The 144,179-nt window shown below is 38.1% G+C and overlaps 1 protein-coding gene and 1 long non-coding RNA gene across 3 annotated transcripts; both read left to right on the forward strand.

Moving 5' to 3' along the window:
- Nucleotides 1–796: 796 nt before the first annotated feature.
- Nucleotides 797–71,550, forward strand: DTWD2 (DTW motif tRNA-uridine aminocarboxypropyltransferase 2). 2 transcript variants are annotated; one of them, XM_077171553.1, is made up of 6 exons: nucleotides 797–964; nucleotides 29,012–29,102; nucleotides 32,522–32,616; nucleotides 40,366–40,555; nucleotides 61,878–62,006; nucleotides 69,167–71,550. In XM_077171553.1, exons 1-6 carry the CDS (start codon nucleotides 828–830, stop codon nucleotides 69,251–69,253), a joined length of 729 nt encoding a protein of 242 aa, XP_077027668.1. In that variant the 5' UTR covers nucleotides 797–827; the 3' UTR covers nucleotides 69,254–71,550. The 2 variants fall into 2 exon arrangements, with proteins under 2 accessions (XP_077027668.1, XP_054508661.1); XM_054652686.2 differs by lacking the exon at nucleotides 69,167–71,550 and adding an exon at nucleotides 64,144–65,760.
- Nucleotides 71,551–100,496: 28,946 nt separating this feature from the next.
- LOC143692223 (uncharacterized) lies at nucleotides 100,497–125,225 on the forward strand. Its single transcript, XR_013180110.1, has 3 exons — nucleotides 100,497–103,475; nucleotides 106,524–106,609; nucleotides 124,864–125,225. It is a non-coding gene; the product is annotated as an uncharacterized LOC143692223 (long non-coding RNA).
- The last annotated feature ends 18,954 nt before the right edge of the window (nucleotides 125,226–144,179 follow it).

The following is a 144,179-nucleotide window of genomic DNA, read 5'->3' on the forward strand; positions in this document are numbered from 1 at the left end:
CAAAAAAACAGTATGAAAAATTCAGTCTCCCACCCGAGTGTCACTAGTAGCACCAGGAGCTGCTGCCTACGCGGAGCGGGGCGCTGTCAGCTCCAGCCCTGCTGGGCTGTTCGCCGGTCTCTCTCGGCAGTGCCGGTACCGTGCGCTGAGGGCAGGGGCGGGGGCGGGACGGGGCTCACCCGGTCCCGGTGCCCGTGCTGTGAAGGCAGGGGCGGGCCGGGGTTCCTCCCTGTTTCCCGCTCTGGGTTCCCCGTTCCCGGCGGAACGGGGCTCACCCGGTCCCGGTGCCCGTGCTGTGAAGGCAGGGGCGGGCCGGGGTTCCCTGTTTCCCGCTCTGGGTTCCCCGTTCCCGGCGGAACGGGGCTCACCCGGTCCCGGTGCCCGTGCTGTGAAGGCAGGGGCGGGCCGGGGTTCCCTGTTTCCCGCTCTGGGTTCCCCGTTCCCGGCGGAACGGGGCTCACCCGGTCCCGGTGCCCGTGCTGTGAAGGCAGGGGGGGGGCCGGGGTTCCCCGTTTCCCGCTCTCGGTTCCCCGTTCCCGGCGGGACGGGGCTCGCGCGCTCCCGGCAGTGCCCGGGAAGGCCACGCGGCTCCCCGCGACCGCCGCGCGCCGACAGCGCCCCCTGCCGGCCGTGCCCCGCTGCGGAGCGCGAGCCGCTCGCCTTGGCACCGCCCCGGTGGGCGGGGTTCGGCCGGCGCTTCGCGCGCTCCTATTGGGCGTGGTCAGGAAAGGGGCGGTGCCGCCTCCTCACGTGAGCAGGGGCCGCGCGCTCTCCTGCCGGTTGGCGCCCCCTGGCGGTCGGCGGCCTCCCGGTCTCGCCGCGCCGGCATGGAGGGGAGCGGCAGCGACGGCGGGGCAGATCCGGGCCCGGCCGCGGCCCCGAGCGGCGAGGGCGAGGGCTGCGAGGGGCTGTGGGAGCTGCCGGTGGAGTGCTGCGAGAGGCGGCCCGTGTGCGGGCGCTGCAGGTGACGCGGGCGTGGAGCCGCGGAGGTGCCGCGGGGCCGGTGGGTCCCGCCCCGCTGGCCGTGAGGCGGTGCCGAGGCCCCGGGCGGGCGCGGGTCGGTGGCTCGGCAGGGTTTGAGTCGCCCTCAGGGACACCTGCACGGAGCGGGTCGGTGTGAGCAGGGTCTCTCTCGCTCGCCCTGTGCGCCCTCCAGCGCCTATGGCATCGCACAGTCGCGGAACGGGTCAGGCTGGGAGGGACCGCACGGGGTCATCTGGTCCAGACCCCCTGCTCAAGCAGGGCCATCCCAAAGCGCACGGCAGAGGATTGCATCCAGATGGTTCTTGGGTATCCTCATGACGGAGACTCCACAACCTCTCTGGACAATCTGTTCCAGATACAGTAGAGATGTTTTTTCTCATGTTCAGGTGGAACTTCGTGTGCATCAATTTCTGCTTGTTGCCTCTTGTCCTGAGACCCTCATGTCCTAAAGACAATGTACACATCTCTTGTGTAGCAGTAACATGACATGAATTAACTCTGTTGTCCAAGGAGTTGGTAAATGTGGTGGGAAATACCTAGAGGCTCAACACAGAGATGGTGCTACACCTTTTCTCTGTATGCTCACCTTAGAAAAGCAAAGGGGAAGCAATGTGTCCCCTCAATGCCATGCAGCGAGGCACGTGAGGCTCAGTACATCTGGACAGTCTTTGGTGCTTTGTGAAAAGAAAATGAAAAACTAGCCTTACTTAACAGCTTTATGGCTAATTTTGAAATCCATTCAAACATTGGTTAATACAACTTGTGAATTCAGGTGTCTTTTTGAGGCAGACAGTGACTTACGGTCTTACAGAAATATCTCACAATCTGATTGTATGCTTATGTATTTATGTATGTACTTTTAGTAAAGCAAGTGCAAGTTCCTGAACTGAAATGCTTGTGCATAACTGCCAGGGAAAAAATGCTTCTCAGTACCTATACTGATTCATCTGTTCCTGGTCATTGGTGAAATGAGTGGAAAGGCATGTAATTTTGCTGACAGTGTAGTTGCAGTCTCTTTTCAAGTGTCAGAGTTCAGAAGCTTGCTGCTGGAGAGTTTCCTGTATGTAAGTTGTAATAAAAAATGTGTATCTGCAAGTCATAGTATTTCAAAGTGTTCACTGTTAGAAAAAGTAGTCATAAGCAATAGTTGATGCTCAGAGATGAAAACCAAGCAGGAGAGTGACACTTGCCTTTTGCTGCCCTCTTTTTCTCTTTAGCTCAGAGAACTTCTTGAGCTGGATGTAATATTTTATATCCCCCAGTAAATTCAGGGGGTTTTTTGATGTGAATTTTTCCAGTCCCCCTTGAACTCATGTCAATTCCATGTATCAGCAAAATCTGGCTGGTTAGCAAGGACACACCACAGGCCTACAAACCACAGTGGGGAGGAATTATATTTTAATTTATTTTGGCTGTGGCTTCCACCTTCCTCCCTTGCACGTAGTATTTCAGGTATGAGCAAGCCAGCTGGAGATTTATACCTTGGGTGATGCATTTCTGTTGATATTTATAAGGATCCTTCTTCATCCTATAGCTGCTTAGTTACCTAGTTACCTTTTGGGAACTCTTTTAGAAAGCCAGAGTTGGTTTTTGTTAGCTACAGCACTCTGTATTTATTGACTCTTGACTCTTTCAGAGATCTTAAATAGGTCTGAAAAGTAGGGTTCCCTTTTCCTAAAGCTATGCCAATTACTTTCATATAAACCATGTATTTTTGTAAGGTTCTAGTAACCATATTTTTATTTGAAATCGTCTTTGTTGAAGTAGTTTGGCTTTTTGTTTGTTTGTTTGTTTTTGGTGTTTGTTTTTTTTTTTTTTTGGTTTGGTTTGGTTTTGTGTTTTTTTTTTTTTTCTTTTTTTCTTTTTTTTTTTTTGGGGGGTTTTTTTGGTAGTAGTGGCTTACTACTCAGCATTTCTAGTCCTTACATGCCAAGAAATTGGCTGAGTGAGAGTTAACCCACTGTCATCCCTTACTGAGCTTTTTAATGTTGAGTTCTTTTAAAATGCCTGTAGAGTACTTCTGTTATTGTTGTTTATTTTATTAGTGTGTTTCACAATACCTACTTCAGGTCCTTAAATTTTGAACAGATTCTCTGATGAGTCACATACAAAAATGGTTTCTAGAATAGGTGTCTCTCTGTTTTTTTTCATAGTAAATGTGATGCAAAATATTTGTTCAGCTCCTCATTACCATGCAGAATATTAAAACATCATCTTCCTAAAGAGCTGTGGATAAATTACATCTCCTTGTGAGGAGCATGGGAACAATGAGCACAGACACTGACAGAAATGTAGGGGCAGAGAAACCAAGGAGGATGAAAAGACCACAGAGCTACTTTTTAAGAAAAAGGATTTTTTTTTTTATTTTTTTATTTTTTTTTTTTTTGGTGGTGGTAACAATGCAAGACTAATTTGTACATTCACTGTATTTTTGCAGTGTATCCCCTCCATGCTATTCTTCAGGATTATAGCTAAATTTTGCTTTACATTGATCATGACTTTCTGTGGCATGACTTGGAGTTGAAGTGGGTAACGCTGTAGCTTAGGGTGCCTCATGGGAAGCAATATTACCCTTGACCGTATCATGTTGGTTGGGGCCAGGTATATTGAATTGACTTCCTCAATTTTCTGAACTCTAGATTTTTGTTGTAAGGTTCCTTAATGAATGTGATTTAGGTCTGAATTCAGTACAAAAGCATGGAAGAATGGGTTCTCTTTAGCATCATCTGGTGATTTCTCAAGGGAACTGACTTCAGGTTCTGATTTTTTTTAGAAATGGCAAGACAGCTGATTGACAACTTGCTAACAAGTGCTCAGTCAGTCAAGATGTGAAATAGAAATGTGGGAGTAAGGTAGATAAGTTTTCATTTTGGATAATTGTGAATGTCGCTTGAGTGTCCTGAAGGGACAGGATGTTTCTAAGTGTTATGTGTTGGAGACTTTTGATTGCCCATGGTGGTGGTGGGGAAAGTATTAGCATTTGCAATAGATTATGGGGGAGAATTTGAATGGAATAACGTAATACAATTTTACATTTTGAAGGTGTTGTGTGTGTAAGTGCCAGTTAAAAAAAAGTTTAAAATTACCCTGCTTATGATTGGTGTTTCAGATGGCAAGCAGCTGATGCAAATGAGGTATGTACATCATACTGTTTTATTCTTGAGGAGAGAATTTAATGCCTAGTCTATCTGCCAAAACCAAAAGGTTAGTGGTGATAAACTTTGAATAACTAGCTTCTTAAGGCTTTCATAGCTAACTTAAGTATTCAACTTGTTTTCAGAAGTTAAAGCCCCACACCCAAACATTTAAATAGGAGAATAGGCTTCAAATAATTTCCAAATTGCTATTAGCTTGAAAAACAAAATGAGCAGGCCCCACAACTGAAGTAATGTAGGACAACAATTTGACTTTGTGTGTGACGCTGATAGTAATTTAACATTTTGAAATTGTTGACTCCTGTGGGTCAGATTTCATTGTTTTCTAGATACATGGTGTTCTGTTGGGGGAAAAGCCTTTTATTAGTACAAGAGCCATGAATAGACTTCTTGCCACAAGTCTTGACTGTACATAGGAAAATTCCATTGTTATAGGAGAACTTCTGGGTAATATTTTCAGGAGAAATTATGACTTTAAACTGTGAGTATTATTTATCATCTCTGGACATTGTTAGGTGTCATGTAGGCCACCACAAATACCCACTGATAACACGCCTCTATATTTGCAGGACGGGTTTATGTTGTAGAGTTAGGTTAACAACAACTGGTATTTTCCAGTTCTGCTGTTATATGTGCTGTGCTGCTGTATATATATTTCAAGAGTGGGGGGGAAGAAACAGAGTAACATTAATCCTTTAATATAAATACTCCCTTTGCCTACATCTAAAATAATTACAGTGAATTTGAGCGCTGTGAGAGTTCTTGATAGCATTGATAATTCAATGATGACTTCTGATGACATGGTGCTGCTTCATATTTTGAGGAAAAATCTAATGTTCTTTTATAAGTGTCACATATTTGTTAATAATTCTGTTACGTCATATAAAGGCTGAGTCTGAAGAAGCAATTTGGGCTTTCTTCAGCACAATAAATACATGCATTTGCTTTATAACACGCTGTTATGGTATTTAGGTGCAAACATGAATTTTTAAAGTTTGAGTAGCAGTTGCAGAAAATGAAATATGCTTGCATTAAGTATTTTAGCAAGGGCTGTTGAAAGAAAATAGCTTCATAGCCTTTTATTACTTGTACTTTGGGATGATTTTTTCCATTTGGCATGTTTTTGTTATTGCTGTGTGGAGATGTATACCCATTTCCTATGAGGAAATAATTGTCAATTACTACCCTCACAGTCTGATATACTCAGCTGGGGCTGTAGCCTGGTCACTCTGTCATGTCACCATTGCTTACATCACAGAATCTTACATACAGAATGGGTGAGGTTGGCAGGGACCTCTTGAGATCATCTTGGGTTCAGACCCCTCCTAAAGCAGGACCAGCTAAACCAGGTTGCCCAGGATTGTGTCCAGCTGGGTTTTGAATATCTCCAAGGACAGAGACTCCACAATTGCTCTGGGAATTTCTCCCAGTGTTTGATTCCATCTGTGTTCAGATGGAGTTTCTTAGTTTACCTGTGTGTTTTGCCTCTTGCCCTGATAGTGGGTGCTATCCCATTGAGAAGAGCTTCATCTTCATTCCCTCCCATCAGTCATTTATACACAGTGATAACATGTTCCTTAGCCTTCTCTTTTCCAGGACAAAGAGTCCAATTTCTCAGCCTCTTCTTGTTCAAAAACTTCCAGTCTCATAGTCATCTTTAGCTGTGTGCTGGACCTACTCCAATAAGCTTGTTATGTTCTGGGAAGCCCAGATCTGGATCCAACACTCCAGACATGTCCTTAGTAGTCCTGAGTAGAGAGGAAGGATCACATCTCTTGACCTCCAGGCGGCGGTGTTAAATGCTGCCCAGTTTGCTATTGATGGCCTTTGCTTCAAGGGCAAGGACAGTTTGCTGGCTCATGATTAATCTCTCTGCCAGTTTCTTCTCTATGGAGCTGTTTTCCAGCTAACTCTTGGTTCCAAAGGGTATATTGGTGTCTGAGGCTGTTCTTCTTTTTATTCAGGGCTTTGCATTTACCTGTGTTGAAATTCCATGAGGTTCCTTCTAGCCCAGTTCTCCAGTCTGTAAAGGTCCATCCTGCCAGAGGCCAGTATTCCCAGACAGGGTTCTTCTAGATGTGCACTGTCCATCCTAAGTTACCAGAAGGGAATGCATGGGTTGAATCCAGCTAAAACCCACTGCTCTTTTTGAAGTTAATTTTGTGTTTGTTCAGCTTTTGTACTATGCTAAACCATGTAAATACTTCTTCCATGCTGTTCTGGCTGGGTCAGAAAGATAATTGTCTCTATTGATTTTCTTGGGGTCAGGAAGATAATTATCTCTATTGATTCTCTTGGTGGAGGCCATTTACACAAACAGTTGATGCACAGAGAAGTTTATCTAAAGCAAAGGCCACCCTCCAGTCCCTTTGTATTGAAATAAGTCCAGCTTCTTTTGTGATAGCCAAGGAGCTTCCTACATTTTTTTCTGAACTTTTCTTGAAAGGGTTTTTTTATCATCAGTCACACCTTTGGGTGGCCACACTGCCGGGTACTAGCCACTCCTGTCAACTGTGAGCTTTCTAAGGGCGCGCTCTGTCCCAGCATGCAGGTCAGTGGTGAAGAGTTTAAATGGTGTTAGCCCAGTAGCAATGTCTGGAGTAGTCCACTAGCAGCTTGTCTCCAGCTGGACTTTATCCCACTGGTCATGCCCTCAGCACCTGGCTTTGAGCCGGTTCTTTTCATTGTCAGTTTATCTAGGTACTTTATCAGCTTGTCTAGGAGGGTGAGACACTGTCAGAAGAATTATCAAAGCTGAGGTGAACAACATCTACTGCTTTCCTCTCATCCACCAAGGTACTCACTTCACTATAGAGGGCCATCTAGTTGATCAAATGGGATTTTCCCTTTGTAGATCCATCTGATTACTCTCAATATCCTTTTTTTTTTGTTTGTTTAGAAATGGTTTCCATGAGGATTTTCTCTACTGTCTTGCCAGGGGCTGATGTAAGGTTGACTGACCTGTCCTTTCCTGGACCTTCTTGCATAGAGGAATGACATTAGCTTTCTTTCAGACCTCAGGAACCTCTTTTATCTGGAGATCATCAAAACTGTCCTTGTAATAGTGTCAACCAGCTCCCTTAACATGCAGAATGCTCCAAGAAGGATCCACCACATGGCAAGGCTGAGTGATGGCAGCAGCACTGCTGTGATTCCCCTGCAGCTCATGGTGAAGACCCACAACCCATGGAGATCTGTGGTGGAGCAGAGCTCCATCTGCAGCTCTTGGAGAACCCCATACCCAAGCAGGTGGATACCCAAAGGAGGCTGTGGTCCTGTGGGAAGCATGGCTGGATTAGACTCCTGGCGGGACCTGTAGGGCAAAGAACCTGCATGGAAGCAGGTTTGTTGGCAGGACTTGAGATCCTGTAGAAGGGACCCACACTAGTGCCAGTTCATTAAAAACTGGAGCCAGGGGAAGGAGTCATGTTGGAGACATTTGTGGAGGACTGTCTCCTGTGGGAAGGGACTCTGGATCAGGGGAAGACTGTGAAGAGTCCTCTCCTTGCAGAGAAAGGAGTAGCAGAGAATGTGTGATGAAGTGACAACACTGTTGAGGGTAGAGAAGCTGGGAGTGAAATTGAGCCTGGGAAGAAAGGAGGGGCGGGGGAAAATGTTTTTAGGATTTTTGTTTTGTTCTTGTTATCCTACTCTGATTAATAGCAAACCCATTTCCCTAAGTTGAGTCTTCACCTCCTCTGGTAGCTGGTGAGTAATTTTTCCCTGTCCTTGTCTCATCCCATGAGCCTTTCATTATATTTTCTCCCCCTATTAAACTGAGGCGGGAAGTGCTAGAGGCTTTGGTGGGCATGTGGCACCTATCTAGGGTCAACCCCCCACTGACAGTAAAGAGACAATGGTGAATATGAGATTTGTCAGAAGAGCACAAGTAGCTGGTAATAAAACTTTGTTCTGAGATGAGGCAGAAACTGCCAGAGATAGTAATCTTTTGTAAGCATGAATTTGGCTTTCCAATTCTTAATCACAGTCCAAAGTTACGTTATGGAGATGCTATGTAGTGTAGTCTGTGTGGCTATCTCTAGAGTGTCTGCAGAATCAGTGTTTGCTGAGAGAGAGATTTTGGTACGTTAGTAGTGTTTTGCGGATATGTCTAAAAGAGTATGTGTGAAAAATTATTCTCTTGATGAAATAAGTCTTATTTTACTTTCAGATTTTTTTGTAGAAGGACTTTGTAAGCAGCACAACTCCAGTTGAGGTCTGGGAGGAGGCAATTGCCTAGAAGGGAAGAACTGGAGAGAGGAACTGGTTTTTTTAAAGGGGTTGTTTCAGCTGTTGCTTCTAATAGAAGAGCGAATAAATTGTTCTGTGTGTTCCAGTATAGCTGAAGGAATCAGAAATTATTTATCTCTTAATAGGTTTTTGGTCTAAGGAACTGAGTTTTCTTTCTTGTAACTTTTTCATTTATTACTTTTCAAAAAATACTGTGCCTTTTCAATTCTATTGTATCCTTGTGTTGACCCACTAATTGCTTGCATAGGTTTTCCAAAGTCTCGTCCGAACCTGGGGACATAATAACTAGAATGATGCTTTTGTAAGCTAATTTTAATGCAGAAAAGCCTGATAAAATATTTGAGGCCTTTTCACCTGTAGGTAGTATTTCTTAAAAAAATAGCTAAAAGTATTTGTCAAAGATTTCTTATCTCCTTACTATGAATGTATTGTAAGCGTTTATTCCCAGCATTCAGTGAGTTTTATATAAATATGGAATTCATCAGGGTAGATGTGCAGATGTATTTTTGTTTCCCTAAGTGTAGGTATATAGGCAGCTGAGAAGGTAAGAGAGACCTGGGTGCCAGTCAGGTGTCTGACCCTTCTCCAGGTCTTTGTCAGCCCTGTAGACAAAGTGAATCGCAAGAAGGACTCTGTTGCCATGATCGTATTTTTTGTTACTTGATTTATGCTTTCTTAGCCAGCCTGGGGGAACGTGTGTTTGCATTGAGAGATCAGGAGCACTGCACTTAGAAAGCTAGAAAGTGAGTTAAGTTCTTAAGCAAGAAGGTGCTAGTGGCCTCTTGCCCCCAGTCTTGGAGTTGGTAATACTTCACTTGCCAGCAGAGAATCCAGCCACAAGACCACAGAACAAATTATTGTTTTGAGTTTTATGCTTGAACACATTAAGAGAAGATAATTTCTGAATGGTTTTACAGCAGATTGCAGATTATTTTATCAGTAAGTGCCTATTTTTGCAACAGCAGAAAGTTACTTTACAAACTGAAAATTTATTTCAGCATTAAGTGGTTATGTTGATTTTCTTGCCACTGGAGAAGCAGAGATATTTATGCTGTAAATATGTCAGCTCTTCTGAAGAGGCTAAGGAATTTGAATAGGACTGGGGGTGTGAATAGCAAAAGTATACAACCTGAAAGTTTCTTCCATTCAAGAATTACCCTTTTTGCTTGATAGACACAAATGTCTTTTAAGTTTTTATTTATTTTCAATAGAAGATGCTCAAGGAGATTTGAGGAATTTTAAGAGGGGGTCTTGAACTTGCGTGCTTGGTAGTAAAAAAGATGTGGAATTTACCAACTACAAATTAAGATGTAGCTTGTTTGAAATTGATTAACTACGATATATGTAATCTATACCACATTTCAAGAAGAATAGCTAAAGTGGAAAAATTATCAAGCATTAGATTGGAAGTCCAGTGCCTTTTATAATCTTAACATGCTTGTGGTGATGTTGCTTTAAATGATTATAGTTTGCTCACTAAATTCTGTATCTTCTCTTGACTAGAATTATAAATATCAAGCTAAACATTGGTTTTTTTCTTCTGTGTTTAGCAGTTACTGTATATGCAGTAGTTTTTTCATGCTGATGTTTCTTTGGTGTGTATTACCAATATTGAGTGGTGCCAGAGCTGTTGGTGAATTAAAGTTTTTGTGACTTCACTGTTACTTATTTCTGCTGCACTGAATTTCAAAGGCATTTATTAATTTCATACTATATTGTGATCAGATTAATGAGTAGTGACCTTTTTAGGGGGCTGGTTTTGTTCCTCAGCTGACTTGGTTAGCATACTTTTTTGATCTGTTGGTATTAAAAAAGGAAAGAGAATATATCAGGCTGGCCACATATGGTCCGTGGAAACTATAGGTTAATAGGAGCACACCCGAAGACAAGAATTGCATCAGAGAATAATCTTGTTAGTTAAAAAAATGTAGTATGTTTGATTGGCTTCTACTCTGTAATTACACCAAGCACACCTTTTCCTTGGGGATGGTAGTGCATTGTAAAAGAGGTCAAAAATGCTTCAACATTGATTAAGCCTTCTCAGTTTAATTGTAAGGAATACTAAAAAATACTAATGGTTATTTTTCTTGATTTGCTTTTGATTTTTGTAAGCCTAGCACAAAGCAAAAACCTAAAAAGGATGAGTTTTACTTTCCATTCTTTGGGGGTTACAAAAGTAGCTGAAGACTGTTATCCATATACTCAAATAAGAGTTGGTTTAAGTGCAGCAAATCCAGTGATTTTTCATGTGATATTTGGGTTTATGTCTGATATTGGCATACGTAAATTCCAGCTGCAGCGCTATCTCTTTTGAGGAGAGGCAGCTCTGACATATCCCTGAGTTATTTTGTAGTGTGCTATAGAGCTTGTCTGAGCCTCCTGTGACTAATTGGTCTTAATTCTTTCAGATTCTTTTCAGTTACCTCTTGTCTGTTTTTTCTTTCTTTTTTTTTTTTTTACATTTTCCCTCAGTTTGAGTTTTGTTTTTAAAAAACCTTTCGTGTCATTTCAGGTGCATCACTCAAACCTTCTTCCTTTGTTGAAACAGTATGCCTAGAATTTCTCAGAATTTATTTTTTCTTCTAAGTAATGAATTTAATGAATTCTAAGAATGATTTATCAGGGTCATCTGACTTCTTCCACCTGATTTTTTTTCTGATTTCTTTCATTGATGAAAATTTTTTGTTTTCCCTTTCAGCTGTGATAATTGTTGGAGTCTTCTCTCTCCCTTTTAATGACTGTATGTCATTCCACTCCCTGATTTCCCATTCACATTTATCCCTTGCAATGTGTGTCCCTTTCTCATTTTTTAAAAGTCAAATTGTGTTTTGAACACTGGATTCAGTTTTCACTTGGCACTTTTATAGGGTTTACAGAATTGTACTTTTGTTTCACAAGCTCTGCTGAAATGTTTTTCATCAAAAACTCTAATGCTTTTTACTTGGAATAAATAATCCCAGTTCAGACTCCTGGATCTGTCAGCCTAGTACTTGTCTGTGCTATTTCTAGAAGCATACCTGTTGATAGGGGTATGGAGGAGATCTATAGGGCAGGAGATCTTTCTCCTTTTTAATGCCTTTATTAAAAATCAGCTCGGGTGGGAAGAACTGACGGGTCACACTCATGCTGCTGCTGCTCCCATGAATGGCATGGAGGAGGAGGAAAAGTGCAGCTTTGTCCGCTGGTTAGCAGCTGGTCCGCTGGGGCTTCTGTCCGCACGAGAGCACCAGGAGGTTCCCAGGTTTTTGGTTTGACATTCAAGGTTCTCTTTCCAGCCAACATCTTTTAGATTAGGGTGTGGGGTAAAAAGGGTCTTAGTGGACACTGGATCCTGTTCCTCATGTCTAGACATCACTTCGACCCCTCAATTCCGTGTTGACTCGTTGTTTTTAAGGGTTTTTGCTAGGTTTGGTGAGGGGCTTCTTCATTTACATGCCAACTCTGATGTCCCCTCCTCTTCACCATCCATGTCCGCTCATCTTCACCATCCAGGTGCCACCCTCCAGGAAGCAACAGGGTGCCACTCAACAAAAAGGGGAATTCCCAAGCATCAACAACAGGTAGTTAATGAAAAACTATTAACAACAGATGATTACCACAACAAACAGTTAGAACTCCACCCTGGCAGCAATTGGCTCAACCTGTGAGCTCTGCAACCTTTAAAAAAAATGGGCAACTTTTCTACTCATGACAGTGGCCCCTCTTTTTCTTTGATCAGACTTAAACTTAAGCTCACATCAACTTGCAATTTCTGCCTCATAGGCATAGAATTTCTTTAATTTTTTTTGTATTGATTATAAATTTCTTGAGCACTCTGGTAATCATGGTTACTTTACTTTATTACTTTTTTTGGTTTCTTCAGGTTAATTTTCTAGAGATCCCTAGGTTGGTCTGCATGGCAGATGTTACCATTTTAATTAAGCAGGGAAAAAGCATGGTAAAAAGAGCAAGCCAGCAAGCATAAACACGTTGATAAAAGCTACTTTTTTCCACCAATCTCTTTTGAAAGTCCATAGGTTATCCCACCAACTGGAATCAAGTGTAGGAGTCTGTTCTTGGTTATTAACATATGCTAGTTTTCTTATTTCATTTGAGATGTTTCTAATGATTGTACTCTTCATCTCTAATACTGCCTGAAGCCTGATGATTCTGTTTAACATGGATATTGGGGTCTGATAACCCCAGGACTCATCTTGAGCTCAAGTGGCTGGGCCATAAGTCTTGATAATTTTTCTTGGGATCCGAACCTGGCTCTTACAACTTTGGATTCTTCCAAATTCTATTGCACTTTGCCTCCTCTGTTTGGTTTTTCTTAAATCATCGTATGTAGGAACTCCTAAATTTCATCCAGATTCTTTGGGTAATAAAAAAAAAAAGCTGGTTTTATCATTCTAATGGTGCAACTGCCAGACCAGTCTCCTGGCAATTGTATGTGTATGTTGTAGTACCACAAATCCAAAATAGGTGTTTAGGGGCCCCCCAAAAAGTGTTCTAAGTTTCTTTTGGGCATTCCCAATATTTAGAAATTTCTTTCATTCCCCAAAAGGGGTTTATCCCTTTTTCAGCACACTCATAAAGTTCATATGCTTCATGGTGGATGCACTTATTCCCTTCTGTTTTGTCAACAGACCAAAATTTATTTGGATCTCCTGGGAGCCAGTAGGTAGCAGAGTTTTTAACTGCTAAATACCTTTTACAAACCATTCTTCTTACTGGCATACAGTACCCCTTCCCTTTTCTTAAAATACCTTTTTCTCTTGTTATTCTTGCTTTCAGATCCCATTGTTCTTTTTGCTTCACCTCTGTAACACTAAATTCTGGGTTATTCTGTATCCAGTTTAAGATTTCTAACAGCTCTAGACTAATCACTTCCCATGGCTAAATTTCGGTCATCTGGGTACTTCCACAAACCCAACAATTAGTTAGATTCAATTTGTGGATGATTTTTTCCACTGAATCCATGAATAGATTCTTACCTCGGGGTATCTCTAACTGGTTTTGTTCTCTCATTGCTTTTACTATCTCTTTCTCTTTGACCAGATCTACCAGGCTTGCTTCAGTAGCATCATGTTCAAAGCACAACCAGGCTTCTCCTACAGGGCACTCCCAGGAATTGCTCTCTAAAAGTGGAGGTATTCTGGGCTATCCAATACATTTTCTTATCCTCTTGACAAAGGACCAATTGGGAGAGGTTAACACAATTAGGGTTAAAATTGGTGTGGACTCTTGACAAGGAATTACTTCTTTCTCATAGAGGGGTTGGTAGCATTAATTGCACGGCTGTCCAGGGCTCCCCAGAGCACCACCAGCAATTAGAGCCATCATTACTACCCTTCCCAAGAGTGCAGTTTGGGTCATCTTACACAGCCTGCCCACCCAGCCTTGCCTCTTGGGGACTTTACTAAGAAAAAGCCTTCAAGCTCTTTAGAGTCCCTTCTACCTGCTTCTCTGGTTAAACCTCTCTTGGTCTGTCTTTCCTAATTTAGTTTCTCCTAGGGAATCATTCTGTAGAAGATTAACCTGGAGTCTTTGGTACTAAGTTGGGAGAACTTAACCAGAATTACTTAACAGTCTTTAACCTTTTTACAAACCTCTTTGAAACACAGAAATGTCTTATAACACTTTAAGATATGGTATGGTTCTGATACCAAACTCTTTTCAGTTCATCAGTCTTTTTGGCTCTTCCTTTTTAGAGTCAACTTTAAGTCTTTCGGTCCTTTTATAATGGTACACTCAGGTGAATTAACTCGTGATGTGGTTGAATCTTGTCCTGAGTTAGGGGGTGAGAGAGGTGTGGAATCTGGTCCAATGCCAGAGGGAGAAACTGACATTGAATTCTGTCCAGTGCCCAGAGGTGAGACTGGTCCTTTTATTCTCATGATGTGGGTCCAACCCTTTTCTCTGGTCTGCACAGCCAAATTAGCAATGAGGAGTACCTGAAAGGGGCCTTCAAATTTAGGCATTAATGGTCCATTATTCCAGGATTTTATCAAAGCCCAATCTCCTGGGTTAATGTTATGTACTTTTGTGTCCACAGGGGAAGTTTGGGGGAGATATCCTCTTTTTCTAAGTCCTTCTAGGGTTCTTCCAATGACTTCTAAATATTTTCTGGGAGCTTCTTCTCCTTCCAAGTAGTCTACTGTGCTATAGGCTGTTAACAAGAATGGCAGTCCAAACATCATTTCATAGGGTGAAATCCCTATATCAGACCCGGGTCTTGTTCTGATGTGCAAAAGCGCTAGGGGCAAACACTTTAGCCAATTCATTTTTGTTTCTTCGATCAATTTAGTCAATACATTTTTTGAGAGTTTTGTTCATCTGCTCCACCCTCCCAGAACTCTGGGGCTGCCACGGAGTATGTAATCTCCATTTCATTCCTAAAGCTTCGATCATATTTTGCAATGTTTGGGCCATGAAATGTGGATCTCGGTCTGAGTCTATGGTGTTCACCATTCCATATCTGGGGATAATGTTCTCCAAGATTACTCTTGCCATGACCTGGGCTGTTTCCCTTTTTGTTGGGAAGGCTTCCACCCAATGGGTGAGAGGATCTACTATAACCAGTAAATGTTTGTATCCCTGCGCTGAGGGCATCTCAGTGAAACCTATCTGTATGCCCTGGAAAGGTCTTAGAGGTAATTCCCTCCCTCCAGGTGCTACCTTTCTCATAACTTTCTGGTTTACTTTTTGACAAATTAAACACTTTTTTGTAATTGCTTTTGCCAGGCCATATACGCCTATGCACAGGTTATTTCTTAAGAAACGATCACACAATCTTTGGATTGTGGGATAGAGTTTCTTGCCCCCACACTTTCTCTAGCTACAGCAGCCATGATCCTAGCCTTGGCCTTTGCTCTTTCTTCTTCCCTCCTTAAATACACCTTCAATGCTTCTCTCAATAACTCATTAATGTCCTTCTCTTGCCAATCTTCAATCTTTTCCAGTTTTCTCCGTATATCTGGCCAAGATTTGGCAACAAACTGGACTTTTAGTAGCACTTGACCTTCTGGGGTGTCTGGGTATATTTTAGAGTACAATTGGAAGTTCCGCTTTAGGTGATTAAGCCAAGCAGCAGGAGTTTCTTCTCTTGTGCACCCTCAAATACCAATTTGGTATTAGTTCCTTTGGGAACTGACTCTTTGGTCCCCTGAATAATCAAAGACCTATATTCTATCATGGCCCTCCTCCCTTCCTCCTGATTAGAGTTCTAGTTGGGGTCCGTTAGTGGGAATTTCTGTTCACCTGATGGTACCTGGGGTCCCGGACGGTTGTCTTTCTCCCAAATTCTTATGCCAGCAGCTTTAATCATCCAGACCTCTTCTGGTGAAAAAAATATATTTAAAATGGAATTCATCTCCCCCCAAGTGTAGATATTTAGACCTAAGAATTGATCCACTTGATTGGCCATGCCCACTGGGTCCTCAACTAAATTCCCTAACTCTTTCTTGAATCCTCTCATCTCGGAAGCAGTTAGAGGAGCATTCACAAAGCCATTATTTATTCCAAAAGTCCAGTTTAATGAAATTGAAAGTAGACAAATTGTGCACTAGGAAGACAATAAGTGGGTTAAATTAGAATGAATATGAAATGTTCAGGAATTCAATATTTTGATGCTTTTGTCAGATAGAGGAACGAAAATACTCCTGATCTAAAAAGCACCTAGAGTTTATAGGTTAATTACAGATGCCAAACAGTCTGAGGAAATCTACTGCCAGAAAAGTTAATTAGAGATAAGGCTAGTTTTGTTAACAATGGATTGTATTCTTAACAGCTGTAAAGTGGGAAATCAAGACAGTGGTATTTTATAAAAAAGGATGATCCAAAAAAGTTTCACACTTATGATTCCGAGGTTCTTATGGTTTGCTATGTATATGAAACAGTAGCAGTTCAATTCAATTTTATAATGTATGGAACTTGTTTTTCCTGGTATTTTTGAATTCAGAATTACACTTAAGCAATTTAGGAATAAGCTGCCTTTCTTCCCCCTCCCTTGATTTATTAGAATTGTTGGTTAGAAACTTCAGAAATTCTCTGTGTTAGAATTTTCAACAAATGAAGCTGTAAGGCTGTAAAATCATTATAGTTTATTTTGTTTCTAATAGAAGAGCTTGTTAATTGTACTTTCTAATAGGAAATTTCTTCATTAAAATACCAAAGAAATATCAATGAATTCCAATTGTGCTGATTCTTCTGGAGACCTATGTTAAGTTCTCCTTGAGCATCAAAGTTCTTTTAAAAATCCTAATGCATGAAAAGCAGGCAGCTAATACAGTGTATAAAGTTGATTTTAAGTGCCTTTTAGAATATGTCATCTCCACATAGGTTAAAAAATAACCCCTCGTGTACACCAAGCCTACTTACACCTATGCCTTACAAAAGTGAACAGGGATGCTGATGAATATGTGCTTTAAACTCAAGTGGTTTTAAAGATATCTAGGCACCCAAATATCGTGGAGCTTAAGTCTTTAAAACTGCTTCAGTAATGTCTTTGATGTTTATAATGGCACAGTGGATATAATCTGTCAAAATCTATTAAGCTGGTTATTTAATATAACTCTATTCTGATTTAATATAACTCTATTCTGAGCCACTGCCTTCATTTTGTATTCTGTCCATGTTGGCAAATGCAGATTTTGTAACTGTTGGGAGAGGGGCCGGGAGGAATTTAGTAGGGGCAATATCAGAGGCCTAATGAAGTCATGTACCACTAAAACAAATGTGGGTAGGGGACAAATGGAAGAGGAGCACACCCTTCTTTGACAAACTGGTTAATGGATTTAACTGTCTGTAACCATGATGACAGGTTCTGGTTCTGGAGTAGGGGGTGGTTACCTTGGTCTGAATTTAAGAATATTAAGGGAATGTTTGGGACCTTTCTACGTAAGTCAAGCTGGGAATATACAGACTAGGTAATAGGTTTACAAAATAAACAAAATAAAGAGGCCTGTTGAGCTCAAGCAATCCACAGTTCAAAGCAGGAGAGGTCTTTGTGCGGGTTTATGCTGCGGGCAGCGCTATTGAACGTGCTCCCAGTGCCCAGGCGGGCGGGGTGGAAGGCGTGCGCAGCCGTGCAGGTCACAGCCAGGTGGAGGGAACAATGCTACTGCAGGAGGTTAGAGCTGCCGTTCACAGAGACGCTGACAGCTGTCTGGTCATGAGGAACCTCAGGAAATTCAGCACATTCGAAGCTCAGTTCCCAGGGCTTAACGAGCCCCGGTATCACTGTCAGCCTGCGTACTGGCCTGCAAGGGAGCCACATGCAGCAGAGGTGGGCAGCAGGGTAAGCGTGGGCCAGCAGCATCCCCTGGTGGGAGAAGAGGCCCTGTCCTGTCAGTTTCAATCAGAGTGTAGCTGTGTTTCAGTTTCACAAAAAACGAATTTAACTTTCTGAGAGTGGTTAAATGCTAGAGCTGGTTGCCTGGTGAGACTCTGGTCGGCTAACATCAGTTAGCTCAAGGCCTTTGAAATTATGTCTGCTTTGAGTCCAAAGCTGTCCAATTCTGAATTATTTTATGAGTCTGTTTATAGCTTTTTACTGCTGTGCTCTGTTTAAGTTAATACCAGTGGCCTCTCAGACCATGATACTTTTATGAGCACAAAGTATGCTATTAACTGTTGTGATCCTTCTTATTCCTGTCAACTACTTAATGGGGTACTCAAGTGCAGTCTAACCTTGTTTTTTGTTAACTTTTATAAACATGCTTGCTAAATATATACTACACTAGTAATAAAACTAATGTTTCCAAGTTACACAAGAAAGTTTCATCTATGCAACAGACTTCTAACTTTCTTATTTTAAAGAAAGCATTATTGTGGGGTATTTTTTCCTAGGACCTGAAGCCTGCAAAGCACATTGAGTGGTAAAAATCACTGTGGTTCTGAGGTTTGATGTGGTGACTACTATATTAAGCATTAAAAAACATTTGTGCTGAATTGATTGTTTACCTTATAAAAGCAGCATCTTTCAGTGTCTGGAAAATGCTTTAGAACGGCTTAATGAATTTGATGCCTGGTTAAATAAAAGAGATACTCTGTATTCTGTAAAAATAAACATATTTTAAAGAAATAACTTTTTACTGTTAAGTAACAGGTATGCTGTTTTAAAATACATTATTTTGTTACATTATATCAGGAAACTGACTACTTTTTAATAAGATAGATGCTAGATCAGAAGCAGTGTATTTGGCAGAACTGCTGTTCTTCATAAAAAGGACACTAGAGTGCAGTGTGGCATTTAAAGTGCTCTCACAGCTAAGTGGCATCAGGAAATCTGAACAGAACATTGCACACGGCCTTTTTGGTATTGTTTTATATTGACTTTATACTGAAGTTTTCTGAGTGTCTAAATACAGCTCCATTCTACTACCATCTATGGCAGAAATGAATATTATACTAGAATACTTTTATTGACTATTCTATTTCATATTCAACCATTTTCCCCATACAGTTTATTTGTCATATACTCTAGTAACTGTTTTTGCTTGCATTCAGTTAGACTGCAGAACCTTTCTTTAAACAGGAATATCTATTCTTTAAAGGAGTTTTGTCTGATAGACATTATCTACTTTCATGTTAATGCTAAATATCATTTAGGAAGGGAATACTGTTTGTGCTCTGTTTTACCATAATAAATTATAACAATACCTTCATTTAATAGGGTTTAAGAATTTTTTTTTGAAAGGAGTAAAGGTTAAATTCATAGCTGTAAGTGACAGGATATAGCATTGTTGTGTGGATTGAGAGACATAAGAATTTAGCTCTTGTAACTTCTGAAATATATGTGGGGACTGATCCTGCTTTCATTAAAAATCGACTACAGAATTCCTTTGACTTCATTTGGTGCAGAAGTGAGCTTTTAATTTAGCTCCCTTTTTTATCTGCTTGTTTCAAACTAGGACTCACACTTGGTTTTGTTATTAAAAAATAAAGTATATATTTCAATAGGTTCTGTGTTTAAAATACTATAGTGAAGTTGCATGAGAGACCTATATTTCAAATGTGGAATGACCTATTCCTTTTGTGGACATAGAAAGGGCAGTTTTATTGAAACTTGGTCAAAGTGTTTTGAAGATACTGTTGCTCATGTAATTCAAATTTAAAACTGAAAAAACCCCATAAGCTGGGAAATAGAAATATAGTGTTAGAAGTTCTTATTCTTGGATGGATAGATTTTTGCAATATTACCCTTAATGAAAAGTTGATTAATAAACTTTTTTTGATCAATAAACAAGAAATAACGAAACAACAGTGCAGGAAGGTTTTAGGTAAATTTAACTTGAGATTTGTAGACTGCATTTATGCAGCTTCAGTTGCTGTTTGAGCCCCTCACTGCACCTGGAATGTAGTGTCAGTGGCTCCTGTTAACAGTGTCTTAATCTCAGCTTCTCTGTCTCACTAAATAAGTTTTAATTATGAACCTTTATTATACATGGGGTGCTAAAGAACCTGTGTTCCCTCACAGCAAGCTACCAGACTGAGAAGAAGAGGGAGAGTCAGCCACAGTTTCTGAGAGTCATGTGCAGAGGGGCTCTTTGTGCAGGCATGCGAGGGACTACCAAGCCTACCAGACCCAAGATGATGGTGCTGTATTCTTGAAAATGTTCTCTTTTTTTTTTTTTATTTTTTATTTTTTTTAATTTTTTCCTCTTTCTTGCTTGGATTGGTGGGTTCCTCTCTTCCCTGGGAAATTCAGTACTTTTTCATGAGATGTTTTGGTTACACAGTCTTTCTGCTTTGTCTTTTCTTGTGGTAGCATCTGAGCTCATGAAACAGATTGAGAATTATAAGCTGGCAATGTAAGACTTGAGTTTAACTTCTTAATGTCTCAATGGCACACTTTAAATGCCATTATTGCTTCACCTTCTTCAACAGATTTAAAGCTCTGCTAGCTGTCTGGCATCAAGCTTGTCAGGGTGCCAGGTATTTTGCCAGACTGTAGAGCCAAGATGCATGAAAATGTCAACAATCTCAGGCTCATTAGTTTTTGTCTTTCCTGGCCTTTCTGTAATGACTGCAGTGCTGCATAAGCTAAATACTATTTTATTTATTTACTCCTATTAGTTCCAGTGGAAACCACAGCCAACTTTAATGCAAACAGTTAAGCTGCAGAAAGAATGTTCTGCTATTGATTTGTTAATTTAAGTTATTTACAAAGAAAGCTGCCTGCCAAAGTCTGCTTTCTTGTTAAAAGTTCAGAAAATGATACAGTGTGGATATTTTTTCTTTTCTTCTTTGCACCTTTTGTCTTCTAAAGCACTAGAAGATACTTGTTGCATTGGATATGTTTTGATTAGGCTTGTAAAGCTGCTGTGAACATACCAGGCTGAAAAAAAAAATCCCAAGCTAACTTGTTTGTCCTTTATTTATGATTTAATTGGTCAGGCAGAAAGGTTATTTGCCTTGGGAAATGGACACATGAGAACACAACACAATTGAAAAGTCTTTAACAAGGTTTGTGCTGCCTTTGTCCACATTTTTGAAATATATTGATTTTTCTCTGCATACTTTCAGCATAAAAATATGCAGAAGGTCACTCATTAAGGATAGCATACTCTTACAGGGTTCATACACATGCTGTACTAAAGAATCTACTAATTTTGTTGGGTAACCTGTTGATTCCTATTGTAGTGTCAAAGTCTAAAGGAAATGTCCAAATTAACTTAAAATTCTTCCAGTATAGTTGCATGTCACTGCAGTGTTATAAACTTCTCCATAAAAGCCACTTCACCCATAATTGGTAATTCTCCAGATACTATGTCTTCAATATGTGCTGCTGCTACTACTACTGATGATGAGGATAAAATCTCTTGTACTATTTACTTCATGTTGAAAACCACTGTGAAAAATATGGTAATCCAAAATAGAAGTTCGAAATGATGCATAAGCTACCAGATACTTGGAAGGAAGTATTTTTCTTCATTAATTTTAGATTTTTTTTTTTTTACAAATAGACATTTTCTAAAGAGAAATGTAAGCATCTATTTATGTATGTATGTTTATTTGCCTAATTTCTGAATAACTGCACTAACTGATGTAGTTTTCAAAGAAATAGGAAGGTTTTCTTTAATGAGAACTCAGAGCTTGTAATGAACTACGGGACTGCTTCTGTCTCTTAATTCTGGAAAGCTGCCTTTTTAGTCTTAAATCTAGGGAAATAACATCTTGCAATCTTTGTAAGTAGGGCTTTTAAAATATATTGCTATAGTTGTTCCAATCCAGATCAGTTGAACTTTGACTGAAAATCATTACAAGCTGATTGTTGTTTGGTGCTGAAGAAGAAATGAGTTAGTGATGTAATCCTGTTTCTAGTAGCTGGCTGTCAATTGCTGAAAATTTAGCTGTTTTTGAGATACATGTGTCGCTTTTTTTCCCCCTGGTAGGAGCTCAGGACATAATCCCTGAAATATATTGGGTTGCTCTGAAAATAAATGTTAAAATGAAACCACATATAGTCTTTGTTCTTGTTTTCAACACTTATCTCGCTGAGCTTTATGTTCTCCTGCTGAGTGTAGGAGCTGGATAATGGTCTGTTGCTTTTTTTTTTTTTTTTTTAAATGGTGATTTGTGCCAGTAAACCATACTCAGAGCAAATGGGTCAAACATGAAGTTCTGTGGTGGAGAGCTAAATAATGAATAGCAGGTGCCTGGGGATCATCATAAATACTGGGCACCTGTAGAATGATATTTGTGGCTGATAGGAATAGTGGTTTAGTGATTTTCTGAACTCAAAAGCGTATCTTCATGCTTTAGTAACTTTTGACAATGGACAGCTTTTTATTGCTGTGAATTTCTCCCCCTGCCCATTATGTGATGCAACATAGCTGTTCATGAAACAGATGTAAATAAGTGTTTCTTTTTGCCCTTAGTCTCTGCTGGTATTCTTTGATGCCTCTGTGAATTAACTACCTTATTCTTTGCTCAGGTTTTCTGAAGTCCAGTGCTCTGGACGAGGCCCAGGACTGTTTCAAATTTACAAGACAGCAAAGTTTTCAAATTGGTTGACTATGATGGAAAATCAGTGTTTTGCACCAGTGGCTGTGGTTAGAGTGGAAAACAGAAAGAAGGGCAAGGGATGTGTCTTCTCCCCATATCATGTAGGAGCAGGAGAACTGCTAAGAGTACCAACTCTCAGCAGTTCTCCTGCTCCGACATGGAATCTGAGAAATCTACAAGAAATCTAAGTGCTAGGAAATAGTTCTGTGATCTCCTAGCTGCTCACTAGTACTGTGTGCTTTGTTGAGAGGCAGGGAGATGACTCTGTCTTCCTGTCCCCATTCTGAACCTATTTCTGTACCCCTTCTCTGAAGTATCTCTGACCTCATCCCATTGCCTTTTCCCTTTGCTGTATCCCTTGACCATGTTAGTTCCAGTGGGATTATAGGGCAGTTCAAAGGCAGTTTTTGTCTAAAAATACTGCGTTGCTTTTTGAACACCTCTTTGTACTGTGACCAAGTTTGCTGTGTTGATAGTACCTTGTGGCAAGAAGAACAGATGCTATGGTATATCAACTGTACAGCTATGAGGAAAGTTCTCTGGAAATGAACTTTCATTGAATACAATGGTAACCTCTGTTTAATTGGTAAATTTTATGGCCTTGTTGGTTTGGAAGTTTGTGATACTGCCTTAAATGTCTTCTGGTACAAAATGGTAAATTTAATCTGGAGTATTTTAATGAATTTAATATTTAGTACTGCAGTGGCTTTTCCTGGAACTAGATAGAAAAGTTTTGGAACCCGTACCAGAATATATTACAGGTTTAAAGTGTAAAAGGAGCAAGATCTATAAGTTGAAAGAGATAAAATAAGGTTTGAATTAGATCTTAGGAATAAATTCTTTGCTATAAGGGTAGTGAGTCACTGGAACAGCTGTTCCAGAGGAGCTGTGGGTGATGCATCTCTGGAAGTGTTCAAGGGCAGAACAGGGCTTTGAGCAGCCTGATCCTGGAAGGTGTCCCTGACTATGTCTGGGCAGTTGGAATGAGATGATCTCAAAAATCTTTTCCAACTGAGGCCATTCTGCAGTTGATCCACTGATACTGTTAGTCTAAATGAGTGTTTCTAGGAGGATGCCTTTTTTTCCTGGCTGGTACTCTGAAACAGTAAAAGGAGGAAGCTGATAGTCATATGGTATTGTATGAAGTCCTGACATTCAAACTCAGGGGCTTCAAGCTCTTCAACACAGTGAACTTTTGATGTGTATTGGAAAATGATCTGCAAAATGGAGAGATACCAAAGGATTCCATAGCTCTCTCATGATGTCATGAGATCTGTGGTAGAATGTTTCATATGAATTAAAATAAGATCAGCTGAATTAGTTTATTTCTGTGTTCTGTTGCTTAAAGTTGCTGTCTTTATTGTATTGAAAAGGTAACAAAAGCTTTTGTGCAGGATAACTAAATTTTCTTTAAATAGTTACCTTTTTACACCTGAAGACAATTTGTTTGCAAAATAGATGATTCATATTGTTGGGTAACAGAAAAAATTTTTTTCCATTATTGTGTGTAATCTTTTCCTTGAACAAAAGATTTTCACTGTGATTTGTATTGGATATTTTTCCTGTGCATACACGTCTAAGTGTATGTTTTTACTCCGGGAACAGAGATATGTTCCATTAAATTCACTGGTTGCACTATTAAAAAACTAAAATACTGAAACAAAAGCAGCCCATACATCTGTTTTATTTAAAACTTCTTTTGGGAAGCAAAAAATTGGCAATATGCCTTTTTTATTTTTTAAGTTTTCTTTTTCTTTTTTTTTCTTTGTCAGGAAGCTGGTGTTATACAGATTATCAAGTGGAAAAAGAAGTGCTCTATTATTGTTCTTGGTGCTCCCTCCACCTCTGTTTCTGATACTATGTTTTATGTGGCTATTGACGCCTAATGAAGTTCGTAGGGATTTAATTTTACATTTTTATGCCTCATGACCAGTGACTTACTAAATTTTTTAAAAGAGACACGAGGAAGAAATGAAAGTTGCAATACAATAAAGTCAGAGTAATGTTCTGTGCCTGATTTTTCTCAAGAAACCACATTAAAAATAAGGCTTGAAATTTTGCTTGATTAAAGAATGTCCACAATAAGCCTAGAAGAAACCCAGACAGTGCTGATGACATGAGAAATTACTTCAGGTATTTTTGATCTGGCTTCTCCAGCACTCAGAGTACACACCAGAGGTTTGTGTAGCATCATAAAAATGTTTTGTGTTTAATTATTAGTAACACTTTACAATTGATGTGCATTTTTGAGAACTGCCTGGCATTTAACTGCTGTTTGCATGGGATTATTTATTGAAAGTTTGTACTATTGAATATGATGTCATATTAACTTCAGACGGTATTTTTCTTCTGAATGTTGGGTTAGATTTGTTTCTTCCTAAATGCGTAAGTTTATACATATCTATGTGTAAGGTCTGTGTATAAGATCTACTTATCTACAGATAAGTAGATCTATATTCTTTTATGCTTCCTTTATAACTGTAGTGTTAAGGTGGATAATGCAAAATGTTAAATAAATGTTTAGATTTTGTTTGTCCTCTAACATAAAGGTAGCAAAAGTAGCATTAGTTTTCAAATTTTAAAAAATACCTGGGCTTCTCCTTTTAAACTTCACCCCTCACCCCAGCTTTGTAAAACTCCTGAATGTTGTTTTAATGCATGGGAGTAATGGACTTGTGTCAGTATAAAGCATACCTAATAGTGGTAGTATAAAACAAACATATAGTAACTTTGTGGCTTTTCTTCAGATTTCTCAGGTGGGTTTTGACTTTGAAACCCTTGGTGTTTTGACAAAAACAGTAGAGAAATCTAATTTACTTGAAGCAGCCATTTGTGTTTTGGCAGGCATGTTTTTTGGAAAATACAGTCTGGGGCCTGACCTTGGCAATATGTGGTGGAACATGAATATGTTGCTACAAGTGTTAGTAGTTAATAAACATCAGCTTCTTCCTTATTTTAATATTGGAAGCATTGTTTCTAGAACATGTGCTTGGCACACTTAACCTCTGTATGTTTCCATACAAATGTCTACAAATGCTGAGCATAAGATTGCAACTTTGTTAGTTTTTGCTTACTTTGGGTTCAAATCCTTGAATAATTTACTGTAGTTTTCTGACTATGGGTGTATGAATACACTAACTTGCATTCACAGAATGATGCATGTTTTCAGAAGAAGCCTTTGGACATGTATCAGGGTAAAGTTCTGAAGCAAGTTGCAGTAAAATAATACAGAGACTTGGAAAAAATTCCAGAATTAGCTCACTGTTTCCCAGACTATGGCATATTTACTTTTGGAGTATCTCTGCCCAGAAACTAGTAATCACACTAAATCTGTTACCACAGTCCCCTGTCCAGATTCAGTTCTTCTGGGAAGGTAAACTTAATGTTATTCTGAGTATCATTCATTGAGATATAAATAATGGAAAGAAAGCTATTAAGTCCATACATGTATGTGGCTGTCTTTTTCATATGGAACATCTTGCCAAATGTGGAATGATGATTTTTTCTTTTAATCATGCCATTGTGATAGGTTACTTCATCTTAAATTTTAGACTAGAAAAGCTGTAGTGAAAAACAGTTAAGAACCCACTGGGTATCTTTGAGCTGTGCTGAAATTGCATACAGGAGAATATCCTGTAAAAATATCCTAAAATTATCCTCTTAAAATCCTAATCCCAACTGACAAACCTTTTCCTTAATATTCTGAATACTACTGCTCCTGCCTAGAGATGCTTGCTACTTTGATCTCCAGAAATGAGAAAAAGATGATGTTCTGTGTTAAAGAAGTTCCTGGTGCTGTTTCTTTTCTGTAACATCAGCTGTGTATGTAGGGCAAGAGTAAAACAGCATCTTTAAACAAAAGAAAAAAACTAAATGTCTTTTCTGCCTAGGTGGCCTTTCTCAGAGCAAAGGCAGCTTTTGTGGGGGTGGAACAGAACTTGGTTTGTTCTGTAGTGCTTCCTGTCCCACAGATGTGGACTGGTAATGTTGATTTCATGAAGAAATAATGTTGGCGGGGTTTTGTCTCACAATAACTGTTAGGTTCCAAAATAAAATTACAGAAGTAAGTCTTGTGCCCTCAAGATGGGGTTGTAAAAGTGTGTATTCAACATAGTTAGGTACCTAATTGGGTGCTTAAAGTTAAGTGATGTATATGCATATGTAAGTAATTAAATTATATTGGGAAATTCTTTATTTGTCATAGTCTGTGCTCTGCTCCTTACAGATCAAATTATAGGCAGAATTTATTTTTGCAGCTATTTGAAAATACTTACTTTCCAGGTAATTTCTTTATTTTTGTGGGGTTTTTTTTTCCTGTGAGATTAACAAGGCCTAAACTATCTCTGAAAAATCCAAACCAGTGTGGAAAATACAAAAAGCATATACCAAAGGGAGACTTGAAAATAAGTTATATCTAGTGAAATTTGTTATAATTAAACACCCTAAGGTCAGAAATAACTGGGAAGTTCTTTTGTGTGCTTATGAGAGGTAATGAACAGTGTAGCTCATGGGATTGAAGTCAACAGCTAACTGTTCTGGAACAGCTTGCTTTAGTAGATTTTCATGCCTTCATCTCTCTCCAGCAGAAAATGTCATAATGGGGAGACCTTTAACAACTTTCTTGTAAGTGAAACCAGCTGTTGGAGTGAACCAGCTATTGGGGAAAAACCAAGGAGTCACACTTTGTACACACACCTGAGTTTCTGATGTACCTGATGATCAAAAAGAGGATGAACTTTGACTTAACAATCGGGGCACAGGCAAAAAAACAGACTCCACAGTATTTGCTGCTTCTAGGTTATTATCAAAACAGAGATTTCTGTTTAAATTGCTCACATCTGAGAACATTTGGGAAAAAGATAAGGGGATTGCACTGGAGAGCAACCCCATCAGACCTGGAAGTGAGGTTGTTTTCAGTTCATTCATGATGAAGGTCCCTTGGGTAGCCCACTGAATAGTCAGGTTACTGAGTGCTTCATTTTAGGCCTGAAGTCTGACCATTAATACACCAGAATGTGCCAAATTTATGCTGCATTAGCAGCAGGAAAATACCAGTACTAGAAGGAAAAACAGGCAGCAGGCTACTGGAACAGTACACCAGAAGAGTGTATCAGAATAATTTCCTGTTTGTCATTACCTTGATTTATTGACTGTGAATCTTTTAGTCTAAATATTTAACATTAGTTTTTCTGGTGCTTATTTTGAGAAGTACCAATTCCTTGTTTTGCATCAACATTCCCCCCATCCTCACTTTGTATTGTGACTGGTGTTGGGTAACCTTTAACTGTATATCCTGTGAGAAGGGAATATCCTCTATGCCTCAGTTGTTGGGGCTTGAAGTACAGGTTTTAAATTAGCACAGCCTGTCAACTGATAAAGAGATTATCAGTTCTTACTGCCTTTTTATAATGCTGCCATTTACTTTTAAATACTAATGTTTGAATGGGGATCACTTGTACTGGTGTGGATTACTGTAGCATTACTTAGTCCACCTGTCTGGGTGCATGCTGTTGTGAACAAGCAAATTCATTCTCTGTCAGGCTCATCATGAATTTAATCTGAACCTGTCTTCAGAATTCACTTCTTTGAATCACATCTGCTGCAGTGATTCATTGCTTACTATCTCTCCCGTGTGCTCAACCTATGAACTGTTAACAGTAAAGGTTACAAGGAGGGTGCAGGTGAAATTCTGCTCCAAGTCCCTGTCACTGCTGAAAATTCTGACTTTGTATGTTTTAAGCATATAGAGTTTTGTTTGCAGAGATGGTGTGATTTTAATTGATGAATACATGTCGGAGTTTCACTGTTAAGAAAATTCTTCATTTTCCTGAGTAGTTGAATAATCTATGCAAAGAGCTAGAGTGACACCTGCCCATGGATGTGTATGCGAATGTGTGTTTTTCTGCAGTGATGGTTCAATTTCTCTGTGTAAAACTTCAAGCTTACTTCTTTGCTTCTGTTTGTTCTTGATCATTCAGCAGATCAGTTTCATACTAAGCATAAGTTAATTTCTTTAGATACTGTTCTTCAGCTAGTCATTTCAACAGCTTGAAACAGTACACTAAAGAATTTAAAATACATTGTTTTCTGACTTAGATTGGATGTTCCTGATAAGGATTTTTCTGCTTTCATTCTACATGTCTTCAGCATAGATGGAATTATAAAAAAGTAAAATACAGCATGTCTGAGTTTTCATGTGTGTATACATCTAAAATGTTGTATTCTAATCAATCATTATAAATATAAATTGTAAATATTGCCTGTTCTATTATAGATCATCATATTGTTGAAACTAACTTGTTAGGAAAGAAGTAACAGACTTGTCTAATAAGGGTATGGATACTAGTAAGCTGGTCATCTTGAAGATGACGGAAGAATTTTTAGAGTGATGTAACCCTAACTAAACCACAGGAAGTGTCTGAACACTGTTCTCAAAATGCTGTTTCAATGAAAGTCTTGTCTCTTTATTTTTAGAAGTGAAAGGAGTTTCAAGCATAAAATTACATGAGGTTTAATACGATGTGGTTAGGTGAAGTTCTTAGGGAATATGTATTTGTGCAATGTAGTTATATCTTCTTTCACAAGCTGCTGATTATTTTTATTGTTCTCTCACTCCCTTTGCCATGTAGCCGTCCTCAGAAGGTGTGTTTGTGTCCTTTCCTGCCTGTACATCCGCTAAAGGTCTCCACCTGCCTGTATATAATTCAGCATCCAGCAGAGGTGAGTAAGGCTATGGTAACTATGGGACTTGAGCTCTAATCCTAATGCAGCAAATGGTAGGCAGGAGGAAACAGCTGTGCTGTCAGCTCGCTGTCATGCTTCAGCCCCAGCCATCAGCTGAGTACCACGCAGTACCACAGTACTTGCCCCTCTGCCAGATGGGATGGGGATGAGAAGCAGAGGGAGAAAATGTAAAACTTTCTGTGAGAGAGATAAGAACAGTTTAATAAATTAAACAAAGTGAAATACAGGAGCAGTACTACTACTACTACTGCTACTATTAATGATAATAATAGTATGCATGATACAGTGCTCACCTTCTGCTGGTGCCCAGCCCATCCCTAAGCAGCAATGGCAGGTCCTGACCATCCCCAGTTAAATACTGGGCATGATATTCATGTGAAATAACCATGTTTAGCCTGTTTGAGTCATCTGACCTGGACATGCTCCCTCAAAATTTTTTGTGCAGCTCCTCACTGGCAGAGCGTGAGACACTTGAGAAGTCCTTGGCTTAGGTGAACACTACTTAATGTACTGATGTTCTCATTGTTGCTATCAACATTATTCTCATCCTGGATCCAGAACACAGCATTGTGTCAGCTACTGGGAAAAAATTAATTATATCTCAGCCAAAACCAGGGCAATCATATAATGATTTTTCCTTTTAAACATCATGACTGAATGCCAGTTCATCTGAGTTGCTATATTTGTTGTTCAGTTCTTCTGAATTATTGTATCTTTGAAATCACACCTTATTTCTGTAACTCCATGCATGCAAGACATCTCAACTGTATAGTCTTACTGGAATTGAAATCTACTTGCCTTTGTACAAATTGTAAGAAAGAAATATCATTGTTATTAAGTAACATTAAATAAAATAAATGCACATGGGTGTGACTGGTGGGGTATCTTGTAGGAGGCCAGGAGTTGGACTCAATGATCCTCATGGATCCCCTTCTAACTCAGCATATTCTGTGATTCTGTGAACACTGTGTCTCACAGAGGTGCTAAGAGTTGATCCATGGAGAAATGTATTTTGATTACAGCGGTGGTGTCTTATTGATATTAGTGTTCTGTTAAAATGTGAATTAAGCTATTCAAAGTAGTGATGACTTTGCCTGTTTCCCCAATGAAAAACTATAGCTTCAGAACAGTATGTTTTGGTTTACCAATAGGAGGCTGTACATTGATGTTCTTCTCTTTGGTTGACAATGGCCTAGGGAGGTGTGGATCATAAGGTGTTTAGAAATTGTACCACAGTTACACAGATCTGGGTAGATAATGGGTCTGCAAATCAGACTGTGGAATTCAGAAAACTGTACTCTCATGGTGCAGCTGTTTGCTTGACATTGCACAGCTGTTCAATCAACATGCAAAGTGTAATTTCCTGAAGGAATTTAAACAGAACACAAAAGCTCCAATTTAAAAAAGTCTTCTCTTGCAGGGAAATAAAACAGAAGCCATGACATGTTTGGGCCCTAAATGGGAAAACTGATTTTTAATGGACTGTGTTTAATAGAAATACTCCTCCATGTTACTTCCTATTTTAAAAGTACCTAAATATACACTGAAGTCACTTGCTGGGAAAAAGAAGTTTAAAAATATGCCAGAGATATTGAATTGGCATTTTAATTGTGTTGAATTCCCTGTTCATGATGAAGAGTATTAGAAAAAGTCTGCAGATTTTTCTGGATTTATACAGCATTCCTGTGTCTGTCTGGAAGGCTATCTACAACTTTTTATTATTTAGCAATCAGAACAGCTGTCTGTTACAATGGGATGCAAGTTTTCTATTACTCTATGTTGCATAATGATAATTTATAGAATAAACTATCCTTTAAACATATAGTAACTATCACTGTGGTAACTATCCAACTATATGAGGGCCCTTGGCTTATCAGAGATGAGTCCTATTAAATGGTGGTCTTAGGAGGTAGTCACAGGTGGTGCTTTTGGTTGCATAACTGCAGAGGCGTACATGACAAAAAATAAGTTCCCTTTGCTGCTCACACTCAAAAGACAATCAGTCTTGAAGGCAGATGAGCCTTTTGGACTGTATCTGATCCTTCAGTCTGCCATTGCATTACAGATACACTCTTAACAGTCTGTTTCAAAAATAACCCAATAAACTAACCAGATAGAGAATATCTTGCCCCTGCTGCATGTCAGTCTTAACTGTCATCCCCCACATGCTTCATTGTTGGCTTTGGAAGTCTGCAGTACATTGGATTAAGCCTTCAACTCTGGTCAAATGGTGCTATTGAGACTGGTACTGAGGGAAGATAGTAATGCAGAAAGTCAGGAAAAACATTACCTGTGTTTGGATTACTGTGACTAATGTCTTCACATTCACACCATCCAGAGGCCAAGCTGCCAGATAGACCTGCACATGTATCAGGTGTTGTCAAAGGGAGAAGAATCACTTGCTGTAGAACGGTGGATCACATGTGAGAAATTGTACTGTTAAACTTCCATTTTGCACAATAGCTACATGAATTATTTAGATTTTTGTTTGTGGAGGAATTCAAGGACAATACATGTCAAATACACCTTCCATGTCAAGGTGTAAATACTTGGTTTCAGATCAGTGTTACTGCATCATTGCTCATCATGAGACTAACTTAAAAACTAAAAATATAGAAATCCAGCATCAGGACTATTGCAAAGGTGATGGAATTATTTGCTCAGTCTGATTTATTTTTTTTTCTTTGCATATAGGTAAATATATATATGTATATATATGCCTCTCTCTCTCTCTCTCTCTCTATATATATATATATAGATAGATATAGATATAGATATATATATGTATATATATAGATATATACTATAAATATATAAGTAAATAGAATAATTGTATCATTTTTCATTTTTCATGCCTGCTGTTATGATCCAGAGATCGGTGGCATGGCTAGGTGTACAAACCCCTTTTTGTCTTACCTTTGTCTTTGATTATTCTTGGAAGTGATTGCAAGTAGGGTGTACTTTTCAAAACCTGAGTGATGTGTGTAACTCAGGACAGAACTCCTAAGCATCTTTCTGTGGAAATTGAGCCCTACCCAGGTTTTCTACTGGTCCTGATACTATTTCATTAATGCTAATGCTTTTTTTTTGCCCACTGTTTATTATTCAGTGATTTTTCTCTGAAGTTTTGTTACTGTTTTTTATACTGATAGCCTAGTTCAAATTTATGATGATGATCGTAGATTAGTTGAGACTGAATTCAATATTGTCAATTAAAACAATACAATCTGAAGCATCAAGATAGGGGTTTTTTTTCCTGAAGATTTTTTGTCCTGTTACCTGCTAAAATTTTTTCTCTGTCTGTAGTCAACAGAATTTGATAGAAAATAAAAACATTAATAATTCATAGAAGCCTTTCTTGATTTTATTCAAAAGTAACTTTTCTTTTTTTACAGGAAAGTCGAGTGTTAAGAACGGTACCTTTGCTAGCAGCTTGTCTCCCTCCAGACAAATGCAAAATTTTGGTTGGTCGACGTTTTAATGAAGACAGGTGAGCAGGATTGCCTGTGCATTTTCTGGTTCTCTGTAAATCATAGGAATATATCTTTCAGTGTCTTTTAAAATAGCCAACAGTGTTCTTAATTTTTATTTCAAGTGTGCACACTCACATTCTGATTTCCAAAGATAGTCAGAAGCACTTGATATTCTTCCTTCAGGTTATAGTCTCAGTTCTGCGCTCTTGGAGTGTTCACATGGCTACTTTCAAACTCTTATCTGTTTCCAGTTCTGTTCTTTCCTCGTACTAGGTCTGTCTTGCTATTCTGTTTTGTGCTTTTTTGATTTGCTTTATCTGACTAACCATTTGGTGTCACTGAAGTAAAACTAATAGTTTTTACTCAGGTGTGGGAAATTGAGAAAGCAGCCTCGTTGTGAGGCTTGTTTAAAACTCTTTAAAATTTAAAAAAAGAAATATTAATTTTCTTCTTCCTCCTCTTAAAATTAATCATAAGAAAGCGTAGCTCTCAGAAATTTTAAATTATTTTTTCTAATATTCTGAGACATTGGAAAATATTGGTTTTCCATATAGCATCTTTAATCTTCATTAGATGAAGCTAAATCTTAGAAACCAGGTCTTGGTACAAATGCCAGTGAAGCTTTACTACATACATTTTTAATAAAGCAAATAGAAAGTGTGAATACTTAAAAAGGAAATTAATTCTCAAATTGAGTTGAATCCTTAGAGGAACTTCTGTGAGTGGTTAATATTTGCAGTTTTCTTTTCCTTCAATAAAAATTGAATGTTAATGTTAATACACATGACATGCTGAGCAAGGCCAGTTGAAATATACAAAAGTGTGGGGGAGAACAGAGGGGTAGGGCATCTGTTATCTCAATTCAGTAAAGTGATTACTTATTCCTGAATAAAGAGTTAAGGTATAATTTACATAGCTGGCTATACACTGTACAGTATGGTTTTCTAAAACTCCAATTACAAAAGCCTTTACATTTGAAGGATCTCTATTAAAATACTCTCTACAAAGATAGAGAACTTCAAAACAATGGAATGTAGCAGGATGGGCAAAAAAAAAGTGCTAATGTCTTTTCCCTGCATTGTTCGTAGGCTTGTACAACTGCAGTATATTTGCTATTCACTATGGAAATGTTAGGGCAAAAAACAACTATTGTCTCTTATGTGTGAATAAAGTACAATTTATTGGATTAATGCTCTTTTTAGGCTACTAATAAAGTTTTGTAGGCATTTGTTTTTTTTATAATAATACTTTTCACTCAGAAGTAATTGTGGGCCTGTATTGACCAGAGATAACAACTGTATCTAATATCTAACATGTCAAAAGTTTGAATTATTTTGGTACCAGACTTTTATAAACAACCTTGTCACTATAGTTTTTAAGTTTCATTTTATATTTTGTGAGTATTTGGATGGGGTGATTTTGTCTTTATTTTTAATTTTTCTGGAAAGGTAATCTAATCCTCAAGCTTTTTCTCCTTGCAAATATTCAGACTTTGGTGATTCTGGATGCTGTGATAAAATTATAGATTCTAATGAAGGAACACTTACAAAACCCCAGCTGCAAATATTTCTACATCCACCACTCTGTTACTTAGGACAGTGTGGGAACAATTACAAATTTATCTGCATTGCTCTCTGAAATCAAGCCACACAAAGTGCTGGTTCTGCACCTGGGATGGGGCAACTCTGGCTGTGTGTGTAGACTGGAGAATGAGAGGCTCGAAAGCAGCGATGTGGAAAGGGACCTGGGGGTCCTGGTCAGTAGTGAGCCAGGAGTGACCTGGCAGCCAGGAGGGCCAAGCGTGTCCTGGGGGGCATCAGGGACAGCATCACCAGCTGGGCAAGGGACGGGATTGTCCTGCTCTGCTCTGCTCTGCACTGGGGCAGCCTCACTTTGAATATTGTGCGCAGTTTTGGTCACCACAACATAAATGACATTGAGCTGTTAGAGTGTCCAAAGGAGAGCAATGAAGGTGGTGAAGGGCCTCGAGGGGAAGCCGTGTGAGGGATGTCTGAGCTCACTTGGTCTGTTCAGCCTGGAGAAGACTGAGGAGGATCTCATTGCAGTTACAACTTCTTGTGAGGGAAAGAGGAGGAGCAGACACTGATCTCTTCTTTCTTGTGACCAGCAACAGAACCCAGGGAAATGGCCTGAAGTTGTGCCAGGGGATACTTAGGTTAGATACCAGGATAAGGTTTTTCACCCTGAAGGCGGTTGGGCACTGGAACAGACTCCCAAGGGAAGTGGTCACAGCACCAAGCCTGTCTGAGTTCAATAAGCATTTGATCAATACTCTCAGGCACATGGTGTGACTCTTGGGGTCCCGTCCTGAACAGGGATGGGAATTGAGTCAATGATCCTTGTGGGTCCCTTGCAATTCAGCATACTCTACGATGTTGCGGTTCTTTGACTCTCAGTATAATTGCCAGCCCTCCTGCAGTTCAGTGGCCTAGATTAGAAATTAAATGGACCACTTGGGAAAATTTGTAGCTTCACTTTAAAAGTAATAAAATGCAATTTATTTCTGTTGGTTTTCTGTAAAGCTGTTTAAGGTAATTATATACAATAGATATGACACTTTGTAGTGCTTATTCACAAACAAGAATTCTTACTGTATCAAATATCAATGAATTGAGTTTTGCCACTTACCGAATAATGTAAAACTGGTTACAGGTTGTGGTTCTTTATTCAGATAAATTTTTTGTGAGCTTTTTGTGTGCTTTGGTGTCATTATGCTATCAAACTAATTCATGCATTTTTGCCCCTTAGCTCAGTCAAGAATGACTAGATGCAGGCAGAGATCATCAGCCTGTCACAGCTTTTGTCATTCTGTGTGTGAAAGTAATAAATGCTGGTTAACTGAACATGTGCTAATTTCCATCTGAAACTGTACTTTACCATATCAAATTTCAGATCTCTCAATATAATTTAGATAATATTCTCTCTGGCTGTTTTTTCTTTGAGTACTATAGACTTCAGCTTTGCAATAAGTCCAGAACGGTTCCTTTCTTCTACTCCCTCCTCCTCACACTTTCCCTCTCTCTCAGTGTGTGTGCTCTCCTGGCTGCAGCACCTTTCTGGGCATATTCACAGGGAACACACAAGTCTTGCTGCTTACTTACTACCAAAACCTTGAAAAGAGGTTATAGTGAGGTGGGTGTTGGTTTCTTCTCTGAACTAACAAGCAATAGACAGAACGAGAAGAAATGGCTCTCAATATGTGCTTCAGTGAGAGGTTTAGATTGGAAAATTCCCTCACCAAAAGGACTGTCAGGCAGTGGAACAGACTGCCCAGGAAAGTGGTTGAGTCACCATCCCAGGAATTATTTAATAGACTTGTAATAGATAGGGAGTTTGGGGATATGGTTTGGACATGGCAGTGTGAAGTGTCCAGTTGGACTTGATTGTGTTTGGGGTCCTTTCCAATATAAACAGTTCTGTGATGATCCTTGTGCTAATGTTTCTGTTCTTAAAGATTATGCTTTACATACAAAGAAAGTAGATAAATGATAAAAAAATAGATAAAACAGAGGCACTCTTCCTGGATATCTCTTATGCTTCTGTCCTGACCCTAAAGGGCCTCTTTCTGAATGTGGAAATGACAGAGGGTAATTACCATTTTTAAAACCATTTTATTACTTGATGGAAATTACTACCTTTTAGGAATTATGGCAGTCCACAGTCTTCCAAGCACAGGAGTACTGAGAGGGGCAGAGGCACCTGCCTATAACTAAGGTGAGATAGTAAAAATTATAAGAAAAGCTGAGAAGTCCTCATTAACCTGATGGTTTTCTACAGATAATATGTTAGCATCTATTCTTTATTAGTAGTATTGTTTCCTACTAAATGGCAGTGTTACATTTTTAAAATCTGAATGCTTGCTTTTCACACTGGATCCATGTTGAATTAAAATCATCTAGAGAGTTTGAGAGCAACCGAGTAGATGTGTAATGAAAATGTATATGGTACAAAAATGGGATTATGTTTAAATTACACATTTCAAGAGCATGCATCCCAGAAATAATGAAATGCTTCTTAAGTGCAATCATGAGAATGTATAAATCTTTGGTGAAAAAGTGGCTGGATATTCAGACAGGAATGAAATATCTGAACAGTTCTGCTTAGCAGAGATTGTTGTGCTAAATGGATTATAAAAGCCTACAATACCTGCTGCATACCAAAACTAAGGCTGATTTATAAGAGAAGCAAGTATTGTAGATATTTCTCTTATGGAGCTCAAGGCCATAGTTGTATCTTACAGCATAACTTTTAAATTATGTCATCTGTTTGAGCTTTATGTTAGCTGCTGGCCATGTCAAGCAGATAAAAAAATTGTATTGATGTATTTATAGAAAGAGAAAATTATTATCTTCAGATTGATCTTACTTTTCATTATTGCAATAAAAATCTTACCTGGATTGAGGTAAATTACTACAACTGTAAATGATACAAATTGCTTTTTCTTGGAAATGCCAAATTTTCTGAGGTTTGAAAGTCTGCAAGTACTGCGAAATGCCAGTGAAAGTATTGGAAATGTCACAGTGCCTGTATAAATGATTTTTCTTCAGCATAATCTTTATAGAGGACATTCCTTCAATTACTTGAAATCATTCTATTTTAAGGATGAGAGCAACTAAGGGCTGTCAATATTAATTACATATGTACTATATGTATTATAGAATTACAGAATACCAGCATGGAAGGGGACTTCAATGATCATCTGGTCCAAACTTTTTTTAGCAAAAACACAGTCTAGACAAGATGGTTAAACCTGTTCAGAAGAATCTTAAGTGTCCAGTGTTGGGGAAGTCATGGAAGTAACACTTGGTGGGAATTAAAGGAATGGAAGGACTAGGAAGAGGAAAGACTAGGAGAGTTGTGATTGTTCATCCTGGAAAGGACATGAGCCAATTTCAGCCTTCTAGTACGGGAGGGGAGCCTACCAGATAGATGGAGAGAGACTATTTACAAGGGGGAATGGAATCAAACTGAAAGAAAGTAGATTTAGATTAAATATTAAGAAGAAATTCTTTACTTTGGGTGTGGTGAGACATTGGGACAGATTGCCCAGAGAAGCTGTAGATGCCCTGTCCTGATGTGCTCAAGGCCAGGTTGTGTGAGGCTCTGAGCAGTCTGGTCTAGTAGAAGATGTCCCAGTTTGTGGCAAGGAGGTTGGAACAGGAAGATGTTTCAGGTCCCTTCCAAGCCAAGCCATTTTGTGATTTTGTGATGATTCTATGATCCTTGGATGACCTTGAAATAGGATGACCTATGATCCTTGAAAACCAGTGTTTTCAACTGAATTGTCAACTAAAACATCAGTTGTGGTGCTCATAATATAAACTTAAAGAGCTTCATAATCAATACAGATTTGGAATAGTTTTAGTAATTCATTTTTTAATCCTCTAAGGGGATTTAAAATCTCTTCTGTCTCAGGATTAGGATAGTTTAAATTGAAGACTTGGATTCTCAAGACAAACATGAAAATAATGACCAGTTTTAAGCCTTGGGTATTAGATACCGTGTAATGGGATGGCCTCTTGCTTTTGATTTTATGTAACAAGATTGTTGGTTAAATTAAAATGATACCATATTACTATAGTGTAAGTAAGGCTTAAAAAATAGTGGGAAGAAGTGTTTGCCACAGGCTTATCTTACAGATTTCCAGTTTCTATTTACAATTTTCCTGTTCATTTTGGAAAGACAAATCATTATGTTTTGGTTTTGTTTGTTTGTTTGTGTGTTTGTTCTTTGTAGTAAATGACATTGACAGGAATCAAACACAGTGTTGAATCAGTCTGGACTGTTTGCTGGAGGGAGGATGGCTGGCAGTGAGGGTGGTCACATGGTGGAATACTACCTCCAGGCTTATTGGTACACTGAATTCCATTCCACATTCATTTCATATGCATCCTTTATGGTCCCATTTGAGTCTTAATCTCAGGATCTCAATGTCTTGCACTTCAATACTGTCTGAATTTAACATTCTTAAAATTGTTTTTTTCACATGCCTCCACAGAGAGTGATAATGGAGTGCAGGTTTAAGTACACCCTGTATATATCAACTCAAAATCAATTATGAACCATTTCTTTCTTCCCTAGTCCTCCCCACTCCTACCACTGCTTCCCCCTACAAATACATGTTATTGCTTGATTTTTGGAGAAGTGGCGCAGATGCCTGGTTTCTGGAACTTAAAAGGTGACAGTGACAATAGAAATTCCTCAGTGTGAACTTAGATGTTTACAGTGTGCCTGTATCTGTGATCTTGCACCAAGTGGATCTTGGTAGGTATCATGAAGAGCCCACTTTATGTGTTGACTATTGTTAATCCCATTCTGATACACCTAAGATGTGCTGGCTTCTCTTTCCACTTCACATGGTGTTTCAACTGCATAAAGATCTTCTCATCCTACCAAATTAGTTTACACCTTATGGCCACTTAGGTACTATGTAGAATTAATTTCTTATTTGATGTCACATGCTTTGGACAGTCAATCCTTGCTTTATATTTCTTTAAGCTTTCTGATTGAAGCAAGACTGAAGACTGAGAAATGAGTTCCAGACAAGTAATGCAGTCTTTATTACAAGACTAGCCTTTTCTTGTCTATTCTATTCTGGTGAGACCCCATCTGGAGTACTGTGTCCAGCTCTGAGCCCTTAACACAGAAAAGATATGGACCATGGACATGTTGGAATGAGTCCAGAGGAAGGCTATGAGGATAGTCAGAGAGCTGAACGCGTCTCCGATGGGAAAGGCTGAGAGTTAGAGTTGCTCAGTCTGGAGAAGAGAAGGCTCCAAGGGAGACCTTATGGAAGCCTTTTGGTACCTAAAGGGGATTTCAAGAAAGCTGGAGAAGGACTTTTGCAAGGTCTAGAACAAAGGAAATGGTTTTAAACTGGAAGAGAGTAGTAGATTTAGATTGGATACTAGGAATAAATTCTTTACCCTTTATGGGGTGAGGCATGGAAACAGGTTGCTTGCAGAAGCTGTGGCTGCCCCATCCCTGGAGTGTTCAGGCCAGACTAGTTTAGACTTGGCTTTTTGAGACCTGGAGTACTATTTAAATGACAATGTCTTTCACAGGTTTTTATAGGCTAAGACAGTGGTGTCCTGCCAACACTTCAGGAGTTTCTATGTACATCAGCTGTACACTCAATAGGCAGCTGTTACTCCTGTGGTACCACTGACAAGTGTAGAAGCCCACAGGAAGGAAGAAGAGCGTGTAAAAGAATGGGAACTATAACTGTACCAGTTAGTATAAGTAGTAATTAAAAAAACACCAAACCAATGGAAATTATAACATTTTCAAAAGTGTCCTGTTGGTGTGGACTATGAATTGCTAATATTTTCTCTATATATAAGGTTAAAAATAGGATAATTGCAGTAATTTTATGCCAAGTGTTTGAAAAAAATTTTCTAGAATGCATGTATTAAATTTTGGTAAAAATTCATAATGTCTTTGGCTCCAATACACATTAGAGTAGTGATTAAGCATTGCAAAAGATGTGATATATTGCTTTATTCAGCTTTCATTGGTCACTTTTGTGGTTGTTTTTTCACTGCCCCCACTCAGAAGCTGCCCCCACTTTAGCTGTTGGAGGAAAACCAACAGCTTCAGAGGTGTTGGAAGGAGAAAGTGATAGATGAGAAAGGGAAATTTAAGTAAAATTTGGTGGAGATGAGTGGGAGCTAATATTTGAAAGTATGTGTACATCATGAAAACTTTCAATAATCTATTTGATTTTGTGTTTCTGTGCATTAAAGGTATCCTGAATTAGCAACTGTGTGCAGAAATCCCAATACTCTAATTTTGTATCCTGGAGCTGAAGCAACCAATTTGGAAGAAGTTGCAGTGATGTCTTCTAGTCCATCTGTTATGATTATCATCGATGGAACATGGAGTCAGGCTAAAGATATATTTTACAAAAATTCTCTCTTCCGCCTTCCCAAGCAAGTGAGTTATAAACTGTAAAATAAAAATTCAAAGTTTTGTCTAGTAGATTCTTGCTTCTAATGAGTTAGAAGGGAGTGGTTTTCTGAGGATGTAACCTGCTAACAAAAGAAAGACAACTTGAGGAATTATTTAGGCAATCGGTAAGATTGTAAGAAAGATGATTGTAAATATTGAGGGTTTGAAATTTGCTTTTGTTTGTTTTTGAGCTAGCATATGTAACTTCATAGTGAATAATTGTTTTGCAAAATTGAAAACTAATTTGTGTAGAAAATTTTAGTGTCTTGTTTAAGATGTTAGAATACAAAGATTGAAGTAAGTGTTTCATTTCCCCTGCATAAGTATTTTACATTGCAGAAATAGGAAAGCTGAAAGTTGAATTTTCAGCCTCTTAGGAAAGCATCACACTCTTCTCATATGTGGTCTCCACCATATTAAAAATTCTGTCTCTGGTAACATTTTACAAATACTGTCCATTTGACTGTATGAATAATTTTGTATCTGTATCTTAAGTGTTTTCATCAGACTAGCATTGTTTATGTACATTTAATTTTTTGACAAAGCTGCCATTTTTATTCAGGGACATAACTGAAAGTGTATTTTAGAAAAAGTATTAATACCAACAGTTTTACTAATGGAAAAAATAATTCCCTTCATTATTTGATCATAATTAGTATCCCTGAGGCTGTTAAAATGTTTATTTTATTTTTAATAATGGACAGCAAGCTTATGGATCATTTTACATACAAGTAATGCTTTTAAAATTATTATATCCTGACTAAGGCAAATTGGAGATGATAAAGACTTTGAATTGATAGAACATGTAAAAATAATGGAATGAAAATTTAGTAAGATACTATACCAAAAAAACTCTTGGAAAATTGAGCAGTAGTGTTGACTATAATGCATGAAACCTCATTTAAATATATAAATAATTTATCTTTTAAAAAATCCATAATATGCAGTTTGTTACTTTACATGTATTCTACTGTTGCATTTGATTTCACCAAGATATTAAGATATATCTGTGCACTACAACAAATGAAAAAAAACATTTCATGTTTACAAACGTGTTCCTATCATAGGAGGTTATTACACCACAAAGACTAGATATAAATCACATCTACATATGATTTTATAGACACCTAATTTGCCCATAACTGTTTTCTGTATGTTAAGATGTTTTGTACAAGATTTCATAGCTGTAGGAGAAAATGTAGGTGTAGGGTATTAATCTATAACCCTCTGTACATGAACATGGATAAAAACATGTAGAGATGTGACAGGCCAGAGAGATTTTCTGGATGGAAGTTGATAATTGGGTACTGTGCACCTTTCCTCCCTGCAAGTGGGCACCAGAACTAACGACTGGATACGATTTGTCACTGGGGTGAGTCACAGACTTCCTTTCTGAGAAAGTTCAGAGGCATTGATTTATGAAACAGTGATGCAAGGGATCATACTTCAAGCTCTAGGAAAGAAAATCAGCAGACAGCATGAATATAAAAAAACATTCTTAGGAGATTTGCTTCTTTGTGCATACATGAATTCTGTATTGCATCGATTGCAGTCTTTAGCATTTGCAGTTATTCATCAACACTCGACTTCTTATCTGGCCCTTTTTTCAAGGAAAGGTATATTCTGACATCCATATCCTTCTTTTTTATTGGAATTGCATTGCTGCTCTTGTTTTAAAGGGCTTAAATTCTTAGAGTAAATGAATACAGTGGTACAGTGATTCTTGAAGTATTAAGTTAATAAAAGTACTAATTTTTTCTTAAACTGTGGTAGATAGTAAATATATCAGAGCTATAATCAATATTTGGTTTGATTTTTATTTTATATGCTACTTGATACTTTCTGTTATTCAAATCACATGGCTGTGTTATGATGACATTGTTGGAGATCCCAAATGCAAAAATAGCTTTCTGCAGGAAAAACTGTTTTCCCATGTTGAGGTGTGACCTGGCTGACATCAGTCTCTTAGATCAAGTTTAAAGGATACATTTAGTGGTTTGACTGTTATTTTTGCTTTATTTGTTCTGTGCTGTGCCAAGTTAGAGCTTGCACTGTAGCTGCATACAGTCACCGGTGAGATAGGTAAGGCTCCAAGATGACACACCCTGAGTGTGGAGCAGTGCAAGGGCTGTGTACACACTTGGATGTTAGACTAAGTTTGATCATTTTGTGTTGAAATTATCTTGAGGCACCTGTGCAGCCCCCTAGACACTTCTTAATGGTTAAAATTATGAGTAATGTGGGAGAATGTAGTTATAAAACTGTCTGCAAGTAAACACCAGCACTGTTAGGGACTAAAGTTTGTTCAACCTTTGGCAGTGTTCTGTTTCATCTTTCTCACTGATCTAGACATCATGGCCAACACTGTAGGGTTTTTCGGGCTTTTTACTATTTCTACATTATTTCTTGTTTTCTATGTCATAGTTCATCCGTCATAGTTAAATGAACCATGTAAATGGTTCTCTATTTGAAAAAAGTTTTTGCTGATCATATCTTGAAACTTTGGGTTGATATTGCAATTTTCTGAGACAAAAGTGAGTTGAATATCCCTATATTTGAAATTCAAGAAGGCAGGCTTTGGCCCCAGAGAGAAAATAAGGTGGATATGACAACAGCTATATAGAGGGGATGTTAAAAGTGAAGAGGATGTGATACCTGTAGGCATTATCTGTAATACAAAAAGAAACTAGACTTATTCAATAAATGGCAATTTGTGCTTTTAATCAATATTCTGGAGGTAGAAAAGAGCTATTTTAGTAATGAAGACATTAGCAATTCTTAACTACAAAGACGCCATCGATTGGAGTCATTGAAAGGAATATTTAATTGTATTACTTTACAGCTTTGCTGATTTTGGGTAATACAAACTGCTATGCTGAATGATTTTCAAGATACTGTGGGATATTTTAATAAACTTGGCTTTTGTTTTAAATTAGTATTAAAATCTTGAGATCTCAAATAAAAGCTCTGTTAATTAACAGCTCAGTCAGCAGAGCATTTTTCCTTGAAAAAAATGTTAAAAGAAATTTAAATTGCGCTTCCAGAAAGCCCCAGAAGAAATAGATATATATGAATCTAACATATTTAACTTTATCAGAAAAATGTAAATTTATGTCTTAATCCAGAATCATTCTTATTGTATGGAATTTTTTTTCATAAATTACAAAGCATGAGGTTGGACAAAATTTTTAGCAAAAACCTATGAGGCACTGGGGTTAAGGTGACTTTACAGAATCACAGACTCGAGTAGATTGGAAAAGACTTTTGAGGTCATGAAGTTCAGTTTAGGACAGAACACCACCTTGTCAACTTGTTGGCACTGATACCAAGCACCACATCCTGTATTTCCTTGAAAGTCTTTTCCCCTTCAGGGACAGTGACTCACTCCACTGCCTCTCTGACCAGCCCATTCCAGTGCCTAATCATCCTTTCTGTAAAAAAGTTCCTCCTCATTTTCAGCCTAAACCTCCCCTGGGGCAGCTTTAGACTGTGTCCTCTTGTCCTGTTTTTAACTATGTGGGAGAAGAAATGGAGCCCTACCTGGCTACAATCTCCTTTCAGGGAGTTGTGGAGAGTGATAAAGTCTCCCCTGAGTTGCCTCTTCTTGAGGCTAAACACCCTGAGTTCTCTCAGCTGCTGCTCATGTGACTTTAATAGTCTTTAATATGATTATTACATTGATTACGTAGGGTATTCCATGAAATAGCACCCTCTGGAGAAGCACATTATCCCAGGATGCTTTGCATAGCCACAACTGAGGAAGGGGTCTGCAGGCTTTTGTGCAACAGCTGCTGTTGCAGAGGGGATACAGAGAAGGTATTCAGTTACCTTGGAGAAGCAGATGCAATAGTTTGAGAGAAGAACTAGCCATTTGGCACAGTTCATGTGGTGGTGTATTGTGTGAAGCAATCACAGGCCACTGTAGGTGAAGCTGCTTCTGTTTATGAGGAGATAAGCACAGCATAGTGGGGAGAGATGACTAAACTCCTGCTTTTGGCTTTCTACTCCTTCCGCACTTCAGCACCAAATAAGAATTGAAAAAGTTAACCTGAAAACCATATATATAAAAAGTAGACAATCTATCCCAAGTGCTTATTGTTTCATCGGAAGTAGGTAATACACAAATTATTTTTATTTATGGATGAGTATTTCTGGATCACTGTTGTAAATCCAGGAATATGCTATTCCAAACCTGAATGAATTATTTCTATCACCTGATATTTTTTTCCTTTTTGAAAAATCCAGTGAAAATCTTTGGGTCATCCTACTTTTGTGGGATAATTGTAGAAAATAAATACCCATCCTTAAAAATACTTGAAAAGTGCTACACAGTGGTTGTTGCCTTTGCTGACCACTTTTTGGAAGGGATGGGAACTAAAGAGAAAAGGTTTACAGGACTTCCTAGATAGTATGGTTTATTATTTCTTACTATTTTTGCCATCTTCCTGGTCTTGTGGCTTCACAAGGTGCAGCCAGCTTAGGACAGGAGGGTCCCTGCCTGGCCTGCAGCTCCCTCCTTCCCCTCTCTTGGGGTGTTTTGAGATTATCTTCCTGTGACATTGAGGCAGAGCTGGGTTCCAGGGCTAAAAGTGGTGGGATCTGAGGAACTGTGTGATTGTTCTGAGGCTTTGATGGGCTTTGCACTGAGCCCTGCACCCACTGGCGGGGAGATTGGTCATTTAGATGAAGGCTTTGAGTCCCTTGTTTGTTGTATGCTTTTGCCCCCCACCCTGGACCGCCAAGATGCGTGCTTGTCCCAGAGGTACTGTGCTCCTTTCTGTGTGAGGCCTTGTCCATGAGTCCTGCTGGCACACATCTGTCCTTTCTCACCTGTCATCTCATCTGGCTTACCTCCGGGAAGGGGACAATAGAGTCCTCCCCTTGCCTTGTCTGCCCTGCTGGCAGTGACTCAGCCCTAGGCGGGGCTCGGTGCCCTCAGGGCACACTGGCTCTGACTTGGGGCTCAGCAGAGGTTTTGCACCTCTTGGATTCTGGTTTATTTTGGTGCCTTTGTGCTCCCTCCTCAGAGAAGAGGAGTCTTGGGTCAAGAGCAATGCATATCAGTGTGCGTGGTAAGACTGAGCAGCAGAGGCACTGGGAGCTGTACCATGCCATGCTGATGCCAAGGGGACTGTCCCTGCCCAGGTTCTGGAGCAGCTCTCACCACCTCAGTGTCATCACATTTTATTTTGAGAATATTGAGGGGTGGGAAAAAGAATTCATATTCTGGTATTCAGGTACAAATAAACAGTTTTAAGTGAATGTGGGATGGTGCATGGATACTGCATTTCCCTCTAATTTTTAGCTGAGGCATCAGCATTGATCTAGCCAACAGTCAAGAAAAATTTCATTTTAGACAGTCAGGTAGGGGGCATAAAGTGTAGTTCACTGTTAATTTTTTTTGCTTTTTTTTCCCTATGTTGTTATGTGTAACTTTCTAACCTAATAATCTGTAATGCTTTGACATTTTGTAGTGACAAAATACTTTGTAAATACCTCAGAACTAATTTCATTAAATTAGTGTTCCAGTTTTAATGTTACCATTTGCACAGATTGTTTGTCTTCTTGTTTCTGCCTTAACTCACTGTTAGTCTGAATGGTGTGTCTGCTTGTACATGAGTGGGCTCGGTTTAAGGCTGGGGGAAGCTTTATATTCATTGTGACTTTTTAATTCTTTGTCGATGCACTCTTCTGCCACTTATTGGGCATAATAAGTTCAGCAGCATTGTGCCAACAAATTATCCTATTTATGCATTCATCACAGCATTGCTGTTATTCATGTATTCAATACCTCATTTTCTTTTTCCATCATGCCTTCACAATTTCTAACACATCTATTTTGTTTTCCTTATACTTTCTTAGCGATATGAAAATTGGTATCACATCAAATTGGTATCATCTGAAATCTGGTTTCTTACAGCAAATTTTTAACCTTTGAGCTTTAGTGTTTAGTTCAGCTTGCACTGTATGCTTAAATCTGCTTGACTAGTCATGAGCATTTGTAATTGTATGCTTGTATTGTCAAGCACTGGTTCTCAAGCAAGTTGATGTTTTGGTATCCAACTTTAGATTATGCTTGGGATCTATCTTGCTCCTCCTCTCTCTCCCTTCTCACGCTTCCTTCCCTGAGATGGAATTTATTTTCTAAACAGCTTTCTTGGGGCTCAAGATGTCACTTTTAAAAGATTTTAAAAGATCTGTCTGCAGTCTTGCTTGAGCTTTTAAAACATAAGAAGTAGCTTTGAGACTGGGGAGTCATCATTAAATCTGACTTACTGTAACTACTCCTTTAACATTTGAAAATAATTTGTGTATTTCTTCTCCTGCAAGAGAATTCAAATGCCATATTGAGAATATATGGCAGAACCATCCAGAAATTGCAAGAATGTATGTGTAAGACTAATTGTTATTCAGAGGTTTTCACAAACACTGCCTATACCATCATTTTAATGAACATTTAGAGATTTGGAGAGTAGAGTTTTTTATCAATATCAAGAGCATCTATTTGCAGTAACCCTTGTAAAAAAACAACCTTTAATAGTCAGAAAGTATTTCAACTGATGCAAAGCAGGCTTTCTACATGATCATTTTTAGTAAGGGCCATGTAACTAAAAATGGCAATTATAATTTTGTTGATCTATCTACACAGTTGCATCAGAAGAGTGCTAATCTCCTGTGTGTTAGACTGCATTATGTGTATATAATGTCATGCATGACTGTCCTAAGGAGGAAAAGTCATTCCTCCAATGCTCGAAACTTCCAGCACAATTGATGCTCATATTCTTGAAATAAGGATAAAGTATCCAAAATGATCTTTTGACGACAAAATTTATGTTCAGCTCTAGAATTGTCAGTTTTCTGAGGACAGTCATGTGTCAATGCTTTCTTACCCAGTCAACAGCGAAGACTCAGAAAGTCTTAATATCACAGTTTAAGATTATCACAGTCCTTGCTGATTGCATGAGTACTGCATGTTGTTGGCTGTGTTTCTGCTTATCCTTTCACATATCTAGGTACACTGCAGTAATATTAATAATTTAGTGGAAAATCTGATTAAGAATAGGATTAGGAGATCCAGGGATATATGTGCAGTAGTGGTCTAGCTCAATGCAACTGTTGAAAACAGGTGACGTACCTTACAAATTTACTGAAGCTGTTTACCCACCTGCTTCATGGCTCCTTCAGAAGCAATCTGACTGAATCAGTGCAAAGGTCACTTTTTGCAGATCCCTCACCAAATACCCTCAATAGAAATAAGTGTCATACAAAGAAATGCTGTCTTGTTTAAAAAATGCTAAACAAGGCATCAGTAACTGGTCTGTTTTCATAGTGACTGTAATTTTACGATTTGTAGAGACATTGTTAGTGGAGCTTGCAGTGAATCCAGGTTGTTCAACATATTCTGAAATAATACCAAAGGTATACTAGTTAAGTGACAAAATGTCATCATGGCAGTAAGTAATTGAAAGTGGTAGTGATAACTCAGTGGAGAGTTCTATAAGGAGTGTGAATTTCAGTAACTGGACATTAATACAGTACACATACAGTACAGGAAATTCACTGTAGATAAATGTTAATGAAAGCATATTAAAAAATTATTATTTTTTTTTTTTTACAAATGGGCAATTTACTTGTCAGCAATGTGATTTTGGGATTATAATAATAAATTTGATGCAAAATTTAGTGCCCAAGAGCTAGATGCACATCTGCGTGCTTGAATGCACACATGCTGTTCATTTCAGGCCCAGAAGCCTCCTATTAAGAAAAGGGCACAAAAATTTACAGACAACTAGAGGAAAACTCAGGCCTCTAACTACATTATCTGTGTACATTTTGGACTTTTCATACAGAGAAGACAACATTTCAAATCCTGAACCAGATTTGGAATTGTTAAATTGTCATGCACTTAGGCAATACCACTGATGATGATATTTTTCCTGCATTGAAGTCTTTGCACGAAATACCCCTTGAACACTTCTTGTTGTAATACAAATTGAAAAACTTTTGGTGCAGTACAGAAATTCTTTTAATTGTTAATTGGAACTGGGATTCCAATTTGCTGATCTTCTGTTTAGGAGTAGTAATCAAATATGATGAGTGATTAACTTTATGCAAGACTCTCTCTTAATGTGCAGTCTTTGTAGATTTACTTGCATGAATTGTAAAGTAATACCTATAAAGCCCTAAAAACATGGCTTGGCAAGCTTCTTAAAGGGGCTCACAATTTTTCATGTACTCAGAGTTAAAAGCATAGGAGAAATGCGGACAAGATATCCTGAAGCGTCAAACAACAAAAAAAGCTTTAATGGCAGCTTCAGAAAAGCAGAGAATGCTGGCAAAAGTTTAAAGCAACATACAATCAACATAAAACACTTCAAAAAGCATTAACTTGGTGCCCCATTCAATTTAGCAGGCTCCAACCCCATCCCATTTTAAGTTTCTCAAAACTCCAGGAAGAGGAAATTAGAAGAAGAAAAAGAGAAAGACAGAAAAGCTGTAGAAAAGAGCATACACTTCTGGTTCATGGTGTTCAGCTGACAGGAAGTCCAGCAGGAAATAGAGTCAAGACCTGTGCTAGCTTAATGTCCTGGCTAAACTACCCTTTGGCTTTCCTGCGCCCTTTCCCCAGGTGGGACTTCCCTCATCTGGCCACTCTGGGGCAAGACTGGGGCTCCAGGGCCAGGTGTGGAGTATTGCCTGTGTTGTGCCAGGGAATGCTGGCCACTGTAGGGCTGGGATCCAGGCCCAGTGCAGTGCAAGGCATTGCCTCATCAAAGGCAAGGCCCAGCCCAGGATGCGCCCTTATGCTCAATGCACCCGAAATGTTCCAGCCAGCAGTCCACCCAGTCTCTTAGATACCCTCTCCAGTATTTGTTTGTACCTGAGTTCATTGCAGCTCACCTTACTTGCTTTTTCCTGCCTTGGCAATTAGTTCAGAGTCTTCTGTAGTGTATACAAAAATTTCTTTTGCAAATTGTAGAACTGTAGAATGGTTTGGTTTGGAAGGGACTTTAAAAATCATCTAGTTCCAACCCTTTCTACAGTGAGGGAACTACATCAGTGGACAGGGCTACAGGAAAGGGGTACAGGTGTCATCTATCTGGACTTCTGTAGAGCTTCTGACAGGGCCCCCCACAACTTCCTTTTCTCTAAATTAGAGAGAGATGGGTTGGATAGGTAGACTGTTAGGTGGATGAGGAAGTAGGTGAACAGTCCAGAGGGTAGTGGTTTAGTGAGGGTCAAGGGTTTAGTGTTCCAATGGGAATCAGTGGCAAGTGGTACGCTCAGCGGTCTCTACTGGAAGCAGTGTTATTTATTTAGTGTCTTCAGTAATGACACAGACAAAGGGATCAAGTGCACCCACAGCAGATTTGCAGATGACTACAAGCTAAGTGGTGGGATGACACTCCTGAAGGATGGGATGTCATTCAGAGGCACCTGAATGAGCTTGAGAAGTGGACCTGTGGAAGCCTCATGAGGTTCAACAAGGCCAGGTGGAGGGGTCTGGACTAAATGACCCTTGAAAAGTCCCTTCCAATTAAACTATTTTATGATTCTGTGAAAATAAATAAGTAAACTGAGAGTTTTATGTCTTTCTATGTATGATAGGCTTTCAGCTCAGGTATCCTAGCCAAATTTTGCCCAGAGTAGTTAAACATTTTCTTAAATTCAGTTTTCCCCATTTTTCCTATTGAATTTAGGTATTCTTCATTGTACAGTTCGATGGCCTTGAAATGAACTAGAAAAAATGTGATCTGCTAGTAGGTAAGGTAAATGCTACCATATGCTTTCTTTCTTAAACATTTTTTTAAGCTGTTTGCTCATATTTATATGAGATCCTAGGAATCCTGTGGTAAAATGCATCATCATAAAGCTGTTAAAATAGGTTGTACATTTGCTACCTATTAAAGGTAAACATAATGGTTTTGAGGCAAGACCCTCAGGATGATTTATGAACTTGTTCGTGGCAATAAACTGCAAAGTTTCAAGGTACTACACAAATGTTCTTACTCAGCACTGCATTTGTCAAAGGGTCATTCCTGCTGAGTTTATTTACTCCCTTCTGTCTGACCTTTTTGTGACATTCTCTCTCTGTGCATAAGATGGGTGCAGTCTGCTAAATATAATTCTATTTGCAAGCAATATAATCAGGTTGTTAAGAACACTTACTGTTTAATTAAAATACCATAGTACTACAAAAAAATCCTTCAAAATGCTTCACTGTCTTCAATACAAAGGGAAGGTGTACAAAAGGTGTTAACTGATGACAAGAAACTGTGTTCTTTCACCTCATAAACTGATTAATTAAAAGCAATGATGCCACTTTATAGTTGATGTGCTGTCTTCTGAAAAGGCTCTATAAATTTGAAATGTCAAGGTTATATGCTGTCTAGAACTCCAGTCAATGGAAGAGAACTTCAGCAATTTGTCAGGCAGGGGGAGCTTTTCTTATTCTCAGCTTCTGAGAAACGTGGCCCAAATCTGCTACAGTTTGGAAGATGTGATTAAATATTTATTCAACACTTAGACATTTCTGTTCCTTTTCAATTGTTCACTGACCATCATGTAATATGCCTGAGTAGCTGTCAACACAAACTGGTCCTTGAGATTCCAGAGGTTTGATCTTTCACCAAAGTCAAGTCACATCAACATCTGTTTAAAGAATTCTTTGCCAACTTACCTTGTTGCTCTTGTCAAAACTTCATGTTGTGCAAAGTGAGTAGCACTTACTGGATTGTATTTGTGTGGCCTCTGCGGGGTAAGCGTGGATTCACAGATGGTATGGGATGTCTGAGAGTAAGTCCCATCAAACAGCTTGCTTGAAACTCTGTCATCATAGGGATTCTTTGGGAGAGCATTCTTAACCCTCTTCTGTAGGAATCAGTGAAGAGATGTGCCAGCTATTCTCAGGACTTCACTGAGCACTAAGAAAGAAATAATAGAGCTGCTCACGGAGTATGGAGAGCAAGGGACAAACTCTTGCCACTCCTTTTATTTAAAAGAAAAGACATTAAAAAACCCCCTTCCTCTACGGGTCCACCTGCTTTTCAGTTGAAGTGGTGCCACTGAAGTTACTAGGTAGGAGAGTCCCATGGACTTTCCCTGAACGGTCAAATGCTAGACAGGAAGTCATAAAATGCCACCTGGTTTAAAGCAAATTACATGGTAGATGTGATGAAATGCTAAAGTGTCAAAAGGTGTAGGACACTGAATTGTAGTTGGCTGTAGGGTCTTCTGTCAGCGATTCAACTTGCAGCAATACCAGAACTATCAATACAAAATTAATGCATAACTTAATTTGCTCAGCTATGCACTATGCATAGCTGAGCAAATGCTGAATTTAATTATTTTCTGTTAATGATGGGTAAAGTCATGAATGAGTTGGTGAAGAAACTGTAATGGTTTGAGGTTCATTGAATAGTTATAGCATACTTTTTAACAGTAAGTGGGGTTTGTCATCTAGTCCTCTGGTATATTCAGATAATAAAACTTTATTTGTGAATTTGCCATTTTCAAGCCTAGAGGATTAAGGAATGAGTAGCATTTTGTTTCTGAAAACATGTTCAAAAATCAGAGGAATTTCGTTGATGGAACAAGCAGTTACTCTAAAGTGTGCTCGGCCATTTACTTAAATTCCTTCCAGAGAAAGTTAAAATTTCCTTCTAATGTAGTTATTGCTCACAGACACAAGTGTAATACAGTTTATGTTGTATAGCAAACTGTCTAACATCTTGACAGTGGTTTACAATTAATGTAAAAGTAGAAATATAAAACCATTTGTTCATTTTCACACGGAAAACACCCAGAACAGAAGTAAAAGCAAAATATCAAGTCACTGTTGTCATATGGCTGTATCTTAATTAACTCTTATTCTGATTGCTCTCTGAATTTTTTATAAAATCTCCTATTCAATGAGCTCAGGAGATGCAGAGAAAAATACTTTTTCTCATCTCCACAGTTACGAGACTTCAGCAAGTGATGAGGGCTAAATAATAAATAGTGCCAAGTAGTAAATGAATTTTTTTTACAGTCCCCCTTTTATCTTTATGCTTTTTTCACTCTATTTTTATTTGTTACAGTTTACAATTTGCATGAGAGAAATTCAATACTAAATTTTGCCATAGAACCTAAATAAATGAACAATGCCCAGTTTAATTCTGCAAGGGAAAGAAGTATGATCATGAATAAAAAGTGCAGGTGGGCAGGAGACAAATCAGAAGCCAAGGCAACAAAGACCAGCCACAATGGTTGCAGCAGGGAAAACTGTATAAGGCTGGTCCTGGAAAGTATGGATTCAACCAACCATCCATCCGTACTCATGGAAGAAAAACACTGCACTTTCACTGACTTGTTCCAAGCACATTTCTTATCTATCTGTATATGACAGTAGTTGTACTAATAGTGATTTTACTAATAATCCCACAGAGTAGCCCAGTTGTCCTTAGGGTGAAGGAGGCCCTGTGAGCCTTGGCAGTAAATTTGTGTTTGTACATTATATTGTTTTTTCTCCAACTGTGCAATTTTTACTGTTGCAAGAAAACTTGTTTTCATTAAGTAAGTAGTTCATAACCTATCCTGTGTATGATGACTTGTAAGATAAATATAATGATTAACAGCTGTTACATATTGTGAAATGTTTGATGTGTTAAGTTTTTAGTTGTTGTCTTATTACAACCAAAACATAAAAAAAAAAAAAATTGAACTCAAGACAACAAAATGTTTTATGCTAGGACTGTTAGAAATTGCTGTTTAAGAAAACTGAGATCAAAGAGAGAGAACTGGGAATTATTTTGGGTCAGGATTGTAGGCATAGTTGAGATATGATGCTGAGCAATCAACAGTATTCTGTCCATGTGACATTTAGGTTAATTTGAATGACATTGGTCATTGACATTTTTCTGGTAAATATGTATTTATTACCTCTCAATACAGTGACATTTTCTTTGTGACTGAAAGGTGTGAAATGATTTACCAGATGTCAGATGTGTATGCTTCTTTATTCTTGGTGTTGTGTTCCACTGTGGGGAACTGTGAGGAGTTCTTTTAATAATGATGGTTGGGAACAAAATTAAGCCAAGCAGGGCAAACGTTGCATCTGTGAACCATTTATTGGTAATGAGAGAGCAAGATAAAAAGGAGTTACTCTACCAAAGAGGGCTAGAGAAGACAGAGCAAGAGGAAGAAAAATGGGATAGAGGGAGAACAGACAGAGGGAAGGAGAGAGCATTACCACCAGAGGTCAGGGAGTGCTGTCTGTGTCCATGAGGCACGGGCTGTGGACGGCTACTGTGGCGATGGGCAACCAGACACAAGGGGAGGGGTGCTCACAAGGGAGAAGGTCCAGAAATCTGGACAGAGTCACGGTGAGGATCACAGCTGTGGGCAGGCTCGGAGGCAGGCTGGGTTGGACACAGGTGGCTCAGCAGGGACAGAGAGGTGGAGCAGGCAGGGCGCTGGTCAAGGGCACAGGGAGGCAGGGCAGATGCGAAGGCGAGCAAGAGCTAGCGAGGACAGGAGAGCCAAAAGGCTGGGGCCAGGGCAAAAGTGTTAGGCTCAAAACGCCTCGACTCAAAAGCAAGTTTTGACAAGCAAGTCTCAAAAAGCAAGTCTCAAAAAAGCCCTTTGAATCACCAAGCCTCAAAAGCAAAAGGACAGCCCCAAGCCAAAAGCCTACACTCAAAAATCGTGTTTGAAAAGCCCCCCAGGGCGTCAAAAGGCAAAGAACAGAACACTCCCCCAGAGCTTCTTGTGCAGTTACTTTTTATGCCCTGGCTCCTCCCAAAGTCCATCTGCTGACAGGAGACCATTGGCCCAATGTCCCAGGGCAGTCCATTGGCAGAGACCTTTTGTCACCTGACTGGAGAGTGTCTCTGGGGTATAGTGTCTATGGTGTTCCCCTGCTGACTGCCCGCACCATGTGAGACATGAAATGGTTGCCAGGTGGAGTCTCCCCAGAGACAAGGCTTTCCTCCATCTTCTCCTAGCGACCTCCTGGACTTGTGCAACCTCTCTTCTACATGCCTCTGACAACCATTGTTGAGGCATAACAAAACTGAATTGATTCCTCACACTTGGGCAGAAGCTTTTTTTCTTTTCCTTTTCTCTCATAATTGTTGTCAAACCCTTCGAAAGATGTCTGAATATCCAGGTGCTAGAGCAATTCAGGAGCATTTGCAAATTTTGTACCGTTATACCCATATTCTCATGGGATAAGAACATTTCGTAAAAAGTAAACTGGAAATATATTTAATTTTGATTAAATTTGCTTTCCAATAGCTACATTAATTGAAGATTTTTTTATTCTTTTACTTTTTCTTTTCATGTTCCCTTCTTCTTCTGCTGCTTTTCCTCTGTCCAAGGAAGTGCCTACTGCTCTTCCCATACAGTAAGAAAACAAGAAATTACACAAAGCAAAAATAATTGGTAGGTTCCAAAGAACAGTATCATTGCATTGATGCTACATTTTGACACTGAGGTATTTAATTTTCATTTTCAATTTTCTGATATTTGCAGGTAATTATAGTTAAATGGCTGTAACAATACAATTAATTAATTTTTCTTTCTTTATTTCATGACCCCATTCTCTACGTTCATACTCTTTACACTGACTGAATTTACTTGCCACACTTTCCTCTTTTATTAATTATTAAAAGAATAGTGCTGCATAAAATATTGAACTGTTGGCTGACATTAATTTTTTAAATGTAAGCAGAGCAAGAGAGATATTACCAGAAATAATTTCTAGATTTTTTCTTCTCCAAATACAAAAAAATACAGTGCCTGGAAATTAACTGGAAATGCATAGTCATTTTACGAAGTGGCATGAATAACCTATATGACATGTACTTAAATATAATTATTTTTCCATAACTTAATGGCAATATTAAATTATTTATTTCCGTAGTTGTAGGTCAAATTGTGCATTTACAGAAACTGAGACCATAACCAGATGGTATTTCAATTATTTTTTACAGAATATATAGTCCAGATATTCCTAGGAGCATTTGCATCTTCTCTAAAGTCTTACCTGTGAATATTTTCGTTTCCTTACACTTTTACTGTCTGTTAGCTCTTCGTTTTTTTGACATTTTTATCTGCTTCATGCTGTGTTCTTTTACAGGAGGTAAAACTGTTCCTTTTGGGTTAGAGCTGCAGCTCATGTGCACTTGGACTTTATTTCAGTTATCTGTTTTCACTGAAGGCCAATCTATTTACTATTTAGCTTCCTTTAAGGATAGCAAGGCCTCCTGGTTGGTGGTGTTTTTTTGTTTCTTGCCTTTTTTTGGTGTTTTTTTGTTTTGTTTTGTTTTGTTTTGTTTTGTTTTTTCTTTCCTTTTGGGTTTTTTTTTTCTTCTTATGCTTGTAAATATTCATACAGGAAACGAAGGGGATTATACATGTCCCCTGGGGCTGATACTGTTCAACACCTTTTCTGGTGACAGGGACAGTGGCATTGAGAGCACCCTCAGCAAGCTCCCTGATGATACCACGCTGTGTGGGGCAGGGACATGCCCAAGGCAAGGGATGCCAGCAGAAGGACCTTGGACAGGCTTGGAAAGTGGAACTGTGGGAACATCAAGAAGTTCAACAAAGTGCAAGTGCAAGGTCCTACACCCGGGTCATGGCAATCCCCGACACACCCACAGGTTGGGAAGAGAAGTGATTGGGAGCAGCCCTGTGGGGCAGGACTTGGCAGAGATGGCAGATGGAAAACTCCACATGGGCCAGCAGTGTGTGCTCACAGCCCACAAAGCCAGACGTGCCCTGGGCTGTGCCAAAAGCAGCGTGGCCAGCAGGGCGAGGGAGGGGATTCTGCCCCTCTGCTCTGCTCTGCTCTGCTCTGCTCTGGTGAGACCCCATGGCAGGGTTGTGTCCAGTTCTGGTGTCCCCAACTTGCTCCTACATGGAACTGTAGGAGCAAGTCCAGAGGAGGGACATGAAGTCAATAAAGGGACTGGAGCACATCCCCTACAATGCCAGGCTGAGACAGTTGGGGATGTCCAGCCTGGAGAAGGGGAGGTTGTCTGGAGACCTCATGGCAACCTTGCAGGATCTGAAGGGGCCTGCAGGGAAGCTGGAGAGGGACCCTTCATCAGGAACTGTAATGACAGGACAAGGACTAATGGCTACAACCCATTCTTAGGCAACCTGTTCCAGTGTCTCACCACCCTCACAGTAAAAATTTCTTCCCAATATCTAGCGTAAATTTCCCTCTTTCAGTGTACCCATTACTCCTTGTCCTGTCATTACTATGTGTCTCCAATTTAGAGGCAAGGATGTCCTGTGAAACAGTGTCCAAAGCTTTGCATAAGTACAGGTAGACAGTGTCAATTGCTCTGCCCTTATCCACCAGTGCTCCCTTATCTACCAATAGCTCCATCACAGAAGACAAGATTTCCCCTCTGTAAAGCCATGCTGGCTCTTTCCAGTACCTCTTTGTTTTCCATGTGTCTTAGCATGGTTTCCAGGAGAATCTGCTGCATAAGCTTGTCTGGCAGATGAGACTTCTCTGTAGATCCCTAGATCTTCTGCTTTCCATTTTCAAAAATGGAGCTTATGTTTCCCTTTTTCCAGTCATCAAAGTCTTTAAAGTCATGCCCTCATGGATTGAGGGTTTTGTGACAGGTATCTACTTTTTCAGGCTGTCCATTTGTGACAGTTGCATGGCAGTTATTCCCTCCAGTATTTTAGAAAGAGAGTGCTCTTAAGATGTCACTTTAAATTAAAGCCAGGGTTTTGAACAAGATAATTTATTTATATTCTTGATTTAAATTTCAGTAGCCTGCTGAGACTAAATTTACTCAGCCTGTCTTCTCCAGCACAAAGTTAATTTTACTAACTGCATGAAATTTCTGTAAGATACGGAAAACTGTTTTTGCTTACAGGTAAAAGGTGCTTGTAAGCAAGGTGGATACTGAGTGAAAGATCTTCCCCTGCCTGTCACCCATCCTTTGTCTGAGGTTGTTTTTGCAGTAGCTTCCAGAGAATGCTCTTACTGCCTTAAGCACCTTGAAAGCAATTTTTTGTTAGGTTCTAGAAGGATGGGCAAGATAGCAAGATGTGATTGTACTCTCTCTGAGGTTTTTTCTGGTGCCTTTTGAGGTAGTTTAAAGAAATGGCAATTTTTTTTCTGAAAGGTATTTATTAATATGTCCATATTAATAAATAGTGGTTATTAATAAATAACCACTAGTTACTCATATTAATGTTTATTAATATGAGTAACTAGTGCCTATGTTAAGCAGGAGGACAGATGGTACTTTCTTCCTTCATTCTTGAAAAGTTAAGCAAATTAATTTCCAAGCTGACATTCAGGTTTTCAAAAGACACTATCAACATAAAGAGGAAGGGATCTTAAGTATTAAGTTTTTTATAGAAGCCACAGAAAAATATATTATGCCTCTGCCTTTTTTGAGATGTCTGTAGAACAGGCAAGAATTTTTTAGTGTGCCCTATGAGACAGATGTACTAACTTTTTTGAATTCTTGGTGATATATTATTTTTCAAGTATAATTTTGCATAATGTTGGGTTCTCTTGGAGAGTAAAGCTGGTGAGGATAAAGCTGGTAAGAGTAGTGATGAAGAAATTAACACAGAAAAGATAAAAAGATACTGATATTAAGGAGAGGACTTAGAGCTTTCTGCTAGACCTCCAGTTCTATTATTTAAAAGTAGAAATTGGTTTCCTGTTTTTACTGACTTAAATTTTTAAAATTTCAAACAGCAGGTCTTTGACCCCATCAAGGCAACACTTTTGCTCCTATCAATTTTGAACAGCTGAACAAGATCAGCTGGGTCTTTAGTTGCCTGGAACATTTTCAAGGAAGGCTCAGGAAGAAAAACTCTGCCCCAAGAAACACTGAAGGGTCACAATTTTTTCTGTGGTTCAAATCCTTTGTAAATGCTCAAAGGCTGTAGCATTTGCTGAGGAAATGGTGCATTGGCAGATAAGCCAGTGTTAAGTTAGTGTAACAGTTTGTGAGATTTGCTGAAATTCAGGCTTTTGAAGCAGGAGTCTTCAGTTACAGATAGAAATGAAACTTTATTTTATGTGTCGCTTCCTACTTCTGATGGCTGGGAAATTAAGTCCCCAAACTCCTTCACACTTACAGAGAGCAGATACACTAATTTCAGTGTCTTGGCTGAATTCCAGTGAGTAATTGCATTCAGATTATCTAAATTTCTCTCTAGTTTGAGTTGGCTGAGATAGTTTCCATCTTCTTTCTTGTTATTTTTGTGAGCAATATTAATCTGGCTGCTGTTTTTTCAACTTGTCATTTCTGTATTTTGATAGAAATTGATATTATTCCAAAGTGTACATATGATCTCCAAATTACTTTGAAGCAAAAACAAACAAGTTGTTGTATTGTGGTATCTGTCTTTTTATGGAGAAGCACTTCTAAAATGTCATAATTATTATTTTGAAATGTACTTAAACAGGGTATTTTTGTATACTCATTTTGAACTGAGATATTGAAGTCTGGTGTAGGAGGCAGACAGTCTGATTTTGTTTTAAATTAACTGTATGAATATTTCTGTAAATTTGAACTAAATTTGTTCAGCTGGATTTGAGAGACACAGGTGACAGATAAAGAATTAATGCACATAGATAATGCAGAAACTTGGATGAGATTGTTGCAATACAGTATCTGAAACTATTAACTGCACAAAAGGCAGTGCAAGTTTAGACCTCTTGGGGAAAAATTAAATAAGTCATCTTCCTACCCAATCAAGTCTGAGGACAAGTAAATATTTCATATGTCTAGGCATTTTTTCCAAGAAGATATCTTCCTATGTCTGAAATATTTAGTAACTATGGTAATTTGTTTTGGTTTCTGTATTGTTTCTGCTTTGTTTTACCATTCAGTTTATGCTCTGAATGGGTGGAGTATTGTATGTTTTATTGGTTCAGTAAATGTATCTAGTTTCAGATGGGAGCTTTGATGAATCTGTCCAATTTGCAGTAGACAAAGACTACCCTGACTGTATTTAGGTGACTAGGGATGATTTATTTAGGTTGTGCTGCTTTAAAGAGTAGGGTAAAATGCATGCTGAAAGAAGCCTAAGAGACAAAATTGTAGCTGGCAGTTGTCTTGATCACATATTCTTCCTCTGATCTCCACCACTCTCTATGGTATTTTAATCTTATCCCAAGGAAAGTGTAATTTTTCAGAAAAATGGATGGGGACACTTGTTTCCATCCTTTCTCTTTCTACTCAGGAAAGAAGAAACTTGTTGCTGCTGCTGTTGCTGTCAGTACTAGAAAGTTGCCTTTTGTGCCTTGCCAGTTGTTTGAGAGCTGCAGTTACACACATTTTGGCTCCGTGGTTGTGTGGCAGTGTATAGGCCCCTTTTCTTTAGAAGTTGTCTTGCAATCATTGATAGTTTTTCTTTCTCTGGAATGTTGATTATTTCAAGTGTTTTTCAGCATGAGACCCAAGGAATGAAGTATAGAAAGCAGCAAACAGAACTATTCCTAACTCCTAGGAAAAAAACCCTCATGGCGCTGTCCAAGGGAGGGGCAAACCAGTGGGCCTGCAGGTGCTCCATCAGGTGGTTTTAGCCTCTGGAGATGTACTCCATGAAGAATGTAGCTGTCAGCTGTTGAGAAAAAGGGGTGAATATATGTCTGCTTTGCTGCTCAAGACATGTGTTGGAGAAGTGATGGACTGAGTTCACTCTGTTTTTTGATACCTAGGTAGAAGTTTCTAAGTGGTCCCTACTTCTTCCAGCATAGTTTTCTGTATACTTCAATTAACTAGGCTTCCTACTCTGTTGTGGTGAAGACATGTTCACAGAGAGAAGGCATAAAACCAAAATGAAAATACTATCTTCTTTTTCTTTTCATTATCTACACTGATGTCTACATTCTACATTTTTTCTTCCTCTGAAGTAATTTTATTCTTTTCTGGTTTTTCCATGCCAAATTGAAGAAGATAGGCAAGAAAAGCTTAATTTTTCTGAATTTTCCTATATTTGAGTAAATTGACTTTTTATAGCTAACTTGCTTGTGCTTTCCAGAATGCCTTTTGCTCTTTTCTTGTTTCCTTTTTTTTTATTTTACTATTTTAAATTTCATTTAAATTGGGGTAAGTAAGGCAGTGGAATTTCATCTGACTTATTTATGTCTCTTCAGCAGTCTGGAATTTCTCCTTTTATAAATGGGATACCTTGAACTTTAAGGCATGGGTAAAATTGCTTGTAAGAGAGATGAAGGAAAATAAAATATTTCAAATAAAAGGAAAAACAAGAAAAGTGGAGGAGGAAAGTATTGAATAAAGTGAGGAATGGTGAAAGACTTCTGGCAGGCAAAATGGGAACAATATTATGGCCATGGGGGATCACTCACTCATTTTTTCAAGAAGCAGAAAAATAAAAGACAAATAAAAGACTCATTCATGGGATGAGTTTAAAAAAAAAGAAAATTAACTTACTCTTTTATAACCATGTGTCTGGGTTTTTTGTATTGCACTACAATGTTGTTGGAAAAAGAACTGAGAATTTTTGGTTAAGAATATTGACAATATTGCTAAAACATTATTTGTTTTGCAAATTGCATTTTAGATATATGTGGAGATGGAAATCTTAGGAATACAGGAATAATATCTGAATTTTCACACAGAGTCAAGTAGTGTAAATTGGGTGTTGTTTCAACCACTTTTTAAAAACTTGGTAAAAGCTTTTGGAGCTATTGGTTGAATTAAATTTCCTTTTCTTAAAATCCTTTAATTTTCAAGATAGCGTAAAGTGTTTATCACTTCAGGTAGAGCCAGTAAATTATTTTCAGACAGGATTTTGTTAAATAAATAGTTCTAATCAATCTAATTAGCCTAATTTGTTATGTGAATAAATAGTTTCTAGAAGTCTGAGATTCAGAACTTTGACAAATAATATTTTGCCAAGATAGAAAATGTTAATGACTATGTGGCTGTTGTAGCTTGCATGTTTTTGTGTGTTTAGAGTAATAAAAAAAAGCATAAGTGAATAAATCTCTTTTTGTTATAGCATATATATACGGCAATTGAAATCAGTTGCTGAAATTCCACTTAGTCTTTCTCTAACAAAAAATTGTATTTCCTTTGCACAATTATACAGTTACAGTTGTGCAGTTTTTATTTGTGATGGTGACTCATGTGTATTGCACTGAACAATAGCATGGCAATGGCATTTGGAAGACCAAAAAGCAAAAAGAAAAGAAGATGAGTGAACACAGAGGGAAAGGGGATGTGTTTTGCTCGGTGTAGAGAATAGCTATCTCATGTGTTATCCTGGCCCGTTTATTTTACTAGAGTTTGCTATTTTTCAGGTGCAGTTAAAACCCAGTATTTCCAGTCAATATGTAATTCGTACACAACCAACAAACACCTGTCTGTCTACTCTTGAATGTGCAGCTGTTGCTCTTTCCATCCTGGAAAAAAATAAGAGTATACAAGAGGTATGTAAACTTAAATACCTGAATTTTTCTTTTATGAATGGTACAGGGGCAGTGAAGGTACTTAGCTATTAATGTAAAACTTGACAGTTAAAATCTTAATGACAGTTGTAATAGTTTTGTTGCATAGCCAACTAAAACAGGAATGCAGCAATGGATACAATTTTTCATTTATTAACTCTGGAGTGTTCAAATTGCTGTGACTCTTTCACGTTGTGCTCCAACAGTGAACACAACAAAGTGATCTTTAACTCTGAAAAACCTAATTCATTTTGTGACAGGAGATAAGGTATGTTACTGCATGGAAAGAGGTAAATTGTTTTCTCCAAAAATGAGACAGCAGAGATGATCTGAATTCCCCCTTACAGCTATCTCGAAGATTTAATGCTTTTTTAAACCATGTCTTCTGATCTCCTGCATTCCTCGGTCATGGAATGTAACCCACTGGGTTATGTCTGCCTACCAGCTGGCTCACAACTCTTACATGTCACTGGAGGAATTTGGGACTTAATAGTTCTTGAGTTTAAGTTTATCCCAGGTCAGAGAATACTAATTGGACATTAGCCTTTCCTTGTAAATTGTGATCCCACTAGTCTGTGATGGAAGAGGTCATTAAGAAAATGTCCTTCTTAATCTTTTGTTGCTGACATTAGTAATATCAATTTAATAAGCCCTCTGAAAAACACCTACAAGTACTTTTACACCACTGAGCCAAGTCTGCAATTCAACTGTGTGCCCAGAATTCAGTAGTGAATGATCTGTGAAAAAAGATTTAAAGCCCATCCATGTACCCCTACATGCTCTTCTTCACCCTGGAGTGCTCATACTGCTCTCCATCAGCTAGCTAATATTTTCATATATTAGGTATGAAACATCTGCCTATTAAAAAAAGCGCCCAGGTCAAAAATTGCTCCTGCAGCTGGCATAATATATAGAATGCCATCTCTGTGTCTGCCTCTATGACACTAGACTCACCTTAATATTAAATTAATTGGATATAAAACCCAGATTTGGACAAAGTGTATAGACACACAAGAAAATAAGGCTCAGAAATTGGAACTCCAAGTAAAGATGATTTTCAAGAAACTTGTGTATATATGTGGGGTTTTATATTTACCTTGTCCTTTGTTGTGCTAGGGCAACATATTTTTCCTTCGCTAGAACTTCTGTCTTACAGTGAATGCTTAGTTAATGTCTATAGTTACCAGTCTTATATTCTGATTCACCCCTACCACTGAGAATTGGCCCAGCCTACTTTTCAAAGAGAAAATTTCTGTTTTCTCTAAGCATTGCAGTAGCCAAGAGCTACATTAATGCATTTTTTATACCATCTCTGAACTGAGTGCTATTCCCAGCATATGAGACAGTGAACTGAAGTTGAGAGCCATGGAAATTAAAAACGTGCTGGTTTGGTACCCAGTATGTCACTTAATTTTCCTGTGTACTCTTAAGAGTCATATTTTTCTCAGTAGAATCTCAGCTCCTGCTGACTGCAGTTACACATGTGATTGCTTTACACCTTTACATCTGCACATGGGGCCCCCCTGACTTAGCCAGGCAACCAGAAAATGAAGAGTCTACAGTTAGGGACCACTTGAGATACATTTGGTTTGTGTGGCTTCATTAATCCTACGCAATACCTCTGGGCAGAAGCATGGACACAGTTGTGTCTCCAGGATTGCAGTCCAGGTACCTTGATCATGAGTCCCTCCTCTCTTCCTAAAACCCTTTCTCAAGAGATTTTTGTGCAAGCCCAAGCAGCTAAATTATTGTGACTTATTCTATTGCAGCTTGTTGACCGAGCCACAGTGATTGATTGTAGTCCATTGCTGAGGTCAGCTCAAAGCCATAACTTACAGTAATCTGGCTAGGGCTGAAGTCAAGATTGAGTGGTTCCAAAGGAAGGAGTGAGGGATGGCACCATGCAGGTTGTGTATGACTGCTCTGTGATTCTTTCTGTTCAGGTCCACCTTTTGTGTCTCCAAAGGGTATATTTTAACAGCATTTATCGTCCAATTTGTATTTTATTAGCATTTTTAAGTAGTCATTGAATTAAAAAAATGATAATAATTGATGTCTCTAAAATACCTTTCTAAAAGCTTGGGGTTCTTTTGTCCCCCACCCCTTCATGTTTCTGCAGACTATACTCCATCCGCTTCAAGCTTTATGCTCTTTCCAACTTCAGCATGGTGCCCAGATCCATCACAGCAAGGAACATCTTCTCAAAAATGGCTTATATGACAAGCCCATGCCAAAGAATAAACGCAAACTCAGAAGAATGGAGCTTCTAGTGAATAATATTAAAATATAAGAAAGCTGTACTGACTGTACAGAGGGGTTTATTTGCAGCTAGCAAATGAATATGAATCTGGATTTGATCCAAACAGTTGACTATACTCTAATAAAAGAAGTTTTAGGTCGTTCTTAGGCAAGAGTTTATCCACCAGTGTTACAAACAGTAATGGACGAGCTTTTTTATTTATGTAGTAACCCAGGTGCCTTTGTTCAGATGATGGAGGAGCATTCTCATTTCCTGTAGAGAAGAGGAAGAAAACTGAACTTAATTTAGACTTATGTTATCGCTTGGGTGTCAGATATGATCCTCAGTATGACTGGATGAATTTATTTTGGAGAGGCTTTTACCAGTACAAAAAGACAAGAAATATGAATACGGATGTGATAGAATGGTAAGGCCTCAGCAGTTAGAATAATGTTGAATTACTACTGAGCTTTTTAGCTTCAGTATCTAACTAGAGTAAACTTTAAAAGCATAATTCCCGATATTCTTTAGTTCAGATGAACATAAGGCATGTTATTTGGACACTTCTTTCTAACTTTGAGATTTTTATTTCTTCTATAATTAGAACTCCTTTTTGTAAATTTACATATTTTTTACAATGCAGTCAGGTTTAGTTTCTCCCAGACTTAATTTTTAAATTAAGTCTGCATATGTTTTTACAAGAAATTGAACAATTCTGACTTACAAAAATAAAAGTAGAAATTGTGATTTTTGGAATTATAACTCAGGTGCTTTGCTTTTACTTGAGCAAAAATTAGTCTTCCACAGATGGGGAGATGTTGTGGATGTAAATACATCATACTCATACTCTGACATACAATGACTATGCTACTAAAGGAATTAAACAAGCCCAGTGTAAACTGCTCTGTAAGAAGTATGATGCAATGACAAATGATTATGTCTGGGTACTGCCAACTAACATAATTATAGATCCTCTAGGCTTCATGTGTTTAGTTTTTCACTTCTAACAGTGATATAAATGTACTTCTTTCTAATGAGAATTGCTAGAAGCAGAAGAATTGGGTATTTTTACAGGTTTTCTGAAATATTTTATGATCTGGAGGGAAAAGTAAAGTGAAGTAAAGGTTCTGATACTCCTTTCTTCTACATAGATGCCTCCTGCATTTAAGAGATTAAAATGCTTAATGTTTGTCTTTACTGTCAGTTCCCCTCTAGGTAATAACATGAAGCTAATTGGGTACTAATTAGTCTTAGAAAAAGATATTTTGTCTTTAATTTATGATCTGTAAGATAAGAAACTACAGGAATGGGGTGGGGGTGGGATGAGGGGATGTGTAAGCATAACTAACTGAAAGCTTTTCTGCAATTAATAAGAGAGGTCAAAATTAGGTCAGAGATTAGCTAAGAAGTTTTAGTTAACCCTGAGCTAGTAGTGACCTTTTGTTTAGGCATGGATAAACAATATAATTTGTCTGGCTATGTGAGCAAAGCTTATATAAGCTTATATAACCTTTTCCTCTTCTCCCGGTCTAGATAAATCCGGTATCTGTCACTAAATTCAGCAAAGCTGAATTAGTTTTGACAAATCTGAAGCAAACCAGTCTCATATGATTAATGATAGCATAGATGCACTTTTGTTCACATTGGAACAGAGCAAGGGCATGTTTATTCCTGTAGCACACCAGTCGCCAGGCTAACTTGGAGTCTGAAGTTGTAGTCTTGTGTAATTTGTGTGCACAGCCTTGTGTGGGATGCTGTGTCCACTTACCTGCTGGACTGGTAATCTTCCTTCCCTATGCCCTGGGACATGGTAAACATGGGTATCAATTAAGCTTTATTGTTCATGCCATATTTACATACATGGATGATGTTTGCATATAATGTTGTATATGTTAATTTAATTTACCTTATTTTAAATTCATCTCCAGAAGCAGTGTATCTTTTGACTTACATTTTGAAGTTTATTTTACTAGGCAGAAGATTTAATGTGTCTTTACATAATATGTGAGTTTATATTATAGAGAACAGAAAGAAATTTGTATTACAGCTGGGATTCATAGCCATCTGCAAAATGCCTTAGAATTACAGGATCAGAGAAATAGTTGCCTTAATTGAGTTATAATCCTACATTAAATACTCTTCTGTGTGGAATCTGTGCAGAGTTTTCATGTTTTTCGGCAATGGACAAATTCTGCACGGCCTACAGAAAGCACTTTTTCACTTTGTTGATTCCTCTTGGTCTTTTAATTTTGCTCCTGTGGATAACAGGATTTTGTAGGATCTTCCATGCTGGATGCATGGAAGCTTTTAATTGCTAATTTCCTCTGTTGTACAATACCAGATCAATCAAGATGCAACAGTTACTGAAAAAATTAAAAACAATGTATTGGAAACCTCCAGGCATTTTAATTTTTTGAGGTTTTTTTGTATGTCCCAGCTTCCCAGCTCAGTTATAATGTAATGAACATTTAAGTGCAGCACAGCAGTCACATGAAGTTCAGTTTCAGATTTGTTTGAAGCTATTAGACACAAAATACAGTACTTTTTCGGTGGAATTTGCATGATTTTGAAAATACGCACAGTGTAAGAGGAAAAATTTAGAAAGTTTGTTTTCAGGTCTTTTGGATTCAGAATTTGCCAATAAATACATTACCTCAAAGAAATGAATACTCTGAAGTCCAAACTCTCTTGACAGAAGCTATGTGTGATGATGAAGTAGCATTCTTTGTAAGCAATTTCATTAGAATAAATTTAATTTGCAATTTTACTTTGCTGGAATGGTAAATCCATTTCATTTTTCCCTTACCAAAAGATTAATGAGTGAAACCCACCAGTCTAACCAGATATTGATTAAAAATGAAGGAATGTATTTGCTTCTTATGTTTGGTCCTTTGTCCTTGTCCACTTTGTACTCCAAATATTGCTACCAAAATGAAATCTGCTTTCTGTGTGCCTCAGCCTTATGTGTTGGGAAATCGGTGGCATGGATAGCAGGCTTTTGAACACATGCAAATGTTTCTCAAAGGTGAACACCATATTTTCATGGAGTAAGTCTATGAAAAAAGACAAGGATGGAAATGTTATAAAATAAGAGCACAAACTACAACTCCCCTTTTGTTTCGAATGCTTTCTTATTAAGGAGATGCTCAGGACAAACATAAATGTATTTTTCTTCAACATTGTACTTATGTTGCCTCATAACCCATACTACCAATAAATTACTCTTTTATTAGTTTTTCTTGAGATAAAAAGGAAACTTCAAGTGACTTCAAAAGAGGCAAAAATTATTTTAAGACCAAGGGTTTTCTTCTCAACTGCTACACTAGATAAAAAGTTGCTTATGTTGCATTATTTTCTACAACTTCCCTGCTTCTTTTGTAATTTAATTAAAAACTGGACTTCTTAAAAGAGATAGTGGTTCATGCTTTTCTCTTGATGTTTGTGTGTTTTATGTCTATATACATGAATGCAAATAAATTATATATTTGTTTCTGCCTCAAAGCAATAAAATACCTAATTTACTGTGGTATGTTCCACTGCATCTCTTCAGAACTGAATTTGTTCACATGTGCTGATATTACAAATCCTAGTCCTTTTTTCTGTCTTTTTAACACCTTTCAATCAGTTAATGAAGAGATACATCTTTGTGTATGCTATTTGAAGAAAAATGGTTCCTTTGTTATTCAGTGAAACCTGCATGAAGACTAATGTGCTGTGGCAATTTCTCAAGCATTTCAGTTTCAGAGCCCTCTTCAGTCTTTCTGCAGTGGTGACTGACTGCTGTTTGGTGCCACACAAACATGCACATCTTCCCACCCTGAAACACCACCCAAGTGCTGCATCCCCAGTTCTGTCCCCTAGTAGCTGCAATGAGAAGAAAACCAAAATAACAGAACTGTTTCTGTTCTTTTGCACCCATTTCTTATCTCCCTTCTACAAAATGTGCACTTCAGGGACTTTCATATTGCTTTGGTTATGGGGTTTGTTCCTTGTATTCCAATTCACAATCCTTCCAGACTCCCAGCCCTGAGAGCTGCTGCTTTTGTCTCATAGGCACAGATAACGTACAAAAATAAAGAGAAGAGTATGTGTTTTAAGTAGGATGAGAGACTGTTGTGGTTTAACCCAAGCCAACAGCTAAGCCCCAGGCAGCCACTTGTTCGCTACCCCACCAGCAGGATCGGGAAGAGAACGAGAAGGGTAAAAGTAGGAAAACTCATGGATTGAGGTAAAGACAGGTAAATAGGGAAAACAAAAGTCGTTCACAACAGCAAAGCAAAATAAAGAACTAATTCACTGCCTCCTGTGGGCAGGCAGGTGTTCAGCCATCTCGACAGCAGGGCCCCATCACGTGTAATAGACTTGGGAATACAAATGCTGTCACTCTAAACATTCCTCTCTTCCTTCTTCCACTAGCTTTATGTGTTGAGCAGGATGCCATGCAGCCTGGAATATCTCTTTGCCTGTAAGCATCTGCGAGTTGGGGTCACCTGTCCTGGCTGTGTCTCCTCCTGGCCTCCCATGCCCCCACAACTTCCTCACCAGTGTGGCAGTACAAACAGCAGAAAAGCCTTGGCTCTCTGTAAGCCCTGCTCAGCAATAACAAAACATCTCTGTATTATCAACCCTGTGTCCAGCACAAATCCATAACACAGCCCATATTAGTCACTGTGGAAGGAAATGAACTCTACCACAGCCAAAACAAGTACAGAGACTTAGGTAAAAGTTGTTTCTGTTGTTAGTGTATGTTTGCTATAAAGCTTGGTACTTGTCACTGTGGCTTGGTATCCCACATAATACCAGGATTCTCCTGTTTATGAAGTATATCTTAGGTTAGCTGCATTGGTTTAGTGGTTTAATATTTACTAAATATTTCTTTGAATTCCATTGTATTTCCTAACAGATGCTAACTACCTTTGTATGTGGGAAGGTACCTCTGTCAGTAAGCAGCAGCAGAATTGCTCTACCTATGGGACCATGGAAGCAGTAACAGAGAGCCTCAGAAGCTGTAACTGAAAGATTCTTTTGGACTTGAATGCTAAGATTTGCTCTCAGTGAAGAGAGATATTAAAGAGTATATACAAGTTACTTAAAGCACATGAAGACATACCAACTTCATGTGTTAGTGGAAGAGAACTACAAAAATATTTTGCAAATTAATAATATATAAACCATTTTCTGCTTATATACTTGAATGGAAATATAGATAATGTATTTACAAAATGCATTTTAATTTTAGAAGTTTATCACCATTTTGAAATATGTTTTACAAGGAAAATTAAATTTCTTTGAAACAAAAAGTCTTGCTTTTAGTTGCTTGTTTTCCTTTTATTGATGACTCATATATATATATGTATATAAAATGCGTAGATAAAAGTAAAAATAAATTTCTAGTGAGATTTTTATATGTTCTTTTTAAAGATATTTTAAGATGGATATACTGAGAAATAGGTCATATACCTGTCGTGATTAAGCATTTGCAGAATTGAGGTCATGTACATTACGTTTGATTTTTTCCATAATTACCAGCAGAAGGTAATGAGGAAAAAATTATACTGTTCTATATTAATGTTTCAGCTTATGGTGCTTCATTATACTTGCAGTAGTCCTCTAAGGGATTTTAAGTTCATCCAAAATCAAGTTCCCTGTTTTTTTCAGGGATTAGATAGGATGTCTTCAGTCAGTGCTAGATGTGCTGGTGTATGCCAAGTATGGAGTCAGTATTGTGGGGAATACTAGGTTCAGATGAAAAGTTCATTCCTATATTTTTCCCTAGAAAGATTATGTGGATTTTCTTTTTCACAGCAAATTAAATTCCATAGAGTAGTGCCTGGTTTGCTTTTGTGATGTTTTTTTCATGGGTGTTTAATAGAACTGTACATAACTGGAATCTTACTAGTCATTCTGTTTCATTCTGAAATGTATCAATAATGGATTAGTTAATGAAAGGTGCTAGTAGTCAGGTACTTGCCAAAAACATTGAACACTTGTGGTCTGTGACCCTTGCCTTATCCAAAGACACTTTCTTTAATTTCTTTGAGCAGGCATTGGTAGTAGATGAAGTACGTACTTCAGTTATCTTGAAACTGTTGTGAGATTATCATTCTCTTGGCTTTGTTCACCTGTGTCCTGCCAGACAGACAACATTTCTCCCCTCTGGGGAGCACTTACCTGCCTGTGATCATTGAGAGTTTCTTTAGCCCAGCAAGCTGAACCTACACCTCAGCCTGCAAAACTAAATCCTCCCTGCCTGTTCAGACAGCAATCATGTTTCCTTTTGACCCTGTTGTCACTGTGGGATCACAGATGATATTTTGCAGAGCTATTCTGGTACTGTTGGGGCATTATGTGCTTTTGGTATGAGAAAGGTGAACATACAGGGGATTTATCTGAAATGGAAAAAAGAAAATGTCAGTATTGTCTGATAATAACAGACAAAATATGAAAGCAAACTTTTAAGGGCCAGATTTTACACTTTACCTAAGAGCTCCTAACAAGTGTTCCTTGCTTATATACCCTTCTCAAGAAGCGTGGAAAATCACAGCCCTTCTGTTGCAGAGAATAGAAAAACAGTTCTGTCTTTCTGCCTTTATAAGTATTTCTGTCTCTGGAGGCATGTATCACTTCCAAGATGGGGGAAAGGGTCATGACTATAGTGTAGCTCAAAACTGTAATGCTGAATATCACAGCTTTAAAAGTGAATCTGTGCATGGATGTGGCCTCTTCTTTAGGATATTTAAGGACATCAGGAGAAATGTAAGTGTACTTAATAATCTGGCAAGGAACATTCACTTACCTGTCAGCCTTGTTGACTTCAGACATAAATTGCTCTAAATTATTGCTGTTGTTTTCATAATGTGTGTATGAGAAAATGGTACTAAGTCGAAGTGATAATGAAGTTTGAGGAGAGGGAATTGAGTATTTCTGGTTCTTTTTTAAAGGTAATTCTAAAATTCAGGAGCACAAGACAAATTGCTAGAGGAATTGAATTAGATGTGGAGAGCTGTATGAGTAACAGAATAAGAGAGTGTCTGACTCTTAATTTGCATCTGCTCTTCCTAGCACCTTGAAATCAGAAAAAATTGTAATGTGAATTTCATAACATTTTAGAGAATTTCATAACATTTTGGATTCAGTCTTCATCTTAATATTCTGTTGAAATAAATGGTTTTTTAAAAAATGTATTGTGCTGCTCTTTTTGGAGATATGAACTTTTCTTTTGTGAAGTTTCGGAGTATACTGTAGTGGTTTGGATTAAATTCACTGCGAGTTTTACAGTTAGTAGATTTTTAGGTTAGCTGCGTTGGTTTAGTGGTTTAATATTTACTAAATATTTCTTTGAATTCCATTGTATTTACGGGGGTTTTTTGCCTGTAAAATACTGACCATATTCTCTGCCCAATATTACTGAAGCAACCAGAGAAGATGGAAAGCTAGTTGCATGCTGTATATGTTTTCAGCTTTCATGATGAAATAGAGTCCTCCTGAAATAATTGTATAAATTGTGTCTATTCAATATCAACAGGTGATATTCATTTCCTTTATAAGTTCATCCAAAATTATGGTCATATTAGTGCCTTTATTTTGAGACAATTACTACTTCATAAAAGTAGATGTTTGGCAAGTAGTTACTTATACCAAATTTTATTTATGTCAAAATGTTACTAACGTCTACCTATTTGTATTTCTTCACTAATTCTTAAGAACTTTGTCCTCTGCCCAGCAGGTTGTCCATCTTCCAGTCTAAGGTTCTGCTCCTGATGTGTGTCAGGTAATCCATGATCATGAATAAATTCTTCATACGCCACTTCTTTCTTGGGGGAAAAATGCAGTGCTTTTGATTAACAACAGAACTTAATAAAGGGGAAAAAATAAAATATGACAGGGGTATTCTGCTGAGTGATTCTTCCAGTTAAGTTGATGATTTCTACAGGAGCATGCCTCATGAATAATTCAGGTAAGATGGAAGCAAGTGCTTTGCTGGCCAATGATTCAATGAAGAAATTGTGTTAGAACCAAAGCATTCTATGTAAAATGCATGATACTCTTAATGTATATGTTTAAGTATTAATATGTTTTGTCCTATAGGATAACCAGGGTGCAGTAGGGTTGAGCCCCAAACAGGATTAATGTATATCACTTCTGAAGCTGTCATAAACGCTCTGTTTTAAAATGGAACTGAGGGGAAGGTTACTGTTGTTTAACATAGCAGCAGGCTCCAGTTCTCAGGCAACCTGAACTGGTTTTCAAAAGAGATCCAAAATTTTACAGATGGCTATGAAAGCTCTAGTGAAGAAGCAGATACTCCACTCTATGTTGCTCTGCTTCCTGAAGAGTTAAATTTCTTTGAGTAAATAATCTGAGCAGCAACACAAGCAAGCTTTAATAGAAACATCTTTCAAATGTGATCTATGGTAGCTCATGTAAGAAATGCATAGTAAATACCAACTGTTGTGTTTTAATTTCCATATTCATTAAATAAATATATTTGTTGTGCAAATATGCCTTGTTGTGAATGCAGCCACTGGATGCTTGAGTTATATAGAGGATAATGACTTTTATCTGAGAATCTTTGAAGAGTTTGAAGACATTTCTTAATTTCTGCATTTTCACTGTAGTGCTAAAACATGCTAACTTGCTTCCTATGCTTAAAAGGAGTTTTTGAGAAGTTAATGGATTGGTTGCGCCATTCCTATTTGTTTGTTCCATTAGTGCTGTTTGGTAAGGCTGGAGTTCATGGTGCAGCATGAACTGTGTGTGTTGGAGGCCTCCCTGAGGAATGTACAGCTGGAGACTGCCTTTTGCTTCCACTTTACCTTCACTGTGGCATTGCACACTGGCATAAGGACTCCACTGCAGCATGTAAAATTTGTTTAAACATCCCAGAAAATGTGTTGTAATGTGCAGTGGCATTCAAAATTTCACTGCAATATCTGGATAGTTACTGCAGAAATTCTTTTCTCCTTCTTAGCTATGTTATCCCAGAAGTTCTGCCAGCATCGCTGACAGGCTCAATGTTGGTCAGCAGTGGGTCTGTCTTGGAGCCAGCTGGATCTGGCTCTATCTGACATGGGGGAAGCTTCTGGCACCTTACTACAGAAGCCACCCCTGAAGCTTCTCCCTTTCCCCCTCCCAAACTTGCATCAGAACTGCAGTACTGTGTGCTTGCACTGCTGACAGCCCAGATGCAGGACAAAGTTCCCATGCCCAGAGAAGCACACACATTTAACAAAGACCAAGATCAAGGAAAAATCTGCAGCTTTAAGGAGTACAGGGACAGCAGAAAAGTGGCAGCTCTCTTGGGATTTGAGCACCCGTGGTATCTTTGTGCTGCGAGAATGGTGAACTGACCCTAACTCAGAATAACCCACTGATGATCTGGCAAGGATTCCATGATTAGGACTTCAGAGGAAGACGATCCTCCCAAATCCTGAGACCACATCAGTGTGACCCAAGGGGAAAAAACCTTCCTTACTGCAGATGCGGGGCACCAATGTTGTTGTGATGCTGCAAGAGCAGCAGACAGTAAATTACCCACAATGGCCCAGGGGGATTTGCCAATCTGCCACAGGGCGAAATTCCTTCCTAACACCAGAGCTGCCCATTTCCCAAGCTTGTGAGCAAGCCCAGACCAGAGACTTCTCCTACTGACGCACAAGCAGCCAGGTAGCTCATGAGCTGAGCGCAATGTGCCATCAGCCTGGAAGAGTCTAGCAGAGCCCTTCCCCATTAGGACCTTGGGAGAGCCTTCAGCACAGGGCTTGGACACTCCTGCAAGCCACACTCCTTCCCTTGGGCTTATGTGAGCAGAGGGCATCACCCTAGGACTTGCTGTGACAGTCCTTGCAGTCATCTCCTGCTCTGCTCATGCTGCTCATAAAGCTCAGGAGTGTGGGAAACGTCCAGCCTTGAACCTCTGCAGAGTCACCTTCCCAAACAATTGCCATGGTTTCTCCAAGAGAAGGCAGGCAGTGCCTCGGGGTGATGGAGAGCTGCTACTCTTCTGTGCAGCACGACAAGCAACAGGTCATGGCACAGGTCACTGCATTCAAGAGCAACATAAGAAGTATGTGGAACTGTTGGAATGAGTCCAGAGGAGTGCCATGAAAATTACCAGAGAGTTCGAACACCTCTGCTATGAAAACAGGCTCAGAATTGGGGTTCTTCATCCTGAGGAAGGAAAAACCTTCAAGTACATAAAGTGACAGCATCAGGCACAGCACCAGGCATGGCATTGCCAGTTGGATGAGGGAGGGCATTGTGCTGCTCTACTCTGCTCTGCTCTGCTCTCCTCTGCTCTGCATGGGAGCAGCCTCACCTCAAGTGCTGGGGGCAGCTTTGGGTGCCATAATGTAAGAAAGACATAGAGCTGTTAGAGAGTGTCCAAAGGAGGGCAACCAAGACCGTGAAAGGTCTCAAGAGCAAGGCTTACAAAGAGGAGCTGAGGTCACTTAGCACGTTCAGGCTGGGGAAGGCTGCCAGAGATCTCATTGTGGTATACAACTTCCACAATGGGCAGTATTGCTGTCCCCTATCTGGTGACAGTGATAAGATGCAAGGAAATGGAATGAAGCTGCTGGCTGGACTCTAGGAAACTAAAGTCCTTCCCTGAGAGGGTGGTCAGTCACTGGGACACTGTTGCCTGGGGAAGTGGTCATCATGTCAACAAGCCTGACAGAGTTCAAAGGCCTAGGTATTTAGACCCAATAATCCTTAAAAGGGTCCCTTCCAACTTTAGGGATACTGCAGTTGCATTATTCTACTACACATCTAAGGTAATTGCTTGAAATACCACTAAACACTATTTCCCCATTACTTGCAACGTAACAGCTTTCTGTTTTTAAACAAGTTGACAATTTGTACTTGGCAGATTTTGTTATGAATAGAATTAATTGTGTATAGCTCTTGCATACTGTCCTTGTCTTTTGCAGTGTGCCATCTAGGATATAATAGGTTTAATTAAACCTACTCAGTTTGACAAAACATGTTTTAATGATGCTCTGTAATGCTAGAGATTTTGCATTTAATAGCACTTAGAACATATTGACACACAAAGCAGTTGTGACATGTTTATATTTCAGTGTTCCTTGAATCCAAACTCTGTTTTAATAAAAAATGACACAGTATTTATTATGCTATGATACGTAGGTCATTGATTATTAAGGATGACATCATTTCAGGAAAGTAGATGTGATTGCTCTGAAATGTAATGACAGTTTTACAAAGATTATCTGTACTTCAGGCTCCCTATGGCTTTCGATTTCCTTTCAGTTAATTAACTTTAAAAATATTAATTCCAGGTAGCAGATTCATCTACAAATAAAACCTCAGAAATATGGTTAAACCAAAATGGGTCACTGTATTTTAGTCTCTAAGTCTCAAATTGTACATGATTGAGTTGGGGTAGCTCATGCAGGGCCAGAACTCGGTGATCCTGACGGGTTCCTTCCAACTTAACGTATTTTTCAATTCTGTGATTGTATGATTTTTAGTTAAATATATGCATACAAATATTTCAGGAAACATTGTAGAGTAGTAGTAGTATTTCTTGATGAGTGAGACGCCGAAAATGGTGATGTGTGTGTACAAGCTGTGATGTAGAATAATTAATGTTAAACATGGTTACAGCGTAAAGTAAACATGGTTACATCCTGTGGCTGTGCTTTTCAACCCAGTGAGCTGTCCTGTTAGCCTTAAATGCTCAGTGGAGCAGCCTTCAAGCTTGTTCCTGCAATACTACAACTAATTCAAGCTAATTTCAGTACTACAAACTGGTATTTTTACTGGTGCCTTTTCCTGTTCTCTTAATAGGTTTTTGTCTCTCTGTGAAACAGAAGTCAGGTCTGCAGTCTTGCTAGAGATTTGTCGCTCAAGCCACAATTTATCCTTGGCAAAATTGTAATTCCCATAAAACACAAATATAGTTTATGCTTTACAAAAATGTGAGATACTACAGATCCCTTTAGGAGCACTTAGATTTTGCAACTCTTTCATCTTCCTTTGTTGTCTTTTCCTTGATTTTCAACATCTCCTTTATGCTAGGAATTACATTTGAACCTCCTTCGTGACTCTCTTGACTTGCCCTCTTCCCAAATTAGAGCATATGCCAAACCACCTCTATGAAAAGTTGCATTTAAATATATTTCCTTTGGCTTTTGTCTGACAAGTTGCCAAAAAAAAGAGTAACAGTTTTCCCCAACTAAAAAATTAACATATTCTTTCTCTTATTTTTATATGCATAGCTTTTGATTGGCCAGACTTGAGAATTGCTTCTCTGAGTCTCTGGAATTTAATTGCATGTAAATTAGTTCTTTCATTTGCCTGAATGTGCTAACCACTTTCTATTAACATTACTTTCAAAGACCCATTTTCTTTGCTCCAAAGACCTCATATCTCAATGTAAGTTTACAATATTTTCTGGTTCATAAGACTGTATCTTAAACTAAAACAGCAACACAAAATTGGTGCTGCCGTGGCATCAGTTTTGTACAAACTGATATGTTTAAATTTGTTCTTTGGGAAGTTCTCACTAATTTTGCCATTTGGGATCTCTTAGGCCTTCATGTATGTTAACTGGCAATTTATCAGACAGTAATTTTCTGTAAAGCACTTACCAGACTATAAAATACAATAGACAACTCAAAATTTCTGAAGTATATTGTAGGGGATGTCTGTGGGTGAATTTGTAAGGTTGTATTCGTGCTTTTTTGTCTTATGTAAACTCTTGGTGATCTGTATATTGGTGCACAGCAGGCCTTGGCTTTGGGCTGTGTCTGCTTCCCTTGGTGAGGAAGCTCTAGTGTTGGACACGAGCGCTACACAAGCAGGAACCAAACCTTCTCTTTTCCAGTGGGACACAAGGGGTGCACTCTGCAGGGGCCCAAGTCTGCTGTGGTGGAGGCGCAGCTGGCTTGCACACTGCTCACTGCATTTAGGCACACAGGTGTAAATATTCACCAAAGTCCTGCAGAGCTTGTTGTGCCTGTTCAGTGTGGTCAGAGGAAGCCTAAGTCCTCCAGGTGTCACATCCCTGAGCTCAGTGAGCTCTGTGCAGCCCACACCTGCTGCCACAGGAAATACTGCGCATCCTGCTGATGTGTGCAGCAGGACCCTGGTACTGCAGGGCACAAATTATGTGTGAGGACATGAACTTCTCTTCCCCTAATTTTCCTCTTGGATCTTTGTAAAGCCTCTTTGACAATGAGACAAAGACTGTGATGGCCAGAGGAAAGATATGTTAAGGCATTCTCTGGAACATAATTTTATTTTAAATAAATTTTACGGCATCAGAAGTGACTGTAGTGTCACAAAACCAGTGTTATTCCTTCCTTGGTAAGGAGTTTAAACACAGTTAATATTTAGTAATTAGTGAAGCTATATTTTTTCTTAATTTGCGTTAGTGTTTGTTAATTTTCTGTCTAGTGCAAACATACCATCTTTCATTAGAAGGAAACTTGGGCTCTGATTTCTCAAAGATCCCAAGGGAAACTTATACTTTTGAGCACTAATCCTGCTAAAAGTAATGTAAACTAGTAATTTGATTTAATTTGTAGCTGTGGGTAATAGACATGCAGCCTTCAGATGTAGGCTTATATTTTGTTGATGTTATCGTATAAGCAATTTTTCAGATGAATGGAAATATTTATGTAGAAGTTGACTGTGCATGACAGTGCTAATATTATCAGACTAGTGCCTGTTGTGAATTCTCTTAAACTATCAGGAGTTAGCTCAGGAGAAGCTTAAAATTATGTGAAAAGTCTCTAAGACCTTTCATTGGATCCATCTAAAACTAAATGGACCTGTAGAATGTACTAAATCTGATAATCAGGAGATGTAAAGTCTAGTTATTTTCCCTTTTTCACTATTTCCTTCTAAAATGTTTCTCTTTGTAGCAGTTCATGAATGTAATAGGCTCTTGTAAGTGACTAAAGGAATTCCATTTTCCTTGGCTTTTTTTTTTCCTGTAGATCTTGATGGCCTTAAGTGGCAGCATAAAATATTGTTTTAATAGTATTTGGAAGCTGTGGCAACTTGCTTGTGGATGTATGTGAGCACTTGAAATATTGTTTAAAAAACTTGAGTTCATGGTGTGTATTTTAAAGGTCCTGCTCTTAGGAATATTGAAAACAAATTTTGGTTTTTCAAATGAGTAGCCTGTTGGTAAAAGGAGTGAGAAATAGCAAATAAATAGACTTGCCTCTTAGGGAATGACTGTTGTGTGGTGGTAGAATGCACTCTTTAGTCCAGAAATAGCAGTATGACACTGGGGGACATAGAGATGGCTGAGAAGCAAAATTGTTTCAAGGGAAATGTGTTAGTGAGGCATCAGTAAATGTGCAGCTGGGAGGGAAGGAAAATAGCTGGTAAATTTCCCAAGAAAAAGAGAGAACATTGAAGAAATATTGTTAGTGGTATAGACAGAGAAAGTAGTAATATAAAAATGGGAACCAGAATGAATTTGGAAGTTGGTTTTCTAAATTGTATGTTATATTTGCATATTGAAAACTGCATAAGCATTTTTGTGTTTGTGTAAAATATTGTGTGTTTTTAGAGAAAGAGAGGGAGAATGTGTGTATTTTGTCACCAAACTGTGCATAAATTAAGAGTAAAATTTGGCTTTGATTTTCCAAGAAACTTTTTTTCAGCCTCTTGTTCTATAGTTTTTAGTGTCATAAAAATCCCTTTACAGGGGCTGTGCTCTGTGGTGCACTGTTGGATGAACTTTTTAAAAATATATTTTCAAACAGAATGCATTAGTGGAAACCCTTGGGGAATTGCTTTGTTCACAGCAGAAACTCCTTGATTATGCTGCAAATGCATAAGGAATTATACACAGAAAAGTACAGAGTACAGTACACAGAAAGTACAATTTTGGAGTTTGTCTCAAATTTTATCCCCTTTTTTTAATAATAATTTTAAATTACGTCTGTCTCCTTATTCTGAAAATGACATAATAGTGGGGTTTGATAGCTGCTCTCCATTTTCTAACTTCAGTGAGGGTAGTTGAAGGGAAAGAGGGTGATAGAGCCTTCAGTAAAAGAAAACCTACTGGGCCTTTCATGTCCAACTACTTTTTCACTGACCCACAGACAGAAACATGTGAGGTATCTTCTGGTTTGGGTTCAGATTTTGTTGGATACTAGCACTAGCAGGGAGATTTGGATGTGTGGGACTCTGGAAATCCAACTGTCAAGCAGTACCTGCAACCAGTGTCCAGCTTTATTTCAGTTAAAGCACAGCAGTGGGGTCTAAACTAAAATGCCCACATCCAAGTGCCTTGGATAAAGGCACTTGGATAAAGGCCATCAAGCAGCAACAGCTGTTGCAGATACCAGTGGGGAGCAAGATCTGAGACCATTCCTCTGAAGAGCATATGGGGAAATGTGGGAAATGTGCGGGGAAGAAAACCACCAAGCCTTTAAAATCTTGAAGCTATATACACTTTTTAAGTGTATATAGTTTTTAAAGTGTCTCAATAGTTATGTAGGACAATACATAGAGCTAAGGGAGAAAACCGTGTCTATAAGGCTACTTAGGATTTTGAATTACTTATTCTGGGGAATGAATCAGGAAAGTTTTGACACCTTCCTATTTCAAGAAAACTAATGCAAGAAAAAAGAAAAAATGCATGTTTTCTGAGGAGAGCATTAGGGTTTTTTTTTTGTTTGTTTTATTTTTGGTTTGTTTTAGCCTCTGTTTCTTTACACAAGAGCTGTTTTGCTATAGCAACTTTACTAGGACCCAGTAGAGTTCATACATAGCTTGTAAACAACTTTTTTTGTCTTTGTAAACCCTTCAAACTGAAAATTTTGTCATGGTTGGAGAGAACTGCACATTGCAGGATCAACCATTAGAGCTGAAGACGGACTAATTAGACATTTGCCTTTTGCTACGTGATATTAAGACTTAAATTCTATCACACCTAAAGTTCATGCAATTCTAGGCATCAGTCAATTAGATAAAGGAAAAACAGGTCAATTTTATTAGGCCTCCATGACTCAGGCAGTTGATTATGCTGAGAAAACACAGGACTTGGTGCTTGAGTGGAGGGTTTGCTTTCGTAATTGACTAACTGTTGCCTCCTGCTCTGTTGACCTTCACTAATTTGTAGTATTGTCTGTCATTCCTTATCTGCAGTCAAGTGGGGAGGTTCATATGTAAACATCAACATTGTTAAGGTCAGGGGGGACTGCATCTGTCTCTGTAGCCAGTTCATTTTTAATTATGTGCACAGCCAGGCTGCAGGCTTTATGCCACTTCGTTCTGCATATCTTCTGAAAATCTGCAGCTTTTGTCAGACTGTCATTGTTTTAATAATAGGAAATGAATAATGTAAACAGCTATGGATCATTTAAAACCCTCAAGAGCATCTTCTGTTACAGTGCCTGTGCTGCCACAGCACTGCAGGAGGGTGGCATCTCCTGAGAATTGGCTTCATCCAAAAGCATATGATGCACTGGTGTGCCCCGGGTGGTGTGGTGCTGTGTCACAGAGGTCCTGCTGCGGTTACTGTGGAATTCTTTCCCTTTGGAGTATCAGTGTAGGGGCTGAAATTGAGAAAAAACTGCCCAAAATTTCTACTCCCAAATGTTGCATAAATACTCTTACATTGTATTTACTAATGTTTCCCAAGATGTCTACACAAAATGGAAAAAGTGTGTAAATTATTTCAATGGCCTGGTAAGTTTCCAACATTTTTAGAAAAATATTTATTTAGCCTTATTACCAATACAGCACTTACATGTTTGCAATTTTTAAATACATTGTCAGTCCTATTAGTTAGAAATAAGGGGACAAAAGTGCTCTAGGATTACTGTTGTTTGGTAGTTTCCTTAACATCACATTCCTTCTGCAGAATTCTTGTATTTTTCTGCCTCCTGTATTTTTATTACCTCTAAATTGTTATGAAATTTCAGTTCTGCTGTGATATATTCCATATCTTGGTGTATTTTAACACAAGCTATATTTGGTAGTAACTGTATTAAATGTCCTTATTCTAATTTCATCTCTTTGTTCAACATAGCAAGCTTTCTATTTCAGCAAGTGATTCTTCTTCCTTTGATGTTTCTTCCTTTCAGATGTTTGTATGCAATTACTTTCTTTTCCCCTTACTTCACCTTGGCTAAGGTGGCATATATGATAGTCTTTAAGATTTTTTTTCTCAAATTTGTCCTCAAATTCATCCTCTAGCCTCTTATGCTGATACTACTTAGCCTAGAGCTATTTTCTTTCCAGCTGTCTAGCTAAATAAGAGAAGTCTTGGTGCTATCACTTTGCTAGCAGATGACTGTTCTTTCTCTGCCCTGTAATGAAATGGAGGACCCACACATAATCTTTTACTTCCCTGCTCTATATTCTTGTGAGCTGTCCCATCACAATCTGCATTTAATTATTAGTGTTCTGAATTATTTTGTATGCAGAGGTTCTAGTTTGGATTTTTTTTTTCAGGTTGATTTGCAATGTAATTTGTTTTTATCCCAAAGCTTTCTTGTTTTTGAAACAATACATGCATGCATTCATAACCCCCACAGGCATTCTATCAGTCAGGAATAAAATTGACACATTTCCTTCCTGCTAAAAATCACTAATAAGAATATTAAATAAGTGTGTTTTTTCTAACTGTGATTTGAGCAAGAAGTACAAAACCAAAGGGTTTGCTTCAAGGTCTTGTTGTGAACCAGTCTTGAATGTATGGAAAGATGAGTGCATTAATGAACAATCAGCAGTTTCACTTTGGCAAAAGTCAATGAAAGTGTTTTTAATGACAGTGACCTACCTGATCCTCCCTCCAGCATCGCTTCTTCAAAATGATCTTCACAAAACAGTGCTAACATGTACAGAATGCTGAGAAGCATTAAAACCCGTCCTGCATGTCATGATGACTAATTGAAAGGAACAGCTTGATGAATTTTCTAGTTCAGTTGTCTGGCTTTTGCAGAGAAACTGCATTTCTGAAACACAGCAAGCTGAGACCAAAAAGTTGTTGCCTGTAGCAGTGGATCTTTGATCTGGCTCTGAGTGATGTTGCATAGCTGTGAATTCCTCAAGGAGTGAATGATGAAACAAATGTTGAAATGATGAAACGTCATTCTGGGCTGTATTACTTGCAGATCAGGATGATGGAGCAGAAAAATTATCAGCATCCATATTTAACCCTGCAGCTGTGTTACATTGCATTTCTTTGAGCCCACGCTCGTGTTTATTCCTTGCATTGCTTTCTTCAGAGCAGTGCTGTTTGTGTGTTTGTGAGCCCTAACAGTGATGTGTCTTCACTCAGACCAAGTGTCACTCCTGCCTGCCAAGCAAGTGTAGATGAAAGAAAGGAAACTAATTGGTGCTCTTGGGAAACTGCAGTAAAATACTGTCCTCCTGTGTCAAATTTCTACATATGAGAGTGTAAAAAAGAGCAAGAATTCCACATTTCTTTGTGAGCTTAGGAGGTGCTGGCAAGACCATCAATGAAGGATGCTGTAAATTCCTTGTACAGCTAGTGGAGAGAAGGAAAATCCTCCAAAGGATTGTGTCCTGACACTTATGTATAAATTGCTTGTACTTTCTTGGGTGTTATTTTCCCACAACAGCCAGATATTTATCTCCCTGCCTTAGTAACATTGCTGTAGTGATGTGCAGATTAGGAGTGAAAGGAAATGAAAGCAAGGTCAGCCCCCAAATGAAAAAGCATTTGGTTTCAACAAGCCCTTTTTTTCCCAGACAGAAGGGAAAGCTTTTTTCCTTTAAACTATGCTTCATCTTAGTGACAAGTGACTGAAACACAAGAGTGAAGCAGAGATAGAGAGAGATGAATAATGGGGTTAGTTCAATTTGGCCTTTATTTCCAAGGTTTGGTCAAAAACTGACTACATGATTTGAGGAGAATTGATTTCTTGTTTTGTTTAGTTTAATTTTTTAAAAATAGTAATTACAGTTTATAAGAGCCTTGCCCTAAACTTGGGAAATATTGTGACATAACTAGGTACAGCATTAGTACAGTTTGTAAAGAAATAATATATTATTTATACAGTTCATATAATCAAGAATAATTTTGAAGTGTTTTGCAAATAACGGTAGCTTGTATGAAAACCTACACAGTGCATGACATTGGCCAAGTGACCTATGACAAGACACCATATTTGAAAATTACTTTGAAATTGCTGATAAAGAAAATTGCCTTTATTAGATCATGGGGCAAAGGTGGCTGTAGCTACGGAAGGAGCTCAGCTGGAGTTGGAGACTCAGGAGTTTCTCGAGAGGTTGGTATCAGGGCTGGGAGGAAGGAGTCTGTACGTGTGGACTAGTGGAGAATAAATAGTGGATGGGAATGAAAGGCCGATATTTAGTGTTAGAAACCTGAGAGCTGTGATGTTAGTGTAAGTGGCATGCTCTTCTCAGATAAATCTCCTAAGCCCACTTTTCTAATTCTTATCATGTTGATTTACTAATTTCTCCATCTGATGTTGGTTGTTGGTGCTGATTTTCTATCTTACTCTCTAATATATTAGAAATTTCAGGAGAGAATATTTTAACAATCTTAATGATTTAAAGCCAGAGATCCCCAGCCTCTTTTACAAAGAGACAAACACTGATGCAGAGCACTAGATAAGTCAATGTCATAACTCAGAAATGAAAAAAAGCTGCAACAATTGAAAATTTGAAGGGAGATTATGAGTGTAAAAGGGAAACTTCAAACATACAAGCAATTTTTTGTAATGTGCTGTTTTTATGTAAGTGTTGTCAATCTTGGCTGCCAGTCAGTGTACAGTACAATGAAATAGTGCCGCTTGTTTATAAACCCAAGGATTAAGTCTATTACTCTACTTCTCTGGCCTTCTCATCCATCAAGAGAGGTTTTGAATAAAGCATGTAGCCATGGCCTTACCTGAGGTATTTGCATCTCCTGAGAGTGTGATACTTTCTTTTCACAATGCCAGAATATCCCAAGCTGCTGAAGACTTGTGTTGAGGAGATATTAGACACTACTGATGGCTGTAGTTATACATGGAGTTGTACCTGTGACTTTCCACTCTCCATGGGCCTGGTTTTAACTAAGTATGATGCTTTCTTTGGTTCAAATGTCCAGCCTTGTCCAACCTGTGCCTTGTCCAAAAGAGTCAAGTGGGGCTGAAAAGTAGGGTGATCTGTTATATTCTCAGTTTCTGTTGACTTTTGTACTATGTGCTTTGTATCTTGAAGGTGCAGGACAGATTTTTTTCTTACTTATTCAAGTTTTAGTTTATCTTACAATTTTTAGTTTAGGTCTGAGTTAGCAATGTAAAATACCTGTATTTATCCTAAGCATTTTCTCTTTAGTTCAGTTTTCATGTTTCATCAGATACATAGGTTGAAGCAGCAACCTTACATATTCCTGTTGAAAGAAGTCCCAAATCCTATTCATTTCCATATACTTTAGGGTCATAGTCCCACGTAAACAAGATGCAGAATTTCAAAGGCTTCAGCTTCTCTGCTCTAATGTGCTGGTCACCCAAAGACATTCACTTCATTCTTACCTCCTATCTCCAGAATAAGAATGACTATGGTATGTTGGCTTACCTGGAAGCTGAGGTCATGATAGTAATCAAATGAAAAAATGCTTATGTAAATATCCTTCTCTTCTTCACCACAAACCTGCATTCAACCTGTGTTTTTTATTGCCAGTTTTACCCCATTGTGTTGGTAAAATCATCTGTGATTTCTCCTTTTTGATCCTTGATCTTCCCCATGAAGGTTAAACTTTACAGGATGTGGCAAATCTTGGCACAACAGAGATCTCCCTAGTTCAGTACTGGCATCTTATTGGGGGTCTGCAGTACCTGTGCCACCCTCCCCTGGACCTGTCACTTTCCTTCTGTGCTGCATCCAAGTTCCTAGTCTTTTCCTCTGCTTCCAAACTGCAGAGATCGAGACTGAAAATACAGTGTTGTTTTCAGTCGTTACTACTGCTGAAAAATACAGTTAGTAAAGTACCTGCTTGGGTTAGGATTAAAGGAGAACCTGTTTGGTCTTTGTTTACAGGATTGAGGAAGGCAGATGGGAGCCAGCCTGGTGCAGTGCAGTAGGGTTGATTAGCCAGGAGATGGCAGCTGAAGTACTCCTTTGCATTTGGAACAAAAACCAGCAGTAAGAGTGAAAACCAGCCTGTAAATAGCACAGATACTGCCTCTCTGCATGGGAAAACGCTGTACTTCATTAAGGCTGTGCTAAACAGAAAAGTCCTAATGGATATGTGTTTTTATGCAATCACCTCAAGCAGCCCTCTCAGCCTTTGCATTAATTTTGAGTATTGTTGTGCAGTGGCATTCACAATTAATTCAAAGCTTGGAAAAAAGTACTTCTTTGCCCTTTCATGGCTGTGTCTTTTCTGATTGACTTAAAAATTGCTGGATAAATGCTGAGTTTTGATGGATGGAGAGCCCATTTTAATTTTTTTTGTTTCTTTCCAGAGGCTGATGTCCAAATATGTTGCACTTGGAGTGCCACAGGTAGTCAGAATATAATGTTCCAAATGGCAGTGATTTTAATGTTGCTAGTTGGGTTTAAGTGTTGTCAGCACAGCTTCGCCATGATGAACAATCTAGTCTATATATAAATAAATAGGCCCAAAATGTCTATTAAGTTTGCAAGGTAACATAAGTAAAAAACAATCAAAACACAATTCCTGAGGTAGCCCCTGGCTGTTTTGTCCCTTACTGAGTAGAAGCCTCATATTAGAGGGTGTTGTCAACCAGCCAGTTAATCTTATAGAGGACATAGCTCTTTCAGATGCTTAGGTTAAGTGGTTAGAAAACAACAAGCTACAGCTGGACTGACTTCTTTTTATGGAAAGAAATTACACAGGCATCTGGAATCATAGTTGTTTAAAACAATTTTCACTGTTACTAAGATGCAACAGCTAGCTGAGGATTCCTAGTTTTGACTAAATGTTCAGAACAGGCAGTCCTTCAGCTGTACAATTCTTTAAAGGACAGGTTTTACAAGTGAAAAATACACTTTTATTCCCTATTGAATTCAAACTAACAAAAACCAGCCAACCAACCCAAGAAAGAAAAATGAACAAGAAATGCTGCCCTCCAAAACACCAAACCAAAACCACCACTCCCTCAGCCTCCCCAGAGTCCCCCCTCCCAAACCCCACCAAAGAACAACCAACCAAAAACCAAATGCCAAACCAAACAAACACAAATCCTGGTGTCTGAATTGGAATCTGTGCTTCTCCACTGGTCTGAGGGCTATCACTGCTTTTAGGGACTCACAGGACTTTTGTCCTGTAATGTCCTGAGTGCTTGCGGCTTCAGGTCCTGTCCCTGTACATGGACTGAAGATGTGTTTAAATCTTTCATATGTTGGAGCAAGATCTCTTTCTGGTGTACTTGCATTCTGGTGACGTACCTGTGCTATCTCATTGTGTCCACTGAAATGGATGCAACAGCAGCAATGCACACTTGGAGAGCTCTAGTACTCAATCGGGCACTTTTCCACAGCAAAGTCTTGGAGGTGACTGCAGGAATGCTTCAGTTCTTGAATGATGAGGTGGACGCACAGCAAATGTTGTTCACTCCACACTAAGTTTTGTAGTCAGCATACTTTTAAAAAGTATTTTTCTGCTTGGTGAATATTGGTAGCGGAATAAATACTTTTATATAAAACATCTTTTAAAGATGTGCAGAACAGCACCTGTGTAATACTGCAGCAAATTCATGAAACTTGCCTTCAGTACATCTTTCTTTGATGTGCTCTCCCCTCCACTAAGCTCATCCTTTGTTTCCTCCACTCTCTAGTCTAATGGGAAAAACCCAATAAAGTCTCCTCCTAAGCACCCTCCTTGTCCTTAGCCTAGTTAAGAATGTCCCAATGTCCCAGCAGGGTGCGACTTCAGTGCAGCATCCATCAGCTGTGCTTTGTGCAGAAGCTGATTTCCTGTCAAAGCCACTGGGCTGGGGAACAGACAAATCTGGACTGATCCTCACATCCCATACAGCCTGCTCATTTCTGTGCTGAAGTGGGATTTGTGTGTGCATCACAGGGTTTCCAGGGGATGAACTCTAGCTCCAAGGCACTAGTCCTGAGCTGCTGGAGACCATTGGTTTCTGTGCTGTTGTGGCTTTGGTGAGCAAGAGAAACGTTTTGAAGTAAGGATGTCACCTGGGGGCACTATTGTAGCCAGATACTTGTGTCTCGTGTCATTTGCATTTGAAAGTTTATAGCAGCAGAATATATTTCTAGAAAAGCTGCTCTTTATCAGAAGATTTCTTTTAGCTCAACTACTGGTTATAATTTTAAATGATCTCTATCCCTGAGCAGAAAAACAGCAAAATTAAGAATAAAGAAACCTAATTTCCTAGGTTGCTTACTGTTGAAGTTTAGTTTACTTTATTTGGTGAGCCAAACCTTATTTTATCTTTAAAAATTTCCTGCAAAACAGTAACCAGTTTCATGCGAGTTCTGCCAGAGCAAACATTCACATAATTTTATCTTGTAAGGTAAGCTGATATTCCATACACTTGGTTTCTAAATATGCTTTCTATGTCAAAAAGACAGTCTGTATCCAAGATGAATTTCCAATATCCATGCCTTGTTGCAAGAAATTGCAAATTGCTTGTTGCAATTGCATTACAAAAAGTGCTTTGGGAGCATTTATTGCTCTCATTTCTGGAGCTTACCCTTATACCAAACAGATATATCTCTCATTGGTTTTATTTTGTAGTAGGTAAGGGGAAATAAAAGAGAAGAAAACCAGCTCTGCTTATGTTTGTGACATCAAATGTGCTGTGACAGAGTAGTAATGAAATAGTAAATAGGTAAATTAAAACTGTTGACAAAACAGAAATCATGCTCTTTGTGATATCCCATATGCTGAGACTATTGTGAGAGTCACTGGAAATTGTGATACCTTATACATGTCTTGTATTTGGAAAAGGTGGGTAATTCCCATTCTAAAATGTACCTATGTAAAATTCTCATCTTCTTTTCTTCTGCAGTTGTAAAAGGTCCAACTCGACAATGAAAATACCAAACACTGTGTCATGAAAGAGTACTTTGGAAAGGAAGGTAGGTACTGAAAGTGTTAGCTAGGCAGGGGCATTTACGGTTCCTGCAAGCCATTCTGCCATTCTGCAAAGAAGGATTTTAAGAGGTTTAAGATTAGTGAGTAAATTTTTCCTGCATGAGTTATTACTAGTGGCCTTTTGTAGCATCCCTTCAGCAACTGCTGCATGACATGACCTTTTCAGCATATTTATCAGTCTCAGATGTACGGATGATGCAGAGTTATAAATGTGGTTACTGGGGGAGAAATGACCAATTCAAGGGGACTGTTCCAAAACCAGGTTTTGATACAGGTGCTTTGGAATACATCTTTGAGCAATGTATTTTACTGGAGGGATATTCTGACTTACTGCAGTGGTTTTCTGATACTCTGTGACATTTCTGGCATGCATCAATGAAGCTTCAGATATTACAGTATACCATCATATCATTGGAGTCAGTGACAAAACTTCTGTTAATTTCAATGGTATAAGCTTAAGGCTTGGGTGTCTGGGTGAATTGCTGTACTGATTTAGCATTCTGCTTTTTACCCTTGAAGGATCATGCACAAAAACCCCAAACCAATCCATGCCAAACCAGACCAAAGGAAATGAAACAAAATGAAACAAAATGAAACAAAACCAGACCAAACCAAACCAAACCAAACCAGACCAAACCAAAGCCAACAAACAAACAAATTTAATTTCTATTTTTCTGCATTAATTCATTTACATAGAAACTAACAAAATGTCCATGGGAGTTCCTGTGTTGCATTCCTGGCACTGACTGACAGATTTAGACGTTCAGATTTTACAATCGCTCCACCCAAATTTTCAGCTATTTCCTTGGCAGATATGAATAAACAAAGAAAGATTGCAAATTATGGCAGATTGGGATGAGATAGGATATGTCATGATCCAGTGTTTGTGGTATTGGAAGGAAGAATAAGATTCTTAATCATTCACCTCACTTTAACCTCTAATTTCTAATAGAATAAGGTTTGTATATGGTATCAGTGACCTAAGTGCTGCTTTTTGAAGTAGCTTTTCAATAAACATGCTACATTTCTGATAATTATATAGTTTCTTTGTGTATTTCTTGTTCTCATTTTCTGTTTTATGACTACCCTGCAGGACTTCAGATTTCCACTGTGACTCAGTTAGTGTCATTAGCACCTGTTTTAGAGCCTGGAGGCTGTCCAGGGGAGGATTTTATTTCATAGCAGGTGTTTCACCATGTGGCTGTGAAATCTGGGATGTGAACAGTGAAGAAATTCTCATTGTGTGTGTTCCTAGAGCTTTGATTTAGCCATTTGTGTAGATAAATAACACTCCTCTTTACTCTGTGAATTCAAGTCACTCATCTCAGAGGTCTGCTAAGGCTCTTCCTGGCCAACAAAATGGTCCCTCAGCTGAGGCCTGTCCCTGCTCAGTGTTGGGAGTTGCTGTTTTGGGAAATAAGACACTCTAAGAAATGAAGTGAGGGTCCTTTGAGATGCACAGGTTAGGGAATCCAGTAAACTCAGTTCTACCCTAGGTCTAGCTTTTGCTCCTGTTGATCTCTGCTGGCTGATGTCACCTGTTACTGACTCACTGCTTACAGAAGGGAGTTCCCAGTTGTTGTTCGCTCCTTCTACATTGTGTTATGTAAATGGATGTGAAAATGAGCAAACCTGCTTTTGATTTTTTTGTTTATACACTCTTCCAGTGATATGAAGAGGAGCAGACCTGCCATGAGTTTGTGTATTGTTGTCCAAAGTACCTGAGACTCCCCAGTCCCAGTTTATGAGAGAAGTTCAAGTGAAAAATATCCATGAATACCTGACAAATTTCTGGCTCCAAGAGGTGAAGCCCACAGAGAGGGTGTCTTACACTACTGAAAATGTATAAAATGATCAAGTACAGCATAGGGTATGTTCAAAAAATTAATTCTTATAAACTTTTATTGAAAATTCCTCTATTTGTCCAGAACTGCTCCCTGAGGTCATTTTCAAAAACCTTGCCAGAAGTACCTGATTTGAAAGCAGACATCTGGTTTAAACATTTTGCAGATCATAAATGGAGCTATCTCCTTAAGAACAGAATAATTTCCATAGGGACTTGACATAGCTTGTGGCATTATTTGAATTGTGGCAATGCTGTGATGCTTGATAGTCTTTGGCTCTTCCCTGTTTAAGTGATGCATACAGAGCAATTAATTCTAGAGAAGCCATCAACATTTTCACTGGCTAGACAGTAATAGAGATGCACCAGAAGTCTGGGAGACTACATCCGGTTGAAATCCCCAAATTACAAATCTTTTGGGAACCTACGCTTGTTAATCTTATGGTGAGGATTCCTGCCCCCTTTCTCCACCTTTTCTTATGCTGAAATGAGTTTTGCAGTTCTGGTAGATGCTGATCTGGGCTGGTGGCAGAAACACCACTGAAGTCCAGTGAAGAAAGGAGGGGATGCTGGGGAAGAAGAGTGAGAGGAGATTTTTACTGTGCTGCAGTATAGAGGAGAATTTAAGGAGAAAGACTACAAAAGGGCATAGAAACAGATAAGGAAAATTGATCTTTGAACTTCAACATGGTGGCAAAACCAGATTCAAACAGATCTATTAAAAAAAACCAAACCAAAACAAGAGCAAACAACTCTGTTATTTTTTTTTCCAATTTATCTTTTCCTTTTCCTTGTGCTTCTTCTCATTTTTAATTCTGTTTTGTTCAGAACTGTACGAATATATCCTAAAGTTTTGGATTTTGTCGTTCTTATCCTGCAAATCTATCTCTCAGCTACCTTTAAAGAAATCTAGAAGAAGATTTCAATGCAATAAAACATTCTACTCCCTAGATCATATTATGTAGGAAAGAAAATTGAACACTTGGACAAACTTCAGAATTTATAATGAATTTATGTGTTTTATAACAGCATTAGTAATTTTTTATGAGGTTTTCATTTATTTCTTGTATATCATACATGACAGAATGAAATCATAGAATATCCTGAGTTAGAGGGGACCCACAAGGATAATGGAATTCAGTTTGTGGTTCTACACAGTACAGTCCCAAGAGACAAGTGCTTGAGAGCACTGTCCAAATGTTTCTTGAGCTCTGTCAGGCTGGTCCTGTGACCACTGCCCTGGGGAGCCTGTTCGAGGGCCCAACAACCCTTTGGGTGAAGAGCCTTTTCCTCATATCCCAACTAAACCTCTCCTGGCACAACTTCAGGCCACTCCATCATGTTCTGTCGCTGTCACCACAGAGCAGAGATCAGTGCCTGCCCCTCCTCTTCCCCTCACAAGGAAGCTGTACCTGCAGTGAGGTCTCCCATCAGTCTCCTCTTCTCCAGCCTGAACAGACCAAGGGACCTCAGCCACTCCTCACACGGCTTCACCCCAAGGCCCTTCACCATCCTTGTGGCCCTCCTTTGGACACTCTCTAACAGCTCAATGTCTTTTTTGTGTTGTGACACCCAGAATTGCCCCCAGTACTTGAGGTTAGGCTGTCCCAGAGCAGAGCAGAGAAGGACAATCCCCTCCCTTGCCTGGCTGGTGATGCTGTGCCTGATGCCCTCCAGGACACACTTGGCCCTCCTGGCTGCCAGGGCACTGCTGACTCATGTTCAACTTTCTATTGACCAGGACAACCAGGTCCCTTTCTATGCAGTTTCAATTATTTTAAAATAAAGAGTGCTACTCCTTTAAGAAATTTGAAAAGTAATGTTACATTTATTCACTAACCAGAAAAAATTGTAGGTCATGCTAGATTGAAAAACTTGCCTAAGAGCAGCTGTCAGAGTGGTCAGATGCAAATTTTCAACTAGCATTTTCCCCTTCCCATGAGACTGGGAAAGGAGAAATTAAATGAATATAAATTATAATGTGTTCAGTTGAAAGCAAATGGCTTAACTCTGGACAGAATACCAGTCAAAAAAACTCATGCTTTTTCCATACCCTAAGGAGTCAAAGAAAAATATACAGCTGGCACCTCTGTATATGTAGATGAAGCTGAAAATGTGGAAGTGGAATTAAATTAATCTATTGTGTCCTACAATGTTTAGTGTCAACATAGCCATTGGAATTTTTATTGAAATGTTTTTGAATTTTCTATTTTTAGTCTGTTTGTTGTTAACAAGTATATTTTGTGATCTATACTTTTAAAGATGGTGAAAAGAATGGAAAGGACACAGAATGTAACTGAGTTTGAGATGCTTGTGACTATGGCTTCTGATGGGTAGAGAAGACTACAATTATTTTGTTCGAACATGGAGAAGCCACAGCATAAAGACTTCCAGTGATTTTGTGCAGGTATTTTGAGGAATGTATGAGACTGAATAGCTCATAGTCCTAGCTCTACACTGTTTGTTCCAGTGAAGCTCCAGTCCAGCTTCAGGAATGAGGCAATAGAACTCAGTTAATTTGAGCAGCTGAATGACTTTCTGTTTGAAAAAAGGTTTTGCCAGCATCAGATCACTTTGATCTCAAACAACATTGAATCCAAACAGTTTCCATGTACCTGAGGACTCTTTTATGTAATAGGACTACTGATGGTTGTACTGTAAGGCACCCCTGGCTGCTTTATACTTTTGCTTAAAATACAGGAATCTGAGCAGTTTAAACAGTTCACAAACACAAAATGAGAAACGTCTTAGTTTCCCCAGTCACAGATGCTGCATTGCTTGTATGTTGATAGAAAGCAGCCATCCTTTTCCCACATGGGAAGAGATATCAGGCAGATATGAAGGATCCTCCCCAAAGTCCATGGTGCTAAATATGCATCACAAAATTCTAAATTTTGTGTCTCCCTGCTACTACTTAGTACATGGACTATGTTAGTGCTGGGGATGTCACCTTGTGAGGTCTGAAGGGCTTGTGCTCAGTGTTACACCTGCAGTGAAGAATGCTCCAGACTTGTACACATAAGTCGCAATGAGCCACAGAGAGCACGGCTTAGCACAGGCCAGTGGCTGCTGTTTCCTCATGCAGAGCCCTGAGAAAGTCTGGGCACAGAATCGACAGAGTGCTTTGCTGATCTTACTACAAGTCCTTTCCCATGGGTAACTTTGCTTTTTTAGAAGCAGTACCTGAATTCTGTCTGAAAATTTTCGTGGGGCTGGTTTCTGGTATGGTAACACTTAAAATGGTACATGAGAGAAAAGTTTCGTTTGTTTTATTTCCTGACATCTCTCTGGGGGAATTGTTATGAATGCAGCTCATTATACTAACCCAAATTTTCCTGAAACTCTTTCCTGCTGAAACTCTTTGGTAGGTTGTGTCTAATATGTTGTGAATACTGCCTTTACCCTCATATCTTTTCAGGTTTCCACTTTATACCACTCTCTCTTTACTGTTTTGTTGGGCTTGCTAACCTTTTTCATCCTTAAGGTAACCTAGATAGAAAGAATGATTTCTGGCTTTGAGTCCCTAGAAAACAATTTCTGAACTTTTCAGCATGAATATGAAGAAGTGGAACTGCAGCATATGAAACCCTTTATGGGCTAGATCTTGACAGATCTTAATAATATAATATTATCTTTCAGGAAGAAATGACTGTGTTCACTACAATAATGTGCTGCTGTCTCTGCCCCAAATTCTATTGCTTTTTTTTTTTTTTTTGTTATTTGAAATATTTTCTAGCCTAACTCCAAAGAGCAAGCTGCAAATAGAGATGAAGTCTTTGTAGAGGAGCACCTGCTGATCCTTTGTGAGGCAGCCTTACCTGTCCTGAACCTGCTAGATCTCTTGGCAGCGCTACCTTACTCCTGCTGGGTGAGAAGTGGACTGTGCGCAATTACACTTGACTTATTTCCTGGCCCAAGTTTTTTATTTTGTTGAGTCTACAGTTTTCTTGGTTAAGCTTGACACAGAGATTGATTTTAAAAAAAAAACCTGAATCACAGTTGAATTTTACAGTCAAAATCATTGAAGGGGTTGCTCCTGACTGAGCCATGGCCACATAGGAGATGGGAGCAGAGCACCTGGGACACTTCTGCAGCCTCCAGACTGGAAAGGGAAATGGGTTCAGTGGAAGATGCCATTGCACAGCCACAGCAGCGCTCACTGTGTTGGTGCCTTGCAGCCAGTCCACCTGAACTGGCACTGCCCTTGTGCAGAGCTGCTGGCTCAATCCTCAAAATGTCTAAATGTCACTGTGAACTCCTTTTTGTTTTCACAGGAGTGAAAATGTTTGGAGTGATAAAAGACGTCTTCCCACAGAGAGATTGTGCAGAGTCAGACACACATCTACACCAACCACCTTCACAGAATCAGAGGGTCACTGGGAGGGAGCACAGTATGTCATCTGGTCCAGCCTCCCTTCTCAAACAGGGTCAAACCAGAGCACATGGCACAGGATTCTGTCCAGAGAATTTTTGGATTTCCCCACAGAGAGAGACTCCATCCTCTCTGGGCAGCCTGTTCCGTTGTTTGGTCACTCTCACAAGTAAAGTCTTTGAAGTGTTCCATACAATTCTGAGCTCTAATGGGCCAAATGCCTCTAAACCTCTCTTAGGTTACACAAAATTCATGTCCTTGCATAAATGGATTAAGCTACTAGGGCCTAGCTAGTTTCCAAGAATCATGATAGTGTTATCATTACATAAGATGAAAAACTATGAGGAAAATGGGTGGGAAAAGGAAAAGCATTTTTGTGCAAAAAGAGATATGTAGAGCCAAACTTCAGTTGGAAGCTGTTCAGCTTTTTATCCACAAGGGAATGTAGGAAAAGTTGCCCCTAATTTTTTTTTTTTCCAATAAAGATAGTAATTAAATTTTTATATCAGATAACACCATATTATAGGCACTGAGGAAAACTTTTCTTCCAGTACTAAGCAATCATATCATTAGAATTGCATTTTAATGGAGAGTGTGTTAGTTCATTATCAAGTATTTTCTTTCATGGTTTGTGTATTCTAAAAATGCTCTTGCTCTAGAAAGTTTCTTTTCAGATTCAGGCGAGGTTTTTGAAAAGCTTTGTGTGAAGATGCTCTCTTTTATTTCTTTAATCTGTCCCTATTTGTGTGATCTAGCTGGCAGTCTCTACTGAGGAGGCCACAGTGTGCAGTGGGATCTCTTACAGTCAAATACCTGGAGTCCTGTACCATTATGCTAAATGTAGAAAAGAAAAGTAAAGGAAATTTTTTTTGTGGTTGCTGTTTTTTTTTTTTTTGTTTGTTTGTTATTTTGCTTCCAGCCAATGAAAATAGTTGTTCTATGGGTAATAAAACCAAGGACAACAGAATATGAATTTTGTTGGTAATGGAAAAGGACCCAGGAGGCTTTGGGATGTTTCTTTAAGCAGAGGATGCAATTGCATTAAGGCAGGATTTCATCAGCTCACCATGATGTGGAGATAACAGGCATGGGAGGAAAAGCAGAGCTGAATACCCTAAAACTTACCTTGAACTGAACCTCTACTGCTTCTACTTCTTAACCAAGGTGGTTATGATATTTATTAACTCTGCATATTAAATTAATCTCTATGAATGTCATTATCCTTCATACTATCTTACAATTTGGCCTCAAATTCACATATTGAATTTGTTGTTTTGTCTGTACATTTGTCTACATCTTTCTTTCACAGAAACTTTGCAGGTCAGTGCAGCAACTGTAGGATACTTGCAACTAAAAAAAAATAATAAAATGCACAAGCTGTTAAGGATCTTTAACAGCTAATTGAGCCAAAGTGTGATCAGGAAAAGTAACTGACTTGGTTTAGGGTAGTGGGGTAGGGACAACCTACCCATAAGGATTTAGCCTGAATTATAAGTCAGGATCGATCTATCTATCTATCTATCTATCTATCTATCTATCTATCTATCTATCTATCTATCTATCTATCTCTCTAATCTCTCTATCTTGCAGAGCTTTGCCTGGCTCGGGATATTGATCAGAATAATGAAGTAACTATCCTTTAGCCATTCTTTGAATAAAACACTGATTGTATTTGAGAAGGGATGATTTTGATGCAGAATTGTGTTAGAAAATTATATAGAATCCAATATGTTGCACTTACTCCTTACTTGCACTTACTTACTTCCTGATCTCTTTCATTGACTTAATTTAAGAGCTGCTGAATTTCCTGACTGATATATTTTTATCACAGTTTGATTCCTTCTTGTTTAGGCAGCTTTTGTCCATGTCATCTGTCTATTCCTTTCCACTTGCTCTGTGAAGATTTAAAGAAAAAAACCCAAACAAGCATGAAGAAGAAAACTGTCACTGACATGGCCTTCCTAGTTTTACGGAGAGCGGTAGGTATTATTGTTACCAAAGGGAAAGGATGCTCATCTGCAAATCCTACGAGTCTCAAGGAGGAACCTGTGGTAGAGTAAGCATGTGTCTTCCTTTGGAGACAGACAAGCCCTGCCTCTGCTGCCCTGCCACAGGAGCAGCTCACATGATCTGTGTGCAAAAAACACCTGTTAATCCCTTTGGTGTGAGGCAGGGCTGCTCTGAGCCGAAAATGAAATAAAATTGGTTCAAGGGATATGAAGGGGAAAACTGGAAGAATTAGCTCCGTTGAAGAATTTTAAATGAGCCCTAGGGCATTGTCACTTCTTTGGTTTACACAGAATGAGAGGTTGTTGTTGTCTGGACAGCTGTGCTGCTCACCTCTGAAGGATCTCGCCTCAGGATCTAGAAGATGAAAGGTCTGTGGTTTGCTTGGCACTTAAGACTCTTGCTTACTGCCTCTGATTTTCCGGCAGCTGAAGGTACAGGGGAGTAAAGGTTTCTGAAGAAGGCTGTTCTCTTCAAGAGAGAAACTTGTAATTATTTCTGATGAAAGGATTTTTAAAGCTTTCATTATTGGACCACAGCAGAATGGTTCTGAGTCTTAAGACAGAGGTTACTCTCTGGTGGGTTTTTTTGTTTGTTTGTGTTTTTGGGTTTTTTTTTGTTTGTTTTGTTGTTGTTGTTGTTTGTTGTTGGGTGATTTTTTGGGTTTTTGTTTTGCTTTGTGGTTTTTCTTTTCTTTTTTTTTTTTTTTTGTGTGTGTTTGGTTTATTTGGGAAACTTCAAACAGTGTGGTGTCTCTGAGGAGGAAAGGGAAGGAGCATGTGTTTCTTTGCTCACAGGTCAGCCCTTTATTTTGAAATAGTTGTGTATAAATACAGGAAAAGGACTTCAAGAGCTTCTGCCTTCAGAAAAAGCTGGCTGTGGACAAAGGACCAATCTTCCCTGAGACAGATATTGCTGAGGAGTAATTATTAACAGCATGCCTATCAAGCTGAATCTGGTGCTGGGATTTCATATCCAGTATAAAACTCGTACTGCTATCTAGTTAATACAGACTGGGTATATCTAACATAATTTTGGTGTTGTTTAATTCCCATTGAAAAAATATTCTCTTTGAGGAGAAGATAGAGGATGAGTTCTATTTTACTCAGAGATAAAATATTTGTTTTTTTCTAAGAGAAAATATTTGTTTCTATAGAAAGAGTAGAAGTTACTTTTCTTTTCTTGTTGTGAAGTACATTTAGAGCAAGGAGAAACCAGTTGAGTACAGATCACATTCCACACAAGAGGAAAGTAGACTTTAGGGGCCTTGGAAAGAAAGATAAACAAATAAACAAAACAACAATATGCCTTTTGGACAAAAAATTGAATGTTGCCCAGTTGTAAATGTTCAGCATTAACATCATCACAGTGATCTTTTAAATGAGTCTCTAATATATTCCCATCATTTGTCCAATTCACTGTTTTTTGTCGTAAGATAATTCCTTGGGAGTCACCAATGTTTGCACAGCTACACTGACAATATAATTCTTTATTTGGATTCTTCCTAGGGTAATACAGTATCTTGACCAATTTAACAGTATTTGTGTCATAATTTTGGTTCACTGCAGAGGTAAAATAATTAAAGAGCAATTATTAGACTGGAAATAAATTTAACATCTTCTTGAGCATCTAATTTTAGGATTTCTTCTAATTGAATTAATAGAAATATTAAACATGTGAGGATAAATCTCCGTTTGGGATACTACTATCTTTACTCCTTAAAAGTGAGAGAAGATATTTTGGATTTATGCCAATGTCACTGAAAGCTGAGCCTGGCTTTGATTGAGTCTTCTTGTTTGTCAAGATTTATAACTTCCTGGTGGAGAGATGAAAGAAGATGGATTTTTTTTCTAATGTCCTCCAGAAGAGTGCTTTTACTCTGATTACAGCGTTTTCCCCAAAATTCATAATGCTTTGTGAGTTGAAATGGTGCTTCAAATTCCTGGTAATTCACGGTTGTGTATTTGGGATCTGGGATTCCCAGATCTGCCTTCCCTGGCAGCAAATTATGTTGTCCAATTAGAATATTTAACATTTGTACATTAAAGTTAAGAGGTCTAGGAAACGTGGAAAAAGTATGTCATAAATGGCAAAGAGAAATAACGCCTCGCATGGTCAATAATTAAAAATATAAATTACTGCTTCACAATGTTAAAAAAAATAAGCAAAGCTTTTTCATTTCTTAGTTTGAAACAACAAAAAAGTAGCTTTTTCCCTGCAGACTCAAGAGATTTTGCTGCAACAATCTTGTACAACACTTGCTACATCGTAGCTTTTTACTGAAGAAAATATAGAATTCGTCCTGAAAGAGTTTCAACAAGTCATTTCCTTAGTTGTTCTCTGAAGTATTCTTTACATCCATAAAGATTATTATGAGCCACAAGACTAGCATTTTAATTTTTGTCCATTACTGCACTCCTGAGACAAAATGCCATAGCAACAGGGAGAATGGCAGTGAGGTCCTGTGCTCACACCGTGCTCGGCCGTGGGCTGCTGCAGTGTACCAACATTCACTACCAGATCTTACCATCATTTACCTCTGGCATGTGTAGTTCCCTGAGGCCCTGAAAGTGAAAAAGACCCTGCTTTTGGCAAGTGGCAAAGTCTAGTCACTTCACACCTAAGATGTGGTGTTAATAAAGGACTAGCAATATTTAAAAAAAAAAAATTATGCAAATGATTCAAATTAGATTTATTAAAAATTATGAAGGAGAGCAGTGAAGTTTTAACAAGCAGCTATGCTGTGCATTATCTGTGCACAAAGCAGATGTAATGATGCATTATAAATGCTGAGAAAATTTAATCAGTGTAGAAAAAAATATAATGAAATGGTTGTTTAAACACTGCTAAGCTAATGTTATAGTAATTAGTTCCCATTGAGCAAGACATGGTGCATATTATCTTGGCTGTGTTTGATTAGTGGTCCTGCCTATGACATCTTGTCTTGTCTTAACTCTACTTCAATGTAATTTAAAAATTTTTTAATCTTAACCCCAGTTAAACATACAAAAAACAAGCATGGCGTCAAATTCAATTGTTCTTCCTTTCCTTTTCTAACACAATCTCCATGAAAGTCTGCTCTGATTTACTGTGGCTATATATGAGGAGGCTGAACACTTATGCTTGCAGAAAACATGGTTCTGTGGAGGTTGTGGGGGATTTTTTTTCCCTGGAAATAATATCAGCAATATTACTTGTAATGATACTCATATTTTTCAAAATGTCCTTGTAGAAGGTGGATTGGAATATACTGAAGTTTAGCTATGTGTTTTTTCTGAGGCTTCTATTAGCTGAGTAAGACATAGATTTCACCACTGGTTTGTCTCAGTTCTTCAGAGCCTGTAGGGACACTTTTTCACTGATAGCTGTACGTCAGTCCCTAAAATGAACCATATGGAAAATTCTAATCATCAGTTCTTTTACAAACATAAAGCTTGTACATAAATAAAGAAGGGATCTCATTAATCTTGTCTATGGATAATTATTTTTAGGAGCTGATTAGGGCTTTTGCATTAGGAACTGTTTTAAAGTCATAGAGATTCTGAATTGTGGCTGATGTCTTTTAATCACATTGGATCATAAATGATAGATGGAACTGTATTATTTTTGGAACCTTCAGTCAATGAGACTTACTCAAAGTTTTAAGATGTGTTCAGCTCCTACTGAACAAAGTAATGAAGGACTTATGAGAGTTGAATTAAAAGCCATTAATGGAAAGTTTAGAATCCACTATCTCGTAATACTGAAGAGCAGAAGAGGAAGAGACTGTTTTGCAAATGTGGAGTAACAGCTATCTGTTGATAGGGAAAACAGATGTTGAGAAGAAAGACTAGACTCTAAAAAAACAAAAAAATTCTCAATATAAATGATAATATAAAAGTACAAGTGGACTACATACCACTACATTGCAAACTCTGCATGTTCAGGTCTTCACAAACACTAGAAGAGTAAAGATTTATTTCTCACTTTGAAGAAGCATGCAAACCATGCATGTATCTGCCTTCTTTCTCTTACTGAAGAAAAGTAGTTAATTGTTATAAAACGTGAACCTTGACTGTCATTTTAACAAATAATTTGTGTATAAAACCTAAATTGATACTGTCAAGGTACTGTTCGTGGCTTTAGAGTCAGTAAGAATTTAACATGATGAAAATTGTTAAAAAGAGAAAAGATCTTCAGTGAAATATTCTAATTTTTACTTGTGTGAGTACTTGAAGGCTTCATCAACTTTGTAACAGTTGTACTATGGATTTTGGAGTGAGACCATTTCTAATTAATCTAGTCACACTTTATATTTTTGATTGATCGCTCAGTTTTGTGGACCTAGTGTTATATATTTTTTGAATCCTAAGATACATAATAGTATATGTTTGTAAACCGCATGTCTATTGCTCAGGGAAACTGCCCATTCTTTTTTAATCTTTTGGATCATTTTGCAAAACTTTGATTCCACTCAAAGAAATTAAAACCCACTATTTGAGAAAGGAGTGGCCCACTGATCTCAGGTCTAGGTACCAGTTGGTACAATTATTACTGTTGGCATAACCCTAGAAATGAAAAATGATTTGGGGCTAATTTGAGAAAGGAACAGGTGAAGCTGAAGTAATTTAGGAGCAAGGAGAAAAGGAACAAAGTGCCAGCTGCTCCAAGAATCATTGGCTTGTATCAGTGCAGCATATGGAAGGGCAAATCATAAGTGCATGATTTCATCATCTCTGTGGTGAAGGCTTTGCCTTCAGAACAACAGTACCCAATTTTTGTTGTGGATTTTTTTGGTTAATAAAGAGGATTAGGTTATGGCTGCTCCAGGAGGATCCTGCAGAGTCAGAAAAGAAGCCAAGACATGGCTTTCCTCCAGAAATGCTTTTTATGTTGTGGAGAGTCTTAAATCAAAAGCCTCAAAGCTGAACTGAGCTGACAGTGAATCTCACTAATATACATTTAAAGAGAAAAAAAAAAAAACCAAAAACACCACACAAAAAGATCTGTATGCACTTACCTAAAAAATCTATATACACTTACATAGGTAAAGGGTTTGGTTTTCCTTTATTAGTTCTCATGTTCTGTTAAAAGCTTTTTCTAAAATCTACAAGTTGCTTAATGCCTTCTATCTTTGTGAAAGTAAATATTTTGTCACTGTGATGCATCCTGCTTTGTTCAGAGACTACACTTTGGACTCACATCTGTAATTGCAGCCATGACATGAAGATACAGGGTAAACCTTATAGGCTGATTTATCTTTGTCAGAGAGGTAGCAATGCTCAGCACTGAAATCCAGGATATACGTGACTCTAAATAGAGCAATTTGTCAAGTATTTCATTGACACAAATTGAAATGAAACTGAGTTCTCAGACTCTAGAGGTCACTTTGCAACAGGAAGAATTCATTATCTACGTATACACAGGGGAAAACTGTTCCACAATTGAAGTTGATTTGTGAGAGGTAGATGTACACACATAAAACTTAAAACTCATAGGTCACACTTTCAAAGTAAACTAAAAGAGCCTACAGGCTCCTCTATTCCCTGGCTAATAGCCCATCAGTTCCTCTGAAAATAAAAAAATGCTACTGTCATAGTAGTGAGGTCTATAGAGTGTTTCAGACTCTTTAGGTTTACAGAAATATACAAATTACCTGCTTCAAATCTTAGATGAGGCAAAAGTCTTCTCATGAATGTGTATTAGAGTGCTACACACATATATACGTGGCATCCCAACCTAAGAAGAATCCTGTTTTTTAAGGTTAATTTATTTTATTTCACATATGGCCTACTTTCAAAATTTATTAGGGATGTCCTCCTCCCTTGAAGGCGTGCTTACATTCAAGCCTATTGCTTCAGAAGCCTGATTAAAATCTTTCCTGGGTTAAAGCACAGCTGTCAAGAAAGAAGAAGAATTCTGCTATGCAGAAACAAGCTCCTCTTTAATTTGCTCAGATACTGTTGGGAGGTGAAAAATGCATGAGAAAAGACAAGGAAAGAGAAGAAGTAATGATAAAATTGAGAGGGGGTGAAATACACATTTTGAGCTCCAGGGAAATTCATCTTACATGTGCAGTGTTTTATGGCAGGGGAGCAAAACACTGCTGGTAGGCTAAATTTGTTGGAATGGGTGTCTGATCAGCAGTAACATCAGGACGGTCCCAATGGTGGAGATTTGCCAGAGGGGAGGAATATTGCTTTCCATTGCAGAGTTTCAGTAGTACTTAGTCTCCCTTTTTTCAAATGCTGCAAGTTTTCTCTGCTTTTGCCTGTGGGGACACTGTCTGGTTAAGCATGACAGTACTTCACATCCACTTTGCACACGTGTGGAAGATCCCAGGCAAAGAAGGACTAGTACTCAGGATTTGTTTTCCTGCAGGGGCACCTCTTAAAGGCCACTGATATGAATGTGCAGGTTTGACTCTTTCTTTTGGGGTGAAAGATAAACAGATTGACTAAGAAATGAGTAATTTGAAAGCAATGAAAATTCAGCCTGAAAGGTGGAAATATGTTTACTGTCTTCTCTATCTAGAAAATGTTTGGTTGAGGCATCCACTAGAGAGATAACTACAGATGTGTGGTATCCAGATGCTTTAGACAAACTGAAAAATCTTAAAATATTAGGACCACCATGTATCTTTTTCCATGTTTGGGTTTTTGCCCCTTTATAATAAGTTTCAGAGATAGTAATATTTCAGATGGTACTTTGATAAATGTTAGTCTAATGAAGCTCTTGGGAAACTGAGAATGACTTCAGGAGGATCATTCACTGCTCTCAATAAGGATATTTTCAAGATAAATCATCTCTCATGTTTTTATCTACCAGAACTTCACTGATGTCAGGGATACCACTGCTTCAACTTTGCTGTTTGCCTGGATGAAGGGTGCCGCGCTCTGGACACCAGGGAAAGTCCCCTGGAAAACAAGGCAGACTTATAACTTTTATTTCTTGTGAGTGTTCACAGTAGTTTTTATGATCTACTAAACTGCAAGTGTTTGTTGGGACTATTTCTTTATACTATCATCCATACAGAGTGTAACCTGTTATTGTAATTTGTCTCAAAATTATTTCCCCACTAATTTTTTACTTGAAGAAAACCTGTTTAACTGATGCCTTTCCTGTTAAAAATATGCTTTCTGATTGATGTTTGTCACTGGGAAGAAAGCTTCCTTTGAACACTCTTATCCTGCTCTGATCCTGCAGATGTCTCTTAATATGCTCCTGGTGGGTGTCCTAAAGTTTTTGTATTGTTCTTTGTTCTGAAACACAGACAGAACATAGAAAGACAACCAGAAAGCTCTGGTTTGCAAAAAGCAAGTTGTGCCAAAAGCTGTAGGAGACAATGTTTATTTTGGAAATGCAAATTCTTGTGCTATGAGTATTCAAGGGAAAAAAGGTTAAAGAGATATTGCCATGGGTAACTTGAAAAAATAATAAAATTGTACTAAAGTGACAGTAAATAGTTAAGACTAAATTAATAGGCTAGAGATTTCTGGTGATAAAAATGACAACCAGAATTTGCTCAGCTTGGCTAAGAATATTTTTTCTTGTAAATGCACCATGATTTAACCTCTGAGTAAAGTAAACACCTGATGAAACAACAAACTTATTAATATTGAAATGCCTAATGACTCGTTACTAAAAATACTGAGAATTCAGAAAAGGACTTTTATGCAGTAGGAATATGAATTTCTCTTCAGTGAAAGTCTTAAGTTATGCTTACACAATTAGGCCAGGTTATGGACTGTACAGCAAATTTTATCAAATTGATTATTTAAATAGGAGCAAATTACATGATAGTTGCACACTGTTGTCTTTAGATAGCCTTGAAATTGCAAAGGACAGAAAAAGAAAAAGTAGACAGCCTTGTTTTCTGAGAAAGAGAGAGGATAGGAAACACTAAGGAGTCCAGACATTCATTCTGACAAGTATTCTTCAAGATTTGGGATTAGGGTATGCATTTTAGAGTGATGTAGATTAATCTGGAGACTATATGAAAAAGCCTTAATGTAGTTCAGAAGAAAGACTGCTAGAGCAGAAAGTCTGATGTAGACTAAGAGGCAAACCAATTTAAATGGAAAAAATTAGTTTAAAAATTAGTTTAAAAAATATTGTCCATAAATTTCTGTTCAATTTTGACTTAGTGCAACTAATGAAAAATATGTATATAAAAAAATAGAAATAAAAATACCATAACAACAGGCAAGAGAAGTTGTAAATCCAACTGCTGAGAAACTTTTTCCTAATACCTGTTTGGAACTATTTGTGAATACTGAGACATTACAAGTCAGTCAAGTTGGTTGGCTAAATTCTTCCTGGGACATTTGGAGTAGTTTATTGATGCACTTAGGGGAATGTGGTGTTGTGATAAAACCCCTTTTCTTGATTACATGTAACACTACACCAATAAAAATATAAGGTAGAGCTGTAATAATTATGATTAAATATTGTAGTCTAAATTTTGGAATTCTGGATATGTTTAATGATATTTTAATGAAAAAAAAAAAGAAAAATTACTGTTGGAGCACTGTTTAGAATATTTAAAAATGAGACTTTTTTGTTAATGTGAAATTTTGGTTTGGAGGAGAAATACAAACAGTCATTGTATAAAGTCATTGAAGTCCATAACGATTACGGATTATGTTTTTCTTTCCCTAATGATAAAACATGAATATGTTTGTCACATTTGGAGCCCTAAATTGATGGATAAAGTTAATATTATGACTGGACTGTAATTTTGCTGGTAGTTTGTAAATCAATCATTATTATCTGTTTGCTTTTGTTGTAAGGAAAAGGGAAGACAGCAAGCAAATATTTACTTTAGATTATAAAAAGCCTTATTTATGAAAGATAAGTACAAGTATAAATAAAATTCAGATGGAAAAATGTGAATAAAATTTTGATCTTATATTTTATGAGGAAGAGAAAAAACTGCAATAGTGTGTGTCTTTGAGGAAGAGCTCAGCTTTAATGGAGGTTTTCTGTTTCAGTGGAGAAATAAATTTTTCAGCTAAAACAATCAAAGCATTAACTAAGAGGGGAAATATGAATGACTATAAAACCTTAAAAATTAGGGTTCTATAGAACACTCTTGTGGGAGTCGAGAATAATTGTTTTAAAAAGGACAAAAGCAGAAAAATATTTCAAATTTCCTGTATATAACAGACAAAGGATGACAAAGTCCATTTATATATGGGGGTGCTAAAAAGATGATGCAGGGAAAAGACAAGTATTCACAACCATTTCGCTTCTGTATCTGAAAATAAATTAGCTGATATGCCACTATCACATGAGGATGACATACTGCCTTCTCATCCACTAAGGAGGATATTAATTAACAATGTTTAAAGATAAACACTTCAGACAGAAAGCCTGGATGATTTGCTACAGTCCAATACCAGTGGTTAAGATGTCTTTCTTACTAACATTAATATCTAATAAATGTGAAAGATTATAACACTTCTGAGAGGTATTTGAAGTAGACAAGCATTGCATGGGAAACTTGTTAAACCGTGCTTAGCCTTAGCTGCTGTAATAGGAGGCCCTGATACTGGATTTGGTTAAACAAAACTGTAAAGCAGTGAGTTTCACATTTTTTCTATGGAAAACAGGTCTTGTTCCAGCAGATTATAACTTTGGTTGCTTAAGGTAACCTCATAAAAACTATCTCAATGGCATTCCTTCAATGAGATTCCATTTTTAAAATGCCACTAAAATAATATCAGTACATAAAGTGTGTGTTAAATAAATTTAAAGTCAGATAGTGGATATCTCATAAAATCCCCTTCAGTTGTGGTATTTCTAGTAGATTTGTTGGATTGTGCACCAGAGACAGTTTAAGTGTTAGTGTTAGGTAGAATTTATTACCTAAAAAATAAAAAAATTGTCAACTGTAAGATGATAGAGACTGCAAGAAGAGTGAAAATTTGATTTAATGACCCTGTTTTGTATTATTTCAGCATATTTGATTTACATAAGATAATTTCTGTATTCCAAAGGGAAAAAAGGAATAAAGAATGAAACTGAAGTTGTTTTGAAAAAAATCTGGATATTACAGATGACATGAACTCAGAAGAAACCATCAGTGAGTAATTCCATCCCTAAAACATCTGTACATGCTTTTTTGAAATGAGTAATCTTGAGTGGGAGAAAATGGGAAGTGTATGTCTGGTTATGGAACACTGTGTATTTTACACAGTTCTGCAGTCCAGTTCTGAAAAAGTAATTAAGGAATAAGGAACAATAGAACAAAATTCCATCGAAATGTGGAATGTAGAGTGCATTAATGTGAGAGCCTTTACCTCAATACATCTAGGTCATCAAAGAAAGCAACATAGTGAGAGAGAAAAGCAGCTTCCCGAGAAGCAAAGGCAGAGTGCTTAACCCTCATGAGACAGACCAGAAGGAAGAGCAAATGTCTGGAACCAAAAGTCAGACAGATTCAAGTAGGAAGGGGAATTTGTGTCTTCTTTGAGGGCGGGGGATGAATCACTTGGAGAAGCTGTCAAAGGAAGTGGTGTTTCTTTTCTAATCCTCCCCATCCTGCTGTTCTTGGCTCTAGACTGAAAGACTATTTAGAAAATATGCTTTAGCTGGACACTGTTTAGACTTTAACATCCCTGATTTTAGACATCTTACAAGGTCAGCTAGGTAAAATTTAATAGTCTTTCATTCAAAGGGAGTGAGCTGTATGTTGAAACAATCTTTATCTGCATTGATATCCAAAACAGAAAGAGTACCTCATGCTGTTAACTTCTCTGCTCCTACAAAAATAACAGAGGACAATGCACCAATACCTCAAAAATTAGGAGAATTGGGTGTGGTACTTACTTGAGGTTCTCACAAAATGTAATCCTCTTTCATTATTACTTAGTATTGTTTCAAATCTTGTGTGGAGTCAGGAGCAAACAGGCTAAAAGCCAGCCTGAGGACCAAGGTGTAAAATCTATGTATTAATCTCTGAACATTGCTGTCTATTCCTTGTGCCTGGCTGTAGTTTAAGGTATTGCAAATAAAAAGTGCTAAAATATTTTGGACAATTTCTTCTTTCTATTCTGCTTCATGTAACACAAGAGCACAAAAAATTGTACAGTGGTGAATGACTCATACTTTACCCAGAGTTAACTTAATCAGCAGTGACTAAATAATGAAGATGCTGCACATTGGTTTCAGTAAAAGCAGAGATTTCAAAATTACCTTCCCATTTCCTATCAAAAAAGTAGTAAAGAAAAGTGCTCTCCTACTTTGACTAAAATGATCAAATGCTAAACAAGAATTCACATTTTTTTTATTTGTTATCTTGAAATGTAAGAAAAAGCAGTTGTAATTTTCCTGAGTTATCTCATTTATGACTATGCTAACTACAACTTATTCAATATTACTAATGGTAGGCAAGAAAATGAAATGCTTCTGTAAATTTTAAGTCATCAGAAATTCAAGGTTCAGAGGGTCAATAATAGAATCTTACGTGTTCAGCAGACATAAACAGAGCTAATCAGTTAATGTAAATTTCTTCACTGTTAACAATAATCTGTCTTCTTGCAATCCTACTGTTTCGCAAATACCTTTTCCAAATCACTTCAAGAATGAAAGTAATTATTTTTTTAAGCTCTAGAAGGCGTATGTTAAAAATGCAGAGGAAATAATGGGGAGGGCACAGTACCAGTTTAAGTACAGACTTTTTTGGAGTTGAGGTTTTTTTTTGTTTGCTCACTTGGCATGTTCAGAGCAATTTAGCAAGTGTGTTGAGTGGCATTGTTGTCAAGAGGTACTATATTAATGGTGTTCAGGATGTCAATATTTAGTACGGTAGTTACCCTTCAGGGTGTCTAAATGTACTTGCCTGATTGAAATGGTGGAAACCAAAAAAGAGCAATGGGATTTGGACAGCTGGAAAGCAAATGACCTAGGTAAAGTGAGCAGGGCTTCACAGTGGTTAGTGTCTTGATAATTTCTACTTTTATCTTTTTATTGAATTACTGTAAATCTTGAGGAAGGTTTGAAATTATGTAGATGAAGAGCTGATTCATTGTGACTAAGGTGCTAGCAGGAAAGAAGGCATCTATCATTCTCTTTCTAAAGAGAATGGAATCCCTATTTATTTAATCACAGATTCACCAAGAACAAGAAGCATGAACAACCTCTGAACACCACTGTGCTCAGAGAGCAGATTTCTTACTCTTTGGTAACTGGTTTGTGCCACAGGCTTTCAAATGTAGGGTGTTTTCCATGCATTTCTTTTGCATCACTGTCATGAACTGACCCCATTTTTATTCTGGGGACTGTTACTCCACAGCTATTGAGTGAGTACTACTGATCACATGTCTGTTGTCTGTGTCACTGTGTAACACATTACTTGCCACGGAACTGACAAGGCAATGCTTTCACTAATAAGCAGCTAATTGCCTGGAATGCAGTTGGAAACTTGTTTAAATTCAAACAAAAAAAATTGTATGCTCTCAGAGAAAAAATTTCATGAGAGGAAACCACTTTGAGGTGCTTTAGATATGTATGGAGATATTGGTCTATTAGCCTTATGGAGGCTTGAACCCAAACTGTGGTGCAGACTCAGAGATGCAAAGACTTGCTAAATAAATCAGAGGCTGGATTTATCTGCTCAGTCTTGGAATTCATAATTTTACACAGCTCTGCTTCCAACATCCATTTCCAATCTGTGGAATGATTGATTTGTCTTAGTTCTGGTCCCAACAGGATTTTTCATGGAGGAAGCATATTTCCCAATAGTAAACACAGCTTCAGGCATGTATATAATGAAGCACCTGTCTCTGAAGAGCATGAGAGAACAGAACTCCCATCACTGCTATAGGATAAAAAGAAAACTGTGGGCCCAAATTAAAAGCCCATGCTACAAGTCCCCATAAAAATGAGCATTCCTATTCTAGCATGACTGCAGTGTCATGCAGTGACCATGCCACACCAATGAGGACAACATAAGTAAAATGGTAACATGTACGTTAGATGTCCCTTGAAGAAGAAAATCCTGTAGGAATATTGAATGTGTTTTTGAAGCAGTATCAAGCCAACAGCTGGTTGCAATCATAGTAATGGCTTTGGGTATTGTGGAGCTGTGGCTTACCAAAGTGGCCCGTGGATTGCTGACATTTTGGGTACTTTTTTCAGAGGCCCTGTTTTTCTGCAGTAGTGCAAAGCAGAGCTCTGCATTCAGGCTGTAACTTCTGGTTTAGGGAGTTACAAATGGAAAGCTGTGTGCAGGATATGGCAGCAATAAAACACTTCCTTTCTTTTTCTCATCTTTCTTGTAATGTCTATATGAATATTTTTAAATTCCTCTTTTTGATTGAATAGAATTTGTGCTAAGGAGGTGTGGGCTGATTCCTCATATCATTGCTTCTAGTTCAACCCAAACACTCAAAGAACTTTGAAAAAAAATTGGTTTAAGATTGATCTCCTGTTACTGTTAATACATGGTAGTAAGTATGAAAAGGTCAGGAAAATGGGTGAAATAGAAATGCATTTCCTATTTCTTTCAAAGGCTCCAGGGTAGAGAGGTGATCAAATGCACTGTGGAGCCAGGTTGTGCAATGGCATGAGAAGGGGCGAAGCTGCTTGTAGAAGAATTAGAGGAGTCATAGGCAACACCAGCCATTGCTGCAGTTACTGATGTGTGTCTGTTAAAGTGATGCTTCCTTTTGGTGTGTCATCAGACTGCCATGATGCAGAGAAGTCCACAGTGGCAAGTGACACAAAGAATGTTTAGGCTTCACCCTTTTCCAGAGCACATCAGGAGTTGAAAAGCTGAAAATTTATAAGCGGCAGGGAGGACTTCAAATGGCTGCTTTAATTAAGATGAGCCAATGTACAGAGAGTATGTAGCTAAAAGATTTGTTTTGTGCAGAAGCTGTACGTCCCTTGCTGCAGAGCCCAGACAGGCTGTGCAGTGAGGTTGGCTGAGGGAGGGAAAGAATCCTCTCCCAGGTAGCGCTGCAATAGAGATGTGGCTATTTCAGCCTTTGCCATGGGGACCTAGATTACATTTTTCACAGATGATTGGCACCTGCTCCCTGTGCTTGACAGAGACCTTTAAATTGCAGGAAGATCCTTGAACTCTGCTTTCAACATGAGGCTCTATAGAACACTAAGTACTTTCTGAAATAAGGTTTCAGTTGTCTTATATTGAGCATTCACACAAAATGGAACATTTTGACCTTGTTATTTCAGTAAAAGGAGAAATGCAGCACCAGTCACCTCACAGTACTGGGATATTTGAGAGATGTGCTGAATACTGTTTGAAAACTATGTGACAGCCTAAAAAGATCTGCACAATAAATGCACATATGTTAATCTGTGTTTTGTTGTAAATTTGTACCTGTTATGTAAAGCATCTGTGGCTGCATTTGAGCATTAAGGATGCCCACACAAAATCATCTAAAAGTAATCTCTTCTTTCAAAACACTTATTTTATAAACAGATAGATCAGGACTTTGCTGTAAAAGATTTTGCTCTTAATAGACTATAAAATCAGCTACTCTCATATAGACTGCTGACTCTTTTAATTGCCTTGTTTAAATCAAGCATTGTTTTGCAACTAGAATTTTTTTTTTTGAAGGGGAGATTCACAGAGGTGGTATTAACAAGGACTAGTTCAACTAAAAATCTACAATACAGCTTAATTAATGTGTAAAGCTCACAGAGAAAATCACTCCTTCTAACTGCTGTATCATTAAGATTAGAGGCTGAAAAATCTTCCTTCCTGAAGGTTCTCAGGATAAAAATAAATCCGTAGCTTTACATCTTTCATTTTTCATTTTTATTTCCATTCAGTTTTACTGATTGAGCACAAACTGTAGGAACCCCAAGTGTGTGCAGACAAATGAAAAAATAAAGTACCTTTTTTTATAAGCCTCAGAAGCTTCAGAGGGACTGTATTACTTTCACTCAGCAAAAACTACTTTAAAAAAAAGAAGATAAAACCATATTTGATAGCTGCTGAAAGAGGGAATAATCCAGATACAGACATTATGGCACAACATGCCATGCAGTTTCAATCTGCTACACTTTAGTAGCACATCAGTCACAATGAGCCTATTGTGAAAGGTTTTATCCTATTTTTATAATTTCTAGGAGACCCCTGGAGGCATTAGGAAATATGTATATTTTTGTGTGAAGTAGCATGAACAAACTGCCTTCGTTATAATCTGAGCAGTTGTTGATTGATAATTCTTATAGGGATCCTAAAATGGAGATTTCCCAGCTGTGCTAGATGAGACTTCTCATCTCATCTAACACCTATAGCTCCTGAAAGACTGTTCCAAATCTCATCAGACCAGAAACATGAGATGGGTGGACTGGGCAATGCAAGTGCACACTCCACAGAGCCCCCATTCAGGCATTGTGTGTCAGCATTTGCCAGCAGACAGCATTTGGAGTAAACTCAGAGACAGACAATGACAGATTTAGCATCTCGCTCCATTTGCAAAGGCAGCCCAGTGCACATGCACAGACGTGCAGTATGAGGAGCATGCCGAGGAACTACCAGAGCCTCCCTGCTATAAACAGCACCTGCGCTGCCAAATGGTGGTGCCACTCCATGGCCAGTTCCTTCCATGTTGCCTCCAATTTATGAAGCAAGTTCCCAGGACCTGATCCCTCTTTCTCTGTGTGGGAAAATTAAAAATTAGGATGCTAGTTTCCCCTGTCATGTGAGCAATTTGCTTGACCACATGATGATGTGATTGAGTAGGGCCTCTGCTCAGTAAATAGAAGCCATTTCACTCAAGCAGTAAGACAAACAGCACACTGTCGTGGGGATCAGCCTCCAGAGTCTGGCTCACCTAGAGATTCAGGATAAAGGTTCCTCTAGCCTTATCTCTCTGCTGCTCTGAATTGCCTTCAATCAAATCTTGCCAGTGACACAGGACTGAGAATTTGTTCACACCCCTCAAGTGCAAAGACCCACATTTTTCTCATGTCACATTTTCTGAGATCAAGTCAAAGTTGCTAACACACATCAGAGTCTTTTCTCCTCATCTCACCAAGACTCGCTTCTTTCTCAATATTATGCATAAACTTTAGGCTAATTTCCATGGCTTGCCATTGTGTGAGGTGTTCTGCTATTTTGTTTATCCTTAGAGGTAATGAACAGAAAATGGCAGTGGATTTTCTTCCATCTCTTACCCACGCTGCTGTGGGACAAAATGCCCATAAGAAAAAAGCCCACCAAAATTGCCCTTATGCCTGCTGAAGCTGTTGCTACAGCCTGCCCAAGGCACTGTAGGTACTGCCTTCCCAGGCTGAAGTGAAACTGTGAATTTCAAATTGGCCTTTGCATGTGGATTTACTGTGCACTAGCTGTCTATTAAGACTTCAAATCCACATATAGGCCTCCAGCAGTGAGTTAACCAAGCCCCCAAGCCTCCAATCACTTATAAATACACCTCTGCTTCAAGAAAACTGAGCAGAAATACCCTATGCTAAATGTTGAGTATGTGTTTTATACTTTGCTGTCTCATAGTGGTATTTGGTTAGAAAATGCCAAAGTGGTGGTTGCCTGGGGAACTTGAATTGAGCTCTTTTTGCAGCACACTCACATCAGTCTTTGAGCACACTAATAGATAGGATTTTTTTTCCAAAATTTATTTTGTTTCAGCATGGAAAAAAGCAATTAGTATTTTACTATTATTCTCTACTCAGAAAGTACGACTAGTTATTCTGTAGCTGAAATTAAATATTAGAAATTACAGAGGAAACTTCATCCTAAGCATATACAGACAATGTGTTAAACAACAGGGAGAGCCCTACAATGAGAAGTCCTGGGTTACCTTAATGAATGAGAATCCTGTGAACTATTTTGCTAATAATGTTGAGAAAACTACAGAAATTTTTAGTACTTATCTGCATTTTTTTTTCTTCAGAACCTCATATATTGATTTTATTATTGATCATAATATAGAAAAAAGGTTAATATTGAAAAAAAAAAAGGATTGCTATTTCATTACTTAAAATAAAATTTGGAAACTATTACCATGTCTGAAAACTGTTATCACAATGTTATCTGAAGTTCTACAGTACTGCCCTGATGTGTGAAGGAAGGTGTGCCTGGAGTGTCTGCTGAGCTCAGTAGTAACTTCATCTGCAGGAAGGCTACTCCTTACACTGAAAACCCAACCACCTGCTCCAGCCCAGGCACTTCTGCAGCATTTCAGCTCTAGGGCAAAATCTGGCTATCGGTTATGTAACAGTGGCCACTGTGAACCTGCAACAAGGTTTTTGTGGGAGCTGTACTCTTCCAGTTTGGCCCTTATTTTTGGTGCCTTTTCTTGTCCTTGCACCCTGAATGACAGCTCTTTTTGCCTCTCGGATCTCCCAGATAGCCTGGTCAGTATGCTCCCATTAATTTCTTTGGGTTCAAGGCAGTGCCCCAGCAAGCAGAAGAAAACAAAAATCAATTGATACCTACAATAGATGCATTTTTCCTGTAAATAAATGATCAGCAAAATTACTATATCTTATTTTATAGTAAATTTATCTGTGCAGACATGTATTTGTGTTAATGAGCTACATTAGATTGGTGAAATAAACTGCTGGACTTCATTAAAATTAAAGCACATAGAATTATTCTGAGATCACCCTGTTCTTCCTGCCTAGCTTTGTACAAGCCATGAGTTATAACAACCAACAAACTTTGCCAACAAACAACCAACTCATGTTGGCTTTTGTTATTTTCCCCCTCTACTAACCTTTCCACAGGGTCTGTAGAGCCCCACTATTCTACTTTTATCACCAAGCACAAATAGCTGTGGAGCAGTGTGCAGCATCTTTCCCAGAACAGTCTCACAGGGAGACTGTGTGGGTAGGTGGAATATTTTTTGAGATATTTTCTGATGGTTGTGTTCTGCCAACTGGCTCATCTCTAAAACTATTTTCAACATATTTTTCAATCCAAGGTTCATTATTTTTAATTGTCAAAAAAGGTCACGTGTGTTGCATGACAGGACCGTACTTACTGTCATGAAAAGCCACTCTTCTAGTAAGACTCATTAGGTACTTGCTTGAAATATTTTTCTAAAAAGGAAAAAAAAAGACATTTTATGGCAAGTGGTACCTCTGAACACCCAGAACACATCTGGTTGATGAGCTGCTCCCAGTTGCCTTTCCAAGTAGACAAAGTCCTTGTTTATGGCATTTCCTATTCAAACATCTGGTGTTTTTAAGACATTTTTGGAGAAAAATAGCTTTCTTCTCCTGTGCCCAGAGACTACAAGGAGTTTCTCTCTCAGAGAAAGCTGTCACCCAGATTGTTCTGCACAAATGGAAAGTAAAGGGAGACAACTTTTGGCTGTATGGCATAAAGCCAAGTGCACCAAAAATGGTACTGTGATCCCTGGGTGAATCACAGAATTGCTTCTGCCCTGGCTCTGGAACTGTGTTGTAGACCTTGAGAAAATTTCTTTATAAATCCTTAATTCCTTCTTTGCCTTCACCATTACCAATATTCTTCCTGAAGCAGTTTCATGTTTAAGGAAACATGTGAATACTTATTTTTAGGAGATCATTTCACAGGTGCAGGTGTGCAGTGTCCCTTGTGCGGCGTCTGAATGCCCTTTACTAACTAGAATCATGTTTTAATGCATTATCTAACAGGCAGCAAACAGCATTTGTTCCCACGAGGCTGTTATATTCAGCCAGCTTGTGTGTAATGAGCAAAGTGGCCATTAGCTTAGGATTCTGCTCATTGCTCTGCACTGATGAATACAAACTACCTGTGGCCCTCAAGAACATTGCAAGTATTTGGGAATTAAACATTGTTTACATAAAGAACTCTTGTAAAACTTAAAGATGACAATATATGAAGTCAGTTTTTTTACCAGTCAGGCCAGCTAGCTGGGGAAGTGAGTGGGAAGAAATAAAATGAAGAAAAGGATAGGGCAAGCAGGAGCAAAAACAACACTTCCTTTGTGCAGATGGTTTTTATGAATACTGCTGTCCAAACTTGGTCTTTGTTCAGCTTTAACTCTTTGTTGCTTCTATAGTCATGAAAGACAAAAGCAGATCTTAAATCAAGAAAACATCCTATTTTAGAATGTTTCATAAGACTAGGTTTATGTGCAACTTTTTCAAAAGAGCTGAAACATATTCTTACAGAGAAATAAATATCTAAGTTGTGCTCTCTAATTCATGGATCTTAAGCACTTGCTGAGCTGTTTTCACTAATTACATAGCCAGTCATTGGCCCAAGCTATGCAGCAAAATCATTAAAGTTACCTAGGTCATTTGGTTGATTGCACTCATCCTTTTCTGTGAGCAAACCAGTATTATATGCTAAGGGAGGCAGAAATAAACAGGACAAGAAAAAGAATTTCCACTTTGCTTAATAAAAATATATAAAAAAGCATCCATTAGTTCCTATGTCTCACAAACCAGAACAACATGCTCTTACCTTGAAAGTTTTGCTGTCAAGGTCACTTCCAAGATTCAAAGTGACTTTCTGAGCCATGAACTGCTGCAGAGCAGCCTCATATCATCCTTGTACGAGAAGGTGCCCTTTCTTTATGCAAGATGGGGTAGGAAAATTTTTGCAGACTGCCTGACTTTTGGATGCTGCCCATTAGAAAGATAAATCTTCAACATTGTTTCAAGGTTTAACAATAAAATTCAGTGTGGACATGAAGAAGTTGATTATTAAATACTGGATTTGCTTTCCTTTACCTGAGGCCAGAACACAGACCTCTTAAGACAGATATGTGTGTGTGTGTGTGGTGTGTGTGTGTGTACATGCAAAGAAGAAATTGAATCCCTCACTCATTGCTGTTCTGTTCTTTTTTTATTCTGTCCATGAATTTTGTGAGGAAGCAAATCTAAAAGTGATTTGAAGTGGAAAAAGTTTACTGTTTGGACTCAAGACAGCTGTGAAGAATTTAAAATTATGTCTTGTCTTTATGAATATAGTAAAGCCAAGAAATCCCAGCTAGAAGACTTCCAGGTGCATTTTGTCCTGACTCTTAAAGAGGTTACCTGCTTGACATGGTTTGCTATGGGCATGTTATGAGGGAAGCCTGGAGACTGCCATGCAGACTGCCTCCTCACTCTGCCATGCCTGCTGGGGACGCCACACTTCTCACGTCTGCAACTCACTATTATTATTATTCCAGAAATGTCCTTTAAAAAAATGTCACCTGCAGTAGTAAAAATATTAATAGTGTAATAGTAAAAGTGAATTTTGGAACGCATCCAGCCATCCTGCCCAGAGCAGACACATTCTAAGCAAGACGACCTTAAAGAAAACCCTGAAGAAAACAGTCTTAATTTTTATATCTGTATAAATATATATTTTCAGTGAATGTGGTGGCGTGTCTATATATATATATATATATATATATATATATATATATATATATATATATATATATATATATTCTTATGTGCGTATATATGTGCATATATGCTTTTTATATACGTATATATAGAAAAAAGTATGGGTCTAGCTTCATGTGAATGCTTCAGAAAGAAGAAAGATGGGGATATTAAGTTAGGCAAAAAATGGTCAAAGACCAAATATCTCTGTTCAGACATTGTTTGCAGTTTCACATTTTGGCTGTTTGTCATTACCTTACTACTTTATGCCTCTCAAATTTTAGGTGATGCTTCAGGGATTATCATGTGAAAAACCATGAAGAAGTATAATATGGAGTGGTCAGGAACTAGATTTAGTTGATCTATATAGTCTAAAATATTATGCAATCATATAATTCAGAAATGTGCTCTGGTGACTTGAGAGAGACCTCACACCAATGATGTTTTTATGCCTGTTCAAAATGAGAAATCTTAAATGCTAGCTAGGTTAAAGAAAAAAAATGAAGGAAACAGAAAGAGAAAAGAACAGCTTGGTTGAATGCTTTTCCAATTTTCCTTATCTCCTCTGAGCAATTGTGGACCTATTGCTTTGGTTTTATGTACCACTTTATAACATATAAAGACCATTTCAGACAGTGGCTTTTCTGGTTGAGGACTCCATTCCTGCAGTGCCTATCCAGCACACTCTGTGTAGGGCATTGTTTTTATCTTAGTGTTTCCACAGGCATTTACATTTATTAGTACAAATGTATAGAAGGTCTTTTTCCACCATGGTTTTGACATCATTAATATTGACTATGCCTGTGGAGTCACCTTGAAGTAAATTTTGGGAATTTTTTGGCAGTGATAATAATCCACAGAGTAACAGGAATAGGAATAACATGTTAAGAAGAGGATGTTACCAGGTATCTATAGGGTAACTTCACATGGATGAGTGATCATCACCTATGGGATAAGAGCCAAGAAGTGGTAAATCAGCACCTTGTCCATTAAATATTTTAGCTAAGTACTTACAGATAGGGGAAAAACCCGTTCATGTCACCCATTTCACGATTTCTGAAATGTAAAACTAGATCCCACAGGCCAAAAAAGGGCATGCTTCCTCAGTGGTATCTGGATGACTCTTAGTTGCAGAGAAAGTGAATTAAATTAGGATCCACACTTCACGTTAGTCCTGCACTAGAATGATTAAACTTTTCAGTGCTGTTGACTTAGATCTGTTAGCTTGTTTATGATGGAGGCTATGGGAACTGTCAGTGGAGACCTCAATGATAGTGTAAATTAGCCCTGGGTACAAGTAAAGCTTTATAGTGTTGTACTAGTGTTACCATTGACATATGAACAAATGCATTCAGGTTTGGATCTTTGTATGGATGGATGAGTTTTTTGCCTTGTGGGTAATTATGAAAATTCTAAAAATTCCCTTATGAATAGTTTAAAAGTATTTAAAACAGTCAGGAAAATGTGAGTGCTTTCAAAACTCGCCTTTAAAAAGCTATCCATAAGACTTACAGCTCTAACAGCATCAGTCCTCTAATCTTGATGCTATTTTTATTCACTATTAGTATAATTAGTTATGTGAATCTGACTGAAGGTATCACTTCAGTCAGGGAAATAGAAAAACTAATTAAAGACATTTTCAAATAGCCTTTTGCAGACAAGAGAAAGCAGTCGGGGGAGGCAGTGGGAGCAATTTTAGGTATCTTGCAGATTGATGAAGTGCTTCAATTTTTATTCCTTAATGTGTGCCAGTATTAAGCCAGTGGGGCAAACAATCAGCATTTACTTAATGTAGACATAAAGGAAAAAGAAAAAGAATGAGAAGATCAAACTACAGCCAGAGCTAGAAGGTACAGTCAAAAACCTTGTTAATTTAGATTGCTCTGAGGTGGCTCACCATTTTCAAAATTATTTTTGAGGAGGAAACAAAGGACAACACAATGCCTTTTGAAGTCAGAGTCCCTTTTTTCTTCCGGTAATGAAGTCTGACAGACTGTCTTTGATCTTTGAAACAATCTACAAACTTGTACAGCTTTGATCGCTAACATAATGGATGTGGTGTTATTTTCCGTGTGTTGAAAGTGGGTCTTAACCAGCCTAGTTAGTAGGGGTGCTAATTGAGATACAAAGAAGCCTTACCCTGAGCATGGAAGTGAGGTCTTGCTAGCAGAGGACACACCTGCATTTATATCCTGTCTTTTCAGAGTGAAAGCCTGCAGTGGACAATCACAGACCGCAGCACTCTGTAGTGCTGCCTCCCCTTGTCAGATACTCATAGTTTTACAGGATTAACACAAGTAGGTTATTTTTATGTCTCTCAGTTTGTATAAGCTTTATCTCGCTGTGTCATATTTCTGGAGAGCCTACTGGTGCTTGCTAGCAGGCACTCTATTAGCACAGTAACATGATGACAGAATTCCCTTTCTCTCGGTGAGCACTCCCAGGCAGACGCAGGAAATGTGCCTGGGGAGGGCTACTTCTCTGTGCTGTGCTCTCTTAGGAAAACCCATATTTTTCTAAAGAAACAAAGCCCAGGTTTGGACCTGAAATTGTAATTTGATGAACTGTTTCTGAAATAAAGGGGAGAATGCATGTAATTTCATGGTATATTCTTGGAACAAACAGGCTCAGAAGTCCTGCAGTGTGTTCACATAAGTGGAGCTGCTTTAATTATTAGCCACAGATATCATCATTTAGGTTAATTTAGAAGGCAAAATTTTTCCTCTGTCTCATTTATGATAGCATTTTAAATGCATGGCTCTTCTCTGAAGGCACAAAGAAGAGGAAGGCTGGGGAAGGATTTTCTGCCCTTGGCAATGGACATCTTTCCTGTCTGCATGTGCAAATAACCCCCTTTTGCTGGTGGGTGATGCTTTTATACAGTGATAAACAAGAGCAAATGGGATGGCAAAAAGTTTATGGGATTAAGGCTTATAATAAGTGTTATCAAAATGTTCTTGAAGCACCATATTCTGAGAAGGTTAACTGAGATCATGACACTAAAATAATTTGCTTGGGCAAATGTCAGGCTTATTTTTAAAGAAACCACGCAGTGGAGTTCAGGACTTACTGAAGGCTTTTGTTTTCAAAAGACTCCATCTTGTGTGGTGAGTCTAAAATGAAACAGATGTACCTGGAAAGTACACAAAAGGAACGTAAACTGAAGCTTCAGAAGAGTCTTTACCCCATATGCTAGGATATCAGGACTTGCTCTGTAATTCTGCAAATTCCTCCTGGTTTTGGAGATTGTCATACCACAGGGTGTTTGGAACCCTGCTAGTACAAAGATCTGCTGTGGAGCACCCAGTCACCCAGTTCAGTCTTGACAATCATGCCTGGATATGTAAGTTTTTAGTTTAGCCAAGGGAATATAGAATACTTTTCAATACCAAGGGAAGACAGAATGCTTTTATGATTTTCTGAGCTTTTGATCTAACTGAAATATTTCAGAAGAGTGTTCTCTGAAAACTGGCTTCTTTTGTGCATATGTGGAATCAGGTATCAGTGGAGCCTAAACTGAAATGCTCTGCGTGGAACTCTATTGTTGTACTCATGCTCACCAACAAAGAGATGCCAAATTCAGGCATAAGACAGGAATACCATAGTAGAGATGCTGGAGAGGAGAAAACACAATCCCATCATGGCTTTAACAAAGTTCTGTTTGTTCATCTGGACAGCAACAAAATCTGCCTAGCCTTGGGTTGGCATAGTCTCATTTTAGATGTAACCATTTAGTTGTCAATTCTTGCTCTGGTTACTCCTATATGGAGGCTTTATAGTTTCATGTTTTTAACATTTTTTTAAAAATTTGTTTGTGGGGCCATTTTAAGGCCTCAGGAATTTAGGAGTGAGAGAAAAAATACCAATATAGTGGTGGTCAGTATATTTATTCATTAAAATGTTAAAATTATTACAATTTTAAGGAAGCTGAATTTCCCCTGAGGGAAAAGGAGCACCTGCATTACTTTAGCCCTCACATGGCTAGGTTGTCTGTATTTGATCCTGAATCATTGGGCATGTACCTATTGTACAAGCAGGAGTAATGACAGAGCTCTGAAGGACAATTCATGTAGGAGCTATAGATCTCAAAATCAATAGAGTGCTGCAGAAAATAATGGAAACCATAAATGTCATGATAAGGAAAGACATTAATGTCAAATTATGGGCAGAAGACAAGACTGACTGAAATAATGTGAAACTGAGGTGACAGGACAGTGAAGGAGCAGTGGTACTTTATTTATCTTGCAACAGAAGTCTTGTTTTATTACAGTGCCTTGAATAAGGGATATATCCAAAATCATACAAAGGGCTTTTTGTGCTATATAAAATGGATGAATTTATGAAATGGGGCAGAGTACCATCTTTTACTGCATTAAAACAATGGAATAAAATATGGATATGTGGCTGATGACAAAAAGCTGCTCTGCTGTACATAGTAGGTTGTTGTTGTTGAAAGCTTTCAAGTCTTTCTGCTCTGAATGCCCCCAGTACCATCCCGTGTTCTGCAGAGGAAGCTGTGGGTTCAGGAGCTGTAGTTTGTGCATGGTCCCAGCCAGAGCAGGGACCATGGTCTTTCTACTGGGGTTCATCTTGAAACAGTAATTCTATTCTATGCCACAAAATTCTGTATCCTGGACATCAGCCAGATTTTTTCTCATTCTCCTGGATTTTGAGATGTGCCTGAATTCTGTCAAAGACTGTGCTATTGGACTAGGTCCCTATGTTAGAACAACTTCTGGTATTAATTTGCCATAGAAGAATATTAGGCAAGGTTTCAGTAAGGAAAAAATCAAACTAAAAAAAAAATCCAACACAGAACAGAAATGAAATCAGGATTTTTTTTTTTCTTGGTCAGGGGGCCTGTGCTCTCCAGTAAGTCTGTTTGCTTATTAAAAAGAATGTGGGTTCTACTTAAAGATTTACCAGGAGATTCTCCTTGCTGTCCTGTTGGGCGGCGCACATTTAAGTAGTTGAGTATTTATAAAAAAGAAAAGCACCAGAGAGAAGATTTTCAGTTATAATGTAAGCTTTGAATCAGTGGTATCAGAGACAAAACTGGATTAATATAAATCCTTCAAGGGATAAAACACATTTACAGATTAACCCTGACCTCTGCTTAAAAACTCCCAAATTCTCTTTTCTCTATTGATTTATCTAAACAGAACTGCCTGGCTGCACACAATGAAATGCTTCCTCTGCAGGTCAATTAGCAGGCACCTGGATAAGGCTCAGGCTTCTGTTAAAATCCCATTAGATGCTGCTACAGGCAGTTGCTGCGTGTTTTCTACCAATATGAATATTGTATTTAGAAATGCAGGGTATATGGTATAAAAATTCTGGCAGCTATAAATCTTGTATTTCAAATGGATGGCTTTATTGACTGCTGCTGTCTCTGAGATGGAGAAATGGGGAAATCTGTTCTATTCTTTTGATTTAAAATGAGAGAGCACTATTTAGGGATGATTGATAGTTGGAAAGTGACTTACCAAGTGCTCCACAGGATTATATTACTCTAGATAATAGGTTAAACAGGAAAGAGAGGCTTCTGAATTCAAAGGCACTAAACATCATTTTATTGCAAATGAGAAAAATCAGTGCAAGTATGACATGGACATGTTCATTTTTATTCTAGACCAAACTAAAGGATCATTCTATAAATTATTAATTCCAGTCTAGATGTGTGCCACCCTGAACTGTTGTCTGTCATGCAATATTTCATAATTTTTCATGTCCTGAAAAGAGGTATTTTGAGTCCATCCTGCAGCTGTTCCATGTCCACTCACCCCAGAACTTTAATGTTGCCATAGAAAATCTGAGACTATATCAACCTGTTTACTACCGTATGTTGGGTTGCATCTGTCTTCTACCCAGTGGAGTTGTAATTGGGAAGGTCACCAGATTTTTTTTTAATGTCAGGAAATTTCTTGTGAATTGAGGATAAAATTATGTCTCTGTTGAATAAAAGAGCAAAAATTATTTTGCTTTTTTGTGGAGCTAGCATTTTAGTCGAACTTTTACACATGTCTATATTTAGGTTATGCTCCAAAGCACACAGAGAACAGATGGGAAAATCATTCAACCTGCCTGTATCTCAAGTTTCTGATCTATACAACTAGGTGGATAATAGACACCTCAGGTATTTTAATAGTTATTAATGTTAAAGCATTTGACAGCTTTGAATTGAGATATAATCAATACGAAGTTTGTAGGAATTGTATTATTAATAAAGCTTTATAAATATACAGTTGCACTGTATCATTGACTATAAACATGTCTCTCAACTAGAATTTATCAAGTAAACATTTTTGAGGGATGATTCCCAGTGCACAGTGAAAGGTCTTGTTATTGAAATATATTGAGGATTACAACTGACTGCAAGAGCTGACTGCATAGCTGCAAGGCCCAGCTGTTTTTTTAAATGTCTGCAGTCAAGAAAGACTTAGGACTGGAAGAAATCCAGTGAGTTGGGCAGTTTCCACTAAATGAGAGAACATTTACCATCTTTTATTACTCTTAACCTTTCAATGTTATTTACTTAGAACTTTTGAGAATATGCCATTCCTGCACACCTATAAAACACGCAGTAATTTTGTACTTTGAACTTTCTATTGGCATTGAACAAACAAGGTGTTTTGATACTACCTAAAATGTTACCACTTTTATGAAATGAGAATCTGTAACATCCCCAAACCTCCAGACAGCTTAAATTATCTTGGAAAAAAATCAGTAGGAAAGGCATATTAGATCATGCCCCTGTTTTGAAAGACATACATCCTTGAAAGCAGACAGACATTAAACTGAAGTGACACTTGCTGTTAGTCAGTTTCTCTGGGAGAAGCTAAAATGCTGCTTGTTCTTGATGTCTTTAGTTACAGTCCAAAGATATGTCTATAAGAATCAAAGTACTTTATTGTTTAAAGGCGTTACAGTTTTAGAGGTGTTGAGGTATAAGCTAGGTGTTTAAAAAGTGTAATAAATACATGTTTCACCATAAATTATGTATAGGTTGTAGAACTTTTTTATTTGTTTGTTTTATGAGTTAACTTTACAGTTGGGTAAATGTAGCTTAATAAAATATTTGGTATTAGAAATATCGTTCATGGATTGTTGAGATTATTCCTTGGATACACTTTTTGTCTGTCTTGTATGGTGAAGAGGGATGCAAAATGTTATATATGTGGAAAGTAAGTAGGCACAAAATGAGAGTGGAGGATTTGCACATTAGAAGGAAAAACCCACTTTCTGGCAATCAGGTATATCCAGCAGTGCCTTTTAAAGCACTATTGGATGTCTTGGGTGTTTGATAAGTCACAGAGCCAAGAGGGACATGAATCCCTTCAGAACAAAGGCTGCTGTTTGTTAAAAACAGTAAGTTATTGCTATTACAGCATAAGGATTGTGTCAGTGTTGCTGACTAAGAAAAGCCTTGGGCCAGTCTCCTCAGAGGTAGGATGAGCTCACTACATCTGTCTTGTTCTCCAGAACTTTATAAAAATAATAGCAGCAAAAATGATGCTAAATACTTAGTCACCAAGATTTACAGGTTCCGTTCACTATACAAAATACTAACTTTTATTCTGTTTTTTCATCCTTTAAAAATTATGGAGGATACATTTATTAATCTTGAAATGACAGGGAGAAGGCATAACCACGAGGAATGTTTTTTTGGAAATGGGTGCAGTTTTATCTTGAACCCTTTTTTGAGAATTTTTTTTTCAGTTATCAAAAATATGTCACTGGCAAATAGAGATTGTGTCTTCCTTTGGCCATTTGCCTCATCCATAAAAGACTAAACATTATGAAGCATTTGTACCAGAACTGCTGTAAGGAAGGTTTGGATATATATGTCTTACTCTAAATTAAATGAAAACTATTAATTTTAACTAGTGAACATAAAAAAGAATAATTTGGGCTGAAAATTGGAAAAGGATTGATTTTATAGGGAAAGTCAAATTTCTGGGAAATAATAGAAGTGTTTGTTTTTCACTAAGCCCCTCTCTTTACCAGAGCTGCTGACATCTGTAACAACTTCTTGAGGCAGAACGCAAATGTAATTGTGTGTCTTCTAAATGAGTTACAAAAACAATGGAATTCTAAATGGATATGGCAAGTAAATTTTATTTCTTCTCCATTTTCATGGATTTAATGAGAGTTTTATGGTTTTTATCACACACTAATGCGGATATCAACAGACAGCTAACATTCAAATATGTAATTGCCACAGAGGATAGTAGGAATCCGTAAATAAAATAGCAATGACCATTTCATTGAGTTTGTTTGTTTGCATTTTTAAACATTTTTTAGTGCCTTCCTTGTTAGCATTTCCTTTTAAACTGTATGTGCTGCAAATCTCAAAAATTGATGTTTATTAATTGCTTACATAAAAATATTACTTTCACCACAATGCTTCAAATACTCAGTAACATCAAAGTATCTGAATTATTTTGTTTCTCTGAAAATAAAAATAGAGTTTGGGGTGTTTGAGTGAATATATTCTAAACTATGTAAATGTAAGCAATTTATTAGATACATTTCTCTACCAATGTTTTAGTTTCCTTTAAAATGGTTTTCAACTTTATGCTTGTATTCATATATTTACATGTGTTTATCTGCATATTATTTCAGGACTATGAAAAGTCATCCTGAAACAGCTGTTTCCCGTTACAGTGCTGCAACTGGCACTTTGGAAAATGCAGATACTTCACAGTTGTTCTGTTGCCATCCAGGACTTGTCTCAGGAACAATAGAGTAAATATGTTTTTCAAAGAAGGCTGTTCCATAAAGTATGCTAGTATTTCAGCAGAAGCTTCCTTTTTCTTTCAGTTGTGTATGATGTCAGGGAGAATAACACACTGTCTTAGAGTACTTTTTATTTTGTTATGGTGTAGCTTGAATTGGTTATGGCCAGCTGTGTGCCTTAGTCTTGGATATTCATGTACAAAGGTTGTGACTGACAGCCAGGAGTTCCCTGTAGTTTCCAGTGTTGAAAAGCTGTGATAAATAAATGACACAGGATAGTCTATAAAATAATATTGTTATTGTGTTTGAAATGCCTACATTCTGCTTGCCTAAATAGGGTGATGTACTAACTGGACTGCATCACTTCATATCAATTCAGTATTCAGAGAGGGATGTAAAAAAAATGAATTAAACATTCATTTACATTTTAAAATTAGTTTTCCTGGTTGTATGTGATAAAAACAAGGTTCTTTAACTTTTCCTGTAATGAACATTCATTGCTGAATGTCAGCATTTGTGTTTCTGTTATATTTGGCTTCTGTAAGTCTTAGTGTGAGCTTGTGAACAAAAAATATATCAAGCAGAATTTAGGTTTATGGCAGAATGTGAAGCTTAAATATGGTATCAGTAACTGGCTCCACAGAAGGAATTTGAAGTTTTAAGAGTTTCATTGATTGAGTCAGGGATCAAAACAAGTTACATTTATGCTTTTAATCAAAAGTGGATGTGACTGCCTAAAGTTCAGATTTTAAACAGGCAGCCATATGAAAATTAAATACTCTAAATGTTTCAATGAGGAGATTTTTGAAAAAAAAAACAACAAACCCCCAAGTATTTAAAGAAATTGATGAGTGAGAATTTTCTAAGAAAGAAAAGGCAGCACTCAGATACATTGTTAAATATTACCCCATCTTAAAATATTCGTGACATGTCACCCTGCAACAGTGAATTCAGGGAAAAAACATGCTTAGGAGATCTCTGCATATCATAATACTTCTACCTTTTTATTTCTCTAGTTTCTTGTGCAATTTCTGGCCATTTTTAAGATTCTGCTGCCCAATAATTATTAGTATAGGTCTCTAAAAATATGGCACATATAAGCAAGTATTTAGGTGAACTTATTTTATTACCCACATTAGCTATGGTGGGTTTTTTTTAACTTTTAAATTATCAGGAAGAAGGCAATTTATGATGTCTGATTTATGAAACAGCAAAATGGTGTTAATTCCTGTTTTCAGCAAAAGTGACTTTTAGTAAGGCCCAAAGGAACATGAATATTGCATAGCATACTTTTCAAAAATTACTTTAAAAATACACTTTAAGCCCTCAAATCTTTTAGGAAATTTTTAAAGTTCTACTGATTGTAAGTAATTTCTCAGCTGATAGAATCAAAGAGTGTTTCAAGTAGTTCAACCCTGAAGGTATTTATCTAAATTACGGTATTGAAAAATGTCGTAGATGGTTCAATCTAATCAAAGGTACATTTTTACCCACAGTCCTGTTTGCAGCATTGACCAGCACTTGCTGCTTATGAAGGGGACAGAAGATAGTGCATTGAAATGTGGAGCTTGAGAGCCAGACAGGGATTGGTATGAGATATTTTCTCATCCAAAGGAATGTCATTCTCCGTTTAATCTTTATTAAAATGTATGCATAACTACTTCTTGAGTCTGGTGTACTTTTATTTTCTTAAATGTGCAATTGCTTTCATTGATGGGACAATTTTATTTCCCTCAACATGAGAAGCACAGTAGAGGTGGCATTTATATGCTTCAAGGGGCAACTTTGCTAAAACCAAACTGACATCAAAGTAATTGTGTTTCAGTATTGTCAAAAGTCCTTTGCTTAATTTGAAGGCCCAACATAATTGTGCTCAATTTTTCTCTATTTCCCCATTGTCAAACTCTGCAGTACCATGCTCAGTCATACTGCACAGTGCTGACATCATTTCTCATTGCACAGGCACACACCAATCTCCAAGAGCCAGCCTGTATCCAAGGTCATGTGAATATGCTTCTCATTTGGTGAGGAAGGAAAACATTGAAACGATTAGAAAACTGGGACTGGACTCATTTTGTTCTCATGTTCCTTTTTGACTCTCACATATTTTTAACTGATCATTTACAGATTTTCTGGCTAATAGGCATTCATTCTGGTACTGGGTGTTTATCTGATGTTGTTCTTTTCATCAGTCATTCCTTTATAGGTGTATCTCTTCTCACACAATAAATCTGCTGGTTGGGTTTTGATTTATTGTTTTGGCATTGATCCTGCTGTGGAGATGCTGTCTAGGAAGACATCTCACTGAGTCTGGTAACTGATCTGCAGTTTTAGTGTCCAGAATATTGTTACTCAGAGCGGAAGTAGACACTGAAATTGGCAATGCAAGATAATGTGGATTATAGATTTTCAATGACCTGTAAAAACCTTTTACCAGCAGACTATGCTGATCAAGAGGGCCAACCAGGCCTGTGGTATCCTGAGCTTCATCCAAAGCAGCGTGGGCAGCAGGGTGAGGGAGGGGATTCTGCCCCTCTGCTCTGCTCTGCTCTGCTCTGGTGAGACCCCACCTGCAGTGCTGCATCAGCTCTGGGGGCCCCAGCACAGGAGGGACATTGACCTGTTGGACAAAGTCCAGAGGAGGGACACCAAGGTGATCTGAGGGCTGGAGCACCACTGCTGTGAAGACAGGGTGAGGGATCTGGGGATGTTCAGCAAGCTAAAAGGTGCTGTACTGAAAGATGCTGCAATCTTTCAGTACATAACGGGAACTAAAAAGGAAGAGGGAGATTTTATTAAAGGCATGTTGTGAAAGGACAAGGGGGAAAGATTTTTTTAACTGACAGAAGATTTGTCATAAGATGTAAGGAGGAAATTCTTTACTGTGAGGGTGGAACAGTTTGCCCAGAGAAACTGTGTATTTCTCATCCCTGAAAGTGTTCAAGGCCCAGTTGAATTGGACCCTGAGAAACCTGAACCTAGTGGGTGGCATGTCATTGCCTGTGGTGGAGATGTTGGAACTGGATGATCTTTCCTTTCCAAATCAGGCCATTCTGTGATTCTAAGAGTGTCAAGAATAAAGCAAAAATGTGAAAAATTCTATATAAAAATGTCTAATTCTGAAGCTGATTTTATAAATTGGGTAAGTATTCACTTAAGTAAGTGGAAAGGAAAATTATCTCTGCACTATACTCTCTTTTTTATTTCCAGTGAAGATAAAAGAGTACATGATACCCTACAGGTGCACACCTCTTTTTGTCCTTGGAGGCAAGAGATAATTCCTTCCCTCTAAGTACTTGTGCTGCTGAACCTTTGGATGCCCTTTGCCTGGCTGGTGGATAATGTTTGAAATGTATGCAGTGCCCAGAAGGTTTCTTTGTAGCATACTTAGTATGGAACAACATGAGTTGAAAGAAAGGGTTGGGCGGCAAAGTTGAGGGGGAAACCATCAAAGAAGGACCTGTAGGTTGTCATTCAGTTTTTTCTTTCTATCTGTTTCCATTGACCTCTATTTTATATAAAAAAAAAACTAGTTGTTTCTATGACCACAAAAGAAATTGAACTATGAGAATCTTACTTAATGAAGCAGAGCTTCATGAGAAGTTGTACCCATCCCTCCCATGCTCTCAGGCAGTTTTAAGAAGTCCACTGCTGTTAAGGGAGAAGGAAACCAACACAAAAATTTGTTCATGTTCTACTTTCTCCTCCCTTTAAGTTGTAGTATTTTATTTCCTAAGTTTTGCAAAAATGTGTGAGGAATATACCTTTCAGGTAACATGTCTTCCATTTTCAGGAAAGCTCAGGTGGGAGTAAAAGGGGAGATTTAAACACAATGGACCCATGGTAGTAACACTGCTCACATGCTAAGAGTGGGGTAGTGCATTCTGAGGAAAATGAAACAAATTTTAAAGTTAGTTTAGAAAAAAACCCCAAATATGTATGTAAATTATACTTGCACTTTATCTAAAAGAAATATCTCTAACTGTGCCTAATAAAGAAACAAATTTTCACTGTGGGAATTGAACAACATTTTTAGCAATATTTGAAAGCTGTCCATCTTCCTCCAACATAATTGGGAAATAAGTTATTCTTTAACTTACATTGTATTCTAGGCTGGATTTATAGCAACCTAAAGAACTTAATTTAGTTACAGATGCATGGAAAGTAATTTATTTTAACTAGAATTAATTTTTGCAAAGCAAGTTTAGCTCAAAAAATATCCTCAGATAATTTCCCAGCCATGGCTACACCTCATTTTGTTGGACAGAAGGTGTGTTGCTGAGATACCCTTTGATTTAAGCATCTACTATGTTTCTCACTTATTCTCTGAAGTATCATCTCTGTAAGATGGTGCTCTTGGGTACTGCAGTCAGCTTTGGGATAAATGCAGATTTATAGAGGCTATCACTGCTCTTATTCTCAGTAGTCTATGCCCCAGAATATAACACCAGAGTCCTTATGCTGAGGAGTCATGTCTTGGGAGGAATCCATGTGTGTACCTTGTTACTTACCTGCATCCCAGGAGAGAATCTACAGCCCAGCTATCTGATTTTTCAAATCTGGCTGCTTCTATCATGGTATAACCCTAAAAATTTGATAATGTATATTTTTTGCTGGTTCTTTCTAGACCAGTAACGCTTTTTTAGAACAAGTACAAGATTTTTGCTAATCAGGAATTTGCAGTCCTTCTGGAACAACTGCTCCCATGTGGATTTTCCATGGTGTCACAAGTCCTGCCAGAAAACCTGCAGCAGTGTGGGCTCTTCTCTCCATGGATCCATAGGTTCTGACCTGTGCTCCAGTATGGTCTTCCCACAGAATCACAGTGTCTTGGGAATTCATCTGCTCCAAGGTGGGGTCCTCTCTGGGCTGCAGGTGGATTTCTGCTCCTCTGAGGACCTCCCTGAGGACACAGCTGCCTCACCATGGTCTGCACTACGTGCTGCAGGGGAATATCTGTGCTTGGAGCCGCCAGCGCCTGCTTCTGACCTTGCTGCCTGCAAAGCTGTTCTCACATATTTTTACTTCTCTCTTCTCTGGCTGCAATTGCAGTAAGCAAAAGTTCTGTAGGCTTTCCCCCACCTTAATTCTATTATTCCAGAGGTGCTGCCAACATCCTGGTGGGCTCAGAGTTGGGTAGTGCTGGGCCCACCTTGGAGGGGGCCGGCACTATTGGCTCTGTTGGACACAGGGTAAGCTTCTTGAAGCTTCTCACAAAAACTTTCCCTGTAGTCCCACCTGATATCAAACTCTCACAAAACCCAGCATGAGGATTCAGCAAGTGTAAACCAGTGGGGTTCACATTTGACTCAGATCAGCAGCAATATTCAGGCCTGTAGTACTACACTGTAAAAGGAAAATCGAGTCTATTATTCATACAGTAGAGGAGATGCCAAAAGTCAGACCCCACAAATCCTCTAATAATCACTTTTCAGCTAGTAACAGCAAGAGAAAAGTGCAAAGTAATTGAACTATCACTCTCTGCCTTTAAATTGAAAGATTGTTATGGTATTACATAGTTGGGGGACAATTCCTTCCCCAAAGAATATTGAATCTTTTAGGCCCATTATGCCCTTCCAGTTCAATGGCATTTAATTCCTATTGCCATTTAACTGCTTTTAAAATTGCCAGTCAAATTAACACATTGCCCTGAACTGCTGCCTTGGGATTTATGTCTGTTAAATCCCTCAAATGTCATGCAATTTTTGTTTTCTAGTTCAAACACAAGCTTTAAAAACCCTTTGGAGTAAAAGCCATCTCATCTGTCTCATACTCTTGCAGCTCTATTTTGCCGAGGCATAAAGTCACTGAGAGTTTTTCCGTAGATGTGTATGGAATGTACAGAATGTGAGGAAGCAAGGAAACTGTGGAGCAAGTGTTTGATCCAGCTGCTGGGAAACAGAAGAGCAATGTTTGGTCTCATATTTTTGTTTAATTTTGATAACAATCAAAATTTTATTCATGACTAAGGCCTTTTATTAGACACTCAGTTAATCTAGAGGATGAACTCCTGACTCACTGATTTTTACAAGACTATTCAATTGAGAGTAATTGCAGGAGACAATGAAGAGATGGATGTTTCAGAATGCTTTTCTGACCCTGCCCTGGCCACTGCTGTTATATAAAACATACACTGGGAAAACCCTGAGTCCCAGACTTTGTGAAAGTGCTTTGAAAACTTGGGGTATAAAAATAATTTTGGATTGAAATTTCTTAGAGCTGTTCACACCCATTCCTTGAGAGTGTGTTCTTAGACTTATTTTGAGCTGAATCTTTGTTTTATGTTTTCTTTTAAAATAAATTTTTTCTTTTTATGTGATATTAAAAAAAATTTGTGGCAAATTTACAGCTGGCCAGTTTGAATTAAGGTAAAGGGTTGAAGTCTGAAAATATGGAAGTCATCAAACACTGTAAAATGCAACTTTGTTATAGACATAATGATGAATGCTAGAAGAGATGTCAGATATGTCTTGGATTAAGTTTTCACGGACATCCTTGAGCGAAGACCTAAGGGAGTTGAGAAACGCTTGGTTTAGGAAACATGGACCATTTCAGAACCTTGAGGATTCTCCTTTTAGAACAAAATGGATGTTAATTGTCCATTCTGACTCATATTAAGAATTTCTGTTCTTTCTTCTTGTAATTACATTTATATAAATATTAGTACTATCAGAGACATTTCTTTTAATATTTTTCATTTTTAAAACAAGAAGATTAAATACTAAAAAAATTAAGCAAAGCTGAAGAATGCCCCCATCTTCAACTTTTAACTTCATCTTATATTCAGTGTTTGAAATTTCCAGATTAATACGCTCTTTCATGGTAGCTGTATATGTCTGCAACCAACACAGTTTCTAAAGGAAAACATAGGTCTAGAGTTACTTGATGGGATGGTAAAGGTATCTTGTCCTTAAACTAAAGACTAGAATTACAAAACCACCTTTATCCTGCTCCAGCTGGGAGGGGTTTAATGCAGGCCTGCAAATATGGAAGTGAGTGTAACTTCAGCGTGGTTCACATGCTCCTGCTCCTTGGGTGTGCTGCAGCTCCATCACACAGCTAATGCCATTCCTCCCACATCCTCTGTTCTGCCCAGCTGGTGTGGAAGAGACATAGGAGAGCTTTTTGGGCAATTATCTCAGAGCAGGAAAAGCCTTTTTTTGGCAGGCTTTTTTCCAGAGCAATATGGAGATGGTCAGTATTATATTATAGATTTTCCTTCCAAATATCTTTTTTTTTTTCTGATTAATGACTAACCTCTGAGTAGTGATCACTGTCTGAAGCTCTGTCTTTAAGTAGGCAATGACTTTGATCTGAGATGTGTTGGGAATGTTGATGACTAAGCAGTTTATGCAATATTGCCACTTACTGACTGCAACATGAGTTGCGATCAGGCATATGGACTTTTTTCTTTTTTTTCCCCTTTGTGTACTACTATAGCAGCTTCTATAAAATGCTGAGATAGCCACCTGTTTTTTTAAGTAATTTTAAGTAAAAAAGGTAATAATTTTTGAGTAATTTAAGATTTTTTAAAGTAATTTTAAAGTAATTTTTAAAAGTATTTTTAAGTAATTTTACAAAACAGTGCAGATGAGATTCAAATAAAAGTTTATACATTACTTAGACTTTGTTGTGCTTTCTGTTCAAAAATATGTCTGCACTTTTTGGACTTCACATTGACATTTTAGTGAGTTCAGCTCAGATTACTTCAAAAGCAAAAAGGATTAGTGTAAAGCTTAGTGCAGGGCCTTTCAGATGAGACCTTTAAAAAGCATCATCATTACTCTGCCAGATGAGTGAAGTTCTTGTAAAACTCTTTAGTCATTATGCATTCATGGCTCTAGAATAACATCCAGACTCTCAAGTGGAAAAATTAATTATATATATATATATATATATATACACACACACACACACACATCCACCCCCTACTTCTTAAGCTCAGTGACATACCATCTACACTGGAGTTGGAATGGTGTTTACATGGTTGCATAGTTGAGGGGAGAACATAGATTTTGGTTAAATAAAGGTATGATCCTTTTCCCCAGTCTAAATTTCAGGATCCACATTCTTGCATGAAGTGTTTCTGATATGCCACAGAAAGTTACAAAAAACCAAGAATAAATCTGAAAAAGCATGTCCTGTGATTCTCTCTTTCCTTGGTCTGTTGTCAGGTGTGATATACTATTTTAATATAGGAAGGGCTATGGTGTGCTACTTCTGGACATTTCAGCAATTTTCTTCTGGGCTATTACCAAGTTTTTATCTCTTTTTATTTTTACTTTGTGTTCTTGTTAATGTCTACTTAATCAAATGTTGATGTTGCTACTTCTGCTCCATTTATTTCATATCATTGGATAAACACACAGGTTTCCACAAGTATTAATTTAATAAAGTTTCCTCACTTGCTTTCTGGAACCTGTAGTGACTTTATGATTTGGTTGGGTTTTTTCCTCTTTTCTGACACAGAGGAGACTGCTCCTACTCTTTATACTTGGAAAATAAACAACCATCAAATAATATTTCTGCTGTCCTTTCAAGAATATTTTTAAAACCTGGTATTTTGAAAGTTAGACATGTGATGTCTGGGGAGAACTGGTATTTCTAAATGAGTTAGTCTTGATGTAAAATTCATGCTGGCCTCAGAGGGAATGCTGAGGTTTGGTAGGGACTGCAGGATTATTCTCAATGCACTTTCTCTCCTCTGTTCTGTTTGGCAGTACAGCAGTCATGCAATAGAGGAAGATGGATGTTTGCCTACTAATCTGTCTATAAAAACAGTATTGCATCAAATGCAGAACATCTGTACATTTATAATCTTAACTGTGGTCCATAAACTATTCAATACTGGGGAGAAAAAATGTTGTGATATTGATTAAAATTGGTATCACTGCCTTAGTCTGTAAACTTTTCTGATGCTTAAGCTTCCAGCTTCCTTGAGATTGACAGAGAAAACACATGAGGAGATATTTTGATATTTAGCAAAACCCCTGCTTGGGATTAACTGACCTTTCCTATAAATCAGAATTTAAGTTGCCAGCTGGGCACTTTGTCATATGCAGGAAGCAAGAAAATGAGTTTACGAGCTGTCTGAAGAAGAATGTTACACATATATTTTCCCCCCACCCCAATGTTCTGCCTCTTCTACTACAGTAATGCAAGAGATATTCAGGAAGATTAAACCAGAAAAGGTGTTTCAGCTCAATTATCTCTTCATCCTTTCACAGAGAGCATGAAAACTATGGAGAAGTCCTTATTAATGACTGTTTATTTCCAAAAGAAGCTGCTCCTTGGCTGGCATAAAGGTGAAATCATAAACTCACATAGCATACTCGATAGTATTATGCCATGTTTTTTACCTACATTGCTAGGCCAGCACAAGTACTTGAAAATTGTTTTAACAGTTTATATTGATAAAATATATGCCAGTGAGTCTGTCTGATTCAAAACATTTCCCATGAAAGTTGATTCAACTTAGAACTGTTTAACAGCTGATTTGTTGAGCTGGTATATATAATAATGATTCTTCTTTCATGTGTCAGAAAAAATCAACTATCTTTACTGGGAATGTTCCTGTGCAAAACTGAGATAAGTGACAACAAAATCAGTTTCAAGTTACAGGAATAGTACTTCTTTTAAGACTGATGACATCCAGGCTTGAGGCAAGGAAGTCCCAATAAGTGCTATCACACTGCCACATGTAAAAACTTCACATTTAGCTAAGGGGGGAATTTAATCTTTCAGCTGCACAACATTAGATTTCTCTGGAACTGCTCCTATAAGGAGTTCTTCATGATGCAGTTTCAATGAATGTCTTCACAAACAGTGGCCATATGCAGAAGAGATTTATTTTTTCTGCAGGCTCAGCAAAGTCCGAGTTGGTTAGATCTATGCAAAACACAAAATGAAAAGTAATGCTGAGAAAATGTGCTACATTTTCCACTAACTACATGCATTTAGGAAGCAGTGGGTCTTTTCTAATCTCAGTGGGGTTACTCATGTTCTGCACATTGTCTGTACTTACTCAGGCAACAGTTTCAATCTGGGCTTCACTTCAAAGAAATGAAAAATTGCGCATTCTAGTCTGTTTTACCAGGGATAATGAGCACAGGAAGGGCTCGTTCTTGAGATTTATGAGGGAAAGAGTAGTGTTGTTCAAAAAACTGGTGAGCAAAAACCAGCATGATGTGGTTTTATCTTGATACCAATTAACTTATATTTCCATCTGCATGAAGCAATTAGGAGTTATCATCATTTCTGTGGAAGAATTTGAGTGTGCCTGAACCCATGGCCATCTCAGACTCCTTCCCACAGAATCTCCATCCTATTTTGCTATGTTGTGCATAGGTCCCAGCCCTGATTATTCTGGAGATGAGCCATTTCTTGCTGCCAGAATATCTGCTGTTTTTCTCCAGCTTCCCATGGCACTCTCAGGATAGCCAGATGTCCCCAGGTACTCAGCATATCTGTCCTTTGTAATACGGGTGTGTACAGCATGACAGAGAGCAGAATGTGACATGTTCCCCCAGAATCTGACTCTATCTAGGTCCTTTCCTGTGGCTGGCTGGGAACGTGGAGCCCTTGGTCTGCGTTATATTGTTGTCTGAATTGCTTGAACTAGGCTGTTTCCTCTAGGGGTTACCAGACATTCTGCAAGTGTCTGACCAAGTTTATTATTGGTATATTGGGGTAAAATTAATGACATCAGCTTTTCTATTTTGGTTCTAAGACCTGGCTTCATCTTTATTTCTAAACTTAACTAATAATGATTTACCTGAGCAATTCCACTTTTCTCTGGTTTCTGGTGTATTCACCTGTGATAGGACTTGAGTGCAGAAGTAGACGTGGTAGATATGGACTGGGCTCCAAGAATCACTTGACCCATTGAGAGTCTTTCTACAACTGGGAACTTCTCTGCTAGATCCTGTGCTCCGCGATGTATGTGTAATCATGTGTATTAAAAACCTCCAATGTGCTTTTTCTGATTAACTTTTCCATTAAGCAAGACTCAATGCTGTTTGTCAGCATTGGCTGGGATAATGGACTTGTTTGCATATCTACTCATCAAAGAAATACAGTCATAATATCATAGTTGGTAGCTTTAGGATTTGTTTTCAACCTTTAACCAACATTTTATTGGATGTTTCGTTTATTTTAGACAAGTTGAGAGCAATGAACAGTCATGGTACTTTTCCAAATTGCAAACCACCTCAAAATTACCCATCTGGATTACCAGCTGAGTAGACCTCTGCAAGCTGCATCTCACCTACTGTCACACTAATGATTGTAATGATAGCTCTGTATGAAGTTAATATCCTCTTGCTTCACCCTTTTTATTGCTCTGGAAACTACTCAAGAATAATTAGATCTGTGTTGATCTACTTTGATCAAGAGCATTGAGCAGAGTGATATTATGGTTTAAAATGGGTCCAGCTTGTAGTAGGAGAGCATGCAAGAAACTGGATAAATGACTCAGGGTGTACTGAGCCAAGACCTAGGGAATTTAAACCAAGCTTTCCTGAAAAAGAAATGAGGGGCAAATGTCTATTAATACAAGATTTTGTAAGTAACTGGCAGGAGCTGTTGTACATATAATCTTCTGTGATGGAAGGAAGTAACAGGGATGATCTGAGTTGACTTTTTGTAGCCCAGTGACACAAAAGAGCTCATGACTTCACTCGGGACTTCGAACATGACTTTTCAGGTTGCTTTTTTTTTTTAAGATCTTGGTCGATTGTCCTTTACTTTTGTGAAGAAAACCTTAAAGGTATAAATCAGATATTCAAGCTGAAAATTGCTCAAGACTGTGAGTAATCTGACATGTTGTCTGGAAAAGAAATGTGAGACTACCTGCTGTTTCTCCACTGCTCTGCTCTGCTAGCCCAGAGGCTGCCCTTTGTCTGCAGTATGTCACTTGAGTGCCCATCTGTTTTACATGTCCTGGTCTTCCTGCCTTGAGCCTGGGAAGTGTGGGAGAGGAAGCAGGAGTCATTTGGAAATTTTGTGCAGGGACAAAGGAGAATAAGCAGGAGAATTTTGGTTTTACTTAGTTTAGTTTACTGAAGTTTTTTTTCTGGTTCATAGCAGTACATAACTCAAATAAAGATTACAAGCCACAAAGAATATTCTTTAGTAAACAAAATTTCAATTTATTACAAAATTCTCTTTTAGATGTTTAGCCCATCGTGGAAATTCTGCAACATCCTTTCCTCCAAATGATTTTCTAGAAAAATATTGTGAAAAAAAATTGTTTTGGATTTGCAACATGTAAAGGAATTAAGCAATAGGACAGGATGATGGTGCATTAATGGAGTATAAATACATACCTGGAGTACTCTGTATATGAAAGGGTGAAGGCTTGGGGTCTTTAATCACCCAAAATGACTGTTAATAATCAATTAGGGCATAACTAGATGTATACTTAACTTCTATATTGATAACAATAAATATGATCAGCATAATCTTTGTTAAAAGAAAAAAAAAATGTTGCAGTGATTAAGGCCAAACTGTTAATTCAAAGAGAGAATAAAGAAGCAACAACTCTGGAATGTTTTCACATGTTTTCTAAGTGTACTTTCAATTTACAATCAGCATATTATGGGCCTCGTTTTTCCAGTTTCTATTTTTCCATCTCTGTACAGATTTGTTCTACATGATCCTGTCTGTATTTCCGTCCATCCACAGGATGTGCCTGAAGCTACAACTCTGTGCTTCTGTCTACCATGACATCAGACTCATGGGGAGTGGAAAACACGTCATCCAAATAAAATGGGCTACTAAAAGTCACTCATGCCAATTTATTGTGATCTGGCATTCAGAAGGTGAAGATGCCACTGTTGCAGGTGGAATTTATGGCTGTCAGTGCATTAAATGAATAGGTATAAATTTACATCTACAGTGGTCGATTCCTTTGGAGCACTAGAGACCTTCAGAGTTCCCTTAACCCAAGATTACTCTATAGTTGTGTGGTTTTAATATTATGTAAGGCTTTCATTTTCTGTGAAATTACTCTAAATATAAGATCATATATGGATGTGGCAACTGCAGACAAGAAAACATGAACCTAGGAAATATAATGAGGTGTTGAATATGATTTAACATGACGTTGTGTGAAATTAATTTGTCAGTGTGGACTGAGTAGAAAAAGTAATTCTTGAAATAAGTGATTTTTCTTACGTAGAATCTGAAATAGATAATTAGGATATGATTTCATCAACGTTTAACAGTTAAGCTGATTTGACAGTGGTAGACCGATATCCTAATTGATACAGGATTGTAAATCCATTTATCTCCATTTCAAAGAAGTAGCATTTAAAAAGACTACATTTCAGTAATTGAACTTTGCACACTGCACTATAAATTAAAATGAGAGAAAAATATGAAATAATTGTTCAGTTACCAGACAATCATTAGGATGACTGTGCAAAATGTTTCATACCATCAATGTATATTTAAGGGTAGAAAAGGGAATCAATCCGTCAAACCCTTTAGGCCAGTACCAATACTGGAATGCATAGGGGGCAGCGGAGCTCAGGCTGCAGCTAAAGAAAGAATTAACAAGTGTATAATTTGAAATAAAGACTTTTATTCAGCTGAACTGAATATGATTTGAGTCATGAAGCTGTGAACCAGAATAATATTATATTGGAATTTTGCTTAAATGTGTTTTCCCTTCCTACATCTCCCAGCTCTTTAGTTTCCATGCATACGTGGTTTGTACAAACAATTAAAATGTTTTTCTTTAAGGTCTCACAATACTGAGAGAGGTGTAATTTTGCCATGCAAGATAGAAGTAGAAGCAGGGAGAAACAGACAGCTGAAAGTGAGGTCCTGGTACATTGAAATGTCTGTTCAATCTGCCATGTGTGGGTCTGGGTAAATGCACTCTCAGGCCAGGGACAGAACCACCCTCTTCTGACCCCAGCTTCCTGTGGCCAGGCACAGTTCTGCACTTTGGATACAACAGAGTTTGCTCTCTGTGATTATTTCTGCACACAGTAGCAATTTTGCTCTTGATACAAGAGCTATAATAATGCTTTTCTCATCAGCCTGGTCAGCTTTGTGTCTATTTATATGTAGAATTCAGGAATAATGTAATTGTCTGTTGTGACTGATAAATACTTATTTTTGCTTTGCCTTTCATTTTGCAGCAGTGTGCAGACACAGCATTTTGATTTATTGGTAGTCCTTCTATTTCACACAGAGAAGTAAATATTTGAAGGACAACTGTATTACGACTTCATATTTGGGACCCAGAGCAATTTATTTCTGTGCATGCTTTTTTCATAGATTGCTGTGATTTTCTTTACATAATCCTCAGGAAAAATATGCCTGGAAGACACATTTCTCAGCAACATAACTCATTTTCTGCAAGGCAAGGCTTTGCACAAACTATCTGTGTCTGCTTTGGCCATTCTCTAAAAGTTAAAAAAGCATCAGACAAGGATGTAGAATGAGATGTGTACACTGCATTTCAGCCAACCAAAACTATAATGTGCTTGAATGACTTTTGAAACAGCTGAACATGATGTGTATGATGAGATATACAAGACAGTATTGGCCTAGCCCTCTCACTCTCATCTGATAACTGCCTAGGTTATTTTTTTTCTCTATTTGACACTATCATTTGAGAAATCCTGTTTTATCTGTGACAAGTTTTAAAGCTAGCATACTCCTGTTAAGGATCTAGTGCAGGTACCTTTCCAATACTAGCAAGATAGCAAGAAAAACGTTGCTGTAATCTTGGCCTAAGTTATGGCTCTTAAAGATGTCTGTGCACTGAAAAGTAGGTGAAATGGAAATGTTTTGACAAAGAAAAAAATGTGTTGTCAGCTCTGTTTTATCCACTATGAAAGAGGGAAATGGAAACTATCCAGGGTTCAGACACTGATGACTAATATGATCTCCTGCTAAAACAGATTAAAGGAGTACTGTTCTGCTTTATTCCTCATTCTTTTTTTCCAGTGAGATGCACAACTAAATGAATGGCTTGTGTGTTGGAAAGAAATCTTTAAAATAATGAAAGAATGACCATGAAAGGAGTACCATTTACATCATAGGATGACAAAATATGTGAACAATACAGACTGAATTGTTTCTCTAATGGAGTGCCAGTTATTTAAATGTGCATGAGGTACAGTTTCTGTGCGTTGTAATTAATGCCAGTGTTTAGTTTAACTGTGGCAGTGACAGAGGGAGCTTCACAGAGGGCAAAGCACGAAGTGAAGAAGGGCACTCATGGCCACTGCTCCTCAGGTCCCTGTCAAATAATTGGACCATTATATGACTTATTTTTACCAAACTTGCTTTCTGTGCTTGTCTGCTTTCTCACTCATGAGCCAAGAGCTCACTCCACTGTCGAGTCCCTCTTGCACTGTTCTTCATATTACCTGCAAACTCTGTTTTGCGCAGAGGTAGCTTAAAAATTTGTAATAAAATTACCTTTAAACCCAGATATTGATGGTCTTGTCTTGAAGTGTCTTTCCAAGACTTCTGCTGTTGATCTCCTCATGTGACACTCAGCTACAAAGAGTATGCAGAGCAATTCTCAGGGATAAAGTTGTACACTTAAAAACCTTTATTTTGGAAATGACAAAGCTCCTGCTGGGACAAATATGATGCAAGCCTGCTTCCCTCAGCTTCTTGCTATATGCCAACCATTTTTACAGTCTTCTACTGCACCCCATTGCTTTCTCAAGCTTTTCTAGACCATGGTCAAAGGACTCCCAAAACTGTCAGAGTATTTTGGAAGCAGACTTACCCGAGTTGGATCTGTGGAGGTAACTACCCTCTTACCTGCTGCCCACTGTCACATGTGAAGCAACAGTCTATGGAGTATGACTTGAGACATGCAATACCAGATTCTGTGTTCAGATATAAGTGGCAGAAATATATTTGTAGATAACGTTAGCAGATGCTAATTTATGTACACTTTTGATATCTAAAGCCAGGTGCCTTTTATAAGTAACTTGTCTATGCCTACTTTCAGATCTATCAGGTTATGGCTCTTTGTAATTCTTCTAATTATTTCACTTAGGTGAGTTATAGGATCATCTACATTTTATTTAATTTTTCCCTTGTTGATACACAAAATATATCAATTCAAATGAGAAATGCCTCTGAAAATTTGTGTGTGTTTGAATCTAAAATATGAATATTAATTTTGTTTTTCTCTGGAACTGAACTAGTGTACATGGGGGTATAAGAAGAGTAGCTTGCCCTTTTCAGTTTTTTATTCATTTTAGAGTAGACCCTTGCTCGTTGATTCACTTTTGCTTCTTCACAAAAGCAGAGCGGTAACTTTTCACTCTGAATACAAGTAAACAATGAATTTTCCCTCAAAAGCAGGCAGTAGTTGCTGTATTGCAGAAGACTACACAAAGCTGAAGTCAATGCCACACCCCTGTCTCCAAATACTGGGAATATCAGTACTCTCAGGGATGAGAATACTCCCATTAACAGTATCTCAGGGTTTTTATCAGTCACTCATCTATCTTCTTCTGATGCCAGCATTTCATTTATGGCAGGTTCAATTGATATTTTCAATTTCAATTTAAAACCTACATTCTTTTCTGAGTCGTATTCTTGTCAGTTAATAATCATGATACCTTTAGGAAAGAAAAAACCAAACCAAAAAAAGACCAACAAACCTTTGTTTTCTTTTGCTTTCATTAGTATTCTTCTTCCTTCCAAAAATCTCCTTTAGCTTTAATTTTTTTCCTGGAAAGGTGAAAATCTATGTTTCTTGATTTGCCTATAATCAAATAAGATCAATCAAAATATAACTAGAAGTTTCACAATGTTAGAAATCTTTCCAATAACAACAGTATCCTGTGGTTCATAAATTCTGTTCAATAAATACCTGACTCTATATAGTTCATCCTCATCTCATTTATTTCAGCTCCAGATAAACAGCAAGTTTCTTTCATAAACTTTGCTACCCTTAAATTTGGTGGTACCAAAGTGGTACCACATGATGTATAATGGTTCTTCCTCTTCTGGAGCAGCTGCTGAAACTTCCATTCTTTGCTGATCCTTTCCTCCCAGCAGTCCAAGTACTTCCCTAAAACTTGCCTGTACCTTGTCTATTTCTTCACTGCTTTAGGAGCATTTTGCTTCATAGAGTAAGATAATATTAATCTCATTAAAAATGATTTGGCATGCCTGATATCCAATATCCTAGGAACACTGCAAATGTCCATCTAATATTTTTCATGTGTTTTTTTTTGAAAACAAATTTTGATCTGAGGATCTCATTATGATCAGAAAAGCAGAAAGAAACAGCAAAATACCATATGGTTATCACATTTTATAGTCTGGTAGACTAAATTGGTCCTATGGCCATTCAAAACCAGAAGTGTCAAATAACATTGACAAATTAGTGCTCTTTTAACTACAGAACCAATACAATTATTGACCATTTTTGTTCTAGTTTCTCTGAAAAAATGGCACATGTTATGCACATGGCTACAGACTTGAAATAATAATTCTAGTAAAGACTTCAAAGAGTGCCCTGCAATGTTTTTATCCAGATCAGAACTGTACTGGGAGAAGGCAGCAGTTTTAATGAAAAAATGGGTGATGAAAATAGTTTTAGTTTAATGTCCTTGTAGACCTGACCTTTGGAGGTTAAACATTAATAGGCTGTTAATACAGAGGTGCTCTCCATTCAGCTGTAGTGCATGGGTACTTATATGAATATAGTCCCTTGTGATGGTTTTCCAGTAGATGTCCTGCTGAGGTGTGGGCAAATGTGGGTGTTGTGAGTGATTTGGGCATGAAAATCAAATGAAGTCTGTTCTACCAAACCAAGATTATGTACTGCATGAACTCCTGCTCTGTTGAGGAACATTTTCTACATAATACTACACAATAATAATATTTGATAACATATTTGAAGTTTTTAATGTTGTCATTCAGCTGTAATCTCTATAGCTCTAATATCAAATAGCTCTACTCATATTTTATGAAGACAGACTGGTAGAGACTATTTTATAGAAAAGTAGTTTTTTATTAGATCTAGCCTGTTCACCCAGAGATTTCTTTTAAATGTGGAGACTGAGGACAATGTAAGGGTAGGGGAAAATGGAAAGCTCACTTATGTCCAGTAGGATATATTTAATTTTTTGAGACTTTGGCAAGTGTCATGGAATAAAAACAGGAAAGCGTGCAAAGTTTTTAGAGTCCCAGCTTGCAGAATCCCTAGCTGCCTCAAGCAAATCTGAGGAAAAGCAAGATGCTAAGGGATTTCTGCAGTATAACCTTTTTGTACTTAGATTTTTTATGCTATGTTAAAAGCAAGTTTGTTAGAGTTGCACATGTTACTAACTCTATAATGATAAGATATAATACAATGAACAAATTACTAGGTAAATTTGTATGTGAATGCCAGTGAAAGTATATTATGGAATTTACTAATATCAAATGTATCTATGATTGAAAAGATACATATGTTCAAATTTAAATAATAAATTTTTTTGAGACTAATTGATTGATTGATTGGATTGATTACAGATGCTGGAAATTTTCAGCACTTTAGTGCAGTCACTCAAATCTTTCAGAGCCTTCTGATTTTTACAATTGGC

This window comes from Agelaius phoeniceus, chromosome Z (assembly GCF_051311805.1).
Source record: "Agelaius phoeniceus isolate bAgePho1 chromosome Z, bAgePho1.hap1, whole genome shotgun sequence".
Classification (NCBI taxonomy): domain Eukaryota; kingdom Metazoa; phylum Chordata; class Aves; order Passeriformes; family Icteridae; genus Agelaius; species Agelaius phoeniceus.

Bases quoted from the DNA above. Each gene is read 5' to 3' on its own strand.
- DTWD2 (XM_054652686.2), top strand. From the start codon at position 828: ATGGAGGGGAGCGGCAGCGACGGCGGGGCAGATCCGGGCCCGGCCGCG. The intron at 965-29,011 runs GTGACGCGGGCG...TTTGCCATGTAG, and splicing joins CCCGTGTGCGGGCGCTGCAG to CCGTCCTCAGAAGGTGTGTT. The intron at 29,103-32,521 runs GTGAGTAAGGCT...CTTTTTTTACAG, and splicing joins TAATTCAGCATCCAGCAGAG to GAAAGTCGAGTGTTAAGAAC.